Source organism: Anguilla anguilla, chromosome 14 (genome assembly GCF_013347855.1).
Source record: "Anguilla anguilla isolate fAngAng1 chromosome 14, fAngAng1.pri, whole genome shotgun sequence".
Lineage (NCBI taxonomy): Eukaryota > Metazoa > Chordata > Actinopteri > Anguilliformes > Anguillidae > Anguilla > Anguilla anguilla.
Window position 1 is genome coordinate 2956992 of NC_049214.1, and position 144179 is coordinate 3101170.

The following is a 144179-nucleotide window of genomic DNA, read 5'->3' on the forward strand; positions in this document are numbered from 1 at the left end:
CAACACTGTGGCAAAGAGGGAGGGGGGGGGGGGGTCCCAGGACACAAGATCTCACAATAGGCGCACCCCCCCCACTCTTACTCCTGAGTGCACAGAGGAACACCGGTGCATTGTGGGCCAAAACACAGTCAAGTCCTGACATGACGCAGACACGGAATCTACATTGACTAAATAAGAGCGGCAGGCTGCAGTTCATAACTCCCGCCACCAGAGGCGCACACTCCCTTTTGGATTCTCATCCCTTCAAAAATAGCCAGGGCCCATTTACGACAGCAGAGAAAGAATCCACGGAAAAGCTTAGCTGCTGTGTTTGGTGAACCTGGTGTTACAAAACCACAACTTCAAACAGGCCCACTGAACACGGGTGTCGGGTAAACTTCAACGACGTCGGAACTAACGCAAATGTAACACTGTGTGTAGTTGTGGCGAACGCGGTGCTTTGAACAAAAAAAAAAAAAAAAAAAAACACAGCTTGGACTGGGGTACGACTCGCAGTGAGAATTCAACATGGATCATATTTCTTATGTTCCATATTTCTGATGATCCATGATTGCAGCCAAAACACTGAATGCGTTTGCCAACACTACACCGAAAAAAAAAGTACTCCACACGTTCTTTTTGCGACAGAGGAGCCCCTGGGGGCCTCGTACAGTAGCTGGAGTCAGGCTCTGATGGTGGGGCGGGCCTTTTCAGCAGGAGCCTGCAGCTGCAGAACTCCACAGGAGGGACGATGAATCATTCTTTTGTGCATCTGCTGCGCTGTGCGGTCGGGATCAGCGGCAGAACTCTTGTGCGAAACATGATTTGTGAAGGCGAACGCAGGCCCCGTTGATATGAAAGTGCGATTTTAACGCTGAGAAACACACACAGCGAGCCTCGAGCCGGTCTGGCTGCGGTATAATAACGTGACTGGAAGCTGGAAATTCGTCATCTGCGAGATGACAATGACTCAGAACGAGAACCACGAGACGAGCGTTTAATTTCACTATCACCAACAGAAGTCGAGCACTTCACTCAAGGTCTAACGATTCATCTGCACGACTGAAATTATTAAATGGCATAAACGGACTTGGGAATACCAGTAGTAGCCTATTTCAAGTTGGATTTCCACTATTAAATTATTTTTTATTTCACCTAAATGAACATCCTTCTTTTTTGTTCTCAACAGTGCACAACTGCACGTGAAATTGCAGCGCACTGAACTGCACATAACTTCCTTGTCGGTCCCCACAGCACCTCATATATAATAACTTTTATCGAAGGTCCACAGTCATATCGCACCTACGACATTCAGCGGGAGATAACGCACTTCTGCTTTTCTACTAGAGAATTTTTTTACTAAAGAATGCTTATCTTCCCGTCTGTGCGAGCTGGGCGTGAATATTCGTGCCTCTTTTGCGTCTGGTACCTGCCGGGCCGCATTCTGTCGGAGGTCTCGCCGGTCGACACGGAGAGTTCTACAGGTCAGATGCTCTCGAGAGCTTAAAGCGGCCATATGGCAACACGTAATCTACGCGGTAATCTTTCACAAGACCTTTCTTCAAATCGCTCTTACATAACCGGAGGTATTATGGGATGTGCGACCCAGCGGAGCGGCCGCTGCACCTGAACCTCACCAGCGATGCTCCTCAGCTCCTGAACGATCGGGCCACATGAAACAATCAATCAATCAATCAAATTTTTTTTGTATAGCGTATTTCACAGCAATTGTCACAATACAGTTCACAGACAACCCAGGCCTAAACCCCCACAGGAGCAAGACTAAAGAAACAGTGGCAAGGAAAAAAACTCCCTGTGGCAGAAACCTGGGAAGGAACCTCGGAAGGAACCAGGCTCAAGGGGGGGAACCCATCCTCCTCCGGTCGGCTCAGGGTGTAGATTGGTTGCTCGGTGACCGACATGGTCGTTAGCGCACTGAGGCCTTCTGTAGGCCAGAGGAAGGCCTCAGAGAGCAAATAAAGGCCGAGGAGGACAGACACACCTCGGACGTCCCTCATCTCCGGCATTCCGACACGCTCCGTATGAAACAAAACAGGGAGATCACCGCAGGGCCTCGTTTCCACCGAGACCGGTTTTCCGAAAAGACCGTGCAAGACACGGAAGACCAGGGAGCCTCTCTCTCTCTCTCTCTCTCTCTCTCTCTCTCTCTCCCTATCTCTCTCTCTCCTCCCCTCTCTCTCCCTCTCTCTCTCTCTCTCTCTCTCTCTCTCTCTCTCTCTCTCTCTCTCTCTCTCTCTCTCTCTCTCTCTCTCTCTCTCTCTCTCTCTCTCTCTCTCTCTCTCTCTCTCTCTCTCTCTCTCTCTCTCTCTCTCGCGTGTGTGGCTCTCGCTCGGATGGGCGGATCTGGACGGAATCGCCGATGACGCTTAAAGAATTCCTGCTGAAACTATGCGGTCTAAAAATAAGATCCAGAAAGAGCAGAATCCCCCCTGTGTGTTCCCTCACTCTGGGGGGGGGGGGGGGGGAGCATGGTCTGTTGATCGCTGTTCGGTTCGGGACGGCAGTGGAACAGGGAGATGGGAGGGGGTGGGGGTAGGGGGGTGGAGGAAGCGGACGGATTAGTCCGTACTGTGAATGTGTACAGTCATTGGATTAACAGGGGTGCGATGCAGCAGTGCAGTACGGCTCAAACACACACATAAACAAGGGCATTCCAACAGCCACCCGCATCTGCTGCCTCAATACCACCCCCCCCCCCCCTTAGTGCCGCATTTGCCTTTCGTGCCAAAAAGAAGAGAAGCAACCATCGGACCCTCCTAGCCCCCCCCCCCACCCCCTTCCCCCCGTCCCAGTAATGCTTCATTACATTGACTGTGTGTGTGCGGGGGGTGGGGTGACGGAACATCTGGGTCTTTTTAATTCTGGGAGTAATCCGAATGAATCCGTCTCCACATCAACAAACTCCTACCCCTCGACTACCCCCCCCCCCCCCCCCCACACACACACACATACACCCCCAAGCTGTTTGTGAAAACACGGACAGATTTAATTCCTCTGCATAACAGCAGACGCCCCCCCCCCCCCCTGCCCCCCGCTGGTTTACGAGAGGTGATGAACAGGGCGGCTGAGAAACGTCAGTAAACCGACCTCCCTACCCCCCCACCCCCCCCCCCCCTCTCGGATTAACGAGGAACACCATGTACCAACCTCTCCGCACGCGAACGTTTCGCGGTATACGGAAGCGCTTTTTCCGCACCGCCGCGGGGCGAAACTAAGAAATCCCCCCCCCCCCCCCCCCCCCCCGTCCTCTTTCTCTCCGCCCGAGGTGCCGACTTCACGCCTTTACGCAAGGGGCCAAAAGGTCAAAGGTCGTGTACACACGGCGCGCACGAAATTCCCCCCCCCCCCCCCCCCCCCGACGCCTCGCTGGAACAACAGCGGCCCGCTTTGTTCGAGCGGCTTGCGGAATGCTTGGCGGAACGGCGAGCGATGCGGGCGCCGCCCTTTTTGCCGTGAGGCGCGGGCGTTTCCCTGGCCGCGAAAAAAAGCCCGTTTGGCGGGCGAGGTTAATTATCGACGCGGCGGCGGCCGCCACCGAGTGCGCCGGGCCTTTCCGCTGAACTTCAGAGAGCGTTAGGCAAAAAAGGGTCTCCAGGACCTGTGGAGGGAAAGGTTCAAGAGAGACTGCAGTAGAGGAAGCACCCCCCCCAACCTAAGCCCCCCCACAGTCACGGGGTGACGGGCATCATAGCCTCTACTGGTGAAGAAGGTGAAGCACATCTGCAGTACTCAGGGAGGGAGGAGAAAAAAAGGCATCCATGGCGACTGTCGGTCAGTCACCTCCAGGATCCACCTTTCGAGTCTCAGTCCATCCTTGCGAACACGCAGATAGTGGCCAAAAAGGTGGAAACTAATATAAAGGTCACCTAAACAGGGTCTAAGGGCCCAGCATGTGCTGCCAGATCAGCTGACATCCACCGCGGCAAACGTTTATGCAGGAGGGACGCGGAGCGAGACAGTCAGTCAACTCAACCCGTGATGATGCGAGCTCGAAAGCATTCCAAAACTCCCCCAAAAATGCCAAACGTTCCAGAATTTCCCATAAATGCATAATATGGTTCAGGTCTGGTGACTGAGAAGACCACGGCACATGGACAACATCATTATCAAGCTCATCAAATCATTGAGTGGCTGCACGTGCTCTGCAGAGAAGAGTTTACTTCCTCCAACTCCACTTTGCACAAGCAATATTTACTTCCTGAACTTGCTGTGTGGGTTTTCCGTTTATTCTAATGGGTGTTCTTGTTTTGTTTTGCACGTCTTGCTTGTTACATGTTCAAAATAAAGCTCAATTCAATTCAATGTACAGGGGGCATCATCATCCTGGAAGACACCCCTCCTGGGAGGAAAGCAGCTCAACCCTAACAAAGCACACTTCATTCAACACCTAGAGATCTTGTTGAGCTGCTAATTAGTCAAGTCAGCTGTGCCAAGTTAGGGTTGAAATTAAAACATACACGATGGCAGATCTCCAGGAACAGGGTTCCCCTGAACTACAGTATACACGCTGTGCACATTAAGCACCAGTCTGCAGCTCTAAATTAATACAACGGTCGGGCCGGACTTGGGGCAGCGCTGCCAGACGCTTGCTATCGAGCGAGCTCTCACATCCAAGCTTTTGCAGGCGAGGGAAATTCAGGACACACTATTTACAATTACAATCAGTTGGCAGACGCTCTTATCCAGAGCGAGAAACATTTGCGGTGTATGTTCAGTGTTACTCTCAGGAATGCAAATATGCAGTTAATGATGTCTCTCAGATTCCCAGGCTGACCTCACTTTGCATACTGTTCTTTGTGAAACATCAGCAAGTTCAGCAGTCTTAGTCACTGAAGCTCCGGCAAAATATGCCCAAACAACCAGCCCTTGTTCACAGACACTGAGGATCCATCTCAAAGCCATGCTGGTCACAATTACATGCAAGCAGGCCTCCCAAGCATTTTTGCACAAAACCCTGTGCATGCTGGGATGTTTTTTCTTAAATAAATCAGGAACCACGTGTGTGTGGAAGCGCCGGTTTGCATATATTTGTGTTCCTCATTTAAGTGACTCCATCTTATTGTCCAATGCCTGTATGCTGGAAACAAACAGTATCTTGGCTAATACCCATGCCAGGATACACAAACTCAACAGACCAGGGTTAGGGTTAGGGTTAGGGTTAGTGTTTGCGTCTGAAGATGGACAACGATTCTGTTGTCCTGGCAACTGTGGGGCCAGTACAGGCAAACATCACGCCCAGGAGACGTGACCAGGGAGGGGAGAGCCAGTCACCTCGAGGTCACGGAGAGAAGAGACCTGGCCAGGGGCGCAGGGTTTGGGGACGGAGTGGAGGTATGGAGGAGCAGTTCCACCCCCTGCCCTGTAAGCCAGCATTACGGCTTTAAACGATGTGAGCACTGCGAGAGGAAGAGGGATCAGCCACGAGGACGTTGGGGAACCCTGCAGACAAGCAGCTCCGCTACACTGTCTTATATGCAGGGGTTTAGTCACATGGACAGGGAGATGAGCAAAGAGCAAGAAGGTCCAGGCCTGAGAGAACCAGGGTCTGGTGGTCAGGCAGAGGAGACCAGGGTCTGGTGGTGAGAAAGAGGAGGTTCAGAGGTTGTATGGGCAGAATCCGCTCTCACAGCCAATATGTAAAAGAAGGAGTGGTGTTGAGTTCCTAGGGTTGCCCGACTGTTACCCCTATAGTCTTCTTACTTCTCAGCAAGAGGCAGAGGTCTTGCAGGGGTGAGGACTCAAGTGAATTAACTTTGGTTTCTGCCTGGACGGTCCCCCGTCCAGCAGGAGGCGTGCAGAAGACGCGGGTGGCCGTTGGGGGGGTCGGTTTAAATCAGTACAAAAGCGTGAAAGAACACGGAGGCCATTTCCAGGGAGCTCCTGTGTGAGGACGAGCGCTGCAATGACCCGGCGTGTCTCCCAGCGGCCATTTAAAAAAAAAAAAAAACAAGGCTGGCTTTCATACCCGGCGGGATCACGGGATCCGTGTGGCCGGATTCTGCTCTCCGCCGAGGTCGGGCACTCTGCTTCCAACGGCTGCTCGGAAAAACAAACCGCACTGTGTACGTACCAGAGCCTAGAGCTATAAGGGTCTTTCAGGGTCCTAGTTTGACTTAGCATAGGTTAGGTCAGAGAGTAATGCTTACTGTGTTCATGGCTATGAATAGCCTAACTGTTACAAAATGAGTATTGTACCTTATTGGACCTGTGTTTTGAAGTTGTTTCAATGACCGTTGGTATGCACTTACTGAACGTTGCTCTGGATAAAAGCGTCTGCCAAATAAATGTAACGTAATGCCTTTCTGACATTTATTTTTCTTCAAAAATGAGTTATTATCGGGGGATGCGCTTTGCTGTGTCTGACGTACAACAGAACAAAATAATAATGATAATGTTTATGGGCTATACCACAAAAACAGAGAACTGAAAAGTGGCCACTTTTCAGGTAAGGACAGCCTGAAGACGACGAGTGATAAAAACAGTTCTGAAGTATGTACACGGAATCAATGCGGCACTAGTATTTAATAACCTTTCTCCAAACAGGACTTTCTCAAACACTCCTGTTTGTGATATCCTGCAGGCAAGCTCAAAATCAGCTCTTTATTTTCAGTGTGTGCACTATCACTATCATTTGAGGGTATATTTGTCTCCTGCACAAAAGAAAACAGCTTTTTATTAACTGTTTTATGTAGAATCACACTCTTAACCTTTTGCTTACATTTTATGCTTGTGTTTTTATTGCAGGGCTTTGTGTGTTCCTAGCACTGGCATGAATGCAACGCAGGCTATTTATTTGGAATAATCCATTTTCAGCATTTACCAAAAGATAATTTTTTTTCCTCCATGCAAACAGTAATACATCTAAGGGGTACACATTTAACACAGCTAGTTTTATTTGGCTTAATTGATAAACGACAGAGTTTTACATTGTCGTGGCTGGCAAATTAAAGTTATGAACTTATCTCGATTGTGGTTCTTGATGGTAAGCAATAGCAGTGGAGGCAAGATGACTTCACCACCGTGTAAATGCAGTCAAAATAACTTTCATTTATGTGACCTAGCCGGCTGCATTATCTGAGGTTATGTATTTCCCCACATTAACTCAAACCTCCATGGGTTACGTTTGCAGGCAATAACCCAGTGACCAGCCTTCAACCTCAGCTCCTGCAGATCAGAGGCATGTTACTGGATAATAAAAGAGGACCCCATGCCCCATGCACCAGAGGGACAGAGGGGCTACTCCATGTTAAATAATGCTACTCCACCCCCAAAATCCACACCCCCCAGTCACACCTCCCACTGTGGGTGTGACCCTCGCAAGAGGGAATCCCCCAGCGAGAGGGAATTCCCCGGAACAACGGGATATGCAGGGAATTCCAAAGTCAGCGCTCAGATGCCCCGACCGGGACATTCAGATGCTGAATGCAAACAGCCTTCTTTTGCCCCCAATTAGTCCCCCTTCACCACCTCCTAAAGTACACAAATCCAAGATAATTTCCACAGGTGTGTTATTCCTCAAGATTAACCCTTTAATGTGTAAGATGTGATCCGAATGTTCTTAGCTGAATGTAACAATCACTGCTGCCGACTGCAAGCAGTGGAGTTCTAGAACACCGGCTTAGAGTTTTGGGAAGGAAAAAAAACACATTCCAAAAATCCTACTCTTCACAGGGTTATGGCTTAGGGGAGTCATGGAAACCAAAGTTCCATGTATCCTACACTACAAAGAACTTTTTCCATTGGTGATAATTTTAGCATTTGTGAAGTTAGGATGCACCCTATTATTTCATAGACAAGAATGCCTTCTTGTATGCTTAAAATAATTATTTCCAGGTTTAGACATTGGGCAGCACTGCGAGGTGTTTCATGTAATGGAGCTTCTGCATTTGAAATGTGAATTAGCACCAACGGTTCTCCTTCTCCACCTGCGATGAAATGTTGTGGCTTTCCCATGCATGCAGAAACCAGTCACCGAGGTAAAAATAAATAATTCAACAAACATTTATTAAATAAAACATACCAAAATGATTTTTAAGGCATTGTGTGGTCAGTCAACCCAAAAGTAAATTTCAGTTCAGCCACAGAAAAGAGATTCCAGTCAAAAGAAAGGGGATGCTTGCATTAACAAACCTGTTTGAATCTGTTCAAATAAACGGCCCATAAACACGCTCATATTTTACTTTAAAATGGAGGCAGATTTGATTTATGCCTGTTTCCCAACATGACTAGGGAAGGGACATTAATACAGGTTTGGAAAAACCACAACAGAAAGGTTTACTGATGCACCTGAACGGCTGTCCATTTGGTTCGTCTCTGCAATACGCCCCTGCCACAAACGTGTCTTCAGAAACTTCCCCGTGACCGTCAATGTCCTGTCATTACATCATCACATACTCGTGCAAGAGCAGCAGTGGTCCATTGTGGCTGATCCCCCCCCCTGGAGCTTTCTCTGCTTCCATCCTATCAGCGGGGTGGCAGAGTCTTACGTAAGGCCCACTTCACATGGGAGAACACCTGCGGTCAAAGGCACTCTAGAATCTCACGGTTATGTCCGTTTGGGTGGGCAAAAAGGACCTTGCTACACGTGGTTGGAAAACGAATTCCCTCAAGCGCACGGTGTGCTTTCGAAACATCTCATCACCCCGTCCGCTCAATGTCACGAGGTCCAAGAAGCAACACCGGCCGTTGAGCACTACCACTCAGGAGCAACGGCACTTATTAGAAGCAAAGCGTTGCGTCTGCTGAATGGAAACTCGTCCCTGAGTCCTCGTAAGAACCGTGACACGACACACTAATCTTTCCTCTTGCCCTCTTGCATCCAATTATGATGTTGAGTCACCTCTCCAAACCGGATCAATTAGCCTCTGAAGCCACGCAGTCAGGCTACACTCTGCCATGGTGGACTCTTCCATAATCCACCTTCACATTAAGGTCCAGTAACCTGGGACACTGGACAATTCCCTAGCATTGTCAAGAAACTTTTGTTGACATTTGACTTTTTTTTAAATCTGGAGGTATAGAAATCTGAAGAATTATACAATTCTAATTTTCAATAAAAGTATGCCTGGAAGTGAACAATCTGCATTAGCTGACAGTGTGCGATCTGCTTTTTTCGGACAGTGTTCAGTTTAATCTAGAGGACCAGCATTCAGCTCCAGACAAGTCTACTGCAGATTTGCGAAGTTTTACTAAACTCTCTCAAAGTAAATGGACTGCATTTACATGGTAAATGGTAAATGGACTGCATTTATATAGCGCTTTTATCCAAAGCGCTTTACAATTGATGCCTCTCATTCGCCAGAGCAGTTAGGGGTTAGGGGTTAGGTGTCTTGCTCAAGGACACTTCCACATGCCCAGGGCGGGGTTTGAACCGGCAACCCTCCGACTGCCAGACAATCGGTCTTACCTCCTGAGCTATGTCGCCCCAAAGTAATTTCCTTAGGTGTTACGTGTTGTATACTGTGAGCTCAAATAAATTGCATTTATGCATGGCACTGGGTAAAGTAAACCATAGCATAGAAGGACCAAGTGAGATCTGAAACATGCAGGTCCAACAGAATGTCCTGCTGAAACTGACACTGGCCTCTGTGGAATTTCACTGAACAAGCAACAATCTTGAGAGACAACAATCTTGTCTTGCCTCCTACTAACCGAATCACTGGTGGAAGAAAGTAATTTCAACATCTGAAACAAGTTTACCACAAACCATATCAGAAAACCAAAGATAGCCTCAGTGGAAATAAAATATACCCCCCCCCAATGATTCTATCGTGGGAGTTTGTGTAAGGGCATCTGGGTTTGGATAATGGTGCCCTACCACTTATCACAGTTTAAAAAAAAATTCTGGGCAACTACCCAAAAAAATGACTGATCGCACTGGCAACTGACAGACAAAACACTGAGCCATTTCACCCCAAGGGATCCCATGGCTATCTCCACACAACACCACATTACATTTGATACCACTGTGAGCAACCACATCATTGAAATTTCCCAGGGCACACCTATTCATGCAGTCCTTCACATTGCAATATTTTCTCAAGTGCTGTCAAGCTGCTTGTCATGCTGAGTTCCTGATCTGAAAGCTTGCCTTCTGGCACCAGACCTGGGTCAAATACATATTTCTTTTGGATTCAACTACTGTTCTGTGCTCTATTGATCTTGCCTGGGGCAACTGAGCCTGCCAATAGAAGGTGGGGTTTGCATTTTTTTGAGAATATTTCATTGGTTCCAATACACCAGCCAAGATCAGTAAAGGGTAGAAAAGTATTTGAATCCAAAACAAATCCGTATTTGACCCAGGTCTGTCATGCACACATTCACATCAGTTTAATCCTCCATCGAGCACAGGAGTCCGTCTTTGAGTTTCAGCGTCCTGCAAGAACAACACTGTTCAGCGTTGCTTTCATTCTCAACTGAGCACCCACACCTGGCCATCGTGTGATCAGCAGGCCGCTGGAGCAAGGTATGATTACCCGGAGGGAATGTTCCGGAAGAACCAGAATTTTGCACGTTGGTTGCAGAGAGCCTGGACTCTGCAGTGGGGAACACTGGAACAATAATGACTGTGGTTTTCTGACAGAGCGCTGTGCCCTTGTTCTCATCCTGAGGTATTGTGAGGTGATTCATCTCGTGCCCTCGGGGAAAACATTTCTTTCAGAGCAAATCCATTCGCACACTGAAACTACGACTCAGATTCATCTGCAAACCAGTCCTTCCTGATGTGTAACCACGCAAGTCCAGAGGGGTACAGTCTCACAAAAGCCGCCCTTGGCTGAACCCTCAGTCCCACTGCATCAACAGGGACATACATTTGAAACAATAACGGGCAAATTGTGGGGGAAAAAAAACGCTTGTGAAGGACCTCCATTTTGGGACACGGTCCATCGCAACAAAGCTCAGGCCTTACTCACAGATACCTGGCAGTAATGGAGGTCCTCCCTACAGCCGGCCCGACTGAGAGTGACGCACCCAGTCATCTGTGCTGACCGGTTTCCACGGCGACGCATTCTTAACTTAATGAAGGTCTGCCTTTGAAGACGGGAAAGAGGCTGAATCAGCAGATCAGCTGGGAACAGCCCCCCCGCAAGCAACCGCCCGGAGTGGGCGGCAAAACGCCACAGCGCTCCTGTCCCCCCCCCCCCCACATACAAAACCCCGGCCACAGGTCTGTCAGTGCCCCCCCCCCCCACATACAAAACCCCAGCCACAGGTCTGTCAGTGCCCCCCCCCCCACATACAAAACCCCAGCCACAGGTCTGTCAGCCCCCCCCCCCCCCCCCCAACCCCCAAAACCCCAGCCACAGGTCTGTCAGTGCCCCACCCGCCCCCCCACCCCCAAAACCCCAGTCACATGTCTGTCAGTGTCCCTCCCCCACCCCACCACACACAAAACCCCAGCAACAGGTCTGTCAGTGCCCCCCCACCCCGCCCCAAACCCTGAAACCCCTGCTGGGGGATAAGGAATCCACACAGTACAGCTCTGTGTCATCCTCCAAATAAACTAAAAGCAACAGTGGCAGTGATATGTACACACCCCAGCAACTGCTGAGGTTCGCAGGGTTTCAGACAGCTGAGGAGGACTAGACTTAAACATGAAAGGAGATCCTATAAGCCATGCCAGACCGGCCCTTAGAGCAAAAATAATAATAATAATAATAAATTCCTCTCCCATGTTTCATCCTCAATGGGATATTGTTGAGATGTGCTATTCAACACTATCATTAGCCTCCAGGTGGATTTAACCTTTTCAACTCTGAAATTAAGGCTTTTTTTGGGGGGGGGGGGGGGGGGGGGGGGAGGAGGATGTACACAAAGCAAATATTTTGCATTAACAAAGGGATTACTCTGACCGCAGCACATCAAATTCCATTCAGAAGCCGTTTCAATAGGCCAGCGAGCACTGTCCCCATGAAAACATTTCATTCTGACCAGGGGACTGAGTCACGACTCTCTCTACAAGTCAGTGAGCCACTATCTGTTCCTTCATAAAGAGTCCCACTGTCCGGAGAGCAAGACATCCCCAGGACACGCGCGCACACACACACACACACACACACACACACACACACACACACACACACAATGGATCAGCTGCACTGAGCACCATCACGATACCAGGGTAACACGATATTATGATATCGCGTATCTTACTACCTCAAATTGTCAGCAGAAGAAAAATTAGCGACTACAGAGCTTACGGTTACATCAGATTTATCAACTTCTTCTTCATGGTCTTAAAGGTGCAGAGCTGAATTGATTTATTTTTATTTATTTATTTTTTAACTAAGAACAAATAATGAAAGCAAGGCCTCAGATCAACGTTGGTTCTGCTCTCATAATTCATAACTCAGGATTTTTTATTCATACAGTTCCTTGTTTCTGAAAAAAATAAATAAATAAAAAATTAAATAAATAAATGCCAGATTTGAACTGAATTCAAAATTAACTGATGGATTTCTCATCCCTTCATTGCTATTCATTTAGCTGGATGGACAGTAATGGACCAGGAGCTCGTTTTGTAAATAGGCTAGTGGTTTTTAGTTGCATTCGCAATTAATGTCATTCTAATTGAAAGCGGAGGACCACCTTACCAGCGACAGCCCAAACAGCCTAACGCTCAGTAAAACCCAGCAGCTCTGAGCCTTACCAGCGATAGACCAAACAGCCTAACGCTCAGTAAAACCCAGCAGCTCTGAGCCTTACCAGCGACAGACCAAACAGCCTAACGCTCAGTAAAACCCAGCAGCTCTGAGTCTTACCAGCAACAGACCAAACCGCCTAACACTCAGTAAAACCCAGCAGCTCTGAGTCTTACCAGCGACAGACAAAACAGCCTAACGCTCAGTAAAACCCAGCAGCTCTGAGTCTTACCAGCGACAGCCCAAACAGCCTAACGCTCAGTAAAACCCAGCAGCTCTGAGTCTTACCAGCGACAGACCAAACAGCCTAACGCTCAGTAAAACCCAGCAGCTCTGAGCCTTACCAGCTACAGACCAAACAGTCCAACACTCAGTAAAACCCAGAAGCTCTGAGCCTTACCAGCTACAGACCAAACAGTCTAACGCTCAGTAAAACCCAGCAGGCCTGAGTCTTACCAACGGCTCGTCTTTTTTTAGTTTCACTAAGACAGGCCTCAATAATTTACTTTGACTTCATTTTCAACTGTGTCTGTCATCACGCGTCAACGCTTTTAACGTCTTATGCTGTCCTCGTTCCGTTTTGTCGCACACTCTATTTTTGTCACGACAGCTCTTTCCTTGTCATCTCTGTAATGTAGGCTACTTTGAGCTGAAAATATACTGGAAAAACGACTCTCCTGGGAGACTTTTAGCATGTGTATTTTCGAGGCAGGTAGATGAATGTGGGAAAGCAGATTTGGGAGGATCTGCAGTGTAGTCTGGCAACCGGAGCGTTGTCTATTCGATCCCCGGCCTTCGGTGCGTGGGGGTGTCCTTGATCAGGACACCTAACCCCTAATCACTCCTGCTGATGAGCTGGTGCCTTGCATGGCTGCCTTTTGCCATTGGTGTGTGTGAGTGTGTGTGTGTGTGTGTGTGAATGAGTGAATGAGAGGGTGTGTGAGAGTGTGTGTGAGTGTGTGTGTGTGAATGAGTGAATGAGAGTGTGTGTGAGTGTGTGTGTGAATGGGTGTATGACAGGAAAGGCTGCCTTTCGCCGTTGGTGTGTGTGTGTGTGTGTGTGAATGGGTGAATGGGAGGGTGAGTGAGTGTGTGTGTGAATGAGTGAATGACAGGCAAGGCTGCCTTTCGCCGTTGGTGTGTGTGTGTGTGTGTGTGTGTGTGTGAATGGCTGAATGAGAGGCATTCACTGTAAAACGTTTTGTGCAGCGGTTGCAGGAAAACGCGCTGTATAAATGCAGTCTATTTACCATTTGCCACCGCCCCTCTGTTTGTCTTGCCCAAACTTCCCTTCCTTTCAGTCGGTCTCCAGATGCATATAGCCTATATCTCACCCAGAGCGCGGTCGAGTTAAAGCTCGGTCCGGCAGAGAAAGCGAGGCCCAGTCCAGGATGTCACCGAGCCCCCCGCCCCCCGCCCCCCCCCCCATGTGGTGCAATGTTTAAGCAGCCAGGTATACCTGCTGGCTGAATGCAGGGCGTGGCCCAGCTCTTTTGTTCCCGGGCTAAGGTAACCCGCATTGTCGTGAACATTTAATCTCTTAAAGCTAACAAGATACAGTTAGGCAAAGAACGTTACGTAAAAAGAGCACAGTCTGTAAATTGCGCAATGTGGGACAGTGCATTCATAAGGCTGAATGCACTGAGGATGAATTCCATTCCTATGGACAAAACAAATTTGCTAAAGTTACGTTCAGTACATATGCTAAATGTACCCTATAATCGGAGAATCCCCTTGAATGAAGTCCGGATTTAAAAAAAAAAAAAAAAATGGTTGTGCTGTCACATGAACTAATCCGCAGGTATGACGTGCCATGTGCATCTGTGCATAGCCTAAATCGAGTCTGGAATGAAATTCCAAAACTTCCAAGAAGAGCGCCAAGACGCGATTACCTCAGGAATCCCTGACCGTTAGCATTTTCATACAAGAGAGAAAGGGGTCTTAAACACAAGACCATCTCCTAAAAAGAAACACATGGATGCTAGATTAGATTAGAGGGTTAGAGAGCACCCTGCCAAGCTTCCTGCAAACATTCTGCTTTTCGTTGAAAGGTACAATATGTATACAAGGCCAAGGTTTTAAAACAGAGCAAGCTAACGGAAGTACACAGAACTGGCGTTTCCAAATGACGGGGGCAGGGCGGAATCTAGGGGTACAGCAGCCCGTGTGACGATGACCATGAACCATTACACACAACCGCGATTAGAACCCAGCGCTAAGCATTCTGGGATTTTCTTCCCAGCATCAGCTCCCGATAAGGAAAGTTGGGCCGAGAAGGTCTTTCAGGACAAATGAGCTGGATCAGTGCCCAGGCCCCCATTACTAAATCAATTCAAAAGGGGCACATAGGACAAATGAGGAGGGGAAGAAAAAAATCGCTGATGCGTTATCGTCCCGGATGGACTGGCATATCTAGCTGCAAAACAGCTTGAAAATGAATACGATGTAGGCTAGTTGTATGTAATTTTGAAAATGTCTTTAGAAATACAAATATTTTAAAAAAAAACCCCAGGAGGGGATTAGTCGAATATACCACATGAACGCCAAGTAAACAGCAGCCAAAAAATGACTAAAGAAAGCTTGCAGAGGTCATATTACAGTTCCCCTGGACCTGCACTTGTGCAACACTTGCTCGAAACTACATAAACACTGTAATTATCTAGTTGCTTTTAAATTTGCGTTTCTGTTCCCTTCCCTGGCGTTTCTTCCCCTACCCCCCCCCCCCCCCCAACCCACCATGAGATCACAGGCTAATTCAGGTCTGGCTCTCTCCTGGTTCAAACCCGAGCTATGATGTAACCTGGATGCCAAAATGCCTCAACCCCTCCTGATCTGCATAATAATACACATTTCATAGCCTGGACTTTCTATTTTATCAGCCAGTTTAAATACTGCTGGCTATCCCTGCCCAACCAGTCAGTCTATTTGCTCCGAGAGGTTCTCTACATTATCTACCTTTATACCTACCTTTAACTACCTCTAACTACTGACACCTGCCCAGCCAACAATAATCAATCACATAGGCTATTTGTAACCTCACACCTTAAGGGGTCTAAAGCACACTTCGGTGCGGAAACACAAAGGAACCCATCAAGCTCATCACAGGTGTATTGTCTGGATGTAAACCGGGGTTTTGGGAGAGAGTGCAGCACTCCGCAAACAGAGGCAATTGCATAATCATGATCTATGGAGGACGCTGAAAAGAGCAGAAAGTGTGTGGATATGAGGATAGCAACACAAGGCAACCCAACAATGTTGTTACGTTTTTTTCCACATGGACACGTCGGGCTTTAAAAGTGCACTGTTGCATCTTAAGTGAATGGAGAAAGGGTGAAGCGCTGGACTTTCCTGGATCCCAGGAGCTGCGCAGAACAAGCAAAATCCACCATTATTGCACCGACGGTACTCAGGGTTCAACCTCATGATCGCTCAGAGCAAAAACGGGCAGGGGATTCGGACGCTGTGCACAGGCACAAGGGGTTTCTTTATAAAAACGAGCCACTCGAGGCATGTGACACACAGCCAGCAGGGATGACCTTTGACCTTTCTCTCTCTCCGAGGTGCGACTCCAGCACAGCTGAAACAATGAGGATCCTCTGGTCACTTGGCAACGTGGGGCGACTCGCCTGGTCTGTTGTACTTGGGAGGAATTTTTCCTGGGGGGGGGGGGGGGGGGGTTAGGGAGGAGGGGCGAGGGTTAAAACAGCAGAAGAATTCTGACATGCAATCCAATTACTCCGAGTGCTTTAACTGGCAGACCCCTCCAAGGAGTTTAAGGCGGGGTCATGCTGGATTTGTCCGAGGGTTCGAAAGCCCTCCCAAAAAAAAGGCCGGTTGGGTTAAGCCCACATCTATAGGACAGAGCTGGCAAATTCCAGCCCAGTAGACTGCCTGCCTGGGAGATGAGTCTCATCCAGGGACGGAATGAAGAGGAGGAGAGCAGGCCCGATGTTCTCTGTGTAGTGCGAGTGCCAAGATTACAGGCTTGACACTGCCTCAGATACACACACACGACCTCAGAGTCACACACGACCTCAGAGTCACACACGACCTCAGAGTTACACAACCACACATTCTGTGCAGAGCATCATGCGCTAGCTGCAGAAAGATAAACCTGCCGAAGCTCATCCTAAATGATCGACTGACTCAAGCGCGTTTCCCCTTAGTTTCGCCTTTAGGCTTCTGAGATGAGCTAAATCACAACACTCTGTCCGCACAGGGAGACAATGCACTGCACCAGTCCGTGATGCTGTTCTTGTGCTATGTTAGCAAAGCTAGGTACACACTGAGACAGCGAAAAGCTCTTCTTTTTGGCTGAGGCCCATTGTAAATGCCAATATCCGCTAATAAAGTTGTCGGACATAATGAAGGTTTAATGGATGAGATCTCTTACTAACGAGAAATACGATGGGTTGCGTGAGACAAATTAAAAGCAGTGATTTTGAGAACAAAGCCAAACCTCCTCACTCCTGAGGCAACAAAAAAAAAGAACGTCCCAGACTGTTTATGGTCAACAGACAACATGATGGACACAAAGATAAGCCTTCATTCCTCATGGTCAACACCAAGAAAACCCCCAGCGAATGCGGAGCGCGAGGTCGAGGCAAACGAACAACCAGAAAGGAGCGCCATTTCCATACATACCCACACAAGAGCCGCGAGTAAGCTTGCTGGAGGAGGGACGACCGCTAGCAGCTAAATTATACAGGCCGTTACTGTGGCCAGACCGCAGTCACGGCAAACCCTGGCCTTCAGGATCCCGTGAGCAGAAGCTGAATAAGGAACTCTGCCTGGCTCCTTTCCGGCACGTGACAAACGTGTCAAAACCGGAAGGTGGAAACTGGGATTGAAACCCACAACCCTCACTGCACTGCACCACCTTCGCTGATCCTCCACCTGATAGGTCTACACTACAGCTGAGGCTGAGCTCTGTGGACTCAAAGCAGACCCACCTGATCTCTATTCCTCCACCTGATAGGTCTACACTACAGCTGAGGCTGACCTCTGTGGACTCAAAGCAGACTGACCTGTGTCCACTCTGTGGCCAGCGTTTTTCCGGCAAATCTGTCTCGACTCTTCTTAGGCAAGAATGAGACAAACAATCAATAAAGAAACTAGACAGTGCAGCTCAGCAGGGCTCAAACTGTGGGCATGGACTCACTGGCTGGTTGTGACAGGTGTTATGGTGGGACAGAACTTTTTTAACCATTGTTGCTTCTACCATGACTTTTGTCCCATCTTTGATCTACCATCACTTTTTTTTTTTTTTTTTTTTTTTTTTTTGGAGAGAAAAAAAAACATTGTTGCTATTCAAAAGCCAGTTCCCTTGGAACATCTGTCAGAACAAGGTGCTGACCACACACTGACTCAAAACGTGAGTCAGCTCACGCATCAATAACAACCGATGAGAATCTGCACGAAGAAAGGGAGCTGTGTAGGGCTATGGTCAATGCTCTGGACCAACAACATCAGAGGTTCAAAGGTCAGTGCTGATCCACCTTTCAGCAAACGTGCAGCTGGTGAGTAGGTCCAGGAAAAATAGGGCATAAAAATGGAAGCCAACACTGATTCCACATCCATCAATGTGAGACCTGAGACCTGAACTAGTCCTGCCCAGGCTGAAAGACTCAGAGAGGAAGAGTGTGGACAGCTGACTCGCGGTTCAGTGCCAATTCCTGACAGGATATCAGAGCTTCCTGAAAACCACCAGAGGACTGAAACCAGAAACAGATCGGGGGTAAGATCAATCAAACCCCAACGACACCGCCACGTGGCACCAGCAGTGGCGCGTTCCTCAGGAATGATCCCCACAGGGACAGCTTCTCAAAGCAGCGACAGGAGCCGGCGGCTATCCTATTGTGTGGCGGAAAATTTCATAACGACTCCTAGTGCCCGTAGAACCGAGGGCCGAGATCAGGGCTGCCCAGCCCTGTTCCTGGAGATCTACCGTCCCATAGGTTTTCACTTCAACCCTCATTTGGTACACCTGATTCCACTAATTAGCAGCTCAGCAAGATATCTCTATTTGCTGAATGAGGTGTGCCTTGTTAGGGTTGGAGGGAAAACATACAGGGCGGTAGATCTCCAGGAGCAGGGTTGGGCAGCCCTGCTCTAGATCCTCTGACAGACAGGTTTCAAATGACTTCTGCTACACTCACAAAACAAATTGCTCAGTGAGTCAGGTTTATACAACCAGCACAAATAAATGCCTCATTACGGATATGACAATATCAATAATGAAAAGCCTTTCACTGAATGAATATAGGTCTGGACTGAGTGGCATTCCACTTGACTCAGCTCCGGGCTATGTGTTTAATATTGGCTTCATCACAGTGCCTGATAATAAAAGGCCAGCCAAAGCAACACCATTCATTTCCATTAGTGAAAAACCAGGACATTTTGCTTTTGATGCTGGCCTGTAAAAAACCACAGCTTCACCACTTAAAGGACTGGACAGAGAGACACAAGGGAAAGTGATGAAATAGTCTGTTCTTCAAAGAAGAACTCTGGTCAAACATTACAATCTGATGTGTTTCGTGGGAAGGAGCAACCACTTACAGGTGCAACTGAGCATTTCAAACTGCTGCCTCTAAACTTAGAGAGTGAGCACCTTCTCCCAGCTGATGCAGCCCAGGAGCTATGCCTTTGCATGAATGACGAAATTCAGAATCTGCAAATGAACCGCTGCTTTCCATGCAGGCTGCTCTCCGATCCCTTCAAGAGTTTCTGTGAGGTCACAGGTGTACTGCCTGTGCATGGGTGTGCAGCACGAGTGTGATGCATGTGCATGGGTGTGCAGCATGTGCACGAGTGTTCTGCATGTGGATGGGTGCACTGCATGTGCACAAGTGTGCTGCATGTGCATGAGTGCACTGCACAAGTGTGCAGCATGTGCATGGGTGTGCTGCATGCGCACAAGTGTGCTGCATGTGCACGAGTATTCTGCATGTGCACGGCTGTGCTGCATGTGCACAAGTGTGCTGCATGTGCATAGGTGTGCTGCACGGGTGTGCTGTATGTGTATGGATGCACTGCACAAGTGTGCTGCATGTGCATGGGTGCATGCACGGGTGTGCTGCAGGTGCATGAGTGTGCTGCATGTGTATAGGTGTGCTGCATGTGGATGGGTGCGCTGCTCTGGCAACAGTCAGGCTATACCCTGTGACTCAGTGACCCATTACAGACAATGGACAAAGCAGGGAGTAAACCCAGTCTGTCATTATGTTACCCTGTCTATCTGGTAAGTAGACACCTTACTCCGGGGTGAACAACTATTCCTAAAATGTAGGCTACACGTTATGTAACCCATTTATGTGGCCGGAGTTTTAAGTATCTTTCTCAAGAGTGCAATACCATTCCATGCCTAACTTTGACTTACAGACCACTGGTCAAGAACCATGCTAGTTCACAGACAGTCTCATCACAACGCCACTGTATTGTCATTACAACAACGGATGTTCCCTTGACGTGGTCAAAAACTGGAAATAGGCTAGCCTACATCCTCCAATATTCATTTCTAACCAGAAGGAACCAATGTAGGCTTCACCTTATTTTCAACCTATCACAGCTTTGCAAACTTCCGCTTATCTTATCCTAAATAAGATCGTTCAACAGAACCCTGCCACCTATCCCTCCATCCCTCCCTTTTTAAAACTCAGTCTTTCCCTTATGAGCATTTGGAATGACAGAATGAACCCGCATTACGACATTTGAACTGCAGTCTCCTACATTACCTTTAACAGACAGGTTTCTTTTCCAATTTCCTTTCCATGTATACCCCAAACTTTTCACGTTTCATTTGCGCGTGTTATTAATGCTCAATCTAATGTCTCCGCTGCAAGCATTGTTCACTTCTTGTTTTTCTTTCTTAAACTCGTAAAATTCGCATTTCATCAAATGGCTACACGTAACGTGTCAATGGTGTTCAAGATGATGCATTATGTACTGTAATCGATACGGATACCTGTTACATGACAGACAGACGATAAACAGAAACAGAAAGATAGATCAATCGATATATAGCTGAATAGATCGCCGTTGGGAGTAATTATATTGCACAGGGCACGTTGCGCTCCTGCAGAGGCTGCGTGACCGATGTTCAAGTGGACAGAGGACAGAATTTTTAAACCGTTTCATTCATTCATTCATTTCTATTAGGTCCGAGAACCTCGAAACCTGAGGTGCAACCCAGTCCTGCATGTCACATTATGTCAGTTAATGTACACTAAACTGATTTCCTTAAAGCAGCACAATTAATAAACGAATTAACAACTTTGAGGCTAGACTAAGTGGTTGGGTAAAGTAACTGGTTGCAGGTAGCGCTGAATGATGTCATGCAAGTTTCATGGCGCAAATCAATTGGTAAAACTCTAATATGCGCATAATTCTCTCAATGTGATACAAATCTGTCGCATTGCAAAACGCTTCATTCATAAAATAAGAACAGCATAGTACCTAACCCGTAATGGAAAACTTATTAATGTCAGTCAAGCCACGTTAGGAAAATACCCAGTGAAAGAAGCTATTTGGTAAACACGAATCAAAATAACAAAGTTAATGCACAGCAAAGGCAAGGGGAAAGTCAAATCACTTTCGTCTGTCATAATTTCACCAGGACAAATTATTGAACTTATACGTTAGAAACAATGCATGACAGCCAGCCGTAACATTAACTAGCAGTCGAATATATAACAGTAATCAGGAACGTATCATCATTAACGTTATCAAAAATGTAATAATAAAGTTAATGTTTTTTTTATTTATTATTAGCTAAATAAATGTAATGTTATTGGCAACTGGATATATAGTTAAGCTACCTACATAAACCTAATACCATAAATAAACTGAAATCAGATGGATAGCAAACGTTAGATCTGGGGCCATTGCTATGTAACCCGACAGCTAAGCTACAGTCGATAGCCAACAGCATATCCTACTGGGAAAAGACAGGCATCAGAATGAATGGACTGACTCTTGTTACCAACCCAGTTGGATGAGGATAACGTAGGCCAGGTCACGGTCTAATCGTCGGTATATTCACAACAGGGTACTAGCTAACTTTAGCGAAAATTACCTCAGATCAACCTGTACAATCACTGTTTACCCGCCGGCGAACTGGTAAGTCACACCGACACAAACGTTAGCGAGCTAACAATGAGATTCAGTCATCCCCCGCCCCCCATAGAGCATTAGCTAAAAAGCTAACCATCTATTTTAGCGCACATTAGCTATGACAAATATATCCAACATAACTAGTTAAACCATCAGTGCCATTATTAGTTAGTCGACTTTCTTGTTTCAGCAATCTGTAAAAAATGGGGAAAGGCATTAAAACTGCATTCTTACCGCTGCCGGCCCGTCCAGCTGATGATGTCCAGATAGCTAAGCTACCTTATACAATCCTTTCCACCAAATGCGGAAAATGGTGTTTCACCTGTGTAACCGGGCAGATCTCTGTCGGACGTGCGCTGATTTCCCAATGCAAAGACGTGTGCATGCAACCAGCAATCTACCAAGCTTATTAAAACAGAAGCGGCAGCGCTGCCTAAAGCTATATCGCAGAAGATGGCGACCGAGCTAGTGCTGCAGAAGACGGGGAGGAAAAGAATAGGGCTGCTGCTGGCGTTTTCAGAGAAGTTGAATAGAGAGAAATCTGTCGCTATCAAAAGGAGGAGAGCTGACAGATGGAAACACTCCCACCGCTATTGCCACAATCCCACGCCGGAGAGAAAGAGAACAGCGCCTCCCATGGTGGAACAGTGAACGTCAGAAGCAGTTGACTGTACCCTGTCTCCCATAAAACGTTATTTGTTCCCATATCTGAACTAAAGCCATTACATTTTAATGTTATGGTTTATCTTTATCGGTATTTAACGGTTTTAATAAGTAAGCATTCAGGGGAGGTGTAAATGGATGTTTTGATTTGGACATATACTTCATGGGAGCTTTATAGGAGCTGAACTGGGAGGAATGTCGTGGATCTTTACCTAACATATTACTTTCAAAATCAAAACAATTGTCCAATAAAACAGCAACTACAAAAACATTCTACAGAGTACCATCACTTTGCTGTGCTGGCACAAAAAATGTGAAGGACGTTAGCATGTTTAGGCAGTTATGCAGTTAAGCCACACAGGCAGCGTCACACCTGAGATTTCACCATCAACATGCTAGGAGGAAACTAACTTATATCATTCAAGTCAAACACGGCTATTGTTCAACAAAGAAAGAATGTAAAAAAAATAAATAAATAAATAAATAAATAAAAATCAGAGAAATCTTGTCAGAAAGACGTATCCAGTAAATGTGAACGTTTTAACTTAAAATAGGTCTATTTGTAATCTTGCACCGAGCCGGAGAAGCTTCAGTATGAAGAACTCTTTAGAAAGAGCAAAACTATTTTTATGTTTGTGCTCATACGCGTGTCGTGGAACTTAACTGCCTTTTAAGGTGAAGTGGAATCCGAAACACAGCCGGCTCACTGTCACAGACTAACCCCTCCGCGCCCCCCCCCCCCCCCCCCCCCCCCCCCCCCTCTGCGATACAATCCCAGTAAGCGATTTTCAGTTTAAAACCCGTATAATAGACGCCCAGATGACTTTCAACGGCTAAGATAGAACTTTGGTAAATTTTGTTGAAAAGTAGGCTATAGTTTAGTAGATGGCTATATCATAGCCTAGTCGTTGTTTCAACGTCATGTAAACGACTACATGTTGAAATGCGGTTTAATCAACGGCTAAACTTTATATAGCCTATATAGATCAGTGAATATTTTGCGTCAAGAAATATATCCGTCTTAACCACAGCCACGCTCCTGTGAAACACGTGTAAACTGTATGTCTGTTAAAAATGAAAAAAATAAAAAAAATAAAAAAAAATCTGTTTAGCAGACATTTTCCTGCTTATCAAAGTCACAGGAGTATCATACGCTGCTCCCATCCTCCTCAGTATTCCGAAGAAAACCGATCACGTGGCCTCTTTGTCTTGGCATTGCTTCGCACCGCATGATTACATCCATCAGCAAAGTCTTTTGCGGTCCGCCTGATTGCATTAGGCTACACTTCTGCACTAGGATTACACCACATCTCTACGACTGGCTAATTACATTCAAGTGGGTATGGGCGTTTTATTGTGGTATTGAGGTAGTGCTTCCATTAGTGAATCATTTTTTAAATCACTACCTGTGAAACATAACTGCTTCTAAGAGGGTACTTACAAAGACTATTACCCCATAAGCCTATGCATGTCTCTGTGTTGTTCTGATTTTATTTCCTTTTTTTAAACAATTGTTTTTGTACGTCTAAGTGCATAAATAATTAATGTAAGTTTAGCAGTCGAAATTCCACTCCTGTTACATTCACATTAGCAACTTAAAGCAATACTGATGAACACACAATTTATTCTGTCTATTTGCCAATGTCCTATTGCATAGCCTTATCATATTTCAGTATAATGTGCGAGTGCAATCATAGAGATAAATACGATACAAGATACTACCTCAGGGAAAGGAGGGGCACAAGAAAACATTTAAAAAAACTAAATAAGCAACCAGAGAAATGCAGATAGACAGCACAATTTGCCGCCTTCGCCAAATGGAAGCTAATGATTTTCTGTCTGCTGTAGCTCTTAAAGAGATTGCCTCCACATAAAAGAAAGACAAGGACACGACTGGAGAATGGGAGATATGAATTATGAGATCAATGTAGAGTTAATTAATCTGGACCTTTCTCTTTTTAAGTGAAGAGAAGGTGTCCACTGGAATGAATGATGGCAAATCAAACTCAGCACAGGCTACTGTATGTGATTACGCTTGCCAAGCCAGCTTCAAAGCTATAGACAATAAAGAACTACAGAGGATTACTGCAACTAAACAAAGGTTTCTTGCCAGTGTTTATCAAATTTGTAATCACTTTAATAAAGCCAATTGCAAAATTGCGAATTACTTTAAAAACATGTTCCAGCGTCCCTGGGGTTTGTGTATCATTGTTAACCTGTTTGAGAGGTCTGAAAGGATTTGACTTTGTCCAGGTGTTTATGAAACACTGTGGGTGAGCTTCAATATGCAACTACTTTACCAAACAATTTATTTGTGATTGGCATAATTATCATGATTTTTGACACTGCTCACCTTACCGCATCATATGATTTTGGAGTTATCGCAATTAATACACCTGATGCTACAGACCATTTGGCTTTTCTTGAACTCTATTAGGTTAGCCACAGGTTGCTTGAGAAGCTAGGGATTCTGGGCCCCCTGAAATAATATTTCTATTAAATATGGAATAAAATTTTTATTTTTATTTTTTTTTAGCCGTGGGCCCCTAGAATTTTCACCATCTTTCACCCCACTAGCAACAGCCCTGCCTCTAGTGAAAAATGGTGGTGGATCATTGATGCTATGGTGTCATTTAGTATCTACTGGACCTGGGACTCTTGTTAAGGTCAATGGAATTATGAACTCCAGCAACAACCAAGTCAATTGGGGAAAAAAAATAAATAAATAAAAAATAAAAATAAACTGGTTCTCTCTGCCAGGTTCAAACTTGGCCACAAGCCGATCTTTCAGCAAGACAGTGAACCCAAGCATACCTCAGAATCAGCCATGAAATGGATTGCTTCGGTAGTGGCCATCTCTTCGGTAACAGTCTAGATTTGAACCCAATCTAAAACTTGTGGTTTGAATTTCGTAAGTGCAGACCAACAGATCTGAAGGATCATGAAAGATTCAGTTTGGAGGAATGGTCTAAGACCCCCCCCCCCCCCAGCCACCCAAACATGTTTACCAATCTCATATTTAGAGTTTGAGAAAAGTTTTTTTTTTGTGTGTTGATTCTGTTGAAACAACCAAAAACACCACATGGTTGTGAATTAAAATATATTTCTCAGTACTACTATTATGTCATGAAGTCTCTTTTGTAAATTTTTAATTAATAATGTTAACAATTTTGGAGGGCCCTGTACTAGAACACCTGGCATGACATTGCAGGTGAAAGGTGAAAAAATGGAAAACATCCTGGTCAGTGATATCTGCTATATTTTACAGGTACTTTTCAACCAACACCCAGTCAAGGACTTCTCCTGCAGTCAAAGTGAGACTCTTTCAGCAAATATATTGCCTGCCTTGTCAATATTGGTGATAAATCATTTTCAAGAACAAGTTTAAACAAGCCCCAATAACACAAACAATTCACACTGGAGAATCTGGCGTATCCATCTGCTGATTTAGCAGAACTGACAGGCCTTTGAAAGTCACCTTCAAAAGGAATTGCGGAAAATGGTCTGAAGCTGACAAAAATAACGCTAACAGAAATGTGTGTTTTAAAAAAAAAATCTCAGTGTCATGAGCAGAGTACCTCTACAGTTTCAGACTGGCACTATTCAAATGTTCAGTATTAATGAAGCCAGAACACTTTAGGGTTTACAACTAAGGCAAGCTACAAACACAGTTTGGAGCACGCCCTATTTCCAGAAGAGATGTTTACCAAGTACAGTGTAGGTATCCATAGTGAATATTATTTAAAATGGTAAATAATTTGGGATACTGTATCAATACAACAAAAGGATGTGCCAGTTGGGAACCAGGCCAAAGTTGAGCACTTTAAGCAAACCTCGATTTACTGTCCTATAGCAGACTTATGTGAAACATAGAAGAACACTGCCACCTAGTGTCAGCCAGGGTGACATCAGGACAAAAGAGAACTTACGGAAAATTACTGACAGTAAAATCTAAAGGTTGGATGGCAGGTATGCAAGTTTTGGCAGGGAATGCCCCACACATATTGATTTGCTTCACTGCATTGTTCATCATCATTTCTATTATATTTTTAAAAAGAAAACCATGAGTGGGGTTTGCAGCTTGTTAAACTGAAACACTACTTGTTTAGTTTTCCTTTGTATCTCAGCTGGAGACGGATTGACTCGCGTTGCAGTTGTGCACGCAAGTCAGGATCAGGCTATCATCCAGAGGAAAAAGTCTATCTGATTAATAAACCTAGTTTTGATTTAGCTTTCAAGCCTGATGACTAGATACTAGTGGGGTTGAAAAAAACCATCATCTGCTTGCGTTCATTCGTGTTACCAGAGAGCATGCACTTTTTCCAGGGAGACTTTGAAATTATGTCTGCATGCAAGGCTTTGTTTAATAATTGTATTCAGTAAATTGAAAGGTTTTGGACATTTTTAATAAAATCTGGGTTTAGGGGGCTAGTTTTTTGGTCCTGGTTACGCCCCTGGTTGTCCCTATAACCAAGCCTGGGAAAGACCCAAGGGTGGCAGCTCTAGGCCAGCTGCACTCACCTCCCACTGGTGTGAGCTGTTGGGAGAGAATACTGGGCGGTAGGCTGTCCGTTGTTTCTGGAGAATAGGGGGTTTGTAAGCGGGGTATGCTTGATATGCACTCAATGACCTTCTCTCTGTGCTCTTACACACAAACAGTACTACAGTGTGTCACTGCAACACGCAGCAGTCAAAACAAACACGGTTTTGTGCGAATCCTGATAGTTCAATAAATCAATTAAATCACACCGAGTTCTCACAGGGCTGAACCACACAAACAACTCAATCCCCTCCGCAAAACAACGCAGGAGGTGGCAGTTTTATGTGTACCACAGACATTTATTCAAGTTTACTCTGCAAATTAAAGCAAACAAAATGTATATTAATAATAATAATAATAATAATAATAAAAACAATAATAATTACAACAAGCTAAATCTGACAAATTTGATATAAAAAAAGAAAGAATAAAGCAGCGTTTCTTCTTCTTTCAAACAACAGGCTTGATTGGTTGGAAAAGCAGTTTACATAGTAACGAGGGAAGAAAATAACATTACTCATCCAAGTGCAGAGAGGTCCGTTCCTCTGTAGTCACTGTCCCAAAAGAATAAATTAGAATGGAAGCCGCATGACTCCCCCCCCCCTCCTCTTCCAAAACACAGATTCTACAGGAAGCACCTTTAAAAATCAGGTCTTCTTGGGGTCGTCAAGATAGGGTGTATTTTCCAGGAGCAACTCTTCTCTGGGCCGAAGCACTGCAAGAAGGTAACGGAGAATCAGACGCCATTTTATTCTTCTGAACCACCAAATGTTCTATTAATCAAACTGTCATCTATCTATACACACACACATGCATTCTCTTTCTTTACAATTAAAAAAAAAAAACACAGCTTAAGAAATGTCAAGTAAAGCAGAATGAAAACTTAAGGATTAATTGACATAAAATGATGATTAAATTCTGGAATTCGGATTGGTTTAATAAATATTTAGAGAAATTAAACTCCAGCAACAAAGAAAAATGTACACATTACAGACACGTTGAACACTAAATCTGAAAGAAACCAAACTTATTTAACTTACAAATCTTATTGTCGTCCACATGAACTCCCTGTATTACTGTCTTGCGAAGAACAATGTCAACATCTGATGCCATTTTGATCATCTTGGGGGGAAAAATTGTAATGGCAACACTTACAGTACATTAATACTTAAAAACCGTACAAAATTCAACAAGTCAGCAAGACAAATTCAATTTACGCGTTTCAAAAAACAGTACCTGATTTATTTTTTCGTCTGAAGTTTCTTCTTTGTTTTTTCTAAACTCTTCGTTTATTTTCTGTCTTGCAGCTTTGGGGGATTAATAATGAATACACTGATGAATAAATAGCAGCCATCATCACAAACATTTTGTTTTGATTTTAGGTAAAGTGACATAACACCCTAGCTATGTTAGCAGCATGTAGTGACATTACATGTAACCAGTGCCACGATAAAATACCACCAAAAGCATTCACAGAGAGTAGCAATATAGCGAACAACCCCAAGGAACGTTCTAATGAAGATCTGCAGCTGGCCACCACTCTTAAGCGTGATAAAGTAGCTAGCCACCAACCTTGCTGATATCTATTAACCCTAGACAGCTAATGTTCAAAAATGCACATTAATTTAGCAAGCAAACCAGGCGCTTAGCTAGCAAAAACAACAGGACATATGAAACGTAACGTTTAGTTACGATAACCAATCAACAATAAGACAATGTGAACATACCTGTCAAAGCACGAATATCGTCTCTGAACACATCCATTCTCGTTTTGTGGAGGGCCTTAAAAACTCTTAAGACCTGTGCAAAATGGACAAACGTGATGTTTGGCTAAGAACACTGGCAGTTCAAAAAACCATACACCAACACGAGTAAGGTTCACTCAAGGTAAGCCTGCCAACCAGTTAAGTTTCTTTTGAATATTATGAGAGTTGGCTGCAGTGAAGTTCATCTGGCATCTGTTGACAAGCAAGGAAATGACACAAAGAACACTTTTTTTAAATACAAAAAAACCACAAGATAGTCAACGATCTAATTCCTGACGTGCACAGTGAAAAGACAAAAGGAGACCTGGTCAATATAGCTAGCCACCTCTGATAACTGTTCCCCCTTCTCACCTTCAAGCGCGACTCCATGTTGACTTCGAATATCTGAAAGCTGTGCCGCTGTCAAAGCGTGATGCGTCCTCTTCTTCTTCGGTAATATTTAATAGCGGCCAGTTACCCGACCATCGTTACATTACCGCCACCTACTGTAGTGGAGTGTTGAGACGAGGTCGTCGGCTAAAATATTTACTTCCACGGCTAAAACTTCCGTATACTTGCGTAATTTAGCTACCCCACAGAACTTCAACAATTTGAAATGGAAATACGTCTGTCAGTCCTTTTCCTGTTAGCATTCGCATGTATTGACACTAAACTGTTTCATACTGTATGGTGCCATTTAATCTGCTATTACTATTTATAATAGCTTTACTATTCATATTGTACTGGTTCTTCATTAATATACTGTGCATTGGTCGTATGGAAGATGTGTTTGCTTTTTAATTTCCTACAACACAAACACACTATGTATTTCATGAGGTGAAGCTGCTGAATATTTTTGAGAGTTGAAACAAATGGCGTATAACGTGAGAAAATCTACATAATATACATTACCAAGCTCTCCATCATACATTCATCACAACGACTTTCTGTTGACGCTATGAAGACAGCAGGTGTAATTGCTATGGGATATGGCTTGTTTACTTCCAGTGAAACATACTGTTGAAAGTTTATTTTTAACATGGGATCATTTTTATATCAATAATTGAATATGCAGGCAGATTTGTGTGTTGATTTCTGAGATGCCGCTTTTGTTTAGCGTTGTGCATGTGTGTGAACGTCAGACGTCTAGAGACACCCGAGTCACTAAATTGCACTTGAGTCACGCATAATTTTACTTAATAAATATTCAGGGCATCGCTTATAGCGTGAAATGATATGATCAGCGCTCATCTAAACTGTAAACGAGTAGCGAACACGAAGAACAAGTTAAGGCAGCATCGGTGGAAATGAACAAATGTGTGCAAAACATGCGGTTATCGTGAGGCAATCCCGTGTTAGGACACAGGTAATTCTGCGCTGACAGCATGAACTTTGTTGTCAGATAAGTAGCCAATCGACAGCCTCTCTGCAATTTTCATGAACCAATCTCACCATGCTGACAAAAAATTGGCTCTGTCCTGCCAGCAGATAGATCATTTGTTTAATCAGGGAGTGGCTTTGTTTTTAGTTGCACTGTCCGTTTTTTTATTAGTCTTTTTTTTGTACATACATTTCATCAGACACAAAACAAGACCAGGTTAAAACCTAGTACATGGCTGGACCTGACACACCAATGGTGTGACTTAACAACTCGGCCGACCAATGGCGTAACTTCACCACTCGCTCAGTCATTCACTCAGTCAGTCAGTCACAGACAGTCGCGTTTGTAGGGTTGGCCCCGCTGTTGCGGTCCAGCCAAAAAGTTTATTTGCGCTCTTCTTATATGGCCAGAGATGTGTTTGGGTCATGCGACAGCTTGAGACACAGGCTGAGTTACCAAACCATGGCACATACCACTCACTCTGCAAACCTACTGTTTTAAAATAAAGCATTTTATTTAAAGCACATGCAGTTGTATCATATATCCCACTTTGCCATTGCTCTGTACAGCATACAAAAGACATATCTCTGTTTTTCTGCCTCAGACTTAAGAATAATTAGGATTGAAAATGCCAAAAGAAAGCACATTCCCCAGAAGTCTAACCATGATGAAAATGTTCTGAATAATCTGATCTACTGTCATTTTGTTATTATATTAAACATTGTACTTTCATTTTTTAGGCTTGACGCTGGGGTTCCAAACAGATGATGTTCTGCAACTTACAAATAATTAAATAATTATAATAGTTTTACAACTAATTACTTTCATTATCAGCTGAAGAAACATATTCCCCACATAGATGATAAAGGACAATACATAATGACTTAAGTCAGATTTTTCTTTTTTACATTTAAACAGTAAAAATAAAAAAAAGTCCAACTGATTACACTTAAGTGTTACCTCTCATTTGTAAATTCTGTGACAAGCTTACAATGACATTGTTTGATCTCAGTATGATACGGTAAAGGTATGTGATATGAGAGGGACACTTTTCCTGCATTTCTGATCCAGTGACATGAGTGGGACTAATATGACACCCAAACTCACAATCAACATTCTCCACCACCACAACCCCAGCGTACCATCACATTCGTTGCTTACCTATTCACAAAAAGTAATGTGGAAAAATAGCATTTTCAGTCTCAGAAAAGAAAACACAATCCATACAGATCTGTAGTTCTCAACCCCCGGGCTGCATTAAATAATAAGGAAGTAGAACGAAGAAACACACAGTAAGGAGCGGTACCTGAGTACACAATCTTGTCCAACGCCAACAGATAGTGACAGAAGGTGCTCTTTGGTATTGGGGAAAGCAATACACAGGTGAAAAAGCAAGGCACTCTAAAAAAAAACCAAAAAAAAAAACCATTCTATAGAATGCACTTAATAAAACGGCTGTATTCTACGGCATGTTCCAATTAACGATTTGCCAAAATGTATGGTCCACTATAATTACCATGGAACAAACGCATTTTATTAAGTGTGTTCTAAAGAAGAGTGCCCCGGATTTTTTTCCTTCTCTAAATAACAACGGCGTATTGAATTCATCCAGCATCTGTCTCCTCACTTCACAGTGAAAGGGGGGTGGCGGGGGGGGGCATCGGGTGAGGTGGGGAAGGAGGGAGAGTTTTCCAGTTAAACCAGAGGAAGATTAAGTGGCTGGATGAGAGAGCTGGGCTATGAATTCTGGGAGGACGCTCGCGTTTAAGACGTCCTGTGGGAGCTGCTGAGACCACGGTGAGTCAGGGCCTCGGTTTAACGTCTCGTCTGAGAGATGGCACCTCCTACGGGGCAGCGTCCCCATCCTCACGCTCGCTCCTCAGGGAAGACCACAAGGTCTCCCATCCAAGCACCAACCAGCACAAGCTTTTCAGCTGTGCACCGGGCAGCCACAGTGCAGCGCCCGGGGACCAACGCCACTTCGGAGGCCAGCGCCTCGGTCGCCAACTCCAGCATACCTAACCTAACTGATGTAATTAACAAAATAATTATCAGAAATGTTTTTCCCTTTCCTGTCTCTCTTCCCTGGGACATCTGCCCCCAATCCCCCCCCCCCCCCCCCCCCCCCCCCCCAATTTTTTGCCTCGCTTGCTGGGATTTCCGGGATTCAGGCTTTCCTGAATTTTTGATTCCCGGTTTTCCCATTTTCCCATTCCTCGCTTTCCTGAAAAGCGTCTTTGTGACTGTGTGCCTGCAAAAAAGCGCTATACGAGAAAACCGAATAATGCAGTTACAGATTGTGCCTTGCAAATGCAAACTGGAGTTAAGAACCACTAATCCAGAAATATGAAAAACACTTATAAGTCATTTGCAGAAAAAACTATTGAAATACCAAAGCTAAAAAACTAAAATTAATGAAGGGTAAAAATGCATATTCAAAAAACTAAATAAATGTAACTGAATAACCAACTGTCAAAAAAGAGTAATCAATCAGTACCCCGTTTTACCGTAAAATTTTGAATGTGCAGTTGCAATACGTATCTTCAAATATTTCCACAGTATTATGCCTTTCAAGTTCTGGTGATGCATCTGGGACTTACCTGATCAGCACACATCTACATTCTCATATAAAATAAGAATTAGAAATATTTTGTTTTTTCCCAAAGCAACTCAAATAATGTAACTTCACGAAGGGAACAGAAAACACCCGACACTAGATTTGAAGCTCTGATCTTCAGTTCCGTCATCTGGACTACGATGCAACATTGCCCCCTGGTGGTAGGCAGTGTTGATCACTGTGAAATGTCATAGTAGTAGTCCCTAAGTCTTCGTTCAACAATACTGAATCCTGGTCTCTCGTCCGGCCTAAAAAACAGAAAAGCAGCACACACACACACACACACACACACACGTCACACACACACACATGTTGCATGTCAAGGAAAGGATACACAGGCCCTGCAGTGGTTAAGTGTGCAATTTAATACTGAGACTTAAAAGCTACTGTATTGACCATATATGGTGTCAAACATTTGTGGAAAAAATAAATTACTGTACATGCTGTGGCCGAACTGGTAGCATGTTGTGACTGAGCCACGGCAGTTTCCATGGCGACTTACTTATACGTCCAGCACATCTTCATGAGGTTATAGACCTCGGGGGGGCAGTTGGCCGGAGCCGCCATCCTCTCCCCACTCTCGATCATCTGAATGACCTCAGCTCCCTTCATTCCCTGGCGACAGCAAAACATACAGTACATAAAATACCCAAGCGTCTGGTGGTCTGTCACATGTATGTACAAAAAGGGCTGTACTGCCCCCAACACAAATGGATGTAAATGCCACCCAAATTAAAGCTGACAGTCCGCACTTTCAGCTCATAGTCATTGGTTCAGTTCAAATCCAGTGTGCTGGAGTGCACAGCCAAAACAACAAAGATTGCGTAACTGTCCCAATATTTTTGCATTTAACTGTGAACATATACATATGCATGTAAATATGCATTTAATCACTATTTTTAATTGATAATTAAATTTTTTTTTACATTCATGTGATGCTCAAATTTGATTTTTTATTTTACAGCATGCAAGTTACATAATATTACCCGCCAGGGTTCTCTGAAGCGGATCTAAAAATGCACCTGCTTGTTTCGGCGTCCATTAACTATGCGGGAGACGTCTCTTTCTGTCTGTCCTTAGGTTCTGGATTTGGGCTTAACGGATTCACACAGCCCAGCTTGTACAGGGAAACCCCCCTCCAAGGCTCTCTGAGGCTACGCTGTAACTAAAGAGTGGGCCTCCCACATCAGGACCCCTTACCTTGTAAGGCTTCAGGCCTAAGGAGTAGGCCTCCCACATCAGGACCCCGAAACTCCACACGTCGCTCTTGCAGGAGAACTTGAAGTAGTTCATGCACTCCGGGGCGTACCATTTCACCGGCCACTTTCCGTGACCTTTGGCCTGGAAGGAGACACATGCACCGTGCTAAAAAAACCAGCTGAGTGTTTAACATGGGCCAGAGGTCTCCATTAGTGTGACTTCTATCATGTGACTTTCACGTGATTCTGAATTCATTCTGTCACACAGATAATGATCAGACTTTTCCAATGAGTTCACTGGGGTTAGCAGTGAACGGTGCAATTTGCCCAGTTATCCGTGTTACTTCCCAGCTGAAGATTCAACCTTAAATCACCCAAAGCTGGTCGAGCTGGTTTAAGTCGTGTTTTCGAAACTTCTAGCAGGTTTTATCCGGTCGACCAGCTGTTCACCAGCTGACCAGCCTATAATCAGCTTAGCCCACCAGTTTGGCTACTAGCTTACTCTACCAGCTTAACCAGTTTAATCAGCTTTGACCAGCCATAGACCAGCTGTGGTCGGCTTATAATCCTAGCTGGTCTTAGCTGGAATTTTCAGCAGGGTTACATGCTAGTTATTTAAACTTACAGACAATGCAGTACACAGTGAGTGGACGAGAACCAGGTCAAATGATGCACAATTCCATTTAGCCATTAAACCTGTGGCTACAACTCAGAATTTTCTTCTGACATACAGTCCATTTATACAACTGGATATCTTCACTGAAGCATTTCAGGTGTACTAAGTCCCAAACCCACTTCCCTTACCGTTATGCTACACTGCTACCATGTACACCCTACTCTACCTTGTAGAACCACGTACACCCTACTGCACCTTGTAGTACCGTGCACATCCTATTCTACCTGGTAGTACCGTGTAAATTCTACTCTCCGTTGTAGTACCGTGCACACCCTACTGTACCTTGTAGTAGTTCTCCTCCTCAGTCAGGGCTTTGGAGAGGCCGAAGTCGCTGATCTTCGCGTAGTGCTGGGTCACCAGCAGCACGTTCCGCGCTGCCAGGTCCCTGTGGACGAAGTTGTGCTCCTCCAGGTACTTCATCCCCATGGAGACCTGGTGCACCAGCTCAGTGATGTTCCGCACCAGTATGTGTCTGTCGGGGGAGAGAGCAACACCGCTCAGTGTGCATTTGGTGGACGCTGGCTTTTTCCGGGGGTCGAATGCACAGAATTTAAAATGTTGAGTCGGGCTGGCACAGACACGAGCCGGTGGAAGACATTTTTCACGTGCGGCTCAACAAATGACCTTGAGCCCGATTAACCAATCACTGTAATCCCAGCCCACTACAAAACACCTTCCACTCCTGACTGACACTAGACCCCACTGTATGTTTCCCAATAGAGTGCTGGCCTCACTTTGCACTAGCACATCAGGGATTTGAAACCATAACACGAGCCCCATCTAACACACTACAGCAGTGCCTTAAAGCACAACTTTGCTTTTTTTTGCGGCCCCAATTTGTGACCCCAATTTTGTGGCCCCAATTTTGTGGCCCCATTAATGGCCTGCATTGCAAAGCAGACTAGAGTGGTTCTCGGGGTAACCAAAGCTCCACAAAGAAAGATGTGGCAAAACTATGGCAGCGCGGTAGAAAACAGTTCTTAAAAAATGGATCCAAGTATCGAGCCAGCTTGTATTGACTAGCGATAAACTGCGAAATACTGGATCTCTTGGAGCCCATGAGGGCTGGTTCTGGCCCCGTGAGGGCCGGTTCTGGCCCCCCCCGGGAGGGCCTCGGTTCCCGGGGACCAACCTGTTCTTCTGCAGGAACTTGTTGAGCGGGCCCAGGTCGGCCAGCTCCATGACCAGCATGAGGTTCTCGGCCTCGCAGATGCCGATCATGCGCACGATGTAGGGGTTGTCCAGCTGCTGCATCACGCTGGCCTCCCGCAGCATCTCCTCCCGCACCGCCGGGTTGTTGTCGTCGTTCTTCAGGATCTTCACCGCCACCTGCTTCTCCGACCTGCGGGGGGCGCAGTAGAGACGGCAGGTATTAGAATCCTGTATACCGGCGGCGCCTGTGCAGGACTGCCCCCCCCCCCCCCCCCCCCCCCCCCCCCCCCCCCCCCCCCTCCCGAGGTGCGCAGGTGCGACAGACAACAGGAAATCATTTGTAACTGAAGAGTTGTAAATGAAGACGCCTGGGTCGTTTTGTTTCAAATTCAGCTGCATTTTGTGTGTTTTCCAGTCAGAAACTTCTATGTGTTATTTAATAAAATGAAAAGGAGAAACAAATCCTAGAGGCTGCCAAAGTACGCATGGTGTGTACTCTACATACAGGTGTGTACTCCGTATACAGGTGAGTACTCCGCATACAGGTGTGTACTCTACATACAGGTGAGTACTCCGCATACAGGTGAGTACTCTGCATACAGGTGTGTACTCTACATATAAGTGAGTACTCTGCATACAGGTGAGCACTCTCTATACAGGTGTGTACTCTACAAAAAGAATCCTGCAGGTACCACTGTTTCATAAAACTGTACTGTACCAGGGTCGAACATCATTGAATGTGTGTTCCTCGTGCTAATGAAGTTTTTTCAATGATTGAATTCAATTTAGTTTTTTTGTCCCCTTTTCTCCAGATTCAGAATGGCCGATGGTGCATAAGCTCTCACACCTGGGCTCTCGGCTCTAAAGTAGGCAGTATACTTCGTACGAAGTAGAACTTTTTGAGCAAAATGAAGCAATCAGAACAACTGACGAACAAAAATACGAAATAAGAGAAAGTGGACCCCCTCGTCTAAACTTGCATTTGCCGAATGTACAGACAAAACTCTCCATTCCCCGTCCTACTCTGATTTAGACGGCGAACGTACCATCTTCTTCGCCTTTTTTCTTCTTTTGCATAGATAGATAAACTAAAGCCACTTTAAACTTTTTGTTTTGTGTTGTGATCTCGCATAGCCCTTCTCTTTATACATCCATGGCGTAGCCGTGAGACGGAGGTCTGGTTGAGATTCCAGCCCCGGTTAATAGCTGCCTCGTAATTATTCGTAATTATTCACGCCCCAGCGGCGTGGAGTGACTTTAAACGGTGCGGTGTTCTCACTGAGTATTACCGACAACAGTGTTCGTGGACGTGTTCGCCAGTGGTTCTCAGTCCTGAAGTTCTTTCTTCTTACTGAGTATACTGCCAGCTTAACCATGCTCCCACCCCGCCACCCCGCCACCCCGCCACCCCAGCCCGAGGGCTGCAGTGGGCACACCCCAGCCCGAGGGCCGCAGTGGGCACATACTTCCTCATCTTGTAGATGCCCTTGAGGACCGTCCCGAAGTTCCCTGAGCCCAGCTCCCCGTCCTCCAGGACCAGCTGCTTCCGGTCGACGGTGGCCGTCCTCAGCTCGTCCGGGTCCGCGTACGGGCTCTCATACACCTTCGTGTCCATGGGCAAGGCCTCCACTGTGTACAGGCGTACGAGACACACACGCGCGCGTGCGAGGCGTTCGAAGGTCACCACCCTCGCCAAACCAAGCGAGGCTCATTCGTTCTGAGGTACCGTGATAATTTTAGGGAGGCTCGGTGGTGCAGGATATCTCAAGGTCGAATTCAAGCTCAAAGCCCAAAGCGGTTACTTCACTCAGAAACAAAAGATGAGATTTACTGACCACACTGGCTGTCCAAACAACTTACACTCTCTAATACTAAACCTATCTGCACCATCTTATTAGACACTCCATTATCTTAAAAGACAATCAATACATTAGCCACCTTACAACTCTTTACATATAATCAAGGCAAGACATTACAGTAAGGGCCAAGCAAACTCTAAATGCAAATGATCTCAGTAAGTAAGGCCAAATGCTTAAATCTGTGATTAAATTGGTGCTTACCTGTGGTACTTTCAGGTCTGGTCGCATATGGGTTGAGGTTGTCTGTGGTTTTGTTGCGGAAACGAGTCATGAACTGTTTTTAGTGAGAAAAAAATTAAAATTTACAAATGTAAAAAATAAATAGCGGTGCAAATTGGCCCACAAACTGGGTGCACGACCAAGGAGCGCTATCAGTTCGGACAGCATCAGCAGCACCTGAAACACATTCATTGGCTAAAAGCAAAACGCACAGGCCAATCCCAGTCCTGGGACATACACACATCTGGAACTCTTTAGACGCCAGTAAAATCTGAAACCTCTACTGCAGACCCCCATTATAAACAAAACATGGTGCCCACAAAAAAAGGAAAAAACTTTTTAAAGAATAGTTTTGCTTGGTGAAAATAGATTTTTAGGATTTCACAGGTGTCCAAAGAAGGGTTTAAAGCAGGGTTTCCCAAACATTTTCACAAGTGAACGTTCCGCAGATATACACGATCCCCAACTCTCTACCCACACACATATCTCTGGCCTCTGTTGAAATTAAATGACTGTAATCACAGAATAACACAAAATAGATTACTCACCAGGTTTAGTAAGGCTCAGAAGCTTGCTTGGCTACGCCTCCTGCCCAACAGCACTGGCAATACTTTATGGCCTCTTTTCTCTAAGTTTTCTAAAATTTCAGGTGACCCCATCCTCAAATCAGGTGACCCTACATGAGGTCACAACCCACAGCTTGGGAACCCCTGTTTTAAAATATATCCCAGATCTGGTGTGTGTACACATGCAAACACACACACACACACACACACAAATACAGGCACTGATACAGACCACACCCACATCATTAACACACTGTGCGAGGCCCAACACTGTTTTTCAGAAACATGACGGCAACATGATGTCAGGATTGTCTTTACCTCCTGTCACTGAACCCTTTCCTAATTGGCATCAAAACTGAACAAAGATTCAACAAAGAGTCATTTTCTCTCAGCTGCAGAGGTTACTTCATGCAGTCCATATGATATGCGACATACTATATGTGTCACAAATAAATATAATATATCTATTTTTAGATATATTAGCACTGAAGGGGGTGACATCCCGTATCAACGAGAACAAACTACAAAGAAATTTGAAGAATTTATTATTTTATTATATTATTAGCTTGGCTATTAGCTATGGCAGAAGATGGGGTAGAATTTGTTATTTATTGGAGTAGATTTATTATTAATTTTTTTTAGCATGCCGTTCCTAGATACTCAATTCTAATTGTAGCCAACACTCCAAACATGGCCATCTACATTTAAAACTAAAACTAACCCCTCTTACATGGCACATTACTAAAATTATGAACCTTTATTTATACAGGGTAGGTTGACTGAGCATGCATGCTTTTTTAAAAAAAAAAAATTTTTTTTGAAGCAACGGTCTGTTAACACCCCTCTCAACTAGTCTAAACCGATTGTCTTTGAGAACAAAATCAAATGAAAACGTCCAATTTGAATTTCTGTAAACACTGCAGTCCACACACTACATATAAACAAAAAGATCATGAGCTAGTTTGGCTGTAGCATACTAAGAGCTGTTGTTCGTTGGAACTATTTTCGCGGTGGGAGGTGGGAAATGCGCAAAGTACGATTCTGAGACAAGACTTCCTTTATTTTTGGCGTCAGCCAGATGAAGCTCAGCGAGCTCGCCGTCAGCGGTCTCAAAATAAGCCCCTTCAAGGCGTTCAAGACGCGTGTGCTTTGCGCTTATGCCACATCACACTCTTGGTGCTAACTTGTGAAACAACCAACTTTGCTGGCGGTACAGTATCTCTGGCACAAGTACATGTTAACCCATCTTAAACTGCAAAGGTAAGTTGGGACCTGATGCCCAAACCTCAAAGCACCTGAGAAGGCGGCAGATTTGTATTCGCTGTCTTCTGACTCGGCATGTTCGTTACATCACGAAATTTAAAAAGGAAGTCTGGACGTCACCATAGACTCCCCAATGCTGTCTGCTTAATTAATTTAGTAATACTGAAAGCGTTTATTTGCAATCTTTCACGACTGTGCTTTGGGCATTGTGCTGCACCGGACACATGCTCGTTGATTCCTACCATAAGTTCATAAATTTTTAAGCCCATTAGATCAATTAAATTTGTTGTTGCATATAATTGTATTTTATAACTGATGCCATAGCCTCCATATAAACCATAACCCTCTGATTCCACAGTGGTGGAAACTGGCATTAGAGTGCCAGTGGGGTTTTTTGAAAGCATTCACAGCTGGACTGGGCTGAACGGAAATTTAAAATGTTCTTGAAATAAAAATGTCAAGAAAATATAACCAAATTCTCAACCACTTTTTAAATATAAGCGCTTATTTTATCTTTTTATTCGAGACCGCGATATCAACAGTATAAATATAACAGCAGTTCAGAGACCTCAGGAGGAGGAGACCAGGTTGTTCTAGTATGTTAGTAGCGAGATCCACACGTGAGTTAGCTGGTGAGATTGTTAGTCATGCGTAACTCCTACCACGACCAGCAGGGGGCACAGGCTGTGGTGTTAGTGCACCTTTTTGCTGCCAGGATTGGGGAGGGTGAAGGATTTGATTCTGGAGAAAATCCCATCAGCCAGACCTTGCTAGAAACCACAATTTTAAAAAGGGGAAAACGTTAACTTTTGAAATGTGAACCAACTGTAAACCCATTTGCACACAGAGTTAAAGTAATAATCTTGAAGATTTTCATTAAAATAAATGTCTTTTAAGTCACTATCTATCGCTGCATTGGGTAACACAATGGTGATTGAGCCTATTTTTATATTAATTTATGCTATTATTATTATTATCATAATTCATGATTAAAAAACTTGGTGTCTGTGGCGACATTCCCGGGAAAAAATCACAAGCGGTGCACAGTTAGTGACGCGTTTTTCATCACCCATCAGTGGTTGGTCCGCCAGAGAGGGTAGGCGGAACTAACGCAACAGGCTCGCTCTTCAACTCACTTGTGTGTGAGCAGCATACTGTTTTTTCCGGTGTCTGCATGCGTTACAATAACAGAGAAAGGGGGGGGGGGGGGGGGGTTGGGGGAGTTATGGAACCCTAAAAAGTTTTTGTGTAATATGAGAGATCATATTATTTGTTGATGTAGATTTCGTATTACATTTAATGACAATGTAACTTTACTAAATTACATAGCTATTTGCACAGCTAACGCTAGCTACCGGACCATGTCAAGAAAGACAACATTAGTTTAGACAACGTTGCGCACAGTATCCATCTCTAATATCAGGTAACGTTGCGTTAGCTAGCTAGCTAATGTAATTAACACAATCTAAGGTTGGCTAACCTTAGCCTTTATGCCCTTTTTGATGAAATCTCCTTTGTTTTTGTTTTATTCTTCTTGTTCTGATTGCTATTTTAACACCCAGCTCAGCTTTATTCTTGAACAGTTTAGCTAGCAAAACCAGAAACACCAGGGGTAACATTTTGCGAGGCAGTTGTTTAAAAAATACCACACAACAATCATTCACGAGAAAGACTGCTTATTGTGCATGAGATACATAATTGCACGAGCCACAGCGAATCCCGCAAATTCTTCTCTGCAGTGTAAAGATGTTCATATCGGGCAAAAGGTGGATAAAGAATGTTTGCAGAGATTGATCATCACTAATTTTACCCCAGGTTTGCTAGGGCATTTTAACCCGGCTCGGCAGTGTAAAGACATCTTGAGTTAGCCTAATGTTAGACAACGAATGAGTATGTACATAACGTTACTTTTATAACAACCGTTTTTTATTCAGTAAATAGTAAGTGTTATAGTTGGCGTGCCAACTGACTGACGTCACACAGGCGACACTGGTTGGATCCGGTTGGATCTATGGGAAGTGAGGTCCAAAAACACACCTGCAATTACCGCTTCTCGCCATTGGCACCGCCATAGAGAACGAAACTGAAATCTTTGAGATTGTCACTTCCTCTCTCTCTGTGCAAAGAGAAAACTACCTCTCTCTCTGTGCAAAGAGAATACTACCTCTCTCTCTGTGCAAAGAGAATACTACCTCTCTCTCTGTGCAGAGGGGACACTACCTCTCTCTCTGTGCAAAGAGAATACTACCTCTCTCTCTGCGCAAAGAGAATACTACCTCTCTCTCTGTGCAGAGCGGACACTATCTCTCTCTCTGTGCAAAGAGAATACTACCTCTCTCTCTGTGCAGAGGGGACACTACCTCTCTCTCTGTGCAAAGAGAAAACTACCTCTCTCTCTGTGCAAAGAGAATACTACCTCTCTCTCTGTGCAGAGGGGACACTACCTCTCTGTGTGCAAAGGAGATACTACCCCTCTTCTCTGAAGACAAGGTAGGTCCTAAACGATTTTCTTGTATGTGTCAGAATGTGAATGTATGTTATTTCCATTATTTCCTCGTATGACAGCGTTGTAGTGAATGGATTCACAACTCATATTTCTGAGCTGTAGATCCAGGTAAAAAGGCGACCAGGCGATCATTAATTTAAGATTTGCTTTATTTTTACGCAGAGAGCATGAGTTTGGTGACCTACCGAGTCTGCTCGTGAGCTTGGCTGGTAAAAAAATCATTTTGAATGAAAATGAAATAAATCAGATTCTGATTACTAGGCTATTCTTAGCGTGACATTTTATCAATGTAACAGCATCTAGGGGTGCATCAAATGCACACTCGGTATAGGGAATATACTGTATAATGCATCATAAAAATCAGCCGTAAATTTAGCATAGGGCTCAAGCCGATGCAACCATCAGTGCCATTTTGATAAACAAATCCCATCATTACATAAGTCGGTATGAGCACATCCTGCACCCTTTTTTTAAAGCCGTTTTTAAAAAATCAAAGAGCGGCTGAGAGCATGACATCAACACCCACAGGAAGCTCTTCACACCCTTCATGCTTAATCGCACCCAAATGCAAATCAAAAATTTGTTTTTTTGTTTTTTTTGTAATTCTGTACTTTTTCCCGTAGATTGAAAAGGGGGGCGTCCCGTTACCGGAGCGTGAACGTATCGTGTTCCGGTTACGGTCCGCCCGGACCATCGTTTAGTCATATTTGTAAAAATTCTTTCTGTCAACCCCGTTGGAGCTGTTCCAGTAACTGGGGATAGTGAGGGAATGTCTTCGTGACACTCACAAAGCAGTGGACATAGCTGACCTGCGCGACAGCGTAAACACACAGCTCAGCCGCGCAGGCTTACTGCGCATACTGGCTCAACAGGACTGACTGAGAAAAAGCCAGTAGACAAAAAAAAAAAAAACCCGCAATAACAATAATAAACTTATCTGAACACCTCTCTTACATTGCACCAAGGTTCTTTACAAAACAGTCTATAACTCATATCTACAAAATAGAAATATATATATATATATATATATATATATCTCCATGTAACTTATGAGCTGTGGAGTACTGAAAGTCATCAACATCATTACTGCACCAGTGTAACTAGCCAATATTTTCTGTCAATAAATTGTAGTGTACTTTTTTTAATATGCATAACGTAATGTACACAAACATACTGCAGGCCATTGCTGCCAACACCTGATCATTAGAGCCTGGAATTGATTACAATGCACCCATCACTTGTAATTAAGACTACAGAAATAGTTATTTGGACATTCTGTAATGGAACATGCTCATATCGTGATATTGACACAACCAGTATAATGGATTTCTCAACATGACAAACCGTCCATGTCAGAATTTGAAGTCTCTAGACAACTCCGGTACTGTCTAAGAATTTAGTACTCATGATTGTTAATAATAACGTAACATTCTTAAAAATGAGCAGCTTAGTTATACCGAGCCTTGGGAAGATACCATTTTCATTTTCACAAGTCGTTCTTTGGCATTTAGTCACCTCAAATTACATTTCTGTGTCAGCTTTCACAATGCTGAGTGAAACTAGAATTATTTGACAATGTTAAAATGTATTTTTTATTTTTTTTTAAATGCAGATCGTTTAACTAAATGCTCCACAGAGTTGCGCACAGTCGCTGAGGTCATATTAAGACACTCACTCAAGGGCAACAGCCTGTTTCCGTGCAGCTTTCAGTAGGGCGGGGCAGAATGGGGGGGGGTGGGGGGGGCAGCAGGGGGGGTGGGGCGGGGCAGGATTTGGGTTAGCGGAGCGTGTGTAAACTACATGAGGGAGTGTTATGTTATGGCTGCATGCAACTGTAGGTGTACAAATTCCACTTGGGGTTGTAAGCTAGCTCCTTTTTATTTGATTGCACAACAGTTGTGTTATTGGTGAGGCCAGTATAGCCTACTGTAAGCCTGGATTCAATCAAAATTTGTCCCTGAATTTTATTTAAAATAAGCATCTAGTTTTACACACCTCCCCAAATGCAAACATGCAATCAATTTAATAGCCTCAGGACCCAAAGCCGAAACCGTAAAAAAAAGAATTTCCGCCTCCATTTTATTGTGCAAAGAGGACAAATGTTGGCTGAGGCCATTTTGGCTCAGTCGCCCTTCTGTCATAAAATGGGTGAAAACTGAGGAAGAGGAAGTACGTACCCCAGGGTGATTTCGGGGAAGGGGGGGTAACGTGGTAGCGCCATCTGTGTAGGGGGGGAAAAAAAAGACACATTTGAACGTCCCATCGCAAGGCCCCCGTCCGTGAGCCACTTGAAAACTTTAGACATACACAGAAAGGCTGCAACAACTGTAACGTCAATGACTCGTATGACACGTTGAAAAAAATAAGCGATAAATTTTAATATCGCGAAACACATAATTATATAGCGTATTGAGATGCGTAATGGTGGAAGGAACCGCCCACTACCAGTGCGGCCTCTTCACCAAGGGTGGTAGGCTAAAATAGTGTCACGTTCCTCATAGTGCACGACCAGTGGTCAAGATGCAAAGATGCACAGGGTTTAAGACATCACGTTACATTATAGGCGTTTAGCAGACGCTCTTATCCAGAGTGACTCACACAACTTTTTACACAGCATTTACGTTTCATCCATTTGCACAGCTGGATATATACTGAGGCAATGCAGGTTAAGTACTTTGCTCAATTGTACAACGGCAGTGTCCTACCTGGCAATCGAACCTCTGACCTTTTAGGTTACAAGACCAGCTCCTTACCCATTATACTACACTGCCGTGATAGAAAATAAGAAAATTCGACTAGGTTTTCCAAAGAAATCCCCAGGGTTTCACATAAACACTGGTCAATGTCCGAATCAGTTCATTGTGTTTAAAAACGAAACAAAAAAAAAGGAACAAGTGACCTACCGGCTCCCGCGCCCCCCAGGCGTGAACAAGGCTCGGTCAGGACCCGGAGGAGGCCATCCGGTTTGTAGGAGTAGTGCTCCACCAGCTGGTTTGATGGAGATAATGCATGCATGAGTTATCTCCGCTGTTTCAATGCTACAGGAGAAAACTGGAAAGGCTGTCGGCTATGATGTGACGTCACATGTCGCGATCTGCATTGTGCACCAGCAATGCTTGACTCGACTAGCTCCTTTCCTAGCTTGACAAGCAAGGTAGCTATCCAGGCAAGCTGACTACAACGCAGTTGTGTTATGCAATGCTTTCTGCAAGCTAGCTATCATAATATAGTAATAATTTATATAGCTGCCATGTTTTCTGTGAGCTAGCTCTCGAGCTAGCTATCACATCATTTGGTCTAGTTGCCTCAGCTCTATGAAATTTCCATGCTCCAGTTTGAATCATATCCTAAAATTGAATATATTGAATTTTATTGCATGCTTGAATGCTCACTGAAATTACATGACTGGTCAACATTGAGCTGAGTGGTATCTTATTAATTGTGATTAAAGACTTTACTTTAGCACTTAAACGCATCTACGTCACCGTAGCATATCAATATGATCACGAGAATGTATCTAGATTTGCAGAAAAAAACTCTTTAAACCAGACCCCGTAAATTGTTGCAATTTTTTTGTAAATAAACAAAGACATACAACTGAGGCAAGCCGTCTAATTAACCTGCATTTATGCTGCCACCTTAAGGGCTGTTTCCTGTATGTAAACATGTATATATTTATACGAGGCAATGACAATAATAAAAGTTTGTCGGTTTGGTTTGAAAATTTGAACCCCCTACCCAAAATGTATTACTGGCTACGTCACTGGTCATAGGAGGCGGAGACTTCATAAGCTGATGGACTGTGTAATGGCATAAGGACACAGAGATTCATCTCATTGACTTAAAAACCCACCCCGGGCAATACCATGGCAAATTATATACAGACCTTGGTCCATTTTAAAATCTACCCTGATGTTAACAAATAAAAACACATTTAAAAAAAAAACTTAAATGCACACAACATGTCTGTGCATTCAGTTTCTTGGCAGAGAAAGCTCACTGAGCAAAGTGTAAATATAGGGCGGTACAGTTCTCTAGTTTCCTCATTTTTGATCATAGTAAGGACTTACGTTTGAGAAAAAAAAAGTAAAGTTTTGACAATTTTAAACTGGGTCAACCATCTGAATGAAAATATTTAAATGTGTTTGTCGCTACCTGCCAGAGCGTGTCGAACTTTTTGCCGTCGGGGATGGAGAGCTTCCCCGCCTTGTCCTTGTCGATGCGGTAGTGCATGACGCTGCCGCCGTGAAGAAGGCACAGAGCGAACGAGCCGTTGGAGTCCCGCTGTCGGATTCTGGGGGGGGGGGGGGGGGGGGGGGGGGTGAAAAAAATGTCAGATTCAAGCGAAATTTCCCCTCAAGGAAACACTTGAGACTATTAAGCGAAGCTTCGAATCATGTCCAAAAGGTGTTAGCTCCAACAAAACCAATATGGCTGATTTATGCATATTTCACAGTTGATTTAAAAGGTTAAAACAAGACTTGGAAACACAAAATTATTATACAGCCCCTGAGATGTAATGTGCTAGAAACTAAAGGTAAACATAAAGATGAGGCTCACTCACTAACTATACTCCATGGTTACTTGATATACAATGATATACACCCTACAGTGGTAAGTAGCATCAAGATAATCAACTTGATAATGACGCTGCTATTTACATGTCACCACAAGGTGGCGCCTGAAGCGCCCGTATGTATGTTTAACTGCGGTAACAGGCTGATTATTTTTAACCGGGCACAGGACCGAATGGCAAACTGCCAAATGACTGCCATGCACACACACACACACACACACACACATGCACGCACGCACACACACACACACACACACACACACACACACGCACTTTTAAATGCACGCACTGAACTGATCATTCAGAGGCACTGGTTATAAATATATGCTTTTTCAACGCTGAAAGTGCAAGTAAACCCAGAATAAACCCATGACTGTGGCGACCTTGTTTGACACACAAGACAAAACGTCTCCCTTTGGATCTGACGCCTCTTAACACGAACGTCTTTGGCCAAAAGAAAAAAAAAAAAAAAACAGAACATGTCGAAATGGCAACAAGGCTCTTTGAGCTTATAGGCGCTCCCACGCTCAAGCGTCTCTCCGTCCGCAGAACTGGGGCCTCTTCCATTTGGTCTTCGGTCACTACAGGAAAGTGTCACACGCGCGCTGTCACTACGGAAACCACAAAAGGGGGCCAGCTTTCAACAGCGCGAAATACGCGGCGCTGTGGCCCTGGGTTTATTTTTTCATCTACGACATTTGAGAGAGGATGTTCTTTCTCTCAAACGCAGGGACTGACATTTTGTCATGACGCAGACCAAGAAGAATCTATATGTTTTGTGCCGTTTCGCCAGTCTTCATGCTCTTCCGGGTAACTAGGCTACAGTGTTTCACAGTTTTAAAGCGTAGAGGAAATCGGTATTCTGGTAATGGTTAAGAAGTAGTAGTTGTCATACGAAAAGAAACGTATACTCGTCTTTTGTTGGTTTTGTATCTGCATACATTAAAAAAAGCATTTTTTTTTTTTTTTTTTGCATTGCTGACACAAGAGGGTAGGCCCTTACTGAAACAGAAGTGCAGGCTAAAGTGAAACCACAGAGTAAAAATGATGACGGGGACAAAATGGCACACAGTGCAGACAATGAGAGTTATTGACATGAGAGCTGGGATACATTCCAGTTAAATTAAGCCAATTGAGGAAATTATCTGAAATTCAGAGCCCATAATGTTGTATGATTTTTTGTTGTTGTTGTAATTAGTGAATTTCAATAATTTGCTGAACTGACTGCATGAAAATGAAATGGACCCCACCCATGATTGACATATTTTTCATAGCAGCAAACAGAGCCTCTCACAGCTGTCCAAAGGAGAGTGGGCTGGTTCTGGGGGGTGGGCCCTTACAGGAATTTGCCATTGGTGCGTGGCGGGGAGAGTAGGCGGGGCTCGGAGTCTTCCCGTGTGATCTTGCCGTGGTACCAGGGCATCTTCTCATGGGCTGTGGTGGCGATCAGCTTCTCCAGCTGGGGCCTCTGGCTGATAATGGCCTGGTCGAGGGCAGCTCCCTGCAAACAAAAAACGCACACGCTCTGAGTACTGACACAAACACGCTCACTCTGAGTACTGACACAAACACGCTCACTCTGAGTACTGACACAAACATGCTCTGAGTACTGACACAAACATACTGTAAGTTCTGACACAAACACACCTGCACTGAGTACTAACACAAACAAGCTGTAAGTACTGACACAAACATGCTAACTCTGAGTACTGACACAAACACACTGAGTGCTGACACAAGCACACTCTGAGTACTGACACAAACACACTTGGAGTAATGACAGGAACACGCTGTAAGTACTGACACAAATACGCTGTAATTACTGACACAAACACACCTGCACTGAGTACTGACACAAAAACGCTCACTCTGAGGACTGACACAAACACACCTGCACTGAGTACTGACACAAATATACTGTAAGTACTGACACAAACACACCTGCTCGGAGTACTGACACAAAAACGCTCGCTCTGAGTACTGACACAAACACACTGTGAGTACTGATACAAACATGCTGTGAGTACTGACATAACTGACACAAACACTCTCTGAGTACTGACACAAATACACTGTGATTACTGACACAAACACACTGTGATTACTGACACAAACACACTGTGATTACTGACACAAACACGCTGTGAGTACTGACTCAAACAGGCTCTGTGTACTGACACAAACACACTCTGAGTCCTGACACAAACACGCTGTGAGTACTGACACAAACACCCTGTGAGTATTGAAACAAACACGCTCTGAGTACTGACACAAACACCCTGTGAGTATTGAAACAAACAGGCTATGAGTACTGACACAAATACGCTCTGAGTACTGACACAAATACACTATGAGTACTGACACAGACACACTGTGAGTACTGACACAAACATGCTGTGAGTTCTGACACAAACATGCTCACTTTCAGTACTGACACAAACATGCTCTCTTTACGTACTGACATGAACGTGCTCGCTTTGAGTACACAAACACACTGGCTTTGAAAAGTAAAAGTCACTTGGAGGTCTGTATGGAAAAACTGTAGACAGCACCATTTGGGAGTTAATTTTTAAAACAGGCCCAGGGGGCATCTTAGGATGCATCTTATGTCTATGGATTTATATATTGAATTATACAGCATAATAGTTATATTATTTGTCTAAGTGCTACTGTTTTCCTGTATTGTACTTACTGTATTGTGTGTAGTGACTGTGTAGGGACTGCTACACGATTTAATGTTTCCTAACATGAGTACGGATGTGACTCAGCTGGAACTAAAGTTAAGCAATGCAAAACTGGAAATGGGTCACAGGCATTGAATCATACTCCTGGCAATCAATGTTTAGGGTCATAGGGTTGATTATCAATGATGAGTAGTTTAGGGTTATATGGTTGATTATCAGTGATGAGTAGTTTAGGGTCATGGTTTTGGTTATCAGAGTAGTTTAGGATCACACTTTAAACACAGTGAACTAATAGACAGCTAGCGCTTGGAGGAAAAGACACGTTTCTGGCAAGGTGGTAGCTAGGTGGTGCTTATGCAGTGGTGACGAGAGAAATCCTGAAATCCACCTTCCCTCCCCACAGCTCAGGACTAAAATGGCAGATTCAGGGCTAAAATGTCAGACTCAGGACTAAAATGGCAGGCTCAGGACTAAAATGTCAGACTCAGGACTAAAATGGCAGACACAGGACTAAAATGGCGACTCGGGACTAAAATGGCAGACGCAGGACTAAAATGGCAGACTCGGGACTAAAATGGCAGACACAGGACTAAAATGGCAGACTCAGGACTAAAATGGCAGACTCAGGAATAAAATGGCAGACACAGGACTAAAATGTCAGACTCAGGACTAAAATGGCAGACTCAGGACTAAAATGCCAGACTCAGGACTAAAATGTCAGACACGGGACTAAAATGTTTATGTTTTAGAGCCATATGTCTGAACCCTGAGCATGCTTGGTTGAGTAGGCAGCACACCATTGGGTGATTTTTGTTTTGGTTCTTTTCCGGTCATTGTACAGAGAGAAGTACCATTCTGTCCACAGTTTAAAAAAAGAAAGAAAAAAAAAGAACTAGTGCTTATTCCTCAACTTGATGAGTAAGCGGGCTTTCCCAATTTTACGGAAATGTCAGTTATGGGCATCTCTAGACCTTAACGGAGAATCTTGTCTGAATAGAAATGCAAATCACCTTTGGGAATTCAGCATGGTGCTACAGGATACTGATGTAGGACTTTGGGGTGCTACAGGTCCACTGCAGCCAAAGCAAAAAACTTGGGCACTATTTCATACAGAGTGTTCAAGTCAACAGCCATTCATAACTACCAGGGTTGTGGTCCATTCCATTTCCTTTCAGTAAACCCAGGAAGCAAGTTGAAATTAAACTCCTCAGTTGGGGGGGGGGGGGGGGGGGGGGGGATCTAGAACATTCTACAGCATTTGGGCAGTTTTTAAATTAAACCAATCAGATTTCAGTTGATTTCCTGTGTTGTCTCTGCCCTGACATCCAAAACCCTTTGGGCTGTGGTTTGACTACTTCCTCTTAGGCTTTCACTGCCGGCGTCTAGGCCTTCGCCCCTGAACTTGCTGGAGAAACATCCACTCGGTGGGCCTGGACAGGCCATATTTGGCGAGGGGAACTTCCGATCCAGTAAAAAAGCTGGAAGTTTCACGAGCAAATCCAGAGAAACTGGTCTTGTAACCGAAAGGTTTGAACAAGGTACTTAACCTGCATCGCCTCATTATATATCCAGCTGTATATATGGATGCAATGTAAATGCTGTGTAAAAATAAATAAAGTTGTGATAAAGGCATCTGCTAAATGCCTGTAATGTAATGTAATGGAAGGGGGCATCACAAAGGGGACAAAAAAAAAAAGTGCAGAGCCCTACACAGAGCCCCATCTGTCACTCATCTTTTTTATTCACTCAGCCACTGCGGTTGCACCCAGAAAATAAGACCTTCGAATCGTTTGCCTAATGCATCGCAACTCACAAATAAAACCTTGAAACATCCCGCATTTGTTTAGCATCTCATCACAAAGCCATATTGCCAAAGTACAGATCCGAGGCTTTGTAAGCCTTTTGCTGAAAGGACAGCCAATAATACAAAAGATGAGCTCACAGCAACTGGCCAGATCAGAATATGTAAAATGGAGAGTTCTCAGGAACCATTTAAAACCACAGCTAAAACTACACCATTTATTGACCAGTTTTCTTTGTCTATTAGCCAGGTGAACACTGGCTTGTAAGAATGTTCACAAAAATATTTGCTTTGCTTTCGTTCACTGGAATGGAATGACAATTGCACACATTACAAAAGAACTGACTCAAATCCTCCCTTGTTGTTCTGTTGTGGGAGTGAACAACATCACACAAGCAGAACATGCTTAAAGCGGACAGGAAGAAGATTGACTCAGTTCACTTTTTTAAAAATTTGCTAATTTCTTTTAGCAACGCGCAGTAGCCCAGAGGGAACCAAGGTCAAGCCAAAACGTATTTCCTGCACAGATAATGAGTTGTAGACTCGTGTCTGTTATAGAGATGAAAACATCCTGTACATATTTCCAGTGATATACCAACCGATCAGTTGTTCTCACTCAGGCCATTTCAAGGTGGGTTGACAGACTAATAAACCTGACTGTGGGATTTCATCATGTGCATCTGAGATGATGTCATCCCTGATTTTCCCTCCTTTTTAGCCCGGGACAGTAGATGTTGCAGACGGGTTCACATACTGAGCGGGTGGACATTCCTTCATATGTTTCCCAAATTTATCCTTTGGCTCAGGGTGAGGAGAGAGTGGGGAGAAGGGGGGGGAGGAAGGGAGAGAGGGGGAGGAGAGGAGGGAAGAGGGGGGAGGAGAGAGGGAGGGGAGAGGGAGAGAGGGGACAGAGGGGAGAGAGGGTGGGAGGAGAGATGGAGGGGAGAGGGAGAGGGGACAGAGAGGAAGAAAGAAGGGATGGGGGAGGGGAGAGGAAGGGGGGTGTCGGGAGGTGGATGGTGTGGGGAGAGGGAGGAGAGGTGGAGAGGAGGGGAGACAGGGGGAGAGGAGAGGTGAGCAGGGGATAGGGAGGGGAGACAGGGAAAAGGGGGGAGAGCAGGGAGGAGAGAGGACGTGTACTGACCTGCAGGTTCCAGGTCTGCCTGACGTACTGCTTGATCAGCTCCTCCTTCAGGTCCTCGAAGGCCCCCACCTTGGGCTGCACCCCCCGCGGCCGGCTGAAGGGCTTCTTCAGCAGACACACCAGCCCGTCGCTCTCCTGCGAGTGGTAGTCGATCAGCTGGATGGGGTCGGCGTGGGAACGGCCCCCGGCGATGGCGTACGTGTCGCTCAGCTCCCGCTCGATGGTGTAGTGGAAGTACGTGTGGTCGTGCGCCACCGACAGGGCGTAGCCGCCCAGGTTGTTCCGGCTCTGCCGCAGCAGGTAGAGCCCGCCGCTCAGGCCGCCCTGCCGCAGGTAGTCCTCCGCCTCCTCACGCGTGATGTTGCCGAAGAAGAACGGCAGGGCGTTGACTCTGTCCGCCGTCATCCTGAAGGCCGGACGCTCGCTCGCTCCCTGACCGGGCCTGCTGTCTCCCCCAAAACTGCTTCTGGTTCCGGACCGGGCTGTCCTCCAAACCGCTTCCTGTCCGGGACGTCCCGCAGACTGCTTCCGGACCGGGATGTCCCCCCCAAACTGCTCCCTGGTCTCTCGCTAAACTCCTAGGAGAAGAAAAGAACTGAATAGATTCGAGCTGAATAGAAGTGTGTATTGTCCCTTAAACAGATACTGGACATGTTTCTTCAGTATAGTACAGCTTACAATATTAAAAACCATCATACATAGATTAACAAATGTATACATAAGCTTATGGATATGGAAAATACTGCAATTATTTTTGTAAATATGACAATATACTTTTAAATGGTGTCACACATCACAGAAGATCAAAGAAGAAATCACTTGTATATTTGCCAATATATTGTCATGGGTTGCAATATATTGACAATATATTCCGATAAATAGATATATATTTCATCTCCATAATGGAATCATCTCAGTAGAGCATCGTATCTTACCGGGAAAGGTAAGTCTGCTGTAAACTTCAGAACTGATTTACTAATTATAATACATGTTATTATATATATTTTCCATTTAATTGCATTTGCATTCCCAGTGAAAGTGCTGTAATTCATTTATTTATTTATTAAATTTCAATTGATGTAAGACCAAGTTACAGTCCATAAGACATGAGAGTTTAGTGAAGAAAAAACATTTATTAATCTCTGAAAAGTGAAAGTGAGTGTGAAATGGTGTACTGTACACATTATGTATATCATGCACATGCTTTACACAACCCATAGCCTGCAGGACTGTAAAATCTCACTACTGCAGCAATATCAGCGCCACCGCATCCAGTGATAACTACACCCAGTACATTGCTTCAGTCAACAGAGAAAACAGCACTGAATTGTTTTATTTGCAAAACAAGACCCTATTCATTTCAGGATTTTGTGCCAACTTCTGCTTTCAGTTATTTAATTAGCTCAGTCATATCTTGATCCGACATTTGCATAAGCCACATATTACAAGTGTTAAGGTTAAAGTTAGGTTTTTTTTTTTTTTATTTTTTTTTTTACTGTGCTCAAGTAGACGAGTGAACTAGCATGGCTTTTTGAGCAGTCGGAAAACTAAAACTAAGGTAAACGGTTGGAACAAAAAACTGGCAGACAGACCGGCCCTCCAGGAACAGAGCTGTGCGCTGGTGATTTATAACCTGATCGGTTTAGTTAGCATGAACGTGAGCCGGTAAGCATTTCAGCAAGGCCTTGGAATATTTCACCCATATTTAAAATTCATAAATCACATATGTGTTGTTTTAGATATATTTTTATTCATTTTGGAATTAAGCTAGGATCATGGAGAAGAAATTACCAACCCCCCCCCCCCCTACCCTCGACCCCCCCATCCCCCCATCCCCCCAACCCCCACACATGTGTGGCATCTATGACTCAGGATAATTACTATAATGACATTTCTTCCTCATCGCATTTTGAAACAGGAAAGGTTATTTCAATTACTCGTATGCTGCGCCTATAAACGGCTTTTTATAGCGTTTGCGTATCTTAGCAACGGCCAAGAGAGCAATACATGGGTGTTAATCACTGCCACAGGAGGCTAGAGGCCTACAGTCGGACCGCCCGACAGATCGGAGAGGTCTCCCCAGTGACCCTTTATCAAAAGAGCAAGTGCTCTCAGTGACTATCTCCGAGAACCTCAAATGGATTTGATATTTCACTGATGTACTTACGTAAATCAGCCTCAGTGCATTTGTGTAACCGATGATAGTTTGCATCAAACATTGGACGTACCAGATATCAGTCAGCACAGATGGATGTGTTTTACTTAAGTAACGTCACTCAGGGGAAAAACAACCTACCAGGGCTCAAATCAAAAATCGTTTTAACCCTTTTACAATGTAAGATCACTGTAAAGTGTAACTAGAGTGTTCTTAACTGAACATTCTAATGCCGGTATAACAATCACTGCTGGTAACTGAAAGCAACCGAGTTCTAGAATGCCGACTTAGAACTTAGAAAAAAAAAGAATTCCAAAAAAAACCTACTCATCAAAGCGTTGAAAAAGAAAACACAGTTAACTTCAGTTCTTCGACGGCTTCTCTGTTATTCTCTTAATCATCGAAGGCATCAACATTACATTACATTACATTACAGGCATTCGGCAGACGCTCTTATCCAGAGCGACGTACAACAAAGTGAATAACCATAACCAGGAACAAGTATGACGAAAACCCTAGAGAGAAGTACCGGTCCAAGTGCAGGGAACAACCACATAATTCAACTTGGACCCTGTAGGTTAAACTGATTAACACTAGCACAAACGAGAACAGCAACAACGCAGTCTATGCAAAAATCAACCATTTCAAAACCTCTTCTGATGTTTTTTTTACAAGGGATGATAAAAGCTTTCTGGCTTCTACTGCGCACACACCATCTCTCGGTAGTGTCCATAGCTACGAGGGACCAGAGGACGATGAATAAATCTCCGGGCACATGCCACGCTTGATACCCAGCAGGCAGAACGGGCACGCTGGGTACACTGGCCTCGCTCTCACACGCAATTATTCTTTTTTCAGGCTTCGTCTGTTCCGACCACACGGCCTGACTTCCTCTCAACCTCTTAACCCTTCATTCTCTCTGCCACAGGCAGTAAAAAAATAATTATCATTATTAAAAAAAAAAAAAAAAAAATTCCTAAATTTTTCTAACATCTAAACTGCTGTGAGCCGGACGGTACAGCGAAATCCTGCGGGTGGTCTGAGCGCACGACTCCTGTTCGACTTTTTTTGGGCCGTTTTCGCATCCAACTGTTGTGCAACACGAGAAGGGCTTCAGACCTTGGCCCGAGGCGACGGCCTTCCCTTTCTTTAAAAAGAGCCAGGCTTATATTTTATAACCCGCGCTTGGGAGGCTACGCATTTGAACAATGCCAAAGTGTAGTCTTACATAAATCAGGGGCTAGGAAATATCATTCCTGGAGGACCTCTGTCACATGCAGGCTTTTGTCTCCATCCCTGGCCCTGGTTTAATTACCTAATTACAGTAACTGGATTCACTGCTGTATTCAACACTGGATTTATGGATCAGACCACATCACACTAAAACCCCTCAGACAAAGACATGGGTCTCCAGTTTTCATTTTGGCGAAAAACTTTTTTTTTTCGCAAACAAAAAAAAAAAACTTTAGTGAGAGTAAGTAAAATATAAAATAAGAGGGTACAAGTAAAATAAGGGAAATATGCGAAAATGTGAGATCACATGGGTTGGGTTGGGTTAATAAAATAATTAAATGCAGAAGTTGGCATGGAATTAAAAAAAAAAATCCTTACCCACATCTGTCCAAAATGAAGCCCTATCTAAAACTTTCTTAGGGTTGTTGTGCAAGTTAAAACATAATTTAAAGAGACTTCAGTTAAATAATTACTGACTTGTGCATAATTTAAAAATGACAAAAACCCATTCTATCGTGAGAACCCATTTGTGGACCAACGTGTATGAACTGCAAATGACTGTGCTTTTGCTGTCTTACATTATACGTACGGTACACTGTAATGAGAACATAAGATGATGAACACAAGCCGTTCAGCCTTTCGAGACTCGCAATTTAATAATGTACCTGGCTGATCAGCTTTGTGAGCGACAACCTAATCTACTCACAAACACAACTGCCATGTAGAACACGCAAAAAAAAAGAAAGAAAGAAAAAAAGTCATTTAAAGACTGCGTTTGACAGACGGTGGTGAGTGTTTCCATAGAGCGGGGTTAAGAGGCGCTGACATTTGCATCGCGTAGCCTAGCGGCGGGAGAACAAGCGCAAAGCAGCCCGAGTGCGCGAGACCCCATCAAAGCTGGATGGAGGAGCGCGAGCCGGCCCCCTTTGTCTTTTGTTTTTTTTTTTACTGAGAAAAACCTGTTTGAAGTTCTGTCCCTTTTGAAAAAAAGCCCTAAAGAAGACATATGCAGTATATGCGTGATGCGACCGAGGCAGCGTGTGACCACAGAAGATTCCAAACCAAATCAGGGCACTCGATTGGCTGTAAAAAAGTCATCGTTATGGCAACCGAGCCACTGAAAGCCAAAGGCAGTATGCTGCAGTGGAAAAAAAAAAACACACACACACACACACACACACACACACACACACAACAAATGGTCCTGTCGATCTGCGATGGAGAACAAGAAGCTGTCAACCTTTTTTTCCCTCTTCTTTTTCTGGGTGGACTCATTCTTTTGCCTGTTTCGCGCTACGCTCTACTCGGTGTAAAGTGCGCCTGGCGTCCATTTTGTGAACCGAGAAAACCCAAGAGACAGAAGACTGTCACGGTCTGGGGAGCGTTGCGATTAATCGAGTATCGCCCAGCAATCAATATTCAGTTTTGTTTCATGAAATGAAATGAAAAAAAATTGTCTTTGATTTGTTGCAGCTGACATGAATTCTTCCTGCCACCGTGACAAGTGCTCCCTCTTTATGGAAGTTTAAAGGGTGCCCGAATGTTTCGTAAGGGACCCAATTTTTTGTGGGGAATTTAAAATTAAAAGTGCGTTTTCCTAAAACTGAGCTCATTTGTCACTGTTAAATGAAAGAACTGTGAAATAAATAAATTGCACTTGATTACTATGAACACATTCTGGCTTGGGCTTAGATTACCATACATCTGAATGAATGTTCTGTGCACGTTCTCTGAAAAAATTTGAATTTTTGCACTGTGTAAGCGACAGAATTGAGCTGTGACACACTTAAAACAGACCCTATTGGTCATTTTGCAGGGTGTCTTGCTCGTCATCACACCTCAACTGCTCTGATTGATTAATTAAGTGCAGAGTAGCCACAAAACCAGCAGGGCCTGTGGCTCTCCAAGACCAGGGTTGGAGACCACTGTTTAATCTAGGCCATAGACCGCGTATCACCAGTCTGGCTTCCAGACCGAGGAAGCCCCATTCTGCAGAAGCAGCTTCACTCTCCTCCATTCCAATCCCTCTAACCGCCATCTTCACCCACCAGTCATCTCAGATCTGTGGTACTAGACAAACACACTGTCCTCCTCAAAACATCACGGTGGAATGTTGGGTATGCAGATTCATCCTGTAAAACATCCAGAGAATCCACTCCTTCCTCACAACCTATTCAGTCCAGCTCTTAGTTCAGCTGCTGGTAATTTCGCATGAGGGCCAATGCAGCCCCTTCCGTGCTGGGCTCCTCGTCTCTACCACCAGACCTCATGACTAATGAAGCGCAAGAACTAAAAACATTCCTTACTCAAGAATATGCAAATAAACAATTTTTGACACCCACTCTCTCTGAAAGTGCAAAATTGAAAAGCAAGCTGATTCCAACTCTTAAAAGATTTAATTTTTGTGTTTCAAGGCCCCTGGATTTTGGTGTTTAAAACTTTTTGTGGTGTGGAATGGGGGCACGTCGAAAGAGGATGCAGAGTTCACAAATGGACTATAATTTCTGTAGACGTCCAAGTAATAGCTACTTTTATTGCCACGCCGGGAGGAACTTGTAGGAGTTCATTAGTCGCCATGGTGAATAATTTAGTCTTTAATCTTGTGAAAAAACTGGATGTGTAATCATGATGAAAGTGTCTGAACTATGACTCACAGATTCTTTTAACTGACAACCTTACATTCTCAAATTTTATTTCACCCTAAAACACAAACCCCACTCTGCATGGCACGAAGTTGTATTCCAGGCGTGAGGGGGCGGCGTGGTCGTGTTGCCGGCTGCCGGCGGAGAGATGGGGGTGCGGTTTAGCCGGCCGGCAGCCGCAGCTGTGGGCAGTTACGTGATTAGTGCTTGGTACTGTATGTGCTGCCTGCAGTGAGACCGGGGGAATGACAGACGCACACGGTCAAAGAGCAGGAGTCACAATAGCAACCGCAACAACGACAACGACAACTACTACGACGACGACTGCAACGACAGTGACAGTTTTGTGGCTCGCTAAAACCTCAATAAACGCGAGCGTCGTGCCCGTCTGCGCCTGTGTGGTCCTGTGGACCTGTGACACCAGGTTTCTCTCATGACTCATGCATTCTATAGCTACACTTTCGCTGTCAGTAACAGCTTGCAGATATTCAGCACAGGAAGGTCTAAAGAGGTCTAAACTGAACACTGCTTGGGAAAAGAGCGAGATGTTTAACCCAGCACTGCTTGGGAAAAGAGCGAGATGTTTAACCCAGCATTGCTTGGTGAAAGGGTGGGATGTTTAACCCAGCACTGCTTGGTGAAAGGGTGAGATGTTTAACCCAGCACTGCTTGGTGAAAGGGTGAGATGTTTAACCCAGCACTGCTTGATAAAAGAATGAGATGTTTATCCCAGCACTGCTTGGTGAAAGGGTGAGATGTTTAACCCAGCATTGCTTGGTGAAAGGGTGAGATGTTTAACCCAGCACTGCTTGGTGAAAGGGTGAGATGTTTAACCCAGCACTGCTTGATAAAAGAATGAGATGTTTATCCCAGCACTGCTTGGTAAAAGGGTGAAATGTAGCGGACTAACATTCCTAAATTCAAAGGGCCTCCATACACAACAAATTAATATTAAATATTTATTTATATTATTTATATAATATTTATAACATGCAGCATATATTGATATATAACAGGTGAAAACCTACAGATGGCTAGTCTGCGCACACAACATAACACACCACTGATTCATTTTTTTTTTGCCAAAGTCAAGCTAGACACTTTGACTTTGGAGGTCCTCTTCAAACGGCTTCACTTTCCCCATCCAAATCGAGGTTAATTTCAGGCACTGATTGGACATGCATGGAAAATGCTAATGGGACTGTGAAGCACTGGAACAGGTGAAGTTCAGAGGTCCCTCATCGGCATCCCAGCTCCCGGTACTGTACCAGCTGAGAGCAAACGGTAAACCAGCCTCGCACCCCACTCAGGTGCCTCCACAGAATTTATGCAGATGGCAGCATGAATAATTTATACCCCCTGGCCCAAAATAAATACCCCCGTCTCCACGCCTCCTGCTGACTGGCAGATCTTCGGTGTTGCCTGGGCTGCACGAATGTTCTATTTCTGTTTATACCTGGCGGGAACCGTTCATAAAATTTGTCTCGCTTTAGTTTATTGTTTTATTTCTATTTATCGCTCACCACCAGGCACAGGCTGATTAAACATTTTTTTTGCTGAAATGATTGGACTTCAAATTATGCCCTGGGCGTTCATTTCGTCAAAAAAGGGACATACCTTTGCTTTGCCTTTGAAACAAAAATACGTTTTTTTAAATGAAGAACAACAGTGGCGCTTATCAGAAGAGTAAAGTTAATTCAACTTCAGTATGGTCCAATAGGGACCATATATACTCTGTAAGAGCTGATTCAACACTAAGCACTTTACTGTGCAGACATCCACAACCTGTTGCCTACAGCACACCCAACTGTCTTCTCTATAATACATTCACATCTCTTTAAAATAAGTTGAGCTCTATTAACTGTTACCTTTACAGTGACAGTTTTAACATGTAGGCATTTACATTTATACAGAGTGACTCACACTGCTTACATTCATTTATTTTACAAACACATTGCATCTACATTGATGGAAATTTACTGAATTCATGCATCCATCCATCCATCCATTATCTATACCCGCTTATCCTGAGCAGGGTCGCGGGGCATGCTCGAGCCCATCCCAGCATGCATTGGGCGAGAGGCGGGATTACACCCTGGCCTGTGACAGGGCAGGAATTCATGCAGATTAACTGTATTGCTCAATGGCTGTGGGAATCAAGGAATCAAACCTGCAACATCTGAATCACTACAGGGGCCGATATGGCTCTAGCCTTTCTGCCGGTCTAGGCGGGATTGCACACGTGGAGGGGGTGGGGGGGGAGGGGAGGGGAGGGGGGGTGGGGGTGAGACGCGGACCCGTTTGGCTCCCCCACCCCGGACGAAGGCTGCCCACCCCGCCTTTGCCTATGCTCATAACTGGCCCTGTGTAGGAGTTTGTGGTCTTCGTAGTTTTCACAGTCGCTCTTCAAGGCTCATGGCCGTCGGAAGCGTGTGGTGTGAAGCGAAGCTATGAGCGGAAAAGCTCACATTGGCGGTGGGAATACCTCTGACTGGAAAAAAAAAGAAAAAAAAAAAAAAAAAGAACGAACTCTTTGTGGCTTTTCACAACCTTCTTGTCCAAGCGAAAACGTGCAGAAACGCAGGAGGTACGTGAGAACAGGAGAGCCGCCTCGATTCGACGGCGGGCGCTCGAAATGCCCCGGCTCGCGCCTCAGGTGTACCTGACACTATGTAAACGCCGTTTGATCCACACCGCGGCCAGCAGGCTAGCAGGCTAACAGGCTAGCGTCCTCACAAACCGACGGTTAGATAGTTAGTCACTGTTTGATCCACACCACGGCCAGCAGGCTAGCAGGCTAACAGGCTAGCGTCCTCACAAACCGACGGTTAGGTAGTTAGTCACCGTTTGATCCACACCACGGCTAGCAGACTAACAGGCTAACAGGCTAGCGTCCTCACAAACCGACGGTTAGATAGTTAGCCACTGTTTGATCCACACCACAGCCAGCAGGCTATCAGGCTAACAGGCTAGCGTCCTCACAAACCGACGGTTAGATAGTTAGCCACTGTTTGATCCACACCGCGGCCAGCAGACTAGCAGGCTAACAGGCTAGCGTCCTCACAAACCGACGGTTAGATAGTTAGGTACTGTTTGATCCACACCACAGCCAGCAGGCTAGCAGGCTAACAGGCTAGCGTCCTCACAAACCGACGGTTAGGTAGTTAGTCACCATTTGATCCACACCACAGCCAGCAGGCTAGCAGGCTAGCAGGCTAGCGTCCTCACAAACCGACGGTTAGATAGTTAGTCCCTGTTTGATCCACACCACGGCCAGCAGACTAACAGGCTAACAGGCTAGCGTCCTCGCAAACCGATGGTTAGATGGTTATTCACTGCTGTTTGACTGCTGCCCCTTTGTTGTCTGTGTCTTAAATTACTGTCATAAACTCAAAGCCGACCTGACACAATAAGTGACCCGCAACCGTGTGTGTGTGTGTGTGTGTGTAGATATATAGACACAAACTCACACGCACACTCATATATATATATATATATATATATATATATATATATATAGATACACAAGTCCTGTTTAGGGCCCCTCAAAAGGCAAGGTCCGGCACTACAAAAGCTGCTTCACATACATGCCCAATATAACCCATTCTTTTTGGAAAGTATACATTTGGAGTTGTGCAAGAGAGTTGTATCAAGAAGAGCAAAAAAAAAAAATTTGTGGTTTTATTTTACCGACACAGAACTTTGGTTTAGTCATACGAGGGGCGTGGCCATCTTTAAGAATCGATGCTATCACTCGCTGCTGGTTTAGTTGTTGAGTCATGAGATAATTTATAGTACATTACATTACAGGCATTTAGCAGACGCTCTTATCCAGAGCGACTTACACAACTTTTTACATTTTTACATTGCATCCATTTATACAGCTGGATATATACTGAAGCAATTTCGGTTAAGTACCTTGCTCAAGGGTACAACGGCAGTGTCCTACCCGGGAATCGAACCTGCAACCTTTTGGTTACAAGCCCAGTTCCTTACCCACTGTGCTACACTCCGTCAGTACAGACTGAGATGATGAATTTAACACGTTTGTGCAAAATTCAAAATGATAAAAAGGGGCATGATTATTTTTTGCATGATACCAATGATATATACTAATTTTTCAACGTAATACAAATTATTATGTTCACTTTCTGAGAAACAAGAGAAGTACTAGGCGACAGAGTGAACTTTGAAGAAGTTTTTTGACAGGGTCAACTTTGTTTTTCTGGCAACATGACAATGAACACCAACATGGCAACAAACCATTCCACCACCATTCCACCGTAGAAATGGCCACAAAAATGCAGGAGAATGGAACCTTTACCCAACAGACCACTTCACCAACGTCCTTAAGATTTCATTCTTAATTGATTGATTTATTTGCACAGCTATTTGAAAATGTCTCGTAATTCAAGAACAACCCCTTTGTAGCCTTCAGACCTGGCTCAAATACATACAGTATTTTTTTTGGCTTCAAATACATTTGTACACTTTACTAAGTTTGCCTGGTGTATTGAAACCTATGACATTCTCTCAAAAAAGTGTAAAGCCCACCTTTTGGTCCTATTGGCAGGCTCAGTTGCACCAGGCAAGATCAACAGAGCACAGAAAAGTATTTGAATCCAAAACAAATACGTATTTGACCCAGCTCCGCTAGCCTTGTCCGTAAAAATAAATATAGATATTTATTCAGTTCAGATGTAGGTTTAAATGTATATACTTGACTGAACTGAGAAGGGAAATGGTCACAAGTCTGACTGGATTTTGGCTGTGCAAAAAGGCCTGTATTTCAGCAAAGAGTTCTCTGTTCAGAGCCACATAGGCAGTCTTCATACACTCACACATGGTTATTTATAGAAGCCTCTACAGGGGAAGGCTGGATGTCACACTCTGAAATCAGAAGCATCTGAAGGTCTACTCTACTTTTATAAAAAATGAAAGGCTGATGACTTCCTTGGCGCCACCTGACCCACTGAACATCGAGTCATTTTATACATACAATACATACGCAAGACATTTCTTGATCTGAATTTGACTATTTCCGATTAGCTCGTATTTGCAATAGTCCCCATCCGACAAGTCTTAGAGTGAAGAATTAAAGAAAGTTTTCTTTTTTAAAAAGAAATAAATAACAAATTGTGCTCAGAGTGCTCAGCGGGGGGTGGGACGGTTTTATTTTTATCAAAATAAAACACATTTGTTGAAGCTGTGAAGAGCTAAAATTTACAAAAAGAGTATTTACTTGCATTGCACTTGATATTTATTTGGCACTAAAATATTACAAAGTCAACCGCTAACGTATTTCGGCTACAAGGTCTTTTTCAGAGCACAAGTCCTATTGCATTCTCTGTTACTTTATATACACAGCATGGAATAGAGTGGAACACAATGTCATGGCCGTTTATTATATTTAAAGGTATGCGGCCCAATTGCCACGTCTGTAATTTATTGCACTTTTCATTTCTGACTGCGATCGTTTCAACCGCCATTATTTATGCACCTTTTTGAGAGGCCTCAGCTGTTCTCCTCCGAGCATGCAGCAGCCGAACACACAAATATGAAATTCAGATACAGCTCTGTTCATGACCACAGGAAATGTTAAATAATCGAGGCTCTGCAACGTGTGCGTTTCTGTGACCCTTGTTTACTGTTCCTAAAAGCTTATCATTTATTTACAGACAACCAAATAGCCTTCATGGGAGAATATCCATTCACATAAATGAGCGCTCTCCCCAAAAGGCCATTGCCAATAAAGACCTACATTTAATATACAGTTTATGACATCAACTTCTTTGATTTTTCAGGCTGTTTGTAGGATCCCTTATCAATGCACTGGCTTCCCCAGAGGTAAATACACATATTTGTGCATTAAGTGAACCCACATAATGTGCTGTAACATTAAAATGCCCATCAGTAACACATTCTGCTTTGAATGTCCCATATTTCTGAATAGATAGAATATATTTTTGCAGGTACAATATTACCTACAAATTTGTAGTTTTAAGTATAATATTTAATATATTACCAAACTGTGTACCTTAATTAATTTTTTTTAGCACCCGGAATTAAATTTCAGAAACATGTACGATGTAATATTGATATTTTATTTCCATATCAGAGCAACAACGTTAAAAAAACAACATATTTTTAAGTTCAGTTCAGAGGTCTCCACCTCACTACTTCACTACAAACTTCTCCAAAGTCTTCGAATACTTGAATCCCAGTATTTATTTGTTTAAGTTAATTTAAAAAAGCATCATTGCACAGTAATTATGAATTTCAATGTTTTCTGTACATACTGAGAAACATCTAGGTAGGATAAATACACTAAGTTAAAAAAATAAATAAATAAATAAAATATCATTATTTAGAGGTAGACATACTGTCCGTACACAAACAAATGAAGATCCAACAATGTAAAAAAGTATGAATGAGAGGCATCAATTGTAAAGCGCTTTGGATAAAAGCGCTATATAAATGCAGTCCGTTTACCATTTAATGTTCTACATTATTCACTGATAAGACTGGAGGACTGGCAGTTGGAATGGCAGTTTGTGTCTTTTTTGTCCGACTCGGGGGGTTGTGTAAAACCTTATAACATTTACTCTACACTGCTGTCTGACCAGGCTGGCTCAGGCCCTGAAAACTGTGTGGTGGTTTAGACGTTTGACATGGGGCTAAAGTAACATTCGCTCTGTAAAACCACCAACGGATTTATCAAAGGAAGTCAGCTTTCAGCGTGAGAGCTGTCTCCAGTTCCTGGTTTGAGTGTACAAACGCAACCCTGCCCAGTGACCCTCCAATTCAAAAAAAACAAAAAAAGAAAAAAGACAGCGCTGCTTATACCGGGTTATTTTAAACGATCAAAGTTCACGTAAAAAAAAAAAAATGCTTCCTTAAAATTCTTAAGATGGTCAGCTTTAAGCTTACCAAGTGAATTTTTAATAGTTGTTTTGAAAGGTGGTCCTGTAAGACAGTGTTTTATTGCATGTGTACTACGAAGGCACACTTTGTTGTATCTAGTTATGTGCATTATCTTATGTTTACCATACCTTTTGTAATGCAGTAGCTTCAAGACACATTTCTCTATGGGGATTATAAAGTTCGTCTTTTTTTATTCATGCAATACAACTCATTGTCATTGCTAAGGAATAGATTCATATTACAGAAATAAAACGTTAACCCTCTACGTTGTTCTTATATCCTCACGGACTGCAAGGGTAGGCTGTGGATTAGTAATATAATTATTTAGAAGCAATTAATGTATCATGGCTTTTAGGATTAAGTCTTTTCTCGAAATAATCATTCATCTTTGAAGATATGCCAAATGCGGGGAAGACTTCAATGTAATTGCCTATGTGATGTTTTTTTTTTAATTGAGGTAGTGCAGTGAGGTACTTGTGTATGCTGTTTACGCTAAATAAATGCCCCTTTATTCCATTTGGGAATGGGTATGCCAAAAAGTTTTCAATAAAAAAATTACAAAAAGGCAAACATGCATCTCAAATGTATGTCTCAAGTGTATTTTAGTACCATAAGAACCACAGATTTTTATCTCTAAAATGCACGTTGCCTCAAGCGAAAATCTTGCCTGAAAATCTCTCTTGATGGCAACTGTTTTTTTGTAATGGCAAAGAATGTATATTTAAATTGTTCCTTCTCGCCTCAAAATATATATTAAAAAATATTATAATCAATAAAGAAATATTAACATACTGTACTGTGCTTTTTGAAAAAGCAATATCTAAATAACGTCATTGAATTTAATTGAATGTATAGTAGCATTAATTAAAAGCATTTATTATTTTCTATTTCATTTTGTAGGAGTAAAGACAAAACTGGGGTAAATTCAGTCAGCTGTAAATAATTAAATACATTTTCCCTAATTTACATCAAGTCTTAATTATGACATCAGCACCATGGTCGTAGTCCCCCTTTTCCTCGTGAAACTATTTTTATTAGTAGGTTACAGTAATAATGAATTTTCCTTTAACCAAACTTTTTTAAAAAGTATTAAACCTAATTATATTTCACATTATTTTCATAGATTATCTTCTACTAACATATGCAGCTTCATTTCACCATTCTGTACACTATGTTAAATAATGCTACTGAAATAATAAATAAACAAATTTAATTTTTTTAATAAACTATAGATCATGACAGCCAACACAGCTCTTATTTGCTCTTACCTAAATGCAGTCTGGTCATAATACTGACCATTATTTTTTAATAGCGATCCTTTGTGTACCTCAATATATCCTTCAGTGAAAAGCTGGCTGTTTCTCCTTTAAGAAACTATTTTGCATATTTCGATACTACAATACTTAAATGAATGTACGTTTCTAAAAATATATTAATATATTTTTATGCTGGTTTTACTTTCATATTGTAAAATTCTTTGACCTTGAATGTTTCCAAAGTATTACAGCGCCAGTCAACCACTCCACTTTGAAACAAATGGGATTGTCCCAGCCGGGAAACAGCCACAGCGTTACACACAGGGTTTTCCCAACTGAACGGTCCAGACAACAAACGGTGACGCTGAAACATTTTAAAACGTTTACCTGGATAAAAAGATCTGCCCTCCGTCCTCTCGGCGAACCACTGTCCTCAAACGGCGGCGACCATGTTTCGACGGCGAAGTGGACTCGAGCAGGATGCAGCGCAGCTTCTGGCCTCTGATAGGACGCTCAAACGCAAATGTATAGCGCCAGGAAGGGTCAGGCCCTAGAGACGGAACCAGTTCTAAAACACGAAGCACGGAACGCAAGGCTCATCACAAGTGATTTACTACCTATGCATTTCTTTTCCCCTTCAAACACACACTGCAGGTCCAGCTCTGCCTGAGACTGGCTTTTGTAGAAACGCTGTGCGATGTGGAAGTGTAGCTTAACTTCCTCTTTTTTAAGTTGCTTGCTGCAACTTCCTCAGTTAAATGTTTTTTTTTTTAATGTTTGACTTCCCCCTTCTATCTCAAGTACTGTATTAAGTCAAGTTAGTTTTTTTTTTAATCTAAAGGCTGTGTGACAGTGTCCACATTCTGAAGCTGTGGCTGAGAACTTCCACTACTGTACAAGGAATTTGGTCCTTGTGTAAACTTTGAATGAGAAAGATAGTGTACTGTACATAATCAAAAACAAAAAGGTCCACGGATTGATACCCCTTGGAAATATCTTGAATGTTTTGCTTGGACTATTTCTACTGTGTAGCTCTTTTTGATTGCCGACTGGTCTAAAAATTGGTGCTGTTGGTTACTAGACAATTGTACTAGATGTGTTTACATTTGTATTAAACAATCACATTTACAGCATTGTGTTGACTTCAAACACTTCAGCTGTTCACAGTAATTATGTTTTATGTAGCTGGTTGCATACTCAATATTTCCGTTCTGTATTTTCTGAATTTGTAATTTATTGCTAAACTTTCTAATTTGCCCCTTTAATTTCTAATGCTCTGCAGGCTCACCCGGGATAGAAAACCGCAAAATATATAAACCATAAAATACCGTTTTTAACATACAGTATTCATCCACATTCCTGTAATCTTACAGATGAAAATCTTTCATAGACATGACACGCTGCAGTCCGATTGGTGCACCAGTTTCAGGCATATGCTTCAGCTATTGGCTGCTTCAACGACCACATTAATCTAGCTCTGCCTGGCAGGCCGACCACACATAGTAAATTTGAATAGAGAAGGTCAGCCCACGTTCAGGGTTTCTAAAGGGCAATTTGTCACTGGCCTGGCTGACTAGATTAGCTAGTTACCTTACTGGCTAATATGGCTGGGGCTATGGGTGAGGGGTGGGGGTGGGAGGGGAGGGAGTCCACATACAGCAGAGACGTGTTTAACCCCTTTAAGGTGTAAAATGACAAATATGTATCTGGAATTCTGCCGTTGTTGTATAATTGGTTTCACAAGTGATCATTCACAATATGATAGACTGGAAGCGTGATGGTATATATGCATGAAATGCACAGAGCCGGTCTTGGTTTGTGAGATTAAATATAAAATGCATTTAATCCTTTATGTTCTAAGAACATGTGATTAGAATTTATTCTGAACATTCTAATGCTGATGTCACAATCACTACCGGTAACTGAGAGCAAAGGAGTTCTAGAACACTGACAGTATTTTGAAAAAAAAAAAAAAAACCCTACTCTTAGAGCTAATAGCTATAAAAATGACTTCCTTTTTTTATTTCACAATGGCTGTATAATCATCAGCATTTGATGTTTGGTTTGGTTTGTAAACCAAATTGATGTATTGAATGTTAACACTGCAATAAAGACTAATTATATTTTAAAATAAAATATGGCTGGTTGCAAGCTGACTGGACTATCCAGCAGCCTGACCAGGCTACTGAAGGTAGATAGTTACATTACATTACAGGCATTTGGCAGATACTCTTATCCAGAGCGACGTACAACAAAGTGTATAACCACAACCAGGAACAAGTGTGTCGAAAACCCTAGAGAGAAGTACCGTTCCAAGTGCAGGGAACAACTGCATAGTTCAACTTGGACCCTGTAACTGATTAACACTAACACAAACGAGAACAGCAACAACGCAGTCTATGCAAAAACACAAGCAGTAGTTAAGACGAGTTGGAGTGTTGGGCGAAGCACTTCAGGAACACCTAATCTTTATTTCATGTGAGGAAACGCTACCATTCTTGCACGTGATTTGATATGGAAACTGTCAGGAAACGTTCTGGCTCAGCAATTGCTTTCAGCATGAGACGAGACGGGCCATCTGACCACACCCCCACCCCCCCACCCCCCCCACCCCCCCCCCCCACCCCTGCTTACTCCTACTGCAAACAGAAATAACACAGCAAAATACTCTCTGGTCAACTTGTGCATTATGCCGAAATAAAACGGACAAAGTAAAAAAAAATTTTATAATTGCATTGTATGAATATTCCATGTTTTGTCTGAGCCAAAAATCCTTGACAAAGGAGTGCCTCTTCATTACCTCAGACGGATTAAGGAAATGTTTAGTCCAGTGGATTTCCGTCACCACATCCAGGCCGTTCCCACATAATAGGTTTTCGCGTGAATATTAAAAAAATAAGTTGCCTCTCTGGTGGCATTTATAAAACAGCCCAGAAGTTCAGTTTGAATCTGAGCTTATGGAACAGTGTACCCGTGCAGATATCTGCATCACCGAGATGCAGCTGCACTAGGCCACAGGAGGGTGAAAAGGCAGCGCAGCTGAACACACTCGGGCTGAACACCACAGCCGTCCTCGCATGCTAACCGCTGTAGCATTCTGGGTTTGTCTCTCAGACAGGGTGATGCGGCCGGGTGAACATGCAGTACAGACTCAGGAGAGCGTAAAAAAAGAACAACAAGAAGAAAAAAAAAGGCAGGCTGTTTGCTTGTGGGGAGGGGGGTTGGCCAATATGCAACAAGTTCACGCTCCTATAATCGGCACCATTCACAGCCGCCATAGACACTAACACTTTAAACCCTTCGAAGAGCAGGCCGTTTGGAATGTTTTTTTCTTTTTTCCCCCAAAAAATTCTTAAGCCGGTGTTCTAGAACTCCGTTGCTTTCAATCGCCAGCAGCGATTGTGACATCAGCATTAGAATGTTCGGCTAAGAACGTTTCTGGGCACACATTTGTGACCTCATGCCTTAAAGGGTCAAAGGACACACGGTTTTATGAGTAAGAGTGTTGGAGACAATACGAGAATAATGCATTGTGTCATGTGCATGTGGTTGGCAGTGTAACACCGTGACATTAAGTGGTGATATTAAAACTTATAATTCAGAGGTTGCGGGTTTGATTACACGTGGGGCACTGCTACTGCCCTCACGGCCAAGGTACTTAACCTGTACTGCTTCAGTAATCATCCAAATCTGGAGACCGAGATGGATGTACTGTATCTAAACACCAAAGTGGGCAGCATGGGCCAGATGCAATATAACATGCAGAGCTTTGCTTTTAAGTCTGAATAAAAATTGAATTAAAATGCAACCGGGTCAGGGCCTTCAGGGAAGTGAGATGCACACATAAGACAAACATAATTTAAATTCAAACGGAATGCACACATTCCAAAGAATTAATAATGCAAACCGACACACCATCATAAGTTAGTTTACAAAAAATCTACATTGAGATAATATGGACACTTCTATATATACTTTACATGTTTCATAGTTCATTTCCTGTATTATTTTTGGCTTCACCGCAACAATGACTGAGTGACAGAGTGATGAAGTTAAACTATTGGTCGGCCGGTCCAGCCATATACTAGGTTTTGACCTGGTCTTGTTACCTGTTGTTTGGTGATTATTTTCTGCAAGGTGCATTGTGAGCATGCACAGATAAGTAACCAACTATAGCAATATAGGTCAGAGTGTATCTGTGCAACACTGAGTGGTGAGTCTCACCCGGTAATTTTACGCACTTGTATTAATTTCACAGTTGTGATCTTGGTTCATAGTGCGCGTCATACACTGGCACCAAAAATACTGTTATTAATTGTTTTGTTTTTTTTATTGTATTGTTCCTAACTGGAATGCACACAAAATATGAGCACTGAAATACATTACTGAGAACTGCGAGCGGTATATTCCATGTTTTATCATTTTACACCTGAATTTCTGCGCTGTCGTGCATATTTCTCTTGCGCTATGATTTTGGATCTGTGATGGACTCTGCGACAGTGCACTGCTCTTCCAGGCTTGTGACACGAATACGCATGTCAGTCGATTTGGATTAGAGCAGCAGCCAAAAGCGTAACGTGACAGTGTCGATTTGCGCGGGCTGACACTAAGAGTATCGCATATTTTTCTGTGAGGTCTCCATAAACGGCGAGGAACCTTGAGGTGAAACCGTTAGCATCAACAGGAAAGCTTATCGTCATATCGTTAAAACAAAACCGTAGGTACCCCTGTCTCTGAATCTTTGCGTCGCTATTTTAGGCATATGGCGCCAGATACGAGTCCTCTGAGAAAAGAAAAAAAAAAAAACGTCTTGAAATGGTTTTCACTCACCGGATGCAGCGGGAACGATTGAATGACAGTGTCGCGTGCCACCTCTGTTTTGTTACTTGCCGCAAATCCAGCAGGGGGCACACTCCTACTATAGTCTCTGATATATCATAGATTAGCAGCCAATTCTCCTGCTGACTCCGGCTCCTCACGACCGTTTGGAAGATTCACTGCCCCCTCCACTATCAGTACAACGCCACGGCACCAAGTTCTTTACAAGCGCGCGTTCTCTCAATAATGCAACTAATGTCCAATATATACCTTATCCAGTATTCGTGGTAAAGATGACAGCCATTCTGAAACTTCAAACTGTGCAAATCATATGCACTTATCTAAAAAATAAAAATATGAAAAAGACTGCAATTCGGAACTTAATCCATTTTATGCATTATTTTACTTTCCAATGTCAAATTTCAGATTAGCATTGATGTTGTCACCATTATCAAGCATTATTATTATTATTATTGTTACTACTGTATCTTCAAAAAATAGAAATATTTCATGAAACACGAAAGACACATTTTTTTTTTTTTTTACAAAGAACGTCCACTAAAAAGCAACAGAATGAGCTCAAACGCAGAGGATATCTCTCATTTCATTCCCTTTTCAAATGTACATTTAAAAATGCTGGGGTCTTTGTTTACAAACACACTGAAGCACTTTTGGACAGTTTCTGTTTGCAGTATCCAGGGGTGTGGCCTTTGATTTCAAAGCAAATTCAACTAACTGTAGGCCTACCGTTTCAAACAAGGGTGCAGCTGCTGCTGGGGTTCCAAACTGGCGGAAATAAAGAATACATTTTCAGAAAAAACGGACATGTCTTTCTCTTTGATGGCGGAAAAAATGATCTTTATTACAACGCTGCAATACAACGAAAAACCGGATTCAGGATTCAGCAATCAACCTGAGTGACTCAAAGACAGCTTGATCACGTGGAGGCACCAAGGCACTGCACGGATAATAACGGGCTCTCGGGTCACGTGTTTTCAAATCCCTCGTCGAAGAATGGGACCGATAGACAAAGGACAGCAGACCCCGAGCCTTTCGGGGATTGGGCGGCATAATCGCCTTAATGAACGATACGGACTCTAATAAACCTATGGCGATTAATGCCTAATAACGTTCTCACCCTTTTTCAGAGGGTTCAGGGCTGGGGCCCTATGGCTGGTGTATGCGTCTCGAACGACTGGGGGAGTCCCATTGCCTTTTAGCGAGCAACGCCTGCAGTAATAGGATATGGTCACCAGAGGGCGAAAAGGCTGGAAAAATTGAGGGACTCTTCAATTGTTCTTGTTCACGTTCTGTAAATGTGATTTGATGTCATCGGTCTTATGGCATCTCACCGCCCTTTCAAACGGCAGATGCTCGGTTTCTTTTCAACAGGGCTTTTCGGGTAATCGACGTTCGCTGCATTTTTTGTTGTGTGTTATGACACACATACCAATACACCTATACACCCCGTACTGGTATACGTTAGGAGTAATCCTTTACGAGGTGTGTGTTAAAGGGTTTTAACGAAGAAGAACGTGAAATGAAGGACCACCCTCCGCAGCTTTCTAGCCAATCAGAATCGAGTATTCGCCTAGACCATGGTATCAATACATAATGTACTATTTAAATTCATGCTCTAAATAATATTTCAAGATCAAATTTCCTAATTGTCTTAATTGTATAATTGTGTTAGCATACAATACATACCTAGGAATTCCTTGCTACTATATACAAAATTAAGAAATTATTTTTTCTCAATGTACACAAGAGGTGGGCTTGGGGTAGAAGGAGGACACTTATCTTCACTGAAACATATTGGTAATTTGTTATGTTATTCATCTTTTGGCCCTTGTCAAGGTCAGTGGAATTGTGAACTCCAGCGTGACGACATCTGGCCAAAAACCTTTCTCTGTCTACCAGGAAACTCAAAATGACCTTTCAACCAAGCCAATGACCCCAACCACACCTCAAAACTAACCATGCTTAACCAACCAAAATGGTTAACAGACCAGTAAATTACTATTTTGTTTTCCAATGCCCATCTCAGTCTCCAGACTTGAACCTGATTGGAAATCTGCGGTTTGACTTTAACTGGGGCAGACCACAGCACAGACCAAAGGACGTGAAGGATCGTGACTGAATCTGTACGGAGGAATCCTGATGTGAGGGGGATTCTTTGATCGTTTCTCATAAAATACCATAACAGTCTCATAAAAAACCATAACAACCCCATAAAACACCATAGACGAAGACTGTAAGGGGAAGTACACAAAGTCCTGGAGCCAAGGGAACCAATAATTTTGACACCTGTCTTTTTTGGGGGAATTAAATGATCAATTGTTTTTTTTAAATCACTTTACCATTTTATTAGAATAAAAGAATACAGTTATCCGCATTTTCAGCATACAATATAAGTATTTTCCTGAGATTACTTTATACAATCCTATTTGCCCATCTTTCACAAGGGAATCTATCATTTTATAGGTGAGTGTATATAACATTTAGAGCAAAAATGAGAGGTCTCCATTTTAGATTTCAGCACTTAGAATAAGCACTTGCTCTCATCTTGGACAGACGTACACATGCGCGCGCGTGCACACACACACAGACACACACTTATTATATGCATTATGAAAAACTCCCCAATTTTGGAGGAAGGATTTCATTTTTCATTCCTACGTAATAATAACTTATTTAAAAAATATTTTTAAAAAGCTTAAAATAAGAATTTTCAGATAGCATCCCGACTAAATTAGGTGGTTGAACCGACTTTGGCAATCACGTGCAGCAATTTACTTACAGAGAGCTATGAATTCAGCATAAAGTACAGTACAGTAGTATGAAACATTAGATATCGAGAAACTCGACGAGTTTAGCCGCTAGAACTGGAGACATGTCAGATATATTTGAAATAGCAATCCCCCATCTCATTTCACGCCAGTAGCCCCCGCTGCGTGGGACCCTCGACTCGTGTTGTTTGCATGTTTGGGGGCGGGGGGGCGGCGGCGGGAGGAGGGGGCTAAAGCAGTGAATTCCGCCTTACGTCATCGGGAGAGAAACCTAGCAGGGACGCACATCTCTCCCGCAAGCTGCGCCTTTAAATATCGGAGCCTCCGCGCGGACGGTTTTAGAGGCATTGCACACCTCGTTGCGGACAAAACGGGCAAGGCTGTCGTTAATTTGGAGGCATTCGGTTCAATATGAGATTTGAAGTCTAGATTCTCGCCATTTCTTCGCCAACGTTGTTACAGTAAGTACTTGGGTTGGATTCGTGTTTTGATGTGGGCTGTCCTTATTGGAAGAAGAATTTTTTTTAATTTTTTTATCACATACCAATTTTAAAATACCCTTTCCTAATCTTTGGCCGATTTTCATTCTGTTCACATGGTTTGCGTATTCGTTTTCCTTAAAAAAACATGCTTTATGTGAAGATTAGTATAAATTATGCGGTAGAGGCATTCCTTGTTTTGGCAGCATTAGCGGCACGTCGATTAGGCTACTGCTGTTTGGCATAGCTAGGTTTGGTGCATTCATAGTGGCATTTATCTGGCATTAAATTTCGGCTCCATTCTAGTGTCAGTGATCGTTTGGGGTGGAAATAAATTCAAAGACTCAAAGTCTGCAGGTTGCAATGTTTGTTTACTGCTATAACGAATTATCCAAGACTAAAACGGAAGCTTGCCACCTATGCGAGCTATAGCCTGCTTGACCTTTTCGTGAAGTGTCACCAAAAAAATTAATTGCCGGCTTTTGAGTTATGCACCGTTGTGCTGTTCGTCTAAAAACCGGCGACTTGCTGTAATTCAACCCCATCACTTCCAACCGTGTTTCAGGCATGGCGCGGTGCTTACTCGGTGTTTTTAATCAGTGCATTGTCTTGTACAGTAAATTGATTTAGCCTTCTCTTTTCTCCTATGTGCAGTCGCTGACTAAGCATATGGCGTTCGCTGCCGGAAATCCATTCACTATTTCACTGTGGCCAGGTTTATTTCGTTTATTCTCGGCGGCACGCGGGCATAATCGATGAAATCCCGTTTCGAAAGACACACTTGTATGTGGACCGAAAGGAATTAAAGCTCAGTATTACTGCTTCTCCGGCGCGACACGTGCACGTCGCCCCTCACGTTTGTGGCCCGAGGATTATTTTTTTAATCCCGTTGTTGGATGTAAATGGAGCCGAAGGCGCGCTCCTGTTTTATGCGCGGCCTGGTTTTGTTGGTAGTTTCCGACACAAACGGAAGGCTGCGCGCGTACGTGAATTCGGGGTGAAATCTATCATCAGAAAGTTAAGAACGTGTCAGTTTCAGTGTATTAAAGTTATATAACGTGTGTGTTGTGTGTGTATGCGTGTCTGTGTGTAGCCTACATACTGCTGGTCAAAAGTAACTGTTCCCCTGTCACCCAGATACCGGCTCGTTTCCTTATGACTTCTTCAGTGTGCTGTTGTTGTTGTTGTTATTATAATAACTTTATTCTTCATCATTTCCACTGTATCCTGTTTCAACCCAAATTGAAATTTAGGAAATCAGTACAACATGAAAAGGATATTACAGTTTTAAAGGAACAATATTGTAAAGCTACATAACATCAGGCTTAGTGAGCTGGCGAAAGGTTGGCACTCAAACCCAAGATCCTCACTGCTGATTAAGTGTATGTGTCAGTGAGGTGTGCAGTGTAAATGTTCGGTTCAGTGAGAGATTGCGCTTGCTCCCCCACCCCCCTCTCCCCCTCCCCCCCCAGGTCCCGTGAAGAAGGATGCCGGAGCAGAGCAACGACTACCGCGTGGTGGTGTTCGGCGCCGGCGGGGTGGGCAAGAGCTCGCTGGTGCTGCGTTTCGTGAAGGGGACGTTCCGCGAGAGCTACATCCCCACGATCGAGGACACCTACCGCCAGGTGATCAGCTGCGACAAGAGCATCTGCACGCTGCAGATCACCGACACCACCGGCAGCCACCAGTTCCCCGCCATGCAGCGCCTGTCCATCTCCAAGGGCCACGCCTTCATCCTGGTCTACTCCGTCACCAGCAAGCAGTCGCTGGAGGAGCTCAAGCCCATCTTCGAGCAGGTGTGCCAGATCAAGGGGGACGTGGAGAGCATTCCCATCATGCTCGTGGGCAACAAGTGCGACGAGGCGCAGGGCCGGGAGGTGGAGACCGGCGACGGCGAAGCGGTGTCCAAGAAGTGGAAGTGCGCCTTCATGGAGACGTCGGCCAAGACCAACCACAACGTGAAGGAGCTGTTCCAGGAGCTGCTCAACCTGGAGAAGCGCAGGACTGTCAGCCTCCAGATCGACGGCAAAAAAAACAAACAGCAGAAACGCGCCGAGAAGCTCAAGGGGAAGTGCGTGGTCATGTGAGCTGGGAGGGGGGGGGTTAGTGGGGTGGGGGTGGAGCGAGCCTGGAGGAGGACTGGGGTGGGTGGGTGGGGGGGGGGTGCGGGAGGGGATCCTGGACTCTCGCTCAGAGAGTGACTGAGAGAGGCCACACATGACAGAGGGAGACCCATCACGACACACCGCGCTGAACAGGCGAAACGTTTACACCAAACACTGAATGGAGACCGGGGAGTTTCTGCGACGATTTGGTCGGACTGTATTCTTTGTTTCCCCTATTTATCTCATTTTTAAGAAGAATACCGGCACCAAGCTATATCCGAATAACAATAATAAACACCAGTTCCACTCCCAAGCTGAACACGCTTTGAATGAAAAACAAGCCCCAGCTTGCAACAGAAGGGAAAGAATGAACCTTTCAACCTACACCAATCACAGCGCAGGCCTCTACCTATCAAAGAGGCTATCAGTATGGGCCTCCACCAATCACAGAGCAGGGAAAAAAAATTACCCAGCGGGTGCATGGGTCCTCCTGCTGACATTAGAACCAACGTACGATGGACATGATTTGGCTATTGAAAACAAAGAACAAAAAAAAAAAAAAACAGAGGAGGGAATCTTACTCTTCATTATTTTTTTCAATTAAATTTGGCGCAATAGAAGTTTCCTCTCCAGTTTGAAGCAGAAATGTATTGTAGAATATGTTAATATTTGCCTCCAAAGAGCAGTGATATGCCGAAGCAATACTTGCAAAATGTCTAAGGAGCTAGCAGTTCATGGAGGAGTTCAAAGGTCAACGAACAGTTTCTGATGGGAATTGTAACCATATCCATTGACATTTCATGAAGCTCAGTGACTCTTGTGTTTGTTTTTTTTTGTATGATTTGTTTAATTGTTTTTGCATTTATTTTATACTTTGAACTTCACTGTGGCAGATTTTCTTTAGCCTGCATGTGAAAAGAAGCAGAAAGGATCCTTAATCCTTAAACGTGAGTAAAAATGGCAAAATTTATACACACAGTATGACACAGTATAAATGTAGTTGTAAATGAACAGGACTGTCTTTCTGCGCCTGCAATTCGAGATGCATTGTGGGGGGGGGAAAAAGTGTTATACAATTGCTTTCAACTATTTCCAATGCATACAAACCTACAACAGCAACATTTTGTACGCTCTTCCACCAGCTGTAACAGCATTGGAACCGGTTTTAACAAATGAAACAGAAACTGCAGTGCAAAGAGAACGCTTTCAGTCTTGGACAGAGTGGCCATTGGTCTCACCCACCTTTTGCTGTCACTGTCACTTATGGCCACCCTGCCATACTGTGTTAGCAGTTTGTTGGGATCAGTTTAATTATTATCATTTTTTGTCCAATGAAAAGATGAGGAGTCAAAGTCGTACTGATTTTACAGCAATAGCACACACATACTGTATTGCCTGTGTCAGTCGTACATGGCAGTACGGAGGTACGGTATGGAGGCTGCAGGTCATTTTTTTAAAATCAAGCTTATTTAATACTTTTGTTGTTGTTCGTCTGTGTTATGTGCTCATATGCAAACACTGATGTCACTGAACACGGGAGAACGCGCTACAGTACAAGAAAACATAGCTGTAATTTATCATCCTTTACATATTTGTTTAAATACTCAAAATATGTGAGAGAAAAAAGCTAATAGTTTCACTGAAACTATATTGGCTGACCACCAGGAATATTGCTGTAGTGGGAAGCATAAAGGAATATCTACTGTACCATGAAGGAAGCAAAAATTGAAATATCAAACCATTGTTTCTTTAGTACTTGCGTTTGCCTGCTACCTATGAATATTTGATTTTAATAATCGGCTTTAATAATGTGCATATTTTTCCACGGCCTTGCGGTGGAACAGTAACGCAAGGCGATGAACATGCCTGAGAGCGCACGATTGGTCGGTGGAGATGAAACACATGACACGCATCAGCGCGTGACGCTCCGTTTTAGAGAACGCAAGAAATAAAATCAAATATATAGGCCGAAAATACATTTTTAATTAAAATGCTTCCATGTATAGAAATATCACACAAACTTAAAGCAAATGGTTCCAGTTCAACTTCATTTTCACAGTTACAAAATGGATCCTGAGTATGTATTCTGTCTCTTAGTTTAACACATTATTATTATCAGGTGAGGAAAATTATACACATCTTCGACATTTAAAAATCATTTTTGGTGTGAAAAAACTTTGTTTTAAGTATTGACAGAGCATTACAATTCACACGAGGGCAAATAGCACATATGTATATATTTTTAGAAAGGTGTTGTTTATTTAATGATTGGCCTGGTTTTATGGCTAGCTTGTATTGCTGTATTGGCTATATTTCTATAGACAGATATTGACCTTCACATTTCAAAAGCAAGATATTACTTGTAAATTAAATTACAGCTTTGTCATAAAATGTGGAAATGTCCTTGATATTTGTCAGACAACATAAATAAGCTCTTGCAAATAGGCGTATTGAAAGTATATGAAAGATCAATTAACCTATCGGCTCTTAAAGTAATATTAATAGTATGTAAAATTCTCATAGGTAACGTGTAACATGGATAACTGGAAACTGCTTAACGGCCTGTGCTTAAAACATCTATGCCTGTCTTTCTGTTGAACGATTTTAAAAATCCAGAACTACTTAAATTATGTACGTTAAAAATGGTTTATTCAAATGCCTGTATAGAAATCATGCGTGCCTACAAGTTTATATTTTCTCTTATATATATTATGTCACAAAATAAAGGAAATTATGCATTTAATACATCACCTGTCTTTTCTTTGCTTGAATGTTAAATTATTATTATTATGTTTTTAAAACTTGTATTGGGTTTTTTTGTTCATATTTGATATTTATATTACATGGTTGATAATGTTTATATAAATTATTACATTTTTATGAAGCTATTTACGAGAACTATAACTCCTAGAACAGAAATAAACAGGCTACAGTACAGTGGAACTTCTTTATAATCTGTGCATAAAGTAGTAACTTGTATTTAGGATATTATTTCCCAGCTTTTGCGAAGTCAGATAAGGCTGTATGGGGATTTTTTCTAAGCCCAAATCCCTAGCACGAGGATGACACCACTTCCTAGAATCTACCATGTCCTAAAACAAAAGATAAAGTGATTATGTTCGTTTCAGTCTTACGAACTTCGTCGTCGCGGAAGCAAGCGGAGAAAGGAAGCGTTTTCTTATGAATATCTCTAATCATGGAAACACGGCTCGTCACTGCGGGGAGTGTTTTTATCGAAGTACAAAATAGCAATACCTGTAGGAAGAGCTTAGCGCGTGAGCTGCTCTGCGCAAGGTAGGCCTGCCCGCTCGTCTCCGCGCGCTCTCCAAGGTCCTGCTCCATACACGTCTCCTGGGGGGGTTGCTGTGTCTGGGAGCAAACAGGAAATCGGGCCATTAGTTCGTGTATTTCCGTTAATGCGCGCATGCGGTTCGCACAATATCCCGCGCGCCGCGCTTTACAATCTCATAAGGTGACTAAGGAAAAAAGTAGAAAAATAGGCGTAGGAAAGACCAATACGTGGTGTAACACGATGGAAGACGTCCCCCTTAAGATGTCAATTTAATGCTAAATTACTGCTAAATTAGAACATATTTGGTTATCAGTTTCATATTCACTTTAATATTTAAGCCAACATCCTTTAAATAAACTAAAAAATCATGAAAAAGGGCTTCTTGCCCCACTATTGGGGTTAGATGCCCCCACCTGGGGCAAAATGCCCCCAGGGTGCAACTTGCTCCAGTTGCATCTGATTTTTACAGACTTCATTATTTATATCTAAGATATTTTTATCAAGTGTATCTGTTACTGAATTGGAATTCTTGGATTATGTGAAAAAATAAAAACACTGGGTCTCAAGAGGATAAGTAATGTTATTATAACTACAGTCTTAGTCTGTATCTTGCTCAAGGTTGGAGTCAGTTCCATTTCTATTCAGTCAGTTTAGAAAATGAACTGAAATTTAGTTTCTTTATTGACAAACCCTCATAGAGCATCATTAGAGTTCTTCAGTTCATAAATGTTTTAACTTTAACAGTGCATTATTCATGATGGATAAAGTGGTCAGTTTCCCTTTATATACCAGCGTACTGTTGTGTGCTACAGACAACACTAAATTTGTAAAATCTGTATGTAGAATAGGAGCATTTGCATGAAACTGTTGTTCTTATGCAGTTACGTACATACCTTAGCAGAGCTAGCTGCTAGCATAAACACCGTGCAGTCCTTTAGGCTCAATCCATTCCAGGGCCGCACAATCTAAGGTGGGTGTGATTTACGCTGGAGCGCATTAGGGTCAGCAAAACCCCCAGGGTCGCCTCAGTAACCGAGCACACATTTCCACTGCCTGTTCATCTTCGGCTGCAAGGACAAGATAAGAAATTCCCATCATGCCTCAAGAAGGCTGTCAAGGCCCAGTGCATTCTGGGAAAATCAGAGGTATATATTTAAGGACAGCTGGCCCATGTTACCCCGAGAAAAGGGACATGAAAACAGCCTGTGGGGCAGTTTAATTCTGCAATAATATCCGAAATGCAGACAAGCCCCCCTGCACAGGACACACTTACACAGTACTACATTACTGACTAAAAGCTCACTTCACCAGCAATGATATTAGCACTGCCAGCTCAAAAGAGAGCAGGATAGGTGGTTTATGCGGTGTTCCCCCTCTTTGTGAATAAGCACCATATTTATTATATACACGGTGGCTGCTACCTGTGACCGGTGCACCAGTGGCTAAGGTCACTGCCGAGTTTGTGGTTCAGCAGCTGGACCTGTGACTAGAGGGTTGCAGGTTCAAATCTCAGGTGAAGTACATCTGGCATACAGGTACGGAGTGCAGGGGGATGCGGGACAATGTCCAGTCAGTTTCATGGAGGGGGGGGGGGGGGAAGCGCATAATGGAGTCAGAAGGAGATTCTGATGGCAGCAGGCACTCAAGCTGCAAACAAAACAGTCTGCGGGATGGCTGACTACCGCGTGACGGTGTGACCAGGGAAACAGCACCATCTCAGGCTTCGCACCTTGAGAAATAACAACAAGGGTGCAGACATTACCAGCGCACCTGCTTTGCATCCATTTCCAGGGACTATAACATACAGTTATTAATGTTGTGACGTTACAAAAATCAAAAATGCTTGTCTACAAAAAGCACAACTGTAAAAAAGAAAAAGCAGTACACTATGAATACTGTTCTCCAGCTCACTACATAGAAGCACATTTAATGGCCATCATAGTAGCTTAAAAAATATGACATTGAAGGCCATCTTCAGATATAGAAATACTGGTTCCAAATATTTTCCAAGCATACTTTTGCAGGCCCAAAATACCAATAACTTTCTTAGGCAAACATCAGTCTGAATCAATAATAAATTAGGGGAAATAAGTGAATATATATGTGACACTGCACTTTCTTCTTAGTTCTTGCACAGGATTATTATAAATGCAATTATCATATCAGTTACATGTATGTATACATGTATGTATGTTCAGTATGTATGTAAATTAGCAATGATAGTTTACTACAACATGAAGGTTTAGGAAAACGAAACACTACAATATTGTGATTGCAAGGTTCTTGGGAATGCCCCTCCTTGTTACCCACAATCCCCTGGGGCTGCCTGATGCCAGGTAACAGGCCCCAGTGCTGCAGGGCCACTGTGGACAGGCTTCCCCTCCCGGACCTCCTTGGAGTGCAGTTGGAAGCCTAACAGTCTGATGCCGGGGATACTGACAGGGCCAAGCCCCGATGGAGAGCGGGGTGGTCACCATGGAGACCAGGATGGATGGACCCCCGTCACGGGGTGGGTGGGAGCGGAGGGTGGCATTGTATTATTCCAGTGAGAAAGGGAGTCTGGAAGTCCAATCAGCTTGGGGCAAATGAAAATCTACAAGCAACCTATGAATCTGGACAGCAGGTGGGTTTTTTTTAAAGAAATTGAGACAGATGGAGTCGTTTGTTTCGTAATTTTTCTTTTCTCATTCTCCCGGCTCCCATAGTCTTATCTGTCTACATCGGTTTCCTGCGAGATAATGGAACACAACTGACAGCCTGGGAGGCTCAAGGTTGGATCCTCTCAAGGTTACCCATAATGCACGGGAGCTACAGCTGCCTGCAGTACAAGCGCCAGACAACATAGCCATCCGTAACCCCAGCCTATTGGTGTAACGACACACGTAAACATATCATATTTCATATACACAGTACATTTGATCCTACAACCATCTGGTGCCTTTCTAAGATTCCCTGACAGTACGGCCACTTGAATACTGGTTCAACTCAAATTTACAGAACATTCCACTACTTGTACATGCTCTCCCACAACTAACCTGGGAAAAACTTAAAATGAACAAAAGGTTGATCCACTTACGTTCTTGTTTAACTGGAGGGTTTGACATATGCATGCTGTCATCCTTATACAGACCCTGTGGAGCGCATCTGAACCAGTGGTTTTCTGCCATTTGATAACCAAGCTGTTTCCACCTACTGTGTGTGGTTCAAATCGCTTCCTCTCATTGCTCACTCTCTCAAATTCAAAGTCAACTCGCTTCATTGGCAGGAAAGGAATAGTTAGCCCACATAACGCATCTTGCCAAAGCCCACATAAATCAATTTAAACATTAATACAGATTAATAAGCACATCCATAACGACAAAAAACAATAAAAAAAAGGTGATGAAATAGGAATAATAAACAAAATGGAAAAATAAAAATAATTGTGATAATGAATATGTAGTCACAATAATGGCAATGATAGCAATGCACAAACCAACATGAACAGTGGATCTGTTTTTAAATGTGTGGATCAGTCTGCTCCACTGGGCTATATGGCCGCCTGAGATACGTATATCAGGCTGCTGTTGGGGCAGCTGATTTTTTTTTTCTAACAGGATTACTAGGTTTACATCCTTTGGTAGGGAAATGAAATTCGTTGTAATTTGATCAATTTCATGGAAATATATTTTTCTTCTTTTTGAATATTTCATGCAATTAAGAGAGGAAACACATCTCTGTCTCCACCTCTCCTGTCTTACAATGACCACATATTTGTTCTTCATTAGGTACAGATTACATTTTTGTCTGCCCTTTTCAATGCCAAATGTTTCTTTTGGAAAATAATAATCTTCCAAAATCTTCCGTCTAAAATTCACTGCCAGGGCCCAGTTCTGTCAGAATTGTTCCAGCAGAACCAGATTCTACTGCAAATCTTGTTCTGTGGGTGACAGCAAAATCAGGTCATCAACATATACAGAAACAAGCAGCTTTTTATAAAGCAGTTTATCAAGGCCAGGAGCTTCTGACTGCTCCAGAAACACCTTTAAGTGTTAAATAATGTAAATATTAAACTGGGCTAGATTCAGATTACAGCCCTGTCTCACACCACAGCCCAGTGTGAATAACTTTACCCCTTGCATAAATTATTATTATTATTATTTTTAGAATTTTATAGAATAGGCCTTGGAGTCAAGAATCATTGCAAGAATCGTTCCATTTTTGTTTGGTCAAAATGTACATTTATTTGGCCGTGTGGGACGTCGATATTATACGACAGTGGTTTGCTAGGAATATTGGTTTGTCAATCAGACTTTTACTCGAACACATTGTGATTGGTAAGGGAGTTTATAAGCCTTGTATTGAGGACACTTCAAAATCACTTCCCTGCTTCCTCTCCCCCCCCACTCACCCCCACCCCACATTACTGCTTAGTACACATGCCTCTGATTATTAGGGACCAATTTGTCTCCACTGTACAGAATATAAGCCCTAGATTCCAGATGTCACAGAACCAGCTGGATCTCAGCACCAGGTTGAATAACTGGACCAGAGCCTTCTGTGGCTCAGCAGTGCTGTGTTTTAGCATCTCATTTCGCATAGTCCAGAAATTATTTTGATTGATTGTTTCTTAAATTAAAATTTAAAACTTATTTTTCCTTTTTTTCCAGCTTTATTTGTCAGGACAGTGTGACAGAGAGAGAGAAAGAGAGGAAGAATGGGGAGCGAAAGATAGGGAGAGACATGCGACCAAGGTCACGTGGCCGGGTTCAAACCACCAACATCACAGCTCACAATGAGCACGTAGACAGGGCTCTACAGACTACACCATGAGACACCCCTCCCAAATTTAATTTAATCTTTTATTGATATAATTCTGTTTATTTCTCAATTTTCTGAATTTCCCATTGTTTAAATGTATTGCAGGACTTCAGATGTAAATGCAGGCTATGCTGATGGTTGTTTTTTGGGTATTAAAATAGTCTCAGTTGTCTTCTCACAGGCTTCTGCATTCAGAATCAAATCATTTTTCAGCACATTTTTGCTTTATATTTCCGTATCACGATTTTAGCAGGTTGGCTCCAATTGCTGCATTCTGGAATTTTTAATGAATGTCATTGACTGCCAGATTTATGCCAGCTTTGTCACGTCGGAACCGTGCGCGTTATTAAAAATGTTAATAGAATTACAGAACTATTTCAGTATTTATTGCTTTAATTAATTTATCCTTTCCTCTTGGATCGAATCTGGACAGTGCCAGTACTGTCTGCAGCCATTAGCTTCATAGGTGAAGTACATCTAGCGAACGCGTTAGCCCAGGGCATGGGTGGGTTCAGTAGCTGAGGGATCCACATTCATCCATTGGTCACTTGGGCACCCGTAGACTGCAAGCGAAAGCTGTATTCCCCCCTGGTCCTACCACCATGTCCCACCCAGGACTTCGGCTCGATAGAGTCGCAGGACCTCCATTACATTCTTTATATATTACCGTACTGCGGTTGCCGGTTTCTATTAGCGTGGGTATGAGGTACAGAGGGACCCCTTTTTTTTCAAATAAATGGTTTTTTTCCTTTTTGGCTCTAGGCATTCATGGCCTATGCCAGGGCGGGCATTACAGTTCCCCACAGGCCGTCGCATTTCCTGGTCCTGGAAACGGACTGTTTCCATGAGGAGAGTGTTAAGGAACTGTTCACTGGAGATTCTGTCGGGCGAGTGCACATAAATATAACATAACATGACATGACATAATGACGAGAACAGGCCATTCAGGCCCAGCAATGCTCGCCATTTTCCTGACTAAATTAGTACTCTGATTACCTACAGACTACATAGTATCTAACACGGTATCAAGCCTAGTCTTGAAAATCCCCCCACCCCCAAGGGGCGACATAGCTCAGGAGGTAAGACCGATTGTCTGGCAGTCGGAGGGTTGCCGGTTCAAACCCCGCCCTGGGCGTGTCGAAGTGTCCTTGAGCAAGACACCTAACCCCTAACTGCTCTGGCGAATGAGAGGCATCAATTGTAAAGCGCTTTGGATAAAAGCGCTATATAAATGCAGTCCATTTACCATTTACCATTACCTACAGACTACATAGTATCTAACACGGTATCAAGCCTAGTCTTGAAAATCCCCCCCAAAGGGCGACATAGCTCAGGGGGTAAGAGCGGTTGTCTGGCAGTCGGAGGGTTGCCGGTTCGATCCCCCGCTCTGGGTGTGTTGAAGTGTCCCTAAGCAAGACACCTAACCCCTAATTGCTCCAGCTAACGAGCTGATTGGTACCTTGCATGGCAGCCTTTCACCGTTGGTGTGTGAGTGTATGTGTGTGAATGAGTGAATGAGAGGCATTAATTGTAAAGCGCTCTGGATAAAAGCACTATATAAATGCAGTACATTTACCAAATCCCTTTATGCCCCCTGTGTTCAACACCTGTCACTGCTGTGACTTTCCCCACTGTCACTTTCTGAGTTTTACAAGGATCTCCTGGCAGGAGTGGAAGCTGGCTTCACCCTTGAATAAGCACCGTCCCACTGTTATTTACAGATGGTCTGAATGGGGATGTCGAGGTGTGCATCATCATGGATGATGAGTTGGCTGCTGTTACTTTACCCACCAGAGACCTGGCAGAAAAACAAGTTTTAAGTATATAAATTATTTTTGACATAATACTTGTCGCAGTGAAAATATTTTCAAAAGCATTACTTATTTTAGAAGTGTAGTTATCAAGATATTGCAATTTATGGTTCTTGAGATTAGGACCAGTGACTTATGTCCCCTACAGGGGACAGAAATGAATTGCAGGAAAGTCTTAGGAGGTTAATGAAAGGATGGGCCACACACAGCAGTGTTAGGGTTTCCCCCCAAAAAAATCCTAAAGAAAATGTCCTGTTGTCCCCCCAAAAGTCCCACCTCAGATTGTCACTTATACCCAGGGCTGGTTCGAGGCAAAGTCAACATAGGCAGTTTCCACAATCTCGCCTAGGGAAGCAGAAAGGCGACAACTGTGCCTGCTTACACCCCCTTCACACTGGTACATTCGTGCCCAACTGGTCCTGTGCTGAAACCCTTGCCGAAGATTTTGCACATCATGTACAATCCCAGTTGGCGAAGGCCCGCTCCAGGAAAAACAGCCCGATTTCATTTCCACTGCCGGCTCGATTGCAGTCAAGCTGGGAGCCAGCAGTGATGTCAACAATGGTCACTTCCGATTTGGCCACAAGAACGTGTCTGCAAACCGTGGAGCACACAAATGCGGGAAGCACAGTCAACAAATAAATTCACAAAACACGACTGTTTCGCTAACTGTGCCAAGATAAAGAGAGGACACAAAGAAATAGTCCTCTTCTCACTTATTAAAATCTACATTTTTTAACCATGGTAATATTTTTCCCTAATCTTGAATTAATCTTAACTGATAATATATTCTCTGATATTAGCTTATACATTATATGAGCAAAAGTATTGGGACACCCCTTGGTCCTGGGGCTGTTTTTCATGGTTTGGACTTGGCCCCTTAGTTCCAGTGAAGGCAGATCTCAATGCTACAGCATACAATCACATTCTGTGCTTCCCCAACAGTTTGGGCAAGGATCTTTCCTCTTTCAGCATGACAATGATCCCCAGGCACACAGCGAGGTCTATACAGAAATGGCTTTGTTGAGAATGGTGTGGAAGAACTGGCCTAGTGGCCTACACAGAGCAGTCCAACACCTTTGGAATCAATTGGAAAGCCAACTGCGAACCAGGCCTAAACCCCCAATCAGTGCCCCAATCAGATTTGATATAATCTCTCTTTCTCTCTCAATTCTCTTGAATTCAATATGCTTTATTGGCATGAAACACATAACATACAGTAAATATTATCAAAAGAATACGTGCAAATGAGATTCAAATGGGAGGGTAGAAAAGTATATGAAAAATTTAAATAATTTATACTGTAATTATAATATTTCTACAATATACAGGCAACACATTGACTGTTTATCCATGCAGTGGTTGTACTCTTGCTGGGTGGTTACTCACTGTCCCTCAGGTTGTGACAGGCTGAAACATATTGTGCTGTGCGTGGGGCTGTTGACCCTTCTCCCAGAAGGCTTTGCAGCTTTTCCACATTTGTCAGGGAAGAATATGTTCTCTCTCTCTCCCGCCCACTTTTCTTCTCTTCCTTCCTCTCTCTCCCTCCCACCCTTTCTTCATCTCTCTCTCTCTCTCCCCCTTTGTATCTCTCGCCCTCTCTCCCTTTCTATCTCTCCCTCTCTCTCCCCCTTTCTATCTCTCTCTCCCTCCCTTTCTTCACCTCTCCCTCTCTCTCGCTTGCTTTCTATCTTGGCCACCATCCCCCCTCTCTCTCTCCCTCGCCCACCCCCCCACTCTCTCTCTCCCTCGCCCACCCCCCCTCTCTCTCCCTCGCCCCCCCCCCTCTCTCTACTGTACATCAGCACTTCCTGTTTAACAGGATGTATCATGAATGCTCATGAGCAGCCCAGAAAGCCAGGCCCCGCCATTTCACGTGCACCACATGTCTCTGAGCCAGCCTGTTGTTTTGCATCATCCATTCTGGTGCTTTCCAATCATGGAGACTTGGCACACACATTACATTGTATCAGCTCTATGTGTTTACACAATTACCATGTGTACTGGAGTCTGGCAAAGTTATTGTATTACTGGAGAGGTAATCATTTCTCCCTCAAAAAAGAAAAATATTGTGTTTTTAAATTACATTTTTGTGCTCCCAGAATATTAAACTGAACCAGCACAGCAAACCAAGGTTGTAAGAGGTCCGTAACCATGAATGTAGTAAATGTACCCTACAAAAAAGCTCTTTCTGCTTCTGTTTTTGAAGTTGTCTATTTGAAAAACAGCTTTTTGATTACTTGAATTTAAATCTAAATAAAATCTCATTTTATAATAAAACATAAATCTAATCTAAACTGTCAAGCCACCCAATCAGGAACTTTTGCACATCTGCTTAAAGCGTTCATGAGTTTAAAAGAAAGACAGAGCATTCTGGGAAAAAATCAATGGTGTCCACAGCATGTCTGGAGGTTATGGTGTTTTCTTGTATCCTTTGGTGTGTATCTGTGACCTTTTTGACAAATGTGAAATAAGGCAATTTATTCTTTACACAATAATATTTGAGACTGTGATCATAACGGTGATGGTGGATCTTTTTCTTCATCATATCCGCTCATGTTGTTTTAATATTTTATGAGCACTGTTCTTGTACGATTTATAGGCTATTTCGATTATTTCAGAATGATGAAATATAGCGTGGACATTCATTGCACAGCACAGGTGCACAGCGTCCACAAACGTTTACCGTGCGTGTTTTGCAATTGAGGATCTTTGTTCAGAAATCTGTCCCTACAGTCTGTCAAAAATGTATATATAAAAAAAGAAGGTTATGCTACTTCAGCTTTCACACTCGCTGAGAACGCACAGGCCAGCTCTGTGTGTGGGTCTCAGGTAGGTCTCCTTGTAGCAGGAGCTTTAGATTGATAGCATCTGGCTGTAGCCTGACATAATGTTGGATATGGCAAATGGACACGACATTTATCTGAGCGCAAATGAATTTGAAGCTGTCGCTGATGAACTCGTAAATTAGCAAACGCACATCTCCAGGACTGGGCCAGACAATATCTCAGATCAGAGCACCAAACCGGTCATAACCTCACCGCAGTGCAAGCCTGAAATGGATGGCCACTGTTTGTTAACGTAAACAGCGTTAAGAAAAATGTCCCTTTGCTAATGAGGCTAATGGTCTACATGGACTTGCCCAGTACTGACTTACTCAGTTTCAATAAACTGATTCGTTAGGCATGCTGAAGCCCAAAGTACGTATTATGTAAAAATAATTTTTTTAAAAACCTTCATTACATTACAGGCATTTAGCAGATGCTCTTATCCAGAGTGACTTACACAACATTCTACATAGCATTTACACTGCATCCATTTATACAGCTGGATGTATACTGAAGCAATGCAGGTTAAGCACCTTGCTCAAGGGTACAACGGCAGTGTCCCACACGGTAATCGAACTTGTGAGCAGTTCCTTACTCATTATACTACACTGCCGCCCAAAACTTCAAACCAAAAAGAGAAAATAATAAACAAAAAAATCCATTCACTGAGACTAATATAGCCTACCCTGGCTTATCCAGTCTCCATATAGGCCTGTTTTCCCCATCTTCTCTCAATGGATATGTCTTTCAATCTGGCCCTGGCTTTACATTACCAAACAATCAAGCCTTATCATTATTATATTTTTTTATTATTATTGTTATTATTATAACTATTAGGATTATTATTACTACTATTATCATTATTATAATGACACTATTAGGGCTAGTTTGAGGGAGGGCAAAAGCAGGCAGACCATAATTTCTTTCCAGGGCTCCGTGTGAGTGTTCTGATGTTTCCCCGCTACATACATTGAATGCTGCTGTAGAATCGGTCATAGCATATACACATTATTCCATTATATACAATTTCTGTGCCCATTGGATTACTGGATTTCACCCGAATTGGTGTTGATAAAGTAAGTCTTTCTATATTATTAACCTGAGAAATGGAAGCAAGCGTCTCTCGTCTTCAGTTAGGTTAATTTTAGAAACGAGTTAACTGACGACGCTGAACTGCATGTAGCTATAGCATCCCATTGGGTCTAGTGCTTTCACCTTGGGAATGAAAGAAAGCGAGAAAAAAGCTCTTTAGCCCCGTGGATAAAAACGGCCCAGTCCTCTAAACGTAATACAGAGATAGTCCTGACTGCTACCCTGCTCTATTCAGATAAAAGGGTCAGAACAGCATTAGCCGAGAACACAACAAAAGGCCTGACATCCCCACAAGCAGAAGCCACATCAGTCTTTCATTGTCACGGCAACATCCACGACAGGCAATATTTATATCTTCTCCGATGTGCGTAACGATGATGCACGCGGCAGTCACAAAAAAGCCGGTTTCGCCTGGTTCAACCTCAGTCAGGTTCGGCAATGCGGCGCAGCGAGCACGTTATGAGAGTCCAGAGGACACCGTAGTCCGAACAGAACGTCACGGACACTGTTTGGAAAACGGAGCTCATTTTAAATCATCTTTCTTTCTCCGCTCTTCTAGCGGAGAAATTCGTATGAATATTAAATGTCGCCAGTGTGCACGTGAACTCTTCTTTTTCTTGTTCTGCTTCTTCTTCTTCATGTTATTACATTCCATTTTAGCGGGACTTTCTTTTTATACCAAGACCTCTGCCATAACCATTCTACATCAGACGGTTTGCTTATTTATCAGACGTTATCATTCAAATACATGTAAACCAAATACAGAGTGCCGGTCATGCATGTATGTAAATATGTGGGTTTTATCAAAAAAATACTTTTTACTTACACGTGATGATGTGTTTAAATGCATAATTCTGCTTTGAGTGTGCAAACCTCTTGGCACCATTTAATCTTCGAGGTTATTGTGCTCTCAAGTGGCACTAATGCTCATTCTGTTCTATTTAAGCTGCACATTAGAAGTGACAGTTATAATTCAAATCCGCATATTTTATACAGCTCATTAACAACAAGGGAATTTATTGGATTTATATGCCTCCTGTAGAAAATCTACAAGGCGATACTGGCCTCAAAGGCTGAAAATATTTAAGCAAGCGCAGTAATTTGAGGATATACAGTAGCCTGAAATTATGCAATATATCATCATCAGACTTCCTGATAAATGGTTACTGATGATGTCACAAAACCACACCTACTACAACCACACACACACCCACCACAAGCACAGACACATGCACACACCCACTACAAGCACACACACACACACACACACACTACAAGCACACTGACACACACACATACACCCACTACAAGCACACACACACACACACACACACACACACACACTACAAGCACACTGACACACACACACGCACCCACTACAAGCACACACACACACACACACGCACCCACTACAAGCACACACACACACACACACCCACTACAAGCAGACACACACACCTCCACTACAAGCACACACACACACGCACATACCCACTACACACACACACACACACATCCACTACAAGCGCGCACACACAAACACACACACACACACACACACATGCAAACCCTCCCCCGCCCTCCTGATTCTAAGGAACAAAACACAGATCTCAAACTGGGGATTGCCCAGCAGGGCCACCAGTGAAGCCAGCCTCCCCCTCCCCCCCCCCCACAAGTCCCTCTCACACCCACACTCCCCAAGGAGGGGGGGGGGGGGGCGGGGGCGAAGAGGCGGAGAAGGGGGGCGGAGGGCGGGGGGCGGAGTTTACGAACCATGAGGCAACCGCAGAAGGCCTTGCCGGCCCGCCCTCAGGAGCGCTGGTTGCCGTGGCGACGGCGCAGCTGAGCAGGCCGGGGTCCGTGGGCTGGAGCGAGAGAGCGAGAGAGAGAGAGAGAGAGAGAGAGAGAGAGAGAGAGAGAGAGAGAGAGAGAGAGAGAGAGAGAGAGAGAGAGAGAGAGAGAGAGAGAGAGAGAGGGAGAGACGGCGTGACTCATCCTGTTTGCTCTGCTCAGCTTCAGCGGGCAGCGGAGGGAGAAGCCGCCGCCGCTGCCGCCGCCGCCGCCGTGTGCGTCTGGCCCCGGATCATCTTTCATAACATGTTTTCTTTTTTGATCTCTGGGAGCTGCTGTTCCAAAAAATAATGATGGACGCACCCCAAACACCATACCAGTGTCCCCTGAATATATATACTTTCATTAAAAAAACATAATGCGGAATGACAGACACTGGGTAGTGCCTGTTTACACCAACCCTCAATTTCCCACCGTCACGTTTCTGCATGTTATTTTATTGGCCTTTATCTAATTACATACGACATTTATTTCAAATTCAACACTTTTTTTTTTTACCTTGGTGAAATGGTACTGAGATACATTTTACCATTAATCTATTGTGTGACTCTGTTTTGCTTTTGAGTACATGTATGTATACGTCATGCCAACAAAGCAAACTGAAATTGATCTGCTATCAGCTACTTCGTAAGGTCACAAACTATTAATACACACTTCAAATGTTTGTTATTATTTAAACAAATGGGGTAGTTTACAGTTGGTGGAGCCATACCATGAACAAAACAGAGAATATGTAACCTTCAGAAAATCCGTAATAAATCCTCAGCTCCTGATAACCTCTGCTCCTGAATTGAGTATAATCAGGGCCTGGTTTTTGTTTATCTGAAGCTGAACTCTGAAGCTGAGATCGGTGTCCTGTCCTCCCAATCCGCCACCAGCTTCTCTCTCTCCTGCAGCACGATCGCGCGGCTCGCCTTGCTGTTTGCTTCCGTCTTATAATTTATTTATTTTCAAGCTATATTTTTAGTCACATTGTTTGAAGATTCACCCCCCCTCCAATCCCAATACCTACAGAATGGCTTTGTCTGTATTTAGGGAAGATAGGGGTGAGGGTGGGGGCGCGGGTGTTGGGGCGGTCGTTGGCAGTTAGCCTAGTTCAGGGGCAGTTCGAAAATGCATTGAACCGGCGGACATTTTGAAATATCACTTGAGCTTCCTTCAGCAACCTTCACGCATCAATTTCGATTTCAGCATCTTGGGCAGACGCCAAAGCAAGGAACTGGCAGACACAATGGCATGTTTCTAAAGGGGTGTAACTTTAACACAGAGAAACATAAGCCTAAAGTCATAAACTTGAATACGTTTCCAATTTTATGCAACTGTCCCCAAGAATGTCCTTAGAATAGCTAAGACAAAAAATACTCGGGGACAGGTTGGGGAGGTGGGAGGGATCGTAGAGTGGTGGGGAAGGGGCCAATATTTACAGTAGCCACTGTTGGGTTGCACAAATTAGGCTAATAGGAACATACAGTAGGGCAAGGTGTAGAGCTCGATGATACATATGACGACATCTTCTGAGTGATGGAAATAAGTTAGCAATACTACATCTTGATTTATCAACATAGCCTAGTCGTAATTTGAGGTTAAACAGTACGTGAAGTGAACAGGGCACTGTGTGTTTGGGCAACCTGTGCTGCCCTAATCTCTCCAGACCAGCTAACTCAGGGCCCTGGTCTGTCCTTTATTTTATACTGGATAAGGTTAGCATACGTACTGTATAGCGGATCTGCACTTCTTTACGAATGTTGATTCTTGGGTGCTTCCCTGCTCATCCAATCAGGAAACAGCATGACTGAAAAACGGTCCAGTAGCAACGCACAAATTTCTATCACATCTAGAGTTCACTGACTAAACTGGCTGTTACAATATTTAGGGTGATATTTAACAAATATGATTATCTTGAATTTATTAGATCAAAAGTGAAAGCCAGGATTGGAGACATCCCATTACATGTCTATCCTGTCACTCACAGTTTTACATGATGCAGTCTGTATTGTGTTTTCACTACACAAATTTAGAAACAGCTGCAGTGCGTACGTATGTTATACACATACATGTCAGCTACTTTACAGTGCAGTTCCTCTACAGCATTGGGGGAGTCTTTATAGAAAACTCAATTTCTGCTTGAAACACACACACACACACACACACACCAGAACAATGCCATGACACCAGTTCATAGCAAATACTTTCCACAGAGACAACACCCAGCAAAATCAGCTAGTGTTTTATGAACTCTGATAGAGTACATGTTTACATGTTGTGGACTCAAACACTCTGAGAGTAGAACTGACACAGGTCATTTTCCTGTGCCTATAACCCTGCGCACACTAATAATTTGTGTAAATGGGGAAGACCTACATGACATTGAACAGTTCAGTTATTGCATTTTTTGCATAACAGCAATGCATCAAGCTGAACCATTCAACTTCGTTACTCAACAAGTAATCAGGCCAAATGTAATTTAATTGGTGAAACATAGTCCTCAAATTTATTTATTTATCCAACGGCTGTGTGGAGCCTGCTTAAGTGTTTGTGATGTTAATCAGCATTAAAAGGACATCCAGAACTGTTCTCTGAAATGGTTTCTGTCATTTACAGGACAGTCACAGTCTACAGTACTGTATGTCTGATCTTGAAGTTAACGTGGGATTGAACTGCAACAACTCCAACAAGCAGGACTACTGCCTACACAAACGTCCAGGAATGCAATTTTTTTGGCTGGACGGCAACAGCGGTGCCAGCCCTACAAACGCGAATATCTGTGACTGACTGACTGACTGACTGACTGAGTGATGAAGTCACACCATTGGACAGCCGAGTTATGAAGTTACACCACTGGTCGGCTGGATCACGTGTGTTAGGCCCAGCTACATACTAAGTTTTAACCTGGTCTTGTTTGGCTATGTCCTGCAGTAAGGTTGTTACTGTCTGCCGTGTACGACATTCTTTGTTGCAAACTCTGAGCATTGCATACACCTCAATACCAGCGTATCGTGGCTGATAAAGATCTCCAAATTGTATTTTGGAGATTTTTTGTGTGGTATGCTGGTATTAATAAATGCATGTGAAATAGCATTAATTCAGGGGAGACCAGCTTGTGCATGCACTTGTTTTAACCATTACCTACACTGTGATTGACTCTCTTGGCTGCTTAGCCCATCCTTAATACAGACAGTTCAGTTGTTTCTGCCTAATTGGCAGCGATGAAGACACTCACACCTGCTGACAACAGGGATGAATCCAACTACCGCTTTATTTATTTATACCTAATTAAAGTTTATCTCCTTCACACTTCGGGTTTTGCGAGCAATTACCTGCACTTTTCGTTCTGAGATCCGTATGAGCACGCAGTTAATAATGAAAAGATCTCATCCATGAGCGAACACAGCAAAAAAAAAAAGAAAAAAAAGAAAAGTTTTTCCTTCTGTTTTGCTTTTCAGTCGCCCTTTGAAAATATTTTGTCCCTCTCCGTCTCAGCCTGCTGTGACTAACTGGAATGTTCACGAACACAAAAAAATGGCGAGAAGCAATTTTAATTGAAATGAAACGCTCTTCGGGGTATTTTTGGTGCGGAGCGCTATCGGATCGCAAGCTATGTTTATTCATGAACGCTCGCGGGAGAGGCACTCGAACGGCGAACAAAGCTCGCGCGCGCTGCCAACCAGCGAGAGGCGAGCGATCTGAATGCGCCCTAACCTTCATTACCGTGGCACAAAGCCTGCGAAACAATAGCTCAGCCAGAAATTAACTGATCACAGCGCACTGGCTCAGAGCTATGGGAATGTGCCGCGGAGCCTCAATTGCGTTGATAAAAATTAATTGCATAAAGGTGCATGAACTGCATTTTTGTTTGCTTGTTTGGACTAATATCATACCGCACTAGTCCAAATAAGGATCAGTTGGAAATGGACTGGGTGCACCAACAGGTGACATCATTTTGTCCTCTCACTAAGGTGTAAAAAAAAAATTATGTTTAATTAGATTGCAACAAACTAAATAGTAGTAGTAGTCATAGATAGGTTTTTTGCAGATTGCCATCAACAAATTAGAAACATCCATTGACACCAGCATTCAGGACAACATTTCAATTTCTGAATCGACTGAATCGAGGGGGAATTTAACCAACCCTGATGCCAAATACCCTGTTACGTTCAGAGTAAGGACCCACACGCAGACCAGGGAAATCCAAGAAAACGTTGTCTTTATTCCGTGCGAAGTTCGAAGCCAGGTGATCAGAGATAGTGCGGTACAGAATCGAGTTTCCAGAAGAAAAGTAAAAAGACAGGCAAAAAGTCAAAAACCAGGAGATCAGAGATAGCGAAGGTACAAAGGGGCAGGCAAAAGAGAAGTCAAAGAAAAGCGAAGGTCGAACCAGATCAAACAAAACCAAAAGGGGCAGGCAAACTCGAAGTCGGGCAAAGGGGTGTCGCAAGAATCTCAAAATACAAAGGCTTACAAATAATCGGCACAATGAATCTGATCAACGTTCTGACAAGAAACAAGTGGAAAAGACTGACATTTATACACTGGGGAAGATAACAATCAAGGAGGGGTTAAGTGAGTGAGGGCGGAGTAACAAACAACATCCAGGTGAAGAACATTAGGATAACTAATTAAATGACAGGGGACTGACAAAACGCGGACTGGAATCACATAGACAACAATGATAACAGACGGCCTGGGTTTAGCAGGTAAAACACGTGCAGAGAGAGAGAGGTGCAGTTAGAGCAAGAGACAGGTGCAGGCAATTGCAGAACTCAGCGTTAGAGCAGGCTAGAAAGAAAAGGGGCGGAGCTACAGCGCAGCATGGAAAAGGGGAGACTGGTTAATGTATTAGTATAGTGATCTAAACTATCAAAAACCCAAAACTAGTGTGTGTTAGTCCATTAGTAATATTCACATGTTAGTATATTAGTGAGGTTAGTACTTTACAATCTATAAGTTAGTAGGGATTAGTAGAAATTAGTAAAACTAGAAATCAGCAGGAAGAAAGTAAAGCGAGACTGGAAAGAAGGGGGGAAACCACGAAAACCCGGAACCACCCGAATAGTGAAATCACACAAGTACAGGGGAGTGAAGCAGCTCAGGGAACACAGACACAGAGACAGTACTGGGGAGACAAGTGACCGGAAATACAGATTACAACAGTACCCCCCCCCCTAGGAAACGCCTCTTGGCGTTTTCACCGGTGGCACAGGGTGTTTAACATGAAAGTCCTTAACAATCTGCTTATCCAAAATGAAGCGAGAGGGGATCCAGCTTCTTTCCTCGGGGCCGTAGCCTTCCCAGTCCACCAGGTACTGAAGGCCGCGACCCCGACGACGAACATCCAGCAGTTTGTTCACGGTGTAGGCATCACCACCATCAATGAGTCGGGGGGGAGGGGGGGGCTCAGGGGCAGGGCAGAGGGGATGGGTAACAACGGGTTTTAAGCGGGAAACATGAAAAGTGGGGTGAATTCTGCGCATGGTGGAGGGTAACTTTAATATAACAGCAGTGGGGCTGAGGATCTTAACAATAGGAAAGGGGCCAATAAAACGAGGAGCTAATTTCTGGGACTCAACATGTAGGGGAATGTCTCTGGTGGTGAGCCAAACACGCTGTCCAACTCTGTAGGAGGGGGCTTTAGAGCGGCGGCGATCGGCCGTCACCTTCATCCTGGCGCTGGCGCGAAGCAAGTTGAAGCGAGCGGTCTTCCATGTCCTTCTGCAGCGCCGGATGAAGGCTTCCGCTGAGGGGACCCCCACCTCCTCCTCCTGACTAGGGAACAGAGGCGGCTGGTACCCTAGGCAGCACTCGAATGGAGAAAGTTTGGAAGAGGAGGTGTGAGAGTTTATGGCATACTCTGCCCAGGGTAGCTGATAAAACCATGAGGAGGGATTCTTGGAGCAGAGGCATCTAAGGACGGTTTCAATAACTTGATTGGCCCGCTCGGTCTGGCCATTGGTCTGGGGGTGAAATCCTGAGGATAGACTAATGGAGGAACCCAACAGTGAGCAGAAAGCTTTCCAGAAACGTGCAGTGAACTGGGGGCCTCTATCGGAAACTATGTTAGTGGGGATGCCGTGTAGTCTAATAACGTGATGAATGAGTAAGTTGGCGGTTTCTTTAGCAGAGGGAAGCTTGGTGAGGGGAACGAAGTGAACAGCTTTAGAGAACCTATCAACTATGGTGAGGATAGTGGTGAAAGTGTTGGATGGGGGTAGGCCTGTGATGAAATCTAACGCTATGTGAGACCAGGGGCGGTGTGGGATGGGGAGGGGTTGTAACAGACCTGAGGGTGGGTGGTGAGAGGGTTTGTTCTGGGCACAGACCAAGCAGGCAGCCACAAAGTCCAAGATCTCTTGTTTCATGGAGGGCCACCAAAAGCGTCTCTGAATAAAGGTCCTGGTTCTGGTGGCCCCCGGGTGGCATGAAAGTTGCGAAGCGTGGCCCCAAAGGAGAACTTGAGAGCGGACTTGGGCAGGAACGTAGAGACGATCCGCTGGGCAATTACTTGGACCAGCCTCATCCTCCTGGGCCTTACGAACCCTCTCCTCGATGTCCAAGTGGATGGCATTGATGAAACAGCTCCGCGGGAGGATGGTGTCAGGTGAGGGATCCTTGGTGGGTGGTTCAAACCGGCGGGAGAGGGCGTCAGGTTTGGTATTCTTCGACCCAGGGCGGTAAGCAAGGGTAAAGTCAAATCTGGAGAAGAAGAGTGCCCATCGGGCCTGGCGAGAGTTGAGGCGTTTGGCTGTGTGAAGGTACTCCAGGTTCTTGTGATCAGTCCACACCAGAAAAGGTGTTTGAGAGCCCTCCAGCCAGTGGCGCCACTCTCCCAAAGCCATCCTCACCGCCAACAGCTCACGGTTCCCAATGTCGTAGTTCTGTTCCGTGGGTGTCAGGCGGTGAGAAAAGTAGGCACAGGGATGGATCTTATTGTCTCTGGGTGAACGCTGAGAGAGAACGGCTCCCACCCCAATGTTGGAGGCATCAACCTCTACGATGAACTGGGCAGCAGAGTCAGGATGAACAAGGATGGGTGCAGAGGTGAAGTGGTTCTTGAGGGCTCGGAAGGCTGTTTCAGCCTGGGCGTTCCACTGGAATCGGGTCTTAATGGATGTGAGGGCGGTGAGTGGGGCTGCCAGAGAACTGTAATTACGGATGAAACGACGGTAGAAATTGGCGAAGCCCAGGAAACGTTGCAGTTCCCGACGACAGTCTGGCTGAGGCCATTCCACAACCGCCCGGATCTTCTGGGGGTCCATCTGAATGCTGCCGGCGGAGATGATGTACCCCAGGAAAGAAGTGGTGTTACAGCTAAACTCACATTTCTCCGCCTTGACGAATAAGCGGTTCTCCAAAAGTCTCTGGAGCACCTTGCGGACCTGGATGATATGTTCCTCCTTAGTTTTGGAAAAGATCAGGATATCATCCAGGTATACGAAAACAAACTTATTTATCCAATCCCTCAGAACATCATTGACCAGTGTCTGGAAAACAGCTGGTGCGTTTGTGAGCCCGAAGGGCATCACCAGATACTCCCAGTGTCCGGTAGGGGTGTTGAAGGCTGTCTTCCATTCGTCGCCCTCTCGAATGCGCACCAGGTGATAGGCGTTGCGCAGGTCCAGCTTGGTGAATATCGTGGCTCCTTGCAGGAGTTCGAAGGCGGAAGCCATGAGGGGAAGTGGGTAACGGTTCTTGACCGTAATGTCATTGAGGGCACGGTAGTCGACGCACGGCCGGAGTGAGCCATCCTTCTTCCCCACGAAGAAGAATCCGGCCCCCGCTGGTGAGGATGAAGGACGGATGATGCCGGCAGTCACGGACTCCTGGAGGTATTTGTTCATTGCTTCCGTCTCCGGCCGAGACAGGGAGAACAATCGACCTCTGGTGGGAGTGGTGCCGGGCTTCAGGTCAATGGCGCAGTCGTAGGGGCGGTGAGGAGGCAGAGAGGTGGCTCGGGATTTGCTGAAGACCTCTTTAAGGTCCAGGTACTCGGGAGGAACCGCCGACAGATCCGTCGGCTTCTCGGGATGAGGTGACTCGGGAACAGAAGAATGGGCCTCTCGCAGACAAGATGCTAAACAGAATGGGCTCCAGCCCAAAATCTTGTGCGAGTTCCATTCCAAGGTGGGGTTGTGCTTCTCAAGCCAGGGGTGCCCGAGAATGATGGGTGAGTGGGGAGATTCAATGATGTGGAGCCGAAGCTCTTCTTGATGGTTACCGGAGAGCCGAACCTTGAGTGGAACGCTGGTGTGGGTGATGTTTGCCAACTTCTGACCATTGAGCGAGTTGGCCACTAGGGGGCATGATACCTTCTCCAAGGGGATTCCCCATCTCTCGGCGGCCCCAGCGTCCAGGAAGTTCTCCTCGGCCCCGGAGTCGATGAGAGCGGTGGTCCCTTTGGTTCGTCCCCCCCACTCAATGGTGACAGGCAGGCAAGTCCGGTGTTTTGAGGAGGATTCAGTCGGAATCATGCCCACTAGTGCTCCTCGATACACTAGCGGGCGTTGTCTTTTAACGGGCAGGCTGCGACATAGTGACCTGGTTTCCCACAGTAGAGGCAGGACCTGGTGTGCATCCTTCTATCCCTCTCCTCCTGGGTCAGGCGAGCACGGTTGCATGGGTTCCGGGTCCGGCATCATGACTGGAGGAGGTTTGGGGTTGGTAGGGGATGCAGCAGTGGTCCTGGACCTCTCCGTGACTGCTCGGTTGTAGACACCTTGACTGCGAGCCCGTTGGCGCTCCTGGATGCGTGAATCCACGCGGATAGCCAGGGCAATGAGATCGTTGAAGTCCTCGGGTAGGTCCCGGGTCAGCAGCTCGTCCTTCACGCGCTCAGACAGGCCATTGAGGAAGGTGTCGTATTGAGCCTTCTTCTCCCAGCCACTGGCGGTAGCCAGAGTACGAAAATCGATGGCGAAGTCCGACACCGTCATACCACCTTGGCGCATGTGCAGGAGTTCTTGCGCCGCATCGTGGCCGTGCTTGGAGCGGTCAAAGACCCGTTTCATCTCTTCTGCGAGCAGCGTGGAGGTCTGCACGCAGGGAAGCCCCTCCTCCCAGGCAGCCGTTCCCCACTTCCTAGCTCGCCCGGTGAGCTGCGTGATTATGTAGGCAACTCGGGCCTGCTCAGTGGGGAAGGTAGCTGGCTGTAGCTGGAAGATCAGCCGGCACTGGGTAAGGAATGGGCGGCAGCCACCAGGTTCTCCGTCGTACTTCTCCGGAGGAGGAAGGTGGGGTTCACGAGCACGTGCAGGTGGGATGTCGGGCGTAGCGGGAGCCGCAGGTTGCTGGGGAGCGAAGCCAGGCGAGGAGGCCCGGAGTGCAGATGTCAGCTCTGCCACGCAGGAGGTTAGAGTCTGCAGCTGGTGAGAGACCGACTCCAAGTGGGACTGGTGGCGTCCCAACATGGCTCCCTGCTGCCCAAGTACAAATTGTACCTGGGCAGGGTCCGCTGGGTCCATCCTGGTCAGAACGTACTGTTACGTTCAGAGTAAGGACCCACACGCAGACCAGGGAAATCCAAGAAAACGTTGTCTTTATTCCGTGCGAAGTTCGAAGCCAGGTGATCAGAGATAGTGCGGTACAGAATCGAGTTTCCAGAAGAAAAGTAAAAAGACAGGCAAAAAGTCAAAAACCAGGAGATCAGAGATAGCGAAGGTACAAAGGGGCAGGCAAAAGAGAAGTCAAAGAAAAGCGAAGGTCGAACCAGATCAAACAAAACCAAAAGGGGCAGGCAAACTCGAAGTCGGGCAAAGGGGTGTCGCAAGAATCTATACAAAGGCTTACAAATAATCGGCACAATGAATCTGATCAACGTTCTGACAAGAAACAAGTGGAAAAGACTGACATTTATACACTGGGGAAGATAACAATCAAGGAGGGGTTAAGTGAGTGAGGGCGGAGTAACAAACAACATCCAGGTGAAGAACATTAGGATAACTAATTAAATGACAGGGGACTGACAAAACGCGGACTGGAATCACATAGACAACAATGATAACAGACGGCCTGGGTTTAGCAGGTAAAACACGTGCAGAGAGAGAGAGGTGCAGTTAGAGCAAGAGACAGGTGCAGGCAATTGCAGAACTCAGCGTTAGAGCAGGCTAGAAAGAAAAGGGGCGGAGCTACAGCGCAGCATGGAAAAGGGGAGACTGGTTAATGTATTAGTATAGTGATCTAAACTATCAAAAACCCAAAACTAGTGTGTGTTAGTCCATTAGTAATATTCACATGTTAGTATATTAGTGAGGTTAGTACTTTACAATCTATAAGTTAGTAGGGATTAGTAGAAATTAGTAAAACTAGAAATCAGCAGGAAGAAAGTAAAGCGAGACTGGAAAGAAGGGGGGAAACCACGAAAACCCGGAACCACCCGAATAGTGAAATCACACAAGTACAGGGGAGTGAAGCAGCTCAGGGAACACAGACACAGAGACAGTACTGGGGAGACAAGTGACCGGAAATACAGATTACAACATACCCGCTTTCACTCTAAACGTAAAAAAAAAACTAAATTTTTTACACATTTCCATATTGTGCACTCCGGGGGGGGGGGGATGGCTCAGGTACGCGTCGGACGGGAAGAAACAGCTCGGCCTGACGTCGCCGCGACAGATGGCCTCATGGAGCGATCTGTGAATCAGCACGCCGAGCACCAGGCGTTTCAGCCGCTGTCTGCGTTACTAAATTCAGCCTACACAACGTCTGTGGCTCGTCAAAAGCGAACAGCGTTCATTTCTGCACGGATATGAGGTTTGATGTGGACCCAGTCCAGTTTTAAGGCATCTTCACATGACTTATTAGCATAGCATTTGTACGGGCTTGCTAATAAAGATTATTTATTTATTATGTTCTCACAGCTTTTTTTTCTCACAATTTATTTATTTAACCAAACAGGTAAACTGAGAAATAAATGAAATTTTCTTTCATCAGTTGATTTTTATTTATTATTCCTTGTAGCGAACCTGGCCTATTCGACAACCAACCAATCGAGTAGCTGGTAGTTCCAAGCGAGTGTTGCGTAGGCCGCAGAGGGCAGAATCGTGACCTTTAGCCTCAGAGTGATTTAATTCCCACACTTTTTCTTTCTTCTCTCTCCTCGTTCTTTTCCATCAGCTGTGATTGACAGAAAAATAGTCAGATCCTGCAGCACCCTCCGCCGATGCCCCCCCCCCGCTGCCACCGCCACCACAATCACCCCCACACCAGCCCTCCCACCCGCCTCCGCCCCCCCACCCCCTCTATTGCTCATGGATGGCGGTGAACCCCCCCCCACCCGATCTGCCCCCCTACCGCCACCACCACTATCACCCCCACACCGGCCCTCCCACAAACCCACGCCCCCCCCCCCCCCTCCCTATTGCTGATGGACGGCGGTGCCCACCCACCCCCTTGCCCCCCCTCCGCTCCCCCCCCCCCCCCCCCCCCCCACAATCACATTAACTTGTGACAGGGTACACAGCCTGCTCCTTGTCAGCAGTCACATTGATGGAGACAAACAAGACAATCGCATGGGAAGTGCAGATATGATTCAGTGGTTTGGTGGTTTGTGTGAAATGTGTCATTGGTGATATTAGTACAGCGAATGCTAAAGGGCTTCTGACAGTGGCACAACTCAGATATTAAATTCTTCTTTTAAGCCTCTCCACAAAAAAAAAAAAAAAAAAAATGACAAGGGACTCGACATTTGCAAATGTCATAATTCAGATTCTCGCACAATAGGTAAAAAGTGTGTATGTGTGTGTGTGTGTGTGTGTGTGTGTGTGTGTGAGTGCATGAATGCATGTGCATCTGTGTACATAAACACATGCACAGCAAAATTTGTGGTGTTAAAATGAACTCATTGCTGAGCACAGCATGTGAGCACATGCAGTATGTCCCATATTGGACTCACACTATAAACTCTGTCAAGAGGCTGATTGAGCACTGATCATTTTGCTGTGTGTACACATGCAACAGATTCTAGATTAAGCATAAAAATGATCGAACACATTGCTGTGTCATATTTGCTCAGCCTACTCCACCATTTCAAAGTCCTCTACTGGTTGAGCAAAGACCAGGGTACAACCTCTATTTTCCCCCAATGGAGAAAACATGTTAGAATTAGAGAAAGACAAAAAGAGTTGAAAAGAGAAAAACAATGATTCATTAATAAATCCCAAACTGCCATATCTGACCGGGCATTTGGAGCCCAACCATCCACACCCGTCACCTTCAGACTCGCAATTAATGGAGGATTGTGTCAAATCTGTACCTCAGACCAGCGGGCTTGAAGGTCATGGCGAATAGCCAATTACCACGGTACTGGAAGGCTGCGAAACCCGTAATTTGCGGCCTATTTTTAAACCCTGACAGCGTGACCGTTTCCTCCAGCTGAGGTGCACTGGTCACTGGTGGTGAAGACCAGGGGCCTCTTATACAAAATGGTGGTCAAACTGCATCTTAAATGGCGGGTTACTCATTCACTTCTGAAAATCCCACTTTGGCGTGGGTACGATTGCATCTCTATGTAAAGAGTTCATGCTAGTTTTTTACTAAGCGAATTGCCTGCTGGTTACGTGGAGGTACTACATGCTCGAGGACTGCGGTCAAAACCTCAAAAGCGGGCTTGTGTTTGTGCTTTAGGAATAACGAGTAATTTATAAGCAATCTTAGGCATGGAGAGTGCAAGAATCGTGACCAATAACCAGGTGTGTTTCATCCTAAGGCATGATAAGATGTCATAAATAGTGCGCTACATGAGCTATTTGCTATTACTCATTCATGGCTGCTCTCGCATCATTGCAGTTCAAATTGATGTTCGTTTGAGATTTATATACCCCACAGGTGCCCCAGATAGCAAGCAACTCTGGTTGCGCTCAATTTGAATGGGGGGGGGGGGGGGGGGGTTGGGGCAGCCATACTGAGTTGGCACTAGCAAGTCTGTGGAGTGTGGGGAGCATCATTTTAACTTCCTCATTTTTATCCCAATTTCACTTCTGTAGGCCCTCTCTCTCATTCACGGCACAGCCAGTTGTACAGACAGACAGGCATACGGACGAACAGCACAGTGACCTTCCTGTTGAAATGTTTGAGATGTTCATTATTGTATTACGACCCTCATCTGTCTGATTACATTTCTGTTTCTTTGAAAAATTATGTCAATTCTGCCATGCTGAACACACACACACACACACACACACACACACAAAAAAGCTGCCGATCAATCAATATCAGGTACTCGTCCAGGCATGCAACGTACAGTCACAATACAATATACCGAGCGTAACAAAGTTAAAAACTGAAAGCAGTGACCTCTCTCGTTTCAAAGTAAGGTCACCTTTCGCGAAGGAGAGCAGAATGGAAGCTCGCGGAGCGATGCTAAGAGCAGAATGGAGACTTGTGGAGGGATGCTGAGAGAGGAATGGAAGCTCGTGGAAGCTCATGGAAGCTCATGGAAGTTTGTGGAAGCTCATGGAAGCTCATGGAAGTTTGTGGAAGCTCACGGAAGCTCATGGAAGCTCATGGAAGCTCATGGAAGTTTGTGGAAGCTCGTGGAAGCTCATGGAAGCTAGCGGAAGCTCTCGGCTCGCCGCGCAGATGAAATGTCAGGCCTCTCGCCGCGCGGATTAGCGGTGAGCTTGTGGGAGGTCCCCCTTCCCGCCTGCGCCCCTGGCCCTCGCCGTCGGGTTTGATCTCGGGATTGATGTTTCGTTCCGTGGCGGCGTGTTGAGCAGAGTGTCTCTCTGTGTGATGCTCTCTCGCTGCCGGGCTGCGGTCATTAAAATGCGGCTTCAAACGGAGCTGGGATGTAGCTGAGCGTCAGGAGAGGGATTGTGCCTCAAACGCTGCCCCCCTTCTGCTAATTCACCTAAAAGAAACCTTCCTCCCCACCACCGCACCCGTTCTCTTTTCTTGACGTGTCCTACCTTCCCACCCCCTCTCTCTCTTTTCCCCGTTCTCTGTATGTCGCTGAGTTTTCTCTCTCTCTCTCTTTCCCCTCTCTCTGTTTTTCCCCTCTCTTTCTTCCCCCTCACTCTGTATCTCTCTGTTTTCCCCCTCTCTTTCCCTTCTCTGTTTTTCCCCTCTCTTTCTTCCCCCTCTCTCTGTATCTCTTTCTGTCTTCCCCCTCTCTTTCTTCCCCCTCTCTCTGTATCTCTCTGTTTTCCCCCTCTCTTTCCCCCTCTCTCAGTATCTCTCTCAATTTTTTCTCCTTCTCTTCCCCCCTCTCGCCGTGTCTCTCTCTGTTTCCCCCCCTCTCTCTTTCAACATACACTTGCACTTTCATTCTCATCAAGAAGTACGGGTCCTACGATGAAGTTTCAATTTAATCCAGAACTATTAATGCTGGGGCATATTTGTCTGGCCGACGGAGTCCCTCTCACTGTAAACTGACCCAAGTCCGATTAGCCAGAAAACCAATATTCACAGATGTCAGTATTTTTTTAGTCATTCACACAAGCATCCATTAACATTCCAGGAAGTGTTTAAACATAATCTACGTATTCAAGGCTCCGCCTTCAGTGAAGAACAGGGCCTATAGGCCATAATCACCCTGTAGTTACAGAGGAGAACCAATGAGAGCCCTTCGGCTCTGACAAAAAATCAGACAAATTTCAATGATAAAATCATGCAAGCCATTAAAACAATAGTTCACCAAAAGTATTGAACAAATACATGCACAAGTGTCTATGAACAGCCTGTCACAAATCCATGTGGTGATTGCAAAGTGAAATGTGTGTGTGTGTGTGTTTCTTTTTATTTCTAGAATGATTACAGGACTCTGCTTCTATTTTTAGTGTTCACATAATCTCCTTCCATCTGTCTGAATTGCTGTGAAGTGTATGGGGGGGGGGGGAGGGGAGGGGGGAGGGGAAAGCATGAGATTCAATGTGCCACAGCATTACTGTCTGCTCGAGAATTACGCAGAAATAAATTAAACATTCAGAGGGACCGACAAATCCATGAGAGGGCCTGGACTGTCAAATCACCACCACGTCACTGCAAGATGAGATGAACAAAATAATGTGTGTGAACAAAATAATACATGCACTAACTGAGCAGGAGAGGAAGAGTCTGGAAGATAGAGACCCAGAAGATACCTGCTTATTTCCAAACAACCAATGCTTTCTTTCAATGTCACCTTGTCAATGCAAACTACCACTCTGAAGTAACTCTGTGCAAATTGCGTTATCTGAGGTTCTTTTATATTTTTATTCTATTTCTACCTTCAAACCAATTATCTTCCAAATATAAATGTCTGGAAGATCTTGCTCTCACACACACGCACACACACACACACACACACACACACACACAGTTTATTCTTTATGAATACCTTTTAAAACGTATAACCGAGTAAGCAGTGGGGCTCGCTAAACTTTTTTGTTCAGATTCGTTGCTGAAAATGAAATATTTACACTTTTGATCCCGTATTTCGCTGTCGTACAGCACGCGCCCCGCCGGGCTCCCAACGGGCTCCCAGCAGCACCCAGATGGCTCCAGACCTTCCCCGAAACGAGGCGCCATATGGGCGTCGGTCAGGTGTGACGTGGGATGCCCGTAGGACACGGGCAGAGGCGTCGACGCGTGCCAGACGCGCGGCCCGGACTTTTCGTTTAAGCTCACGCACGACCGCGTTTCGCGAGCGCGCGTACTTCTCATGACCGCTGAAGCGGTCTGGGGCGGGCGATTAAATCTCCCGCGAGCTCGGCGAACAGCCGCGACTTGTTAAGGTGCCGCGTCCGCCGCTCGGCTCAGGTTCGGCTCACGGGTCACCGTTGCTTTGTTGAAGCTGCCACTTCCTGTCGGAAACGTCTGTCGCCTCGTTAGGGCAAATAACCGCGAATTTCAGCGCGGTCTCAACAGGGTACGGGGAACGTGGCAGGATTACTGCGATCGCTCGCAACGCTCTACCGTTTAATGGCAAAGAGCGTACGCTCCTCAAAAAAATCCTGCAATCATCTCAACACCTTTGTGAAATGTGTTTGATGATGAGGGCCTGGGTTCTTTTTTTTTTTTTTTTTTTTTTTTTTTTTAAACCTGAAGCACAGACCTGTGAAACTGGAGAGCTGTGCTCTTATCCTCTCATTGCATTGTCGACAGAGGCGAAAAGAACGATATAGAAAGATTTAGAGAAGGGAAGGGGATAGAGTGAGAGAGATGGAGAGAGAGGGAGAGGGAGAGGGGGAGAGGGAGAGGGAGATCGAGAGAGAGAGAGAGAGAGGGAGGGAGAGAGAGGGAGAGGGGGAGAGGGGGAGAGGGAGGGAGGGAGAGAGAGATAGAGAGAGAGGAGGAGGAGAGAGAGAGAGAGAGAGAGAGAGAGAGAGAGAGCACTAGCGCTGATCTGGCCATTTGTTGTGTGGGTGACACAGAGGAGCTGACAGGCCAAGATGGCCAGTATTGACTTCTTGGCTTCGGGGAGAATTATGGACGACAGCATCGAGCCAGCCGGCAAGCAGCAGAGTAACGGTGAAAAGTGCTCGCGTGCACAATTAGGAAAAATTACCCCCACTGAGCCCCCCCACAGTAAGTACAGCGGGCTAGACGCCATCGCCCCATGGATTATGTGCTGATCTGCAGGAGTAAATTATTATTACTGTGTTTATGCAAAGGCAGGCATGGGCAGAGGGAGGGGCCCGGCTGTTCCTCGAGCCCCTGACTCTTTTCCCGGTCTGTCCTTAAGTCCCCTTGTTCTTTTTTTTTTTAAAGAATAGGTGAATAGGTGCCCTTTGAAATTGTAATCTCCCCTCCCACCGGTCCGTGATCGTAATGTCGCAACCTCCCCCGCGCTCACCCCCCCCCCACACCCCCCACCACCCCCCCTGCTTTGTTAACGCCCCACAGAAACTCTGTGCCCGGCTCTAGGCAGATGCCTGGGTCCATTCAACCTGAACTCTGACTCAGAATTATACCACAGGCGCTTATTTCCCTTCACAAGCAATGTGGCAAATTCTCTGGTTGCCGAAGATTAAAGTGGCAAACTTTGCTTAAGGGAAGAAGAAAAAAAAAAAAACACTTGCATTTATTAATTCAAGGCCAAGGAAAAAAAAGTTTATTGAATCCAGGCCATTGATATTTTAATCACTTCCTATTTAAATGCTGGTTTTAATCGGGCATACACGGTGGATGTATGCAGGACATGCCCCTCCTCAATCCGTTCCAAGCCACCTACTGCATAACAAGTGCACAGTCTGCCAAGCGCATTTACAACAACAAATTATATTTCGGTTCATAATGCATTTACAACAACAAATTATATTTCGGTTCATAATGCATTAACAACAACAAGTTCTATTTCAGTGCATAATGCATTAACAACAACAACAACAACAACAACAACAACAACAAATTCTATTTTGGTGTATTTGTCCCCTCATTAAAAACAGAGTGAGTTGGCTGACATTTCTTTATCTCTTCACTCAACACAATCTGTGTGAAGAACTCAAGAACTTTATTTGTCCTTTATTTACTTTACTTTATTTATTGTTTTTGCCATCCCGCTACTTTGTGCTCTGGCACCATTTCCTTGTGAATAATTTATGTATTTTATGCAACCTTGGCCTAAAGTCCCTTACTTTGAGTATCATTTCATCTAATTAAGTTGTCATTATGACAGTTTTGAAACTTTTGCAACCCCCAGGAAAATAATTACGATACAATGCATAGCATCTTGTTTCCTGTAATCAAGGTTGTGTAGCTAACGCAATAAACAGCCAGCTGATTTGTCAGGATCATGCGGCGAGAGCACATATCTTCGCATGAACACATAGAGAAATTGGGCTTATTATTATGCATCTTCAAAATTAAAATGGCAGGTTGATACACGGCCCTCATCTGACAAAGTGGGAGAACATTTTCACACGTATAATTTGCTACCTTTTTAACTCCAGATTTTCCGCTCATGAAGTGCCATTTAGCAGGCATTTTTGGCCATAAGCTTATGTAAGGAAAAAAATGCAGTTGAACACGCAGTTGAAAAATCACGTCCGCCCTCTTGAAGAAAAGGTCTTAATGGAAATGAACGGTTTCCTGAGCCTTTGATTTCTTTTCATACCATTTTTAACCTTTGAACAAGACTGATTCAAACACGCAACAGGATTCGGTGACGAATCTGTGGCACCTTCCTATCGGGCAGTAGTGTATGGGCCATTATGTAGTGATCAAATGATCACGTCTGTTGACTTGAGGGGTTGTTGATTTCTCGCTCCCGGTTGCTATTCTACTACTAATCAACGTGTACCAACCGCACTGTAATCATGACAAGATCAAGGGAGCGTTTGGCAAGCAGACATAATAGCATCCATCAGTCCTGACTTTGACGCTTCACAAAACCACGGAGCATCATGCATACACAAGGTGTATCAGTGAAACTGCTGTCTTGTTTTAGGTTGCCCCACTACCATGTGGAGAATTGTACCTGTCGTTGGGAGCATCACCTCCTTCCACTGGTCACTACAACCTGGGTGCTATTTGGCTAAGTAACCCTTTTAGGTGTAAAAATCACAAATGTGTAATTAGAATGTTCTTAGCTGGACATTCTAATGGGGGTGCAACAATCACTGCTGGCAACTGAAATCAACGGAGTTCTAGAACACTGACATAGAATTAAAAAGAAAGAAAAAAAAAAACATTCCAAAAAAACCTACTCTTCAAAACCTTTGAACATTCTCTGGGCTTGATTCCAGGATTCAAGAGAAACAGTTCTACCAAACTCCTCAGTTACAAATTCAATGCTTCAACGGCCCTGAGAGAATTCTGGGACAGAGATGTGTCTCAGTGGAGTGGTCGATCCTGAAACCAGACTGGAAGGACTTGTGAAGTTTATTCTATGGGAGGATGTAAAGAAATCTGGTTACTTGCTGCGCATTCCAGATGCTGCAAGTTTTTGGGTGAAACAGGAGCAGAGAGACTGGCTGATAATTCTGGATGACAGATGGGTCTGGAGTCTCTTCAACAGGGCTGTGACTAAGTCCTCCATGAAGGCCAACAGGAAGTGATGTAATGAACATGCAGGAAATGAGTGGGTCAGTCTGCGTGGATGAGATGGGAGGGAAACGAGGGCCAGAGCACTGATGGGTAGTTGATGTGATGTGAGAGGTTTGGATGTGTTGACATATGTAAGGGGGGGAGGGGGGGTTGGGAAGGCGAATGTAAGTCAGAGGTAAGTGGGTGAGCAGAACATGATGGTAAAATGGCGGAGGAGAGGGCTGTGATGTCTATAAAGAGGATGACCGTGACCTTTCTGCTGGAAGTCACCCGCGAAGTCATCTGCTGAGAGAGCGGAGGACAGGGAGGTGTTGAGGAGTGAAGAGAACATGGAGGACAGGGAGGTGTTGAGGAGTGAAGAGAACATGGAGGACAGTACCCTTCGGTTTGGCATTAGATGTGCACTGAATGCTGGGCTGAACATGGGAGACAAACACAAGGGGAAAAAGCAGGGAAGAGAGAGTAACAGGTGGACAGGTCTTCAGGGGTGCTGGACTTCCTCCATTTCTGTTCAGTCTTTCACAGGATGTACCCTCCCACACCCCCTCTACACATTACCGAATGCATCCACCGAGAAGCTATTGGATGATATCTCAAAGATTCTAACTGTTGAGACTTGTATAACAGCTTAATTGTCTCATTATGAAGGTAGGTCAGCTGGCGAAAGTTCATGACGTAATGATGTGCATAATGTCATTACCTCTGCTGAGGAGATTATGCAATGACGTTCGTCCGTCCATCTGTGACAGACATATCTGGAAAAGTAATGGCCAGATTGCCATGAAATTGGCTGATAGGTTTCTTCCTTTTGGAACATGAATGTGCCCATTCAGTTTAGTCATGACCCCATGACTTTTCCTCTAGCGCCACCATCAGGCCAAGCAGACCTTGAAAAGTAATTACTGGATTGCTGAAACGAGTGAATTCTTTGTAGTTTTATAAATGAAAGCATGCATTCATAGGGCATTCTTTTTAGTTTTTGAAATTAAAGCATGCACCCTAACAAGTGCATTCCTTCTAGTGTTTTAATTGAAAGTTGTAGAAAATCAGTGAGAGCTACAGCAGTTACAGCCAAAAGAACTAGAACACAATACCGCAGCACAGTTGGCGAGCTCAACCGACAGTTGGCAATCTAAGTATTCGGCAGCTTTGCTGATGGTTTATAGTTTTCTGCTGGAAATGATGATGACTGACCTTGGGCAATAATTAATATGCCCCCAAGGAATGTAATTTATCACATTATATTCAATTCACTGTAAATAGAAAACATATTTAGGCTGCCCTGGAGCTTTTAGCTCATATTTGTTCTGTGATTACCAATAAATATTTTAAAAGCGCCACATAGCAATATCATACCTCTCTGCGGCTCTAATGACATTTATGCATAATGCATGATATAATCCGTGAATATATGCATGCATGTATGTATATACGTATGAGGTATGGGAGTTTGCCTACTACCAACCAATACATAATTTGATAATATAGATGATCATATTTGAAATATAATATACTCGGAATATATATATATATATATATATATATTTTTTTTTTTTTTTTTCTGGTTGTTAATCAGGTCGATATATTGCAATTGGAACATCGTTCACTACCCTGCAATGGGAATCCTGGGATGTTAGCTCACTTCCAACACCCTTACATTGGAGCAGTCAGAAGAAAGAAAAAAAAAAAAGACACTTGAATGTTTATTTAAAAAAAAAAAAAAACAAAACAAACAGTGGTGATGGCAGAGGATTGCTTCCATCAAAGCTCTTGTCAGGCATTGAGGCGGTCATGATGCATGATGCTGACTACCCGTCTCTGCTAATGGACCACAGGCGAAACCACAAGAGCTTCGGTTTCAAGTCAAACACGTGCTCTGAATACTTTTAACCCCGTAGATGCTGGTGAACTTCGAAAGCGAAAGCGGGTCACTGGGACCTTTCACATACCGTAATGCAAATACATTTCGCATTGTGGGGCAGGATGGGCAGCCAGATTAATAAATATGCCCCTGACTGCCCCCCATGAGCTGCAAATTTACCAAGGGAATGTGTGCCTCGTCTGTCCCGAGAAAGAATATATTTACATGCTTCATAGAACAAGGGCTCTTATTCGGACAAACAGATGTGCTTTTTGGGGGCGGGGGGGTTTCTGCTGAGAACAGCCAGTTATTAATATTCACTCTTCCTGTTGAGCATGTTAAACACGCAGGCACACAAGACTGTCAACAGACAGTCATTTAACTCTTGCTTGCACGTGGTTTGCAGTTCCTTTTAGTGTACAATTTAAAGGATTTTTGCAATATAGAACAAACAGATAAAAAGATTGCGAGAGCATCCAGAGCCACAAGATCAACCACTGGGGTGACAAACAAACAGGAGCAGAGAAGGAACCGAAATAATAACTATTAGTTTCACTATTTGCCATCTGCGGATGACAAACTACCCGTCAGATGAATCAGACTGGGGGCATTTTCTCTCTGCCCTTGCCCTACGCTTGCTAGTGACCATGCTGGTGTGCTAGTGTCCATGCTAGTGTGTTGACACCCATGCTAGCACCCATGCTAGTGTGTTAGTGTCTATGCTAGTATGTTAACACCCATGCTAGTGTGTTAACACTCATGCTAGCGAGTTAGTCCCCTTATTAGTGATTTTAAATTTGACTTTGCAACACAGAAAAACAAAATAACCAATGAAATAATTGCAAAAGCAATAATATTAAACTGTAAATACAATTGTAATCTACATCTTTACATTCAGCAAATCAATAAAAATGGACTTAAATATTAGTATGAATACACACTGGAGGAAAATGTGAGAATAAGATTTTCAAACTAAGACTGAAAACTTGGGAGGTTAGAAAATTAGCCACAGTTTGCAGGGAAATGTCTATTTTCGGAAAGATAAATAAAGAACATTTTCAAAACTTCATCAGTTTTTTCACACTTCATTAGACACTGGGAAACAGGGGAAGGATCAGACTTGCTAATTACATTTTTGCTTGCACACCGCTTGCTGGGAGAGTTTAAAAATAAAACCGTGAAGTGTGTGTGTGTGTCTGGTTAAATTCAGATCCTTGAGCTTGGGGAAGTGGGTCTGGCACCCAGAGATACTGCTGCATTATAATGATTATCTTTCTAATTCTTACATCTCACACATGTATTATTATTATTATTATTATTATTATTATCATCATCATCATCATCACCACCATTATTATTATTGTTATTATTATTATTATTAGGGTCCTGTTCCTCATTTGTCGCTTAACTAAATCTGGATTTTCGACGAGGTCTGCCGGATTCAGCTAGCCTTGCTAATTGATATTCAGAATCATCTCTTCTCCTAGCGCTGCTCTTCGCTTTTAATGAGCCGGTTTCGCTCGAGCCAGATGTCACTCAGTCTAGGGTAACTAACTGCCTGTTCCCCGGAGGAGGAGGAGGAGGAGGAGGAGGAGGATCGGCGAAGCGCACGAAGACAAAGATTTTCAACGGCGGCGTCCAAAGAGTACCTCCGCTTATTTTAGCGCCGAGGAGCGGTCGATTAATTAGCCTTTTTCGCTCTGCGATGCTGACTGTCAGACGCCGGGCCCCGGCACTTCAGCGGCCTGTCGTGGAAATTTACACTAAAACAATACAGTCCTTAATAATAGGATTTTTTCCACAAGGCCATGAGTGCCATGAAAATAAAGTTCTATCTTTATTGAGATCTCAAGGGGGGGAAAAAAATCCAGATCCTCCAGCTGCTCCCAGAGTTTACAGCAGGATTTCTTCCAAAAAATCGTTTGTCCACAGCACATATTTATGCATTTCAAGCCAAAGCATAGTTATATAAAAACAGGATTTCATTGGTTCATTTTTCATGTACAGATAGCCTACAAATTTAGACAATTCCGGTTATAATACTACATGCCTTAATCTCACAAACTGAAAGGCTTTGATAGGTAACACGTCTTCAGGTCTGCCGTTCAAGGTGACCAGGCCTCCTGTTTCTCATGATATTTTTGGATTTGGCCAAAAAACAACAATCTCCTGTTATCTCGTCAGAAAAAGTTAAACAAATAAACTTTAGCGCTCACTAATGGTTATAAAAAGATTTTCTCACACAGGCAATAGAGCCAAGGCACGTCTCCACATATCTCACCGACCTCTCTAAATTTTACACATCCAATACGGTCATGATCGTGAAGTTATTTTTAAAACAACATATTTTCAGGTATGAAACATAGCGTTGTAACTTGCTAGGTAGCTAATGTTAGCTGGTTGACTATCTAACACTGTGGTATTACTGCTGTTTAATTTTGGTGCATGCTCAGCCAGTTGTATCCCAGCTATATAAAATTAAATGAATATAGACTTAGAATATGCATTCCGTTCATTTCTAATCATGCCAGTTACAGTACACCTGTTTGAAATGTATTTTATTAGCTTTGAACCACCACTTCACAAAAAAAGCCCCTTTACAAGCTGGCATATTTGTCATAGACTTCAGTATGCATCTAAAATATTCTTCATCTCACTACAAAAAACAAATCTTGTCTGGAGGTCTGAGCCAATCAAGAGGATGGGCTACACTAATACTGCTGTAATACCGCAGAAGTACCCAAAGTGAAGCGAGAAAGAAAAACTCTCACAAACAAATGTGACTCATCCACTGCAGCCACACCCCAAGGAGGACACCTGGCATTAAACGCTAATAAACCCGTTAAACTGAATAAGTGAAGGGACTTCCTGTTTAAGAAGATCTGCCTGAGGACGTCGTCATGGGGACCTGTGAGCGATCCATGACCCCCGTGGCATACGGAGAGAGACTCTCTGCATTAACATGAAATGATAATTATGGGATGGCATGGTTCAGCTTGGGCATTAAAAAAAAAAAAACGTAGCCTGTAATTGAATTATCTGCGATTGCACAAAAGCCCGGTTTTTTTTTTTTTTTGATGGCATTTACTCTCGTACGGCTGGGGAAATGTGACGAACGCCTTTCCGCGACCTCTGGGGTGCTCGTGAAGGCTCTTCAGATAGCGGAGCGCGCGGCTCATTTACTGACATTTCCTTCAGCTCCCCCCGGGGTAGAGAGCAGCAGCGCCGCTAGCTGAAAAAAAAACCCCACATCCCGCCCCCCCCCCACCCCCTCGCTGGGGCGCCATCAATCCGTCACCACGGCGGGTGGCACTGCCAGCTCAGGGCCGATAAAAACGCACACGTCTGACAGATTTACTGGGTAGGCCTAAGTCATACCATGCCAACCGAATCCGCAGCGCTGAAATGAATAATTGTTCAAATCATTTAAAGGATCCTGATGATACCTCAAAACTCTTTCCAGATGAAAAGCTTGTATTAATAATAATAATAATAATAATAATAATAATAATAATAATAATATCATTATCGTTATTATTATTACTGAAATACCTATGTTATACCCCCCCGCCATCAATACAATACAAGAATGTGGTCTCCTTGGAAACGTGCCAAGCTACTACTTCTCACATGTGAAGGCTAATAATGCAGAGTGGGGAAGGCATCACATTGAAAAAAGGGGGGTCACTGGTGAATTATGGGACACGCTGGTCCTCCAGGCCAACTGCATCCCTCCCTCCCTCCCTCAGTGAAGCTGCAGAGAGTTATGTGCAGCTGAGCAGGGGCCACCAGCCAATCACGTGCCATGCTGCACAGCTGCAGCCAATGACATGCCATGCTGCAGGGCTGCATTCTCCTATGAACCAGTCGGTCCCTGCCCATGTTCCGCCGTGGTCAGAAGATGCATCTCTTCAGACAGTACCTGGAACAACTATCACTACATTTATAGGGGGCCCCTTAGACAACATTCAATAGATCCTGATTAGCATTAGCCTAGCACTTCAACCTATCAATGCGTTTGGGCAAACCGCTAAGATGATCTGTTTCGTCCCGGTTTAGGGCTAACTGAGACCTGTGAAATGCTCCCTCAGAGTACGCCGTCGTGTCCACTCTCAGTCTTAAGCAGAGGTGCGATCCTGGCAGTTTGCGCGTGTGGGCAATTTACACAACCTAGGGCTCGCATAAGAATGGCGGATATTTATCAGCGACAAGCATTTAACTTAATCATGCTATCGGCTGATTCTGACATTCCCCCGTCTTTCATCCTGCAGAATACACCATCTGTGCTTTAATCTCATGACCTGGGTGATAAAAATATGGGGGAGATAATATTTTTTTTGGCACGGCAGTGTTTTGCCAGCATCGACGGTGGTTTAAAAGCCGTGTTAGTGATGATAACTGCAGACATTTTATCACTTTACTCCTGGATGGAGTGGCAGAGCCAGTTAAACACAGTGCTCTAGCAGATGGGAGTCTGGGAACTGCTGGAGATGATGCAATTTTGTGAAATGTATTTCCTCTTATGTGTGCTGCCCACAAACTCTTTTTTTTTTTTAAGTAACGCAGCACATTTCTTTGTAAAGTCATAGGCACAGGGCCCTGTTTCATAATGCAGGATTACTGAGCACAGATTTACTGTGCAGCCAAGTGATTGAAGCTTGAATGGATACAATTTTTACTTTTGTTGATCTAACAGATTCAAGACAATCATATTTGTTAAATATTACCCTACATACTGTAACACCCAGTTTAGCCAATGAACCCTAGATGCGATGGATATTTGGGTATTGCCATTTCCAGTTTTCAGTGCTCCTGCTTCCTGATTGGATGAGCAGGGAAGGACCCAAGAACCAACATTCATAAAGAAGTGCAGATCCTCCATACAGTACATATGCTAACCTTATCCATTATATCCATAAAACACAGACCTGGGCCCTGCTTCACAAAGCAGGAGTTAGCTGGATTACTGCACTGAGTAAAACCCGGAACACCTCCCAACGTGGACTGCAGTGAAAGTATCTGGTCCAGGTTTTACTCAGCGGAGTCATCCTGCTAACCAAGTAATCCTGCTTTGTGAAACACCCCCTGGCCCACCCCACCCCCTACCCCCCCTCACCTCGATGAAGCAGGTCCGTCCTGCTCCGGTGTGACGTGTGTGAGGTCACACTGAGAGACTCCTGGTCATTTCCCCAGCCCCTTGGTTCTCACAGTTTACAGCTTGTTTCATCCCCCCACCTGCAGAGGAGCAGGCACCACATCCCAGGAGGCAAGTGCCATAAATCGCTCGAGGAGCTCCCCGGCCTCTCAGCCACCTCACCTTGGAGCACGGAGCAGTGTCCCCGTGAGGCAGTGCTTATCGAGCAACGGCACAAAGCAACGAGGAAGAAACGGCCGGGTTCGAGTGAGCTTCACAGATTTCACCACGTATTCCATTACACGGTATCCGTGGTTACAATTACGCTATACATGCTGATGATTTTGCCGCGAAGAGCTTGCTGATTCAGAATACAATGAACGTTTAACGAGTGAGTGTCCTGTACTCCATTTTGTCTGTTCAACTACAAGGCACTCATGCTTTCATTTTTTTTAAAATGTGCAAATTTAAAAAGTATTTTTTAAAACTATTTTACTGATTGTTAGTCTTATTTGAATGAATGAATGAATGAATACATTTATTTGACAATTTAAAAACAGAATTTCATAATACTGCATAGCAGACAGCAAGCCTTTAAAAATAGCTGAGGATAGAAACACAAAGAAACCAGCAGGCTTATTTCCATATTTTTTCATTTACCTATTTTTGTGTAGGTAATTGTATTTTTAACATGTATACCTACTTAAAAAACCTACTTAAATGTATACCTACCTGCTTAGAAAGAAAGAAAAAAGAGTATTTATATGAATATCACTCATATAAACCAGATGAATGCATTTAAGGTCTCTCACACTGTAAATATCTCTAAATAAGAGCATCTGCTAAATGAATGTTATGTAATGCAATGCCTCTCTCTCTCTCCCTCCCTCACTTTCCCTCTCTGTCCCTCTCCATCCCTCTCTTCTTCTCTCCCCCTCTCTTTCCCTCACCATCTCTTTCTCCCTCTCTCTCCCTCCCTCTCCCCCCTCCCTCTCCAATCACTTTCTCTTCCTCTCTCTCCCTCTCTCCCTCTCCCCCCCCCCCCTCCTCAGCGAGCCCTTTTATGTAACGTGAGCCTGCTCTGCATTAATAGGCAGGAACTGTGGTTCATGTCCAGCTATTTGCACAGGAGATGTTGGGTGCAAATATTTGCTCTTGTCCCTGCTTTTACATTAGCGTGCGCACGCACACACACGTACACACACACACACACATGCACACACACACGCACAAACAGACATATACATACACACACACAGGCAGACACACATACACGCACAGACACACACACACACGCACAGACAGGCAGACACACATACACGCACAGACACACACACACACACACACACACACACACACACACACACACACGCAGACACACATGCACATACGCATGGAGACACACACACACACACACACACACACACACACAAATGCATGTACACACACACATGCAGACACATGCACACACACACAGACACAGACACAGACTACACACACACACACACACAAATGCACGTACACACACTGTACATGTGCATACAAACAAGTACACAAATGCATGTGCACGTACACACACGCACACACACACACACACGCACGTACACACACACACACACACGCACCTGCCATCTACCAAATGTCAATCAATGGACATACAATGACATAACACGGAAGGAGTGGGAAGACGTTGAGAGATTCTGTCAGCCATTCTCGTTTTCTCTTCCTCTCTCTTTCTCTCTCCCTCCTCTCTCTCTCTCCCTCTCAACTCTGAATGTTCCCTCAGCCATGGCCTCCTAATGCATGGTCAACACTCCTAACCTACATTTTACATGAGAGCCAAATCTATATTTAACAGGCTTTAATTGACTTTGAGGAGAAAAAATCACCTAGCTCCTCTTACAGAAATCATTGTATTAGGGACTGAACTCAGGACTTCACATAGGAGGGAAGTTTATTAATCTCTCCATGAAAAAAAGGTCTTCCCTTGACTCACCCCACAAATTGTTAGTTCTGTGTGAAAATTACAAAGGCTTACATACAGTATGGGAGAATTTGAGGGACTTACTGAAGTTGGAGTAAATACTATCCAATCAAACAATAGCTGGCTACTTTAATGAACAACTCAGTGCTCCACTATGGCTCTCTGAGGTAGGTTACTATTTTATTTTTATTTTATTTATTCTTTTAAATTTATTTATTTTATTTTTACTATAGTTGAAATATCGCTACAGATGACCTGCTGAAAGTTAAGGCTATACAGGTTTTCCAAAAGCAGATTTCCTCACCTGAATTTCCAGCCTCACCTGAGCGCGGTAGTCTGCTTTCATCACGCTCGTTAATTAAACGATTATCACATTGCACCTGCCCAGTCATCCGCACGGTTAAGTCAATTACCACTTAACTTATGATTGACAGCAGTGTTCCTGCAACGTCAGGGCACTGCGTTCACTGTGTGGTTATTAAAGCCACAGACATTTTAATATATATATTTTTTTAGTTCTGTGCCACGTCATTGTTTTTTCATAACTTACATACAAAAATACATTTTTATGGGCTTTTCGGCTCTATTGGACAAGACAGTGTAGAGAGAGAGAGAAAGAGAGGGAGAGTGATAGAGAGGAAGAAAGAGAGAGAAAGAGTGGGGAGGGAGGAGTGAGTGAGAGAGAGAAAGAGAGTGGAGAGTGAGACAGAGGGAGGGAGAGAGAGAGAAAGAGAGAGAGAGTGAGTGGGGAGTGTGATGGGAGAGAGAGAGAGAGGGTGGGGAGTGTGATTAGAGAGAGGAAGAGTGGGGAGGGAGGAATGAGTGAGAGAGAGAAAGAAAGTGGAGAGTGAGAGAGGGAAAGAGAAAGAGTGGGGAGTGTGATGGGAGGGAGAGAGAGAGAAAGAGAGAGAGAGAGAGTGAGTGGGGAGTGTGATGGGAGGGAGGGAGAGAGAGAGGGTGGGGAGTGTGATGGGAGAGAGAGAGAGGGTGGGGAGTGTGATTAGAGAGAGGAAGAGAATTACAACGAGGAACGCCCGTTTGGACTCAAACCATCTATGGTTGCAGCTTGTAAGGAGCATGTGGTAAATGTGCTAGGAGGCCCTCCCTGTAATCAGAGTCCTGGGTTGCAGCCCACACACACACACACACACACACACACACACACACACACAAACTGAGCTTCATCCACCCGCTCAAAAATGACACGTGAAAGGCTGTCCGTAAGAAGGGAACGCTTGACAGGAGGGGCAGGCTAAAAATAAACAAAATCATTAACGCGGACGGCCCGAGAAAACTTTGTGGCTGAATTTAAATTACTGCTTGATGATGCTTGGCGGAAACACGTCTCGTTAAATCAGAGGTGACAGTTATTGTTCTGGCAGGTATCATTTTGCTTTCTGTGCAATATTTGGAAAGACTCTCTCTTACTCGCTGTCACTCGTCCAGTACCGTTGCAGTGCTGTTTTAATTAATTATTTGCTGTCATGTGCAAAAGAATGACCATATTTCAACATGTATTTGGTAATTAGGTGGTTTATGGAAATTGGATTCACTTCTGAAGTGAGTCTTGGACAGGTTGGGGATGATGGACTCAGCCTTTATGGAGGGCTGTCCTGCTTTCTGTGGGTTTTCCATGATGTTTATCCTCCTCACCAAAAATAAAATGGAAGGTAAAAAAAAGAATGCAAAAAAGGTCTCTCCTCCAGGGGATACTGTGCCCACATTCTCCACCAATCGTGGTGCAGTGCCGGGGGTGGTCATTGTGACTCATGGCGAACAGATGAGATACAGAAAACTGTGTTAAAACTACTTTTACAGCTATGTAAAACCGGTCTCTAGGCCTGAACTCTAGACCTTTTATAGAGCCCAATAATTTGGCAGTTGGTGTCAGCGGTTACCATGCCGATGAGTCGTGCTGACGCTGTCCAAGGTCCTGCAGCTCTCCCAGGTCACTGAAACAAGTGAGGTTCTGAAGGGACAGCGCACTAGATACCGGATATAGGATAAAGTGCAGACATCATAAGATAAGTATATATCTTAAGTGCCAGAATGTGAAGCCATTAGTTACGATGAATGCATTTATTCATCATAAAGAAAAGGAGTATTTGGACGTCGTATTGTGACAGTACGATGAAACTGAAGAAACGACCCTTGTGCTACCCAAGCAGAATTCTTCAGTGTGTAAAGCTCGTAGCACTGTCTCTCACACAGTACACCACCTGTTATTCAAAACTCCTTAAGACTTGCTTCCTGATCCATTAAAAAAAATAAAAAATAAAAAATCAGCATCACAAGGGGTGACAGGGAAGCATGGAATGCCCTTGAAGATGTGGAGGGGTGGTGGGGGTCCTAGGTAGATGGGTTGACGGCAATCCTGGGTTGTCATGGATGATGTGACATCGATGACCCCCCCCCCCCCCCCACCCCCGCCACATCTTCAAGGGCATTCCATGCTTCCCTGTCACCCCTTGTGATGCTGATTTTTTATTTTTCATTCATTTTATGAATGAAAACGCATATTTTGTAGTGTCACCGTTCAATTCCAAAAAATGCTTCCGTCAGCTACGAATAAGCTGTAATTTTGACTTCTCGTCCATTTAGCTCAAGATTACACAGGTGGTCTTTCATTTGTTACTTGATTAATGACTTCTCACAAGAAAATTCACCCAGCTCCTTGATAAAATTAGATTTACACCCATCGCAGTTACGTGTACATTTATACCAGTTTTGGCTGTTGGCACAGGTAACAGCATACAGACGTTTGTGTGAGGTATGGGACATCAAACTGCAGTTTAAGTGAAACTGACAGTGTAAGTTTGGCTGAATAGAACAATACAGTCAACAAAACTGTTTAAACTAACATTCAGTTTGCACTTGACTTGTGTTCTATTTGCATTAATATCCGAGGAGAGCAGTCAAAAAGAAAGCTTCACCTACTTCTTCTCTACAAAAAAAAAAAAAATATTTTAAAAAGATTAAAATGTCACAGACCTGGCAAGGCTTAATGCATTACGTATTTAAAAAAATAAAAAAATCCAGTTTCTAGATTAGGCCCACACAAGCCTAATGTGATTACCCTGTCTATGCAAGACAGTGGGTCATGCTCTAACTGTAAGGTGATACATGCAATGACGGCCAGCTACAAAAGGACACAGGGCTGCAAACACAGTAGAAAGATCCGGAATACGTCACACCGTCAGCGAGACCCGTCTGTTGGAGAGCAGCACCGATGATGCCTCACGTCTGCAGGCACTTAATTACACCGCGCTTCTTTTTTTTTTTTTTTTTTTTTGGATAGCACGAGACAGAAAAAAACCATCACCAAGCCCTTTCATGGCTATTAGAATTAGAGCTTGTTGACAGAAGAAGAAGAAGAAGGAAAAAAAAAAAAAAAAAAAAAACGTGGTCTCAAATGACCATTTTTGTTGGAAAACAGGAAGCAATGTTTTTCCCCCCCAGGGTCTTCAATTTCAGTGTTGCTGATTCACGGTCAGAACTGAATAATTAAGGCTCATTGATGGCCAGTAGCTAAATGTCAGTTTTGGTAACGTACTCAAATTACATTTCCTTTACACTTTGAGCATACGGATACCTGTGAATGCAATCATCAGCTTATCATCACGCAAGGTCAGTTTCACGTGACACTCATTAATACACGTCCACGATAAAGACCGACTATCTCAATCCCAGCAGACTGGTTTGCTCTAGTTTATGTAGAAAAGGCTTGCTGTAGATTAAAATTCAATTACCCGCAAACTCTATTAGCCACCATAAAATACGGTAATGAAACCACTTTTCTTTTTTTTTCTTTTTTTTTTGCAGTGCATGGCATTTTAAACACTGGGTCTTGCCAAAATTCCGTAGTAAGTCAAGACAAGTACCAGGAAAGCATTTCATTACGCTCAGTACGTCTGTTAGGGTTCAAGCTGAGGAAAAGAACGTGTACCCCATGCCCCAGTAATGACTTGCCAAGTTTAATTATGGTCTTTATCCTTCCTGTTAATTAGAACACAGTGTTGCTGCATTTCACGCAGGTGTCCTGGAACACCCATTGCATTTACATTTACATTACAGGCATTTAGCAGACGCTCTTATCCAGAGCGACTTACACAAGTTTTTACACAGCATTTTACATTGCATCCATTTATACAGCTGGATATATACTTAAGCAATTCAGGTTAAGTACCGTGCTCAAGGGTACAACGGCAGTGTCCTAACCCAGGAATCGAACCTATGACCTTTCGGTTACAAGCCCAGTTCCTTTCCCACTGTGCTACACTGCTGCCCATTGCATTGCAACTTGCCGCATATGATCATTTTTATTATACAGTGCTGTCTGGAATTGTTGCCAGCCTTGCTAAAGCTGAACTAAAAAATAGGCAAAGAAAATTAAAAAAAAATTTTTTTTTTAAGATTGACATTGTACAAATGTCAAAACCCTTTTTTGAAGTTTTTAAAAATGTATTTTTATGATGAAATGTCACATAACATATCTGGGACTCTGGAGTCACTGGATTTGACAGTATTGTATTTAATGCACTCTTATCCCTGTGGGTTTACTTTAGACAAAAGAGTCTCATGAGAGCAGATTTTTATAATTAAGGCAAAAAAAAAAGATGTATTGCTGTGTTTGAATTTTAAATTTCCTCCAAAATTACAAGAGCATACAAGCACTGGAACTTATAGCAGCCATTTCTTGTATCTGAGGTTTCACCCCCCCCCCCCCCCCACCCATTGGTTACTTCTCTTGATTTTTGTCTGGGTTGCAAAGTCAAATTAAAATACATTTGTATTGGCTTTCTTTCTACGCCTACAGAAGTTACTCTCTCTAATGTTAAAAAAAGAACATTTTTAATGATTTCAGATCATTGATTTTAACATGTACAAACTGGCAGATTAAGTGGCAGATTACCATGCGATTTTAGCACACAGAATAATGACTAAAGAGTCAGTCCGTTTGAGTGAAACCCTAATGGAGTTATGAGCCCAGTGAATAGTTTTGTGCCTCAGTTTCATCACTGTAAATGTGGAACATAATGACGTCTCCTGCCTCGCTTCCAAATGGCCAGAGCCACTGACCCGTGCGCCTGTGATGCTGTTTGCCAAGGCACTCAAAATGATTAACTAAAGTGCAAGTGCAACTGAAAACATAGCAAGGGGGTTTTAAGTGCGTTTAATTTACTTTTGGAGGAAGAAGGTGGTGGTGGGGGGGGGGGGGGGGGGGGGGGGGTGACGTGAATGCTGTTCCAGTCTCTGAAAAGTATCCTCAAATGATTTTTTTTTTAAATATGTTTTTGACAGGATAGTTTTTTCAGGACACACCAACACTGCCAGCCAGCGTTATTTTTAAGTGCATGTTTAAAAAAAAATTTTTTTTTAAACGGCCATTTTCTCCATGGCAACGTGCTAATGAAACTGCAAACTGCCCATGACTAAAGACAGCAGGCTTGAGCTCCGGCCACACCCGGTAAGATAGTTTTGCTCGTTTCGTCCGTTTCACAGTATTGCTTATGACCACGGAAAAGCAAGAGCTCTGTCTATGAACTCACAGCATCACAAACACTCACTCAGGCAGAGACGTGTAGAGGGGTGAGAGGGTGGGGGGAGTTCAGTGATTGAGGCACTGCATTTAAATTCCTCCGTAGCCTACTTATGAAAGATGGGATTTATACCTACTTCAGCAGCCCAGCGAGTGTGCGGCTAAGAATAAAAGCAATTATTGCAGCGTGTGATTGATAGCAGCTGCTGAAGCCCGTCCAGCGCATTGTTGTGTTCGCTGGGATCCTGCCTCTCATTTACAGAGTTATATTACCGCAGCTTTTCTGCCTGATTGCACAGAGAGGGGCTCACTGTCAGCACTTCATTTCAGACTAATCTTTTTAATTTTAGGAGATTTTTTTTTTATTAGAGTCACAAGTAGGTTGTGACTCTAATAGCCTCTCGCTATGCAAATGGGGATTGAGCAATCCCTCTAAAGTGGGAATCATCTGCAACGATGTTGATTTGTGAAAAACTGAAAAAAATATTTCAGCTGGGAAAGTGCCTATTGGGAGAATACAGTATAGATATATACCTAAGAATTATGGGATGTTACTTGCTTAATTGAGGGACCACGCCTGCAAGGAAGCACCTGCCTTCTATGTCTCATTTACTCAAGAGTTACTTTTATTTTGGCAGTCACCTGTATGTGTGTGCATGAACGAGTGTGCGAGAGAGATAGTGTGTGTGTGTGAGAGAGACACTGAGTGTGTGTGTGAGAGAGTGTTTGAGTTTGTGTGTGAGTGTGTTTATGTGAGTGCGAGTGTGTGTGAGTTTGAGTGTGTGTGTATGGATGTGAATGTGTGTATGTGAGGGTCTGAGTGTATTTGCGTATGAGTGTGAGTGTGAGTGATCATGTATTAAAACGCTGGGCAGGCCCAGCTGCCCATTACTTGGCTACCACAGATGGAGAAAAAGAGATCTCACTGCCTTTGAAAGAGCTGTGGTCGTTGGGGGCATATCTTACAGGAGCTTCAGCGATGAGGACTGCTCAAGTGGCTGAAGTTTAAAGTTGATGTTAAACTAGGGGTTTCAGCTGTGGCCAAAACGTGCATACTTCCTCAGCCGTGATGTCCGTGCGTTGGTTTGAGGCAAAACAAACGAGCCACTCTGAATCAGATGACAGCAAATGTCAACCTGAAAGTCCGATGAGTCATCCTTCAGCCTGTCATCGGCAAATGGATGAGCTGCATGTGTGAGTTGTGTCAGAAGAGGCCCAGATGTTCAGGTGGTTCTGTCACGGTGCTGGGTGCATTTTTGTGCTGTTCTTTAGGTCCACTGAACCCCTCATAGGAAGTCAACTGCGATCAAACCATCTCCTGAATACTATGGTTGTTACTTCAGCTGTAATCCGCTCAACCCACTTTATTTGCTGTGATACATTATTATATTTCAAGTGCATCCGTTCTACCACTATTTTACAGTCAGATTATTCCCAAGATTTCTTCCCAGTTTTTTTCTCACCACCGTTTGGGTTTTTCTCCCCATTGGGAGTTTTTTTTTTTACCTTATATGGTAAAAAAAAAAAGGCTTGGCCTGGTTTTTGCTCAGTATCACTCTGTACTCTTTGCTTGTTTTCTGTGACTCTGTAAGTGTCTTTGTGACAGTCTTCTGTAAAAAGTGCAATACAAATAAAATTGATTTGATGGTAAAGCATTTCTATCCTGGTCTCTTTCAAGATGGCAATGCCTCCATCCATACAGGGCACAGGTGGCCACTGAAAGATTGGATGGGCATGAAAATCATGTGAACCAATTGACTTGCCAGTCTCAGCCAACAGACAAATTAAACTCCAATTGAGCACTTTTTGGAGATTCTGGACTGCAGCCCAAGACCACAGTTTCCACCACCATCAACGAGCAGCCAAATTTCTCATTGAAGAATGGTGTCACATCTCTCCAGTACAGTTCCAGGCACGTGTAGGAACTTTGCCAAGCTGCACTGAAGCTGTCCTCGCGGTATGTGGTGGCCCAATGCCTTATTAACACACTTTATGTTGGTGCGTCCTTCATATTGGCAGTTAACACATATACCGGTGTATATATTATAGTGAGAAACTACCATGGAAACTGAATATTTTGGCACTTGGAATAAAACCCTGTGCCCCTGTTGTTCGCTCATCTTTGCAGTCCAGCACAGATGCTGATACTCATGATGCTGGTCTCCTGATAAGCGTTTACTTTTGGTGTTTGCACAAAGTATTATTTCTCTCTAAAATGTTTGTCACAGCGGCTCTGATAAAAATCCATTGTGATCCCAATATCCAAGCGAGATAAAGCTGCTAAATATTAGACAGGGTATTTATTTATCTCTAGGAAAACAGAGGGACTTATGAATCTGTGGAGGTTCAGGTAGAGAAAACTCAGAGTTCATTCAGCAGGGATTTATTGGGGAATAATAATAACGCCTGAATCAGACCTAAGGTTATTAAAAATTTCCTTTTAGCTTTTACTTGCTAATAAATCCAAAGGATTAATTTATTCCCTGCAAAGAAAACTACTGCGAAGAAGCACAAATACTTGCATTTAGCTGTGAAACAAAGGAAGAATGTTATTTGAATCTAGTCCTTTCTAGTGCCTTTCTAGCTTCTATATTCCATTAATGACAAACAGAAAATCCAAAATTCAAGTGGAAATGCATTTTGAGGCAGTAGAAATATTCTGCATATATTGCAAAATATTCATTATGTATTGGTGTACAAATGCTGTGGGCTCAAACTCATCATATAAATACTAATACGTAATATAATAAATTCTACGAGATATATGAAATATACATAAATATATAATGCTATATATTTTTCCATGTTTGAAATGTATTTCTGAAAATGTCATTTTAGCATATAAGATTACTGTGAGTGTGTGTGTATTCATAAAATTCTTAATTTTAAAATTTTATGAAGATGTACAGCATATATTTATGCAGTTCAGTGCAGTGGTGAAATCTTCTAGTGGTATTATCAAGTTCCATTTCATTTTATGAAATCCCATAGTTTACATTTCAGAGGCATAATCTGGATTAAAGTCATAATCTGCTGTTCTCCAGTGAGGGAGCTTTGCCATAGTGATGTAGGTTTATCCGGGAAAACGTTTTTTGATCAAAAATGTTTAGACATTAAAACCTTTGAAATCATAACATTATATATTCATAACTCTCTATCCTCCAGGATTTCTCTAACCCAAACGGTTTTTTTCTGTTAAAAATGTCAGTGTTTCTTTGAATTATTTAGATGTCCCAAAATGTAACCAAAATTGAAAAATATATATATTATTGCAAGTCGAAATTAGACATTTTCTCCCAGAAATATTCTGAGTGTTATCGATTTGTGAAGAGCAGTAACTTCACGCATGAAGAAGGGTACATTCACAGATGTATTTTTTGTTTTTGTCGTTCAATCAATCAATAAATCAAATGAATTGTATCACGCATTTTGTCACAGCAAGCGTCACAGGTCACATGGGCCTGAACCCCCACAGAGCGAGCTTGTGGCAACAGCGGCAAGGAAAAACTCCTGGGAAGACGTGTGGGAAGAAACCGGACTCAGTAGAGGGGGGAGGGCCCATCCGCCTTCAGGCAGGTTCAGGTTGCGGGTTCACAAATACAACGTCAGTTTCAGACAGGTGACATGGAACAGGTGAAGGTGACAGTCTAGTGGCAGGGAGGCAGGCTGGAGCGTTGGACATACGGGGGACTGACACTATGGGCTTCGGGTCACAGTTGTACACGTTTAGCTCAGATTTATTTCCATGTCTTGGCTGTCTTAGCTGTCAGTATGAACCCCTGTACACCTGAATGCAGGTCTCCCTGAACCCTGTACACCTGAATGCAGTTCTCCCTGAACCCTCAACACCTGAACGGAGTACACCCTGAACCCTGTACACCTGAATGCAGTTCTCCCTGAACCCTGTACACCTGAATGCAGTTCTCCCTGAACCCTGAACCCTGAACGGAGTACACCCTGAACCCTGTACTCTCGAAGGCTCCCCTAACAGCCTGAGCGGGCACCTCCGCACCTCTCCTTCACAAGATGGCTGTGCGTAACAGGATCTGAGCAAGGAGTCGTGGTGACCGGGCATGCGCACAGACAGACACCAGCAAATGAAGGGTATGCTCCCTGCCCTGAGACAGTAAAATTGTCCTCTTGGCGGCAGCAAATAATTATTTTTTGGTTCCCCCATCTCCACTCCACGCGTGCACCAACACCAAAACCCCCCCCCCCCCCCACCCAGACAGACCCCGCATACGCACCAGATGCTATGAGAGGTACTGAGGTAAGTGCACCATAGACTCTACATACGCATCAGATGCTATGAGAGGTACTGAGGTAAGTGCACCATAGACTCTACATACGCACCAGATGCTATGAGAGGTACTGAGGTAACTGCACCATAGACTCTACATACGCACCAGATGCTATGAGAGGTACTGAGGTAACTGCACCATAGACTCCACATACGCACCAGAGGTACTAGAAAACTGCACCATAGACTCTACATACACACCAGATGCTCTGAATGGTACTGAGGTAACTGCACCATAGACTCCACATACGCACCAGAGGTACTAGAAAACTGCACCATAGACTCTACATACACACCGGATGCACTGAGCGGTACGGAGGTAACTGCACCAACCTTTTTGCTTGTGAACGTGTTTCACTTTAACACAGCACTGGAAGGCCTCGAAATTTGAAGGCCTCAGGAAAATAACTACGGGAGAGTTCGAAGGCCAAGTAGAAGGAGAGCACAGCGGGAACGCGGGGGCATGAATATCTGGCGATCCTGCGGAGTCTGTCATTATGCCACCGGTGACTCACATTCGGAACACTAGAGCCCTTTCAAGCCTTGCTCCCAGGAAGTGATGACGTCATCGATGATGCACAGACCGCTCCATGTTTATCTTTTGCGTGTGTGGTAAACACGCGCGTGTTCACCAACGGTTTCTCCTCTCTACATCAAAGCCTACTGGACAGCTTTTTTTTTTTGAAAATACTTACCTGCAAAAAATAAATAAATAAATAAAAATACAAAACCCATTCCATGAAAGAGAACCGCCGTGTCCATTAATTTCATGTGAGGTCTGGGGTTTCCTGCGGCCGCAGCGTCCCAAGCAATTACATCTCCGTATCGACAGCCCCGAAAATACAGCTCCCAACTGCTGGGCTATGGGCTTTTTCCACCTGCTGGAGGCTGCAAATTCAGCTACTTCTGGATCCAACGGGCCCTCGTCCAAACCTGAACTCAAACACACTTCTCCAGAGGACTTTTACTGCTCCATCAACTTGAGAATTCATAATATTTGCTTACGAAATGTTCTTAAGTTAACGAAAGTGTTGTATATGTACACTGCTTTTAGTTTCTGGGATGTGTGTGTCTTTTTCGGGACGCAAAACCTCACTCAGACTCAAAACCTTCTGACTGTAAGAGGGTCGGCAGAAGTTATACCCACTCAGGGTCTGATATGTAACAGTGCGTTCACAGCCCTGTTCACCCAAGCACCCCATTAAATCCATGCTCTCCAGTTATTTCAAATCAGCCCTTCAGGGCATTTTTTTAATTTTATGCCTCCATTAACGGACTTCAAGCCCTGTTTCCTGGTTTAAGGGTGAATTACATTGCCTTTAATTACTTTGTTCATGACTGCCTATATAAAATAATGATCGTTCTCATGACTATGCACAGCAACATAATCAAATTTCATTGTTATGGGAACACTTGCTCCCTCAACTAACTGGTGAGAACTTGGTGCGATAGCCAAACCGAAGACGCCATTTTAAAAACTTAACTGCAGCAGGGGACATGGGAATCAAGGTGGAGATGCATCGGGTATTACAGATATCCAGGTATTAACACATCACATCAAAAATATATCCAGGTATTAAGCTCTTAGGAAGAAGAGCCTCTGGTTTCCTTCCACTTTAAGGAGACTGTGATGGGTTTATCAATCAAATGGTCTCCTAACTGCAAACACAGTGATGGCATATTCAATCACAATGAATGGTGAGTCTCTCAGTTTATCTGAAATATTAAGTTGGGAACATTTTGTTAAAAACACAAAGGCAGCGGTGAGAGTGAGGGACCCTCACCAGGATGACACGAGAAACACTTTAATGAGAACAAAACGGACTCGACTGAAAGGAAACCTTCGGCCCTAATTGGAAAGAATCGTACAGTAGGGTGCTCGGTGCCGCAGAAATTACCCACAATGCATTCCCTCCGGCACGCTGGCTGTCTACGGTCATCATTTAAATGCTGAAACAAACAAAAAAAATAAATAACTGACCCTCTTTTGCTCTTTATGAGCACTGTGTTCTCCTTCTGTTCTGCAGAAAGTTCTGTGCACAATCTTTTCCCAGTAACTGTTTTGTCAGCAAGCTAGGATGCGCTATTAAGACATTCTGGCTTCCACATCTGAAATGTCACACAGGTACAGTACCGTCGTATACTGCACAATTCCTTTATAAATGTGCTGATTCTGAGCCATTGCTATACAGTGCTTTTCAACCACTTCATGCCTCAAAATGCACCCACGGGTGTTCTGTGGGGGAACAAAATCCAGGGAATGTTTTGAGCGGTTCTATGGCCAAAGTCATTAGAAATCCCATGTGCACAGAGCTTCTGGCCTTTGTGTGTGTTCTCGGTCTGTCCACCACTAGACGTTCCCAGAGCTTCACTTCCTTCCTCTAAAAATAAAAAAACGTACATGTACAAACTGCTGATGAAGCACGCAGTGAAATTATGGGGTTTAACCGGAAAAGCTCGGTCGAAGGCTCGGTTGTCACATTTCCAAGGTCTTCATTAAACCTCGAACGGACCGCCGTAACGAAGGCACCCGAAGGACCGGCTCGATTCTGATGGAGCTGGACGTTTAAAGCGTCACCCCTTCCGGCCCGAGCAACAAAAGCCTCGTCCTGTCCAAGGCCACCGGCGCAAATTGCCTTTCAGCTGATAATAACATAATGGGAATAATTAGCCGCCGCAGAATAAAGTGAGCGGTCGTAGTCTTTCCTTGAAGGGGCCCCTGCTGACTCCGTGCAGGAGATGAACGCGAAAAAGGAACTTCATTTGCATCCCAAAGGGGAGGGAGCCCAATACATATTCATACGCCTCGTGGTTATACGTTTGACCCAGGGGCATAAAAGGCATTTATAAATTTTTTATTCTTTATTTTTTTTTAAATGACCTGCTGAAGAAAAATGCATTTATGCTCTTCATAATCCAGGCAGAGAATTAATGGCGATGTTCCTTGGTTCCATGTACACACTGAATTGAATTACACTCTGATGCCTGTCTGGGCAGAACTAGGCCAAAATAATTGGTTTCAAGGACAGTGGGTTACAGTTGCCTGTCTTATGCATTAGCCATTTGTTAAAGGCATACTATGCAGGATTTTTTACCTTGAAGTTATTATAAGATAACCATGCTAAGGCATATCTGTGATGCACAGGCAATCTTTGCCTTTTACGCATTTTCAGCAAATTCGAGCGACTTCACCTGTATTTGTTATTCTAAAGTGTGTTTGGGATGTTTCTGGGTGTGACATTCTTTTCTGTGTGGGGAGTGGTGGGTGTTCCTACCAGAGCCTGTGGTTTGGAATCAAATTTCAGCATGTTTTTTGCTAGCTGGCTAGCTAGCTGCTGCAGTGGCCCAGATACAGCGAAGCAAAGAGACAAGCTGACAGGCCTCTTTTGAGAACTGGAGTTAACCTTTTTTCCTTGGTGGCGTCAGCTGCAGTTTGGCCGAGGGGATGAAAAGTGAAAAGCTTGGCTAGGTCTCATCACGTTCTGGTACAGACCAGGCGAACCGAGAATATGCCGACCTTGTTATTCATCCTCTGACAACACGGGCAGTATGTGTGACGGTTGGCGCGTCTGCAGTGCGGAAAATAAGAACGTCACACGATTTTGAGGAGCCTGCCATCTCCTGAAGTTGTCGGGAAGAGTTACGGGAGATCAACAAGTTCAGCTGAATTTGGGGTTGGGAAAAACTGAATAAAATCATGGAAGAAATAAAATAATATATATGTATATATATATATATAGAAAAAAAACTTATAGAAACCTCACTCAAGGACATCTTATCCACTGCATAACAGCCAGCGATTATTAATGAACTTCATCAAAGTGTTCTCCAGATGGTTTCGAGACGGTAATTGACTGATTAAACAGCTCCCGAACACCTGCTATTCTGCATAATGTAAAGGAGGCGGCCGACAGCATCCAGTCCTTCCGCTACCGTGAGCGCCGCTAACTGCCTCGCCGGTACGTCTTCTCTCTCTCTCTCTCTTTCTGTCTCCCTCGCTCGCTCTCTTCCTCCCTCCATCTCCTGCTTCCTCAAGCATGGCTTATGAGCGAGCGAGAGAGAGACAGAGAGAGAGAGAGAGAGAGACGGCTTTCCCCTTCAGTGACTTCCCATCTCCTCTGTCTGCTAAATTAATTGACTGAAAAGCGATGGAACCCTGTCTGCGATTATAAAAGTATTTTCAGGGAGAAAAATACAAATATGATTTATCTTCCGTTACCCCGCGCCGTGCTATTAAAGCTAAACAGCTTAAAACGAGATATGTTTTTATTGACATCGAGCCATTCCGTCTCTTATTCTTATTTTGGTCCAGTTTTATCGATGTTTTATCTCACACAAATTCGGAGGGAAATTCCCAGGTGATTGCGCATTAAGACTTTGAGAGTGGATGCGGAGGCCACCTGGGTAACAACGTGGTGTCATTAAAATGGGAGAACGAGCGTCGCACACATAGTGCGCAAAGCGTAGTTCTGTCGGGAAACTCAAAAACGCAGCCGACCAATCGGTTGGGCCCTTTAACCGCATACCCACGCGTTTCCACAATCGTCCAATTGAATGCACACAACACTCTACTCTTACCCATCCAATCACAGTCTTAAAACTCAGAATTGCGCTCACCCTCCACCACCACCTATTGCTTGGATCTGCTTCTAGATCCTGGGGGGTTTTACTGGTATTCCTCATATTTAGTAGGGGAGATGTACAGTACTCCCAGTTAGATAGGGTAGTGGACGCCAGTGCGTGCAGTAATACCTGAAGCAGATCCAAACAAAACCAAAACAAAAAATATGTATTTACATATCCATGTAAATATTTTAATATGTGAGTTCTTTGTCCTGACTGAAATATTTTCCACCCAATGGAGTCACAGTAAAGAACTAAAGTTCCTGAAGAGGGACCATTACATTACATTACAGGCATTTAGCAGACGCTCTTATCCAGAGCGCCTTACACAACTTTTACATGGCATTTACACTGCATTCATTTACACAGCTGGATATATACTGAAGCAATTCTGGTTAAGTACCTTGCTCAAGGGTACAACGGCAGTGTCCTTACCCGGGAATCGAACCTGCGACCTTTCGGTTACAAGCCCAGTTCCTTACCCACTGTGCTACGCTGCCGCCGGACCACATCTCTGTCCCGCTGCCAGTCACCGTAACACACCTCTATGTCTGCTTAAGCATACTGTCACGAGCAAAACGTTTCTTACTTCCTTCCTCTCTCGGGCTCATTTAACTGAAAGTCTGTGCAAGGGATTGAGAAGTGTAACCTAAAATTGTGATGCATTGATTTCTATTACATTACATTTATTTGGTAAACGCTTTAATCCAAAGCGACGTACAATGACTACGTTAAATCGCTGTTGTGCAGAGGTGGCCCCAACTCTGAACTACGGAGACAAAAAAAATAAAAAAGCAATGGACTCACCAGTGGGTGGTGACTCAGCGTAGAAGCGGCAAGGTCGTTCTTATTGGCCAGCCTAGAGGAGTGTTGCTGTTGTTGTTGTTGTTGTCGTTGTTGTTGTTCAAATGTTTTTTTGCATGCAAAACAATTATCAAAGGGGGGGGGGGAAAGAAAAGATCCCTTTGGGGTAAATGATGAGAGCAAGATTAGAAAAAGATAGACGGTAGTCACGACTGCTGGAAACTTTGCAGAGAAGCAGCAAAACACAAAACAGTGCCTCACTGTAACCAACGTTCCCAAAACAAAACCACAGTTCTCCACAAAAAAAAAAAGAAAAGAAAAGAAAACCTGAGTAATTTGCCTCCAATGTCTTTCGATCCTGGGCCTTCTCTCTATTTCCTCAAGTCTCTAACAATTTCCCGGCAACACGTGTCTGAATCTGAAGGACCCAACACTAAAACACCTGATTCTGCCAATCGAGGTCTTGATTGAAGAACATGACCATGATTAGCTAATTAGTTGAATCAGGTGTCTCCCTTCCAAATATGGACCATGGACTAAAGCAGTGGTCTCCAACCCTGGTCCGGGAGAGCTGCAGGGTCTGCTGGTTTTTGTTTTCACCTTAAAATCAGCACCCAATTGAGACCCAAGACATCGGGTGAGTCGAGTTAACTGTGTAATCAACTGTTCTAATTGATTCATGAAGTGCAGAGTCACAACGGAAACCAGCAGACCCTGTAGCTCTCCAGGACCAGGGTTGAAGACCACTGGACTAAAATAAAAAGAGATTTTTTTTGCACAGCCAGGTTGTATGCAGTGCAGTTATCCTGTTAACTCAGTAATCCTGCTTCATGATACAGGCCCCAGAATTTAGCATGCTAAAATGCTGCCAGTGTGAATGTGTTAGATGTTAGAACTGCATTTCACTAATAAGAAAAAGACACTTAGAAGGTGACATTTACATGAACAGAAACAATACATTTATTTGCTCTGTATTTCCAACATTATACATTGGACAGGCAGGGATCTCAAACTCAAATCCCAGAGGACCACTGTGTCTACCGGTTTTTTATGTGTTTCTGCACTTTAAGTGCTTAATATAAGTCGCTGATTGGCTGAAGAGTCTTTACGCACCTTGCTTCCTAAATGCCTACATCGGCTGCTGATTGACAGGTGATCACAAAAACTGGCATAGACTGCGGCCCTTTGGGACCGGAGTTTTAGACCCCTGGGGTACGGCATATGTTAGGGGAAGGAGTGTGCGTTTAGGCAGAGTGAGATCGACAGTTAAGTCCTGCGGCTCATTTTAAAATTAATAACTGAGCCTTGACAGGAGGGGTGCATAATGAGCGCGGGAGTCGGGTTCACCTGAGTTGACTCGCAGAGCGGCTGAGAGGGATGCGATACGCTTCGGTTCGCTCTTAACAGAAGCTCGCGGTGAGCGGCGCGTCGCACCGTTCACCGCGTGACGAGGCGAAGCGTTGTTATCCGAAGCCTACGCAACAGCGTAGCCCAAAACAACAGTTTTTCTTTTCGTTTTGTTTTGTTTGTTTTTTATTTATTTAATTTTTTTTTTCAAAGAAAAAGAGCAGACAGCCCACTCCTCCCTGAGGTATATTTTTACAGTGTTCAGACAGGCGGAAAGCAGAGGTGAAAGATAGTCCCGGTTCCTCAGACTGTCGTTGCTCCCGCTGTATTTGGGCATGACGACGGTTGCTAGGAGATAACGTGAGAGGCCACCCTGAGATGGAAAAGACATCTTGATTCTGTCAAGTTCAGAGAGCGGTGTTTAAAAAAATCGCTAGCTTTTTCTTTTTTCAGCATAATGACGTGGCCACACAACGGGGCAACTATTAGAGGCCCAAGGCAAATTATTTTTTTTATAAGTTATATCCTATCCAGAAAAGAGGATGATTATGATTTTGGGGGGTTGGGCTGTAGACCTGGGGGGTCCCTAGGCGATCACCCATGTTGCCTATGCCTAGAATCAGCTCCACTAGGCTTATACTGTACAGCATCGCCACAGCATATCCACTACAGGGATTGTGAAGATGGATGAACGCTGTGTATTATTTCCTTGGTTATCTGATGCTCTGATTGGCAATGCCTTTTTTTTCCATTTTCCCAAAACTCCCACAAAAGTGTTGTTTTGCTGTGTGAACCAGACAGGAGCCACCCCAGGGACAGAGGGGGCAATTTGCAGTAAAACAGAAGCTGCACAGCTAAGTTAAGTCCCAAGGCGAAAGGCACTGGGCATTTATTATGCATGAGGTACACAGTCGACAGCACAAACAAAGAGACCAAACAAATTCCTTTGAGTCTAGCTGGACTTCCTGGTCACCGCTCTCTACATAGCCGAACAGCTAGGCTGTTTTCCAGCAACCCTCAGCTCAGGACAAGGCAAAACAAAAGATTGGTCAAAGATTACTTTACCTTCTTTCAAAAGCTCAATTCAAAAGAGCAAGTTTCGTGATTGCTGAATTTGCCAAACTTGTTTGCGAAGATACAAATTCTTACTTTTAATTGTTGAGGTTAATTGTGAAAGTTAGGGACAAAAAATTGATTTAATTCTCTCTCTCTCTCTCCCTCTCTCTCTCTCTCTCTCTCCCTCCTCTCTCTCCCCCTCTCTCTCTCTCTCCCTCCCCTCTCTCCCCCCTCTCTCTCTCTCTCTCTCCCTCTCCCTCCCCCCTCTCTCTCTGTCTCCCCCCCTCTCTCTCTTTCTGTCTCTTGCTCTCCCCCCCTCTCTCTCTGTCTCCCCCCCCTCTCTCTCTCCCTCTCTCTCTCTCTGTCTCCCCCCCCTCTCTCTCTCTCTCTCTGTCTCCCCCCCCCTCTCTCTCTCCCTCTCTCTCTCTCTGTCTCCCCCCCCTCTCTCTCTCCCTCTCTCTCTCTCTGTCTCCCCCCCCTCTCTCTCTCTCTCTCTCTCTCCCCCTCCCCTCTCTCTCTCTCTCCCCCCCTCTCCCCCCCCTCTCTCTCTCTCTCTCTCTCTCTGATTGCTCCCCACAGTGTCCTGCTGCGACAGCATCCTACAGCGGCTGCATCCTGCTGTGGGTTCAGCTGCCGACTCCTTTAACAAGCGTGCTAATTGCCAGCAGCATTTTGATTCGTTCCCTCCCCCCCCCCCCCGTACCCTCTTTGATTCGCGGTTGTTTTGCCCACCCGATGATGGAGACGGAGGGGCGGATCACAGAGGATCCCGGGGCAACGACGGGTCACACGCTGTTAGTGTGGCACGCTTTCTTCCAGGCGTTAGCCAATCAAAGCAGGGCCCGCTTTGCTAAAAATGATTGCTCACTGGTGTCATTTCAGAGTGCTTTGCAAGCGCAGGTCCTCCAGGTTGGCGGCTAGGCGTGGCGCTAATGATGCCACCCTGGAAAACCTAAACTGTTACAGAAACTTTCATAAGGAAAACCGGTGGAGGTCTTATGCACCACTTGGCGTGATGAGGCCTAAGTAAGTAAGTTACAAGTGCAGGTCCTCCGGATTGGGGGTTAGGCAGGTGACTTCTTACAACAAAAAAAATGTGGCCTGCTGCGTCTTCCACTCTCCCCAAAGTGACAAAAATAAGAACTTTGATTTTATACTTTGAGTAGATTTGACACTCCACTCAGAGGCCCGAGTTGAATGATGAACCACGAGGCCAGATCAAAATGGAGGCCGAGGATGCCCTCTGAAACAGCTTCACCTGATCCTGCAGGCCTCTTCAGTGGAAAAAAAAGTCTGAGCCAAGAACAGAAAGCCAGTTCCGGCTGAGCTTTTGGCCCCAAAGGTAAGCTCTTACCCAGCGGCCTGCCTTCCACAAAGCCCCACGCCCCCCCCCCCCCCACCGTCGCCTCGCTGACTGGCCCAGCCTGGAGGAGCTGGTCGGCTGTCGGTCGCTTCTACACGTTTTTTCCACTTTCAGCCGGTTTACAGACTCCGCCCCTCCTCCCTGCCGTGGGCGGGGCCTTACCCATCCAGGCTCCCGAGTGACAGCAGGTGGGCGGAGTCAGAGCTTTGTGATTCCGTCTCTTTTTTTTTTTGTCAGACCACCCAGAGTCCCTGCTTATGTAGGTCATCCCCGTCACGTTGTGAAAGGCCTGGCTCTGTGTTTTTACGAGGGGTCCAGATTAAGCAAACACAGCTGAGCTCTCAGCGCTGGGAGAGATTATTTCACAGCCCTGCCTGTCCAGCGAACGCATTCGGGGGATTCTATTTTTACCGGCCCCTTACAGGGCGTGACACGCGTCCATCCTCAACAGACGGCATTGTGTTAGACCGGTCCACCGTGAATCACTCCTCTGAACCTTCACCTTTGGTGTTCGTCTTGGAAATATCGAACTCCACTGGATTTATTAACACAGTTTTAATAAAATAATGATTTGGTAGATACAGTAATAAAGGCATATGTGACAGGTGCTGGAGGAAAGGTCCGCAATGATAATATTATTATTAGGTTTGTATTAACGCTGAAATCCATTTTTTAAACTTGGGATTCGTTTTTTAAAACATGTACGTTTTTTTTAAAACATTCAAAACCCCGATATGTAATTACATTGTTTACAGTAATCAAATCCCAGGAGCCTCATAGTTGCGATGAAGGACATTTTGTATTTCAAAGTAATAATAAAAAAAACAGCAGTGAGACGTTTCTGTGCGTGGGACTGAAAGATAGAGGCTCCTCATTTCAAGTGTCAGCCAATCGCGCGTCAGCTCCTAATCCCCGCATCTTTCCACGTCCGTTTGATCGCTTACCTCTCTCTCTAGAAGAGAGCCGACGGCGGCAGCTGGCAGCGGTAGCGAGGGGAGACGACGGTATGAAGTGACAGTTGCGGGGCTACGTGGCCTGTGCCGCGATGACGTTTTCTGACAGCTTCGGTCACGGACGGATGGACGGGCTCGCTCACCGTCGAACCAGCGCGTCTGCTCTAGTCCCCGCACAAAATGCCTTGGCTCCATTTGCCACCTGCTGGGGAATGCGGGAACGTCACTGGGATTTGGGACGCTGCGAGAAACGGCCGAGCCGTCCGGAGATTCCCTTATATTCCCCGAGACAGAATCAAAGAGCCGATTTTAGACCTGCGCTAAAGCGGTTTTATTTTGCTCAAGCCTCGCACTCCTGCAACGACGAGTTACGCGGAGCATGCGCTAAAACGCAGGTCTGAATTCAGCCCAAAGACAGAAGCTTGAAACCACAGTAGCTCAACATTTAGAGTTTTGGAAAATAACACATTTTTAAATAGGGGGTAGGTTAGCCAAAAATACTATGCTCAGATTTGGCTCTATAGGTATTTAAAATTGTAAATAATTTGAAGAAATTCCTGCAGGTCCCCAAGAAATGAAAATGTTACAATCAAAACAAAAGAATAAAAAATGTGAAATCTGTCCTGAATACTGCTGAAAATTGAGGCTTGAGGGTTATTCGAAAGCTATCAGCCGTCTGCACAAATTTAGCTGGTGTGTAAAGGATTAATGTCATTTCGCATAGATATACGTCCCAGGTCAGTTAGATTTTGATGTAGGCTAACATTGGTTACAAATCACTGTGCTACAGGAACTAATGCTTTTGCCTCCAATCCTTTCTAAACCTTCAATACTTTTTTGCATTTACCTCCTGAGATCTGAAAGATCAAGTATTAGATTTAAAAAATATATATATTTACATTCGCATTATTTCACATTCACATACAATCTTTTTTTACATAACACCAGAGTCCTGGATGACAAAACATGTAGCAGCGTGAATATTCTCCAAAATATTATTTCTTTTATTTTTTAATGAATGTCTCTTGTAGTGTAAGTTTCAGCATGGTATCATATATTGTCCTTGAGTTTAGGATTGGAGAACTCATAGAGACTCATGTCCCCTACAGGGGACAAAAATGAATTTCCGATTCTTTGGAGGTTGAGACCACTGCACTATTAGAATCTCCAACAGGTGTGCAGGTAAAAAAGAACAAAGGCTTCCTAACCTGGGGCTTCGGTGTAACACAGTATATCCTGTGTTCATGCAGTGCAGGAGAGAGTAATCTGTATCTCATTATCATGATTCAGTTCATGTTTCTGAAGAGCAATTCATTACATAGTCATTACAGTACATTTCAAGTTATTGAAAAAATAATTAAAAAACCCCAGCACAAGCCTACCAATTTTCCACAAATATTTCTTGAAAGGCCAGCGCTGTCTAGAAAGTGAAATCTGATTTACTCAGTTTATGACTTTCAGTTCCAATTTCACATAGACGTACGCAGTAGTAATTAATTTAATGCGATGAATTTAAATGAGCAATAACCTGACCTTTTCATAAAATGGCGCTTTGTAATATTTATCTTTGCCCTGTTATAAACTCCAGATGAACTAAAAAACACAATACACAGAGCATTCTACTGTGCAATGTTCATGGGGTTGTCGTCAGCAACGAGAACATATCAATTATCAAAATAATCAGTCTCTCCAAAGCTGGTATAGAGCACTCAAGATGCCCAAGTGAGAACCTGGCCCTGTGGGAGCAGCGTCTCCCGCTGTTGAGCACAGATTATTCAGCCTGTCCTGCCCCTCGGTGTTGAGGTTGTTGAGGTGAGCTAATCCTCAATGCTGAACCCACACGTGACCAGCATGGAAAAACTCTATTTTGGTGCGTACTACCCAGCATGCAATGTGTGCGTGTTTGTGTGTACCACAGTGTGTTATATTCGCACGTACACACATACATGCACACACACCTACACATGCACGTACACCCACACACACACACACACACACACACACACACGCACCCAACACATACACCATACACACACACACACACACATAAACACGTACACCATACGCACGCACTCACCTGCACAAACACGTACACACACACACACACGCACGCACGCACGCATGCACACACACACACACACACACACACACACCTTGCCCTGAATGATTACTCAACATTATAACAGTATATCTGTCCATTAACGTCGCTCTGGATAAGAGCGTCTGCTAAATGCCAGTAATGTAATGTAATGTAATGTGTTTGGCATACAGTACCTGCCAAACCTCATTACAATGAACATATTTGCAAGCTAGAGCACTTCCGAGAGCTGTTGAACTAGCTTCTCAAGGGTATGTTTTTTGAAGCATTATCACCTGCCAAGCCACAGTTTAATGTCAACAGCGTTGCTTAGAACCACAATAAAGCATTTCATAACCGCAAGCGTGATGAAGAAACAAACTAATGCAAACACTTTAAGATAAAGGAATCAGACTAGAGCTTACAGACACTGGCGCACTCGGGGGGGGGGGGGGGGTGGGGGGGGTGGGGGGGGGGGGGGGCAGGGAGGGCAACCCTGGTGCCCCCATGGTTGAAAAAACATTGCTAAAGTGCCCTCTAGAGTGGCAAAAACGAGAGGAAGTGCCCTATTGGCTGCCCTTCACATGGGAAAAAAAATGATTGAGTGCCCTCTAGGGTGCCCCTTCATGCAATAAATTATGATGATGTGCCCTCTAGAGTAAGAAAATTTGATAACTTGTCTTAATGAGTGTCCTTCTAGTGGAGAAAACGTGATGCAGTGCCCTATAAGGTGCCCTTACAATGGTCTAAACTTGACATTCCCTATGGGTGCCCTTCCAATGGAAAAGGGTGCCGTTATGCAGTGCCCTCTATGCCGCCCCTACATGACAGTGTTCCAGTAGAGAAAATGGGATGCAGTGCTGTATAGGGTCCTCCTACAGGTGAGAAAACATCATGAAGTGCCCAATTAGGTGCTTCTCTAATGGAGAAGTGCCCCTCCAGTGGATAAAATGTGATGCAGTGCTGTAAAGGGTGTCCCTACATGCGTGAGAATGTGGGGAATTTTCCTAATGGATGCCCCTCCAGTGGAGAAAATGTGATGTGGAGCCATATAGGTGCCCTTACAATGGGATAAACTTGGGAGGTTCCCTACAGGTGCCTTTCTGATGAAAAAAACTCATGAAGTGCCCTCTTAGATGCCCTTCCGAGTGAGAAAACACGGTGCATCATGGCTTTTTGCACGCTGGTGGGGCCCCATGTCGTGCAGTAGGTGCCCTTTTTATTTTTTCGCCCCTGCCCTTCAAACAGCCTGAGTCCGTCACTGCTCACAGATATTAAGCTTTATTGCAAAGACTACCATCTCTACCTTATTTAAAATGATCAGTGCCAGGGTTGGGACCAATTCCACATCAATCAGGTCCCTTCAGGAAATGAACTTAATTTTAATTCGCAAAATGAAATATGTCAGTAAAGTCCCCCCCCCCCCCCCCCCCCATCCTCCCCCCGAATCAATTAATTGAAATTCGGTTCATTCCTGAATTCACTAAATTAAAGTGGAATTGATCCCAACTCTTCTTCTACCGCATTGTACTTATCATACTGCATACACTGGAACAACAGTGACATCACAAGTGGTTCACAAGATTACATCCAATAAGCTGCTTCAGGGCATTAGAACACAAATAGTAACAATAAGATCTAGAACGGGCATCAAGTGCCGCCCAGTACTGTTCCGTCTTTTTTTACATACTCTCTTTATGACTTGTAAAGCGTGCCTTGCTGTATCGTTGTTGCTAAGAAGTTTTCAAGGGAGGAATTCC

At 44.1% G+C, this 144179-nt stretch overlaps 4 protein-coding genes and 1 long non-coding RNA gene across 9 annotated transcripts in view; 1 reads left to right on the forward strand and 4 right to left on the reverse strand.

Moving 5' to 3' along the window:
• The window catches only part of cdc42se2 (CDC42 small effector 2), a 42303-nt gene extending 19931 nt beyond the window's left edge, over positions 1-22372 (reverse strand). The window contains exon 1 of the mRNA XM_035389697.1: positions 21987-22372. The gene's annotated coding sequence lies outside the window, so the exon portion shown is untranslated. The remainder of the gene's footprint in view (positions 1-21986) is intronic.
• Positions 22373-27168: 4796 nt separating this feature from the next.
• On the reverse strand, positions 27169-29172 carry lyrm7 (LYR motif containing 7). 2 transcript variants are annotated; one of them, XM_035390309.1, is made up of 6 exons: positions 29073-29172; positions 28683-28755; positions 28192-28262; positions 27996-28077; positions 27594-27670; positions 27169-27509 (listed from the first exon to the last, which is right to left on the reverse strand). In XM_035390309.1, the coding sequence occupies exons 1-5, from the start codon at positions 29088-29090 to the stop codon at positions 27603-27605; spliced, it is 312 nt and encodes a 103-aa protein (XP_035246200.1). In that variant the 5' UTR covers positions 29091-29172; the 3' UTR covers positions 27169-27509; positions 27594-27602. The 2 variants fall into 2 exon arrangements, with proteins under 2 accessions (XP_035246200.1, XP_035246199.1); XM_035390308.1 differs by having other exon boundaries at positions 27169-27670.
• A 1401-nt stretch (positions 29173-30573) lies between these two features.
• On the reverse strand, positions 30574-71461 carry syk (spleen tyrosine kinase). Of its 4 annotated transcripts, none has more exons than XM_035391171.1 (14): positions 71384-71461; positions 52344-52921; positions 48055-48215; positions 46294-46432; positions 45042-45126; positions 44316-44359; positions 40334-40402; positions 37786-37858; positions 37192-37354; positions 35706-35915; positions 34856-35045; positions 33899-34039; positions 33201-33313; positions 30574-32946 (listed from the first exon to the last, which is right to left on the reverse strand). In XM_035391171.1, exons 2-14 carry the CDS (start codon positions 52746-52748, stop codon positions 32874-32876), a joined length of 1866 nt encoding a protein of 621 aa, XP_035247062.1. In that variant the 5' UTR covers positions 52749-52921; positions 71384-71461; the 3' UTR covers positions 30574-32873. The 4 variants fall into 4 exon arrangements, with proteins under 4 accessions (XP_035247062.1, XP_035247060.1, XP_035247061.1 ...); XM_035391169.1 differs by lacking the exon at positions 71384-71461 and adding an exon at positions 66941-67264; XM_035391170.1 differs by lacking the exon at positions 71384-71461 and adding an exon at positions 66941-67264 and having other exon boundaries at positions 52344-52938.
• Positions 71462-74419: 2958 nt separating this feature from the next.
• On the forward strand, positions 74420-76745 carry LOC118212411 (GTP-binding protein Di-Ras2). Its single transcript, XM_035390252.1, has 2 exons — positions 74420-74621; positions 76112-76745. The coding sequence occupies exon 2, from the start codon at positions 76127-76129 to the stop codon at positions 76724-76726; it is 600 nt and encodes a 199-aa protein (XP_035246143.1). The 5' UTR covers positions 74420-74621; positions 76112-76126; the 3' UTR covers positions 76727-76745.
• Positions 76746-79998: 3253 nt separating this feature from the next.
• On the reverse strand, positions 79999-92432 carry LOC118212157. The gene is made up of 3 exons (XR_004762174.1): positions 92341-92432; positions 80930-81103; positions 79999-80113 (listed from the first exon to the last, which is right to left on the reverse strand). It is a non-coding gene; the product is annotated as an uncharacterized LOC118212157 (long non-coding RNA).
• Between the last annotated feature and the right edge of the window lie 51747 nt (positions 92433-144179).

Excerpts from the sequence above, each read along its gene's own strand:
- lyrm7 (XM_035390309.1), bottom strand. Across the intron at positions 28,263-28,682 it reads CGATATTCGTGCTTTGACAG|CTGCAAGACAGAAAATAAAC; the intron begins GTATGTTCACAT and ends AATCCCCCAAAG. Across the intron at positions 27,671-27,995 it reads TGTGGACGACAATAAGATTT|TGCTTCGGCCCAGAGAAGAG; the intron begins GTAAGTTAAATA and ends ACCTTCTTGCAG.
- LOC118212411 (XM_035390252.1), top strand. The coding sequence starts at position 76,127 with ATGCCGGAGCAGAGCAACGACTACCGCGTGGTGGTGTTCGGCGCCGGC.
- syk (XM_035391171.1), bottom strand. The coding sequence starts at position 52,748 with ATGACGGCGGACAGAGTCAACGCCCTGCCGTTCTTCTTCGGCAACATC. Across the intron at positions 37,859-40,333 it reads CCAATCCTGGCAGCAAAAAG|TTCATGACTCGTTTCCGCAA; the intron begins GTGCACTAACAC and ends CACTAAAAACAG. Across the intron at positions 33,314-33,898 it reads TAGGCCTGAAGCCTTACAAG|GGAATGAAGGGAGCTGAGGT; the intron begins GTAAGGGGTCCT and ends TGCTGTCGCCAG.